We start from the raw sequence: 135102 nt of genomic DNA, 5'->3' as shown, positions 1-135102 counted from the left end.
CCTCTGCCTCCGGCGGACCCCACTGGAATGTGCCATGGTAACTCTTATAACAGGTAAACACCCTAACCCAACAACATTGTACAACCCCCACAGTAGCAACACCCTAGCCCAACAGTAACATAATAACAACCCCCAGTGGTGAACCAACGATGGTTCACCACATTCACCCTTCCTTTAAGAACAAAAGGTGGCGGGGTGCAAGAAAAAAACAGGTCATATAAACAGAATTCACAAGTCCAGACGGTCTGGAGGACCGCACCGACGCTGTGATCTCCTCAACACCGGTTGCGAAACCGGAGCAGGTGCTTGCGGTGGCGTTCTCTCCAAAACAGCGTCCGGCTGTCCCCTCAAGGACTCCCGGGCCGGCTGGCCCTGGTGAGGCGATGGTGCAGGGGATCCTGGAACCTTTGGTGGTGGTGGTGGTGGTGATGATGGTGGCGCCGATCTCCGAGTCTCAGGCAAGCTGTACATGGGAGTAAAAGTGTTATGCACTGGTCCCGGTGCTGACCGCGCCACGTCTGGGGAAGCAATGAGGAGTAGTGGATTCGTGACTGGGGGAATAGGAGCGACAGGAGTTGCTACGTCCCCTGCGGGCGCCAGGTCTCTCATGGAGACAGTGTCCTCTCGCCCGTCAGGATATGCCACATAGGCATACTGAGGGTTGGCGTGGAGGAGTTGGACCGGTTCGACCAAGGGGTCGGACCTGCGAGCCCTCACATGTCGCCGCAGAAGGACGGGTCCTGGGTACGTCAACCAGGCTGGCAATGAGGTTCCCGAGGACGACTTCCGAGGGAATGAGAACATCCTCTCGTGGGGAGTAGCATTGGTTGCCGTACACAGGAGGGAGCAGATAGAATGGAGCGCATTTGGAAGGACCTCCTGCCAACGGGAGACTGGAAGGCCCCTGGATTTCAGTGCCAGTAGGACAGCCTTCCAGACTGTAGCATTCTCCCTTTCCACCTGTCCGTTACCCCTAGGGTTGTAGCTCGTGGTTCTACTAGAGGCAATCCCGAATGAGAGCAGGAATTGCCTCAAGTCGTTGCTCATGAACGACGAGCCCCTGTCGCTATGAATGTAGCAGGGGTACCCGAACAGGGTAAAAAGCTCACTGAATGCCTTGATGACGGTGGCAGTCGACGTGTCCGCACAGGGGACAACAAACGGAAACCGGGAATACTCGTCTATTATGTTGAGGAAATAGACATTCCGGTCCGTTGAGGGAAGGGGGCCCTTAAAATCCACACTCAGCCTCTCAAAAGGGCGAGTGGCCTTGACCAATTGTGCCCGGTCCGGTCGATAAAAGTGTGGTTTGCATTCTGCGCAAATCCGACAGCTTCTCGTTACTGACCTGACATCCTCCACCGAGTAGGGCAGGTTGCGGGCTTTGACGAAGTGGTAGAGTCTGGTGACTCCAGGATGACACAGATCATTGTGGAGAGCCTTCAAGCGGTCCTCCTGCATGATGGCGCATGTTCCGCGAGAGGGCATCCGAGGGCTCATTGAGCTTCCCTGGACGATACATAATATCGTAATTATAGGTGGAGAGCTCAATTCTCCACCGCAAGATCTTATCGTTCTTGATCTTGCCCCTCTGCGTGTTGCTGAACATAAACGCCACGGATCGTTGATCCGTGATCAGGGTGAACCGCTTCCCTGCCAGGTAATGGCGCCAGTGTCTGACTGCCTCCACAATGGCCTGAGCCTCCTTCTCCACCGCTGAGTGCCGAATTTCGGGGCCTTGGAGGGTGCGGGAAAAGAACGCGACGGGCCTGCCTGCCTGGTTTAGTGTGGTGGCTAGGGCGAAATCAGATGCATCACTCTCCACCTGGAAAGGGATGGATTCATCCACCGCGTGCATCGTGGCTTTCGAGATGTCGCTTTTCAAAGCCTTGAAGGCCAATTGGGCCTCCGGCGTAAGTGGGAAGGTCGTGGACTTAATGAGCGGACGAGCTTTGTCCGCGTAGTTGGGGACCCACTGTGCATAATACGAAAAGAACCCGAGGCATCTCCTCAGTGCTTTCGTGCTAGCGGGCAAGGGAAGTTCAGTAAGTGGGCGCATACGGTCTGGATCAGGGCCAATGACCCCGTTTTCCACCACGTATCCGAGGATGGCTAACCTGCGCGTACGGAATACGCACTTCTCCCTGTTATAGGTCAGATTCAGGCGAGATGCAGTGCGCAGAAAGTGTTGGAGATTCGTGTCGTGGTCCTGCTGGTCATGGCCGCAGATGGTGACGTTATCCAGGTACGGGAAGGTAGCCCGCAACCCGTTCTGGTCCACCATTCGGTCCATAGCACGCTGGAAGACCGAGACCCCATTGGTGACACCAAATGGAACCCTGAGGAATTGGTATAGACGACCATCCGCCTCAAAAGCCGTATATTGTCGGTCCTCTGGGCGGATGGGGAGTTGATGGTAGGCGGACTTAAGGTCTATGGTAGAAAACACTCGGTACTGCGCAATCTGATTGACCATATCAGAAATGCGCGGGAGAGGATACGCATCCAGCTGCGTATAACGATTAATGGTCTGACTATAGTCGATGACCATCCGAGGTTTGTTCCCGCTTTTGACTACCACGACCTGCGCTCTCCACGGACTAGCACTGGCCTGTATGATCCCTTCCTTGAGGAGCCGCTGAACCTCAGATCTAATAAAGATCCGGTCCTCAGCGCTGTAACGCCTACTTTTAGTAGCGATGGGCTCGCAGCCAGGTACCAGATTTTTAAAAAGGGATGGTGTAGTGATTTTCAGGGTGGATAGATTGCATGCGGGGCGCTTTGGGCAATTTGGAGGCTGCGGCTGATTCCCTACTGCCAGTGAAGGGAGTGGCCCACCGTACTGTAGGATCACACTCTTCATGTGTACCATAAAGTTTAGTCCGAGGAGAATTGGCGCACAAAGGTGAGGTAGCACAAGGAGCCTGTATTGCTCGTAAATTGTGCCCTGTACCTCAAGAGTTACCATACATCGTCCTTGGATCGGTACAGACCGGGACCGTGATGCCATGGAAATTGTCTGCTTGGCAGGGAGAACCCGGAGTCCACACCTTTTAGCAGTTTCAGGGTGTATGAAACTTTCGGTGCTCCCACTGTCAAACAGACAATTCACAGTTCGACCACTAACCTTTATATCCATCATGGAATTTTCAAGTCCGTAGTGCCTGGTCTGGTCCAGGGAGATCGACGCCACCGTTGGCCCCTGGGCGTCACTGCATGCTGCCGATGTTGATGCTGAGGACCCCTGCTGGTCGCTCCTAGTCGTCGTGGACCATGATGGCCGCCCCCATGAATCGCACGTGGGCGAGGGCGCCAAACGCAGCGACTCCTGGTGGTCTTCCTCCTCCTCCGTCAGCCACGATGGCGCCGTCCTGGGTTCGCACGTGGTCGGACCTCGTGGGTACTGCGACGCCGAAGGAGATTGTCTCCGTTCTGGAGGGTTACAAGCTGCACTGCCGTTTTTAGACTTAGACCAAGCTGCACTGCCGTTTTTAGGCTTGGACCTGCAGACTTTGCCGTAGTGGCCTTTTTTACCGCACTGGCTGCAGATTGCCGTTCTTGCCGGACACTGTTGCCGTGGATGCTTGGCCCCACCACAAAAATAGCATCGCTGGCCACCTGGAGCTGCCGCCGTCGTCGGATCGATCTGGGAGCGTGGGTTAGCGGGGCGAGGAGGGAGCTGAGCTTGCTCCAGCCACGTTGACTGCACGTGGTCCTCGGGGTACAGCGCCAAGCTCTTCGACGCCGCTTCCAGCATCACGGCCATCTCCATTGCTTGGGTCAAGTCGAGTTTCCCCTTTTCCAGCAATTTAAGCCGGATGTACGAGGACCCTACCCCTGCTACGAACGCGTCTCGGGCGAGGTCGTACATATATTGTTCGGCTGATACGTCTTTACAATCGCAACCCCTGGCAAGCTGCAGGAGCTCATTGGCGTAGTCCTCCATGGTTTCGCCCGACTGCCGACGCCGTGTAGCGAGGAGGTAACGAGCGTGTATCTCGTTGGGTGGCTTCGTGTATCGTTTTTTTAGGAGCTCGACGGCCCTCGGGTAAGTGGGAGCTGCACGAATGGCGAGATAAATCGTGTCGCTTACCCTTGCGTGGAGGACCTGGAGTTTGTCGCTGTCTGTAGTGATAGCTACCGAGGCTGCCAGGTAGTCCTCGAAACACTTCCACCAATGGTCGAATGTGTTAGCGGCACCGACCGCACGTGGGTCCAGTGTCAGACGCTCTGGTTTTAAGATCTGTTCCATACTCTTTTTTTTGTACAGCTGTGAGTTTTCTGTTACACAATAAAATTGATGCGCGACAATTAAGCACGTGGAACCAAGGCTTCGATATTGAAGGCTTTTATTGTGTAACAATGGAACGACTAACACGAATACACCAGTTCAGACTGAAGGGGTCCTGCCGGAGCAGAGGGTCTTATACCTCGCCACCGGAGGCGGGACCCCACTGGAATGTGCCATGATAACTCTTATAACAGGTAAACACCCTAACCCAACAACATAGTACAACCCCCACAGTAACAACACCCTAGCCCAACAGTAACATAATAACAACCCCCAGTGGTGAACCAACGATGGTTCACCACACTCGCTCACCCGTCTCTCTCTGTCTCTCTCTCTCCCTCTCGCTCCCCCGTCTCTCTCTCTCGCTCTCCGTCTCTCTCTCTCTCTCTCTCGCTCCCCCCGTCTCTCTCTCTTTTGCTCTCCCCGTCTCTCTCTCTCTCTCTCTCCCGTCTCTCTCTCTCTCTCTCCCCGTCTCTCTCTCTCTCCCCGTCTCTCTCTCTCTCTCTCCCCGTCTCTCTCTCTCTCTCTCCCCGTCTCTCTCTCTCTCTCCCCGTCTCTCTCTCTCTCTCTCTCTCCCCGTCTCTCTCTCTCTCCCTCTCCCCGTCTCTCTCTCTCTCTCTCCCCGTCTCTCTCTCCCCCCCTGTCTCTCTCTCTCGCTCTCCTCGTCTCTCTCTCTCTCCCTCCCCTTCTCTCTCTCTCTCCCCGTCTCTCTCTCTCTCCCCGTCTCTCTCTCTCTCTCTCCCCGTCTCTCTCTCTCTCTCTCCCCGTCTCTCTCTCTCTCCCCGTCTCTCTCTCTCTCTCTCCCCGTCTCTCTCTCTCTCTCTCTCCCCGTCTCTCTCTCTCACTCGCTCCCCCGTCTCCCTCTCGCCCCCCGCCTCTCTCTCTCTCTCCCCCCGTCTCTCTCTCTCTCTCCCCCCGTCTCTCTCTCTCTCGCTCCCCCGTCTCTCTCTCGCCCCCCCCGTCTCCCTCTCTCCCTCCCGTGTCTCTCTCTCTCTCTCCCCCCCCGTCTCTCTCTCTCTCCCCCGTCTCTCTCTCTCTCCCCCATCTCTCTCTCTCCCCCCCATCTCTCTCTCTCTCGCTCCCCTGTCTCTCACTCTCGCTCCACCTGCCTCTCTCTCTCTCCCCCCCGTCTCTCTCTCTCTCCCCCGTCTCTCTCTCTCACTCGCTACCCCGTCTCTCTCTCTCTCTCTCCCCCGCCTCTCTCTCTCTCTCCCACCTGATGCGCGACAATCAAGCACGAGGTACAAGGCTTCAGCGATTGAAGGCTTTTATTGACAAACAATGGAACTATTTAAACACGAGTACACCAATCCAGACTGGAGGGGTCCCGCCTGAGCAGAGGGTCTTATACCTCTCCCTAGGAGGCGGGGCCCGACCGGGATGTGCCATAACAACATCCACCACAGGTGTATTAATCCCACAGTGTCAACACCCTAACCCAACAGTAACATTATAACAACCCCACAGTGTCAACACCCTAACCCAACAGTAACATTGGAATAACCCCACAGTGGTAACCAACGATGGTTCACCACATTCACCCCTCCTTTAAAAACAAAGGCCGGCGGGGTGCGAAAACAGATCATATATGTACAAAATTCACAAGTCCAGACGGTCTGGAGGACCGCACCGTCGCTGTGATCTCCTCAACACCGGTTGCGACACCGGAGCAGGTGCTTGCGGTGGCGTTCTCTCCAAAACAGCGTCCGGCTGTCCCCTCGAGGACTCCCGGGCCGGTTGACCCTGGTGAAGCGGTGGTGCAGGGGATCCCGGTACCTTCTGTGGTGGCGCCGATCTCCGAGTCTCAGGCAAGCTGTACATGGGAGTATAACTGTTATGCACTGGTCCCGGTGCTGACCGCGCCACGTCTGGGGAAGAAAGAAGTGAAAGGGGGTTCGTGACAGGGGGTATAGGAGCGACAGGAGTTGCTACGTCCCCTGCGGGCGCCAGGTCTCGAATCGAGACAGTGTCCTCTCGCCCGTCAGGATATGCCACATAGGCATACTGAGGGTTGGCGTGGAGGAGTTGGACCGGTTCGACCAAGGGGTCGGCCTTGCGGGCCCTCACATGTCGCCGCAGAAGGACGGGTCCTGGGTACGTCAACCAGGCTGGTAAGGAGATCCCCGAGGACGACTTCCGAGGGAATGAGAACATCCTCTCGTGGGGAGTAGCATTGGTTGCCGTACACAGGAGGGAGCGAATGGAATGAAGCGCATTTGGAAGGACCTCCTGCCAACGGGAGACTGGAAGGCCCCTGGACTTCAGCGCCAATAGGACAGCCTTCCAGACTGTAGCATTCTCCCTCTCCACCTGTCCGTTACCCCTAGGGTTGTAGCTCGTGGTTCTACTAGAGGCAATCCCGTATGAGAGCAGGAATTGCCTCAAGTCGTTACTCATGAACGACGAGCCCCTGTCACTATGGATATAGCTGGGGTACCCGAACAGGGTAAAAAGATCACGGAATGCCTTAATCACTGTGGCAGTCGACGTGTCCGCACAGGGGACAACAAACGGGAACCGGGAGTATTCATCTATGATATTGAGAAAATAGACATTCCGGTCCGTTGAGGGAAGGGGGCCCTTAAAATCCACACTCAGCCTCTCGAAGGGGCGAGTGGCCTTGACCAATTGTGCCCGGTCCGGTCGATAAAAGTGCGGTTTGCATTCCGCGCAAATCCGACAGCTTCTCGTTACTGACCTGACATCCTCCACCAAGTAGGGCAGGTTGCGGGCTTTTATGAAGTGGTAGAGTCGAGTGACTCCAGGATGGCACAGGTCATTGTGGAGGGCCTTCAAGCGGTCCTCCTGCATGATAGCGCATGTTCCGCGCGAGAGGGCATCCGAGGGCTCATTGAGCTTCCCTGGACGATACATAATATCGTAATTATAGGTGGAGAGCTCAATTCTCCACCGCAAGATCTTATCATTCTTGATCTTGCCCCTCTGCGTATTACTGAACATAAACGCCACGGATCGTTGATCCGTGATCAGGGTGAACCGCTTCCCCGCCAGGTAATGGTGCCAGTGTCTGACTGCCTCCACAATAGCCTGAGCCTCCTTCTCCACCGCTGAATGCCGAATTTCGGGACCTTGAAGGGTGCGGGAAAAGAACGCGACGGGCCTGCCTGCCTGGTTTAGTGTGGCGGCCAGGGCGAAATCCGATGCATCACTTTCCACCTGAAAAGGGATGGATTCATCCACCGCGTGCATCGTGGCTTTCGCAATGTCGCTTTTCAAAGCCTTGAAGGCCAATTGGGCCTCCGGCGTGAGTGGGAAGGTCGTGGACTTGATGAGCGGACGGGCTTTGTCCGCGTAGTTGGGGACCCACTGCGCATAATAAGAAAAGAAGCCGAGGCATCTCCTCAGTGCTTTTGTGCTAGCGGGCAAGGGAAGTTCAGTAAGGGGGCGCATACGGTCTGGATCAGGGCTGATGACCCCGTTTTCCACCACGTATCCAAGGATAGTTAACCTGCGCGTACGGAATACGCACTTCTCCCTGTTATAGGTCAGATTCAGGCGAGATGCAGTGCGCAGAAAGTTTTGGAGATTCGTGTCATGGTCCTGCTGGTCATGGCCGCAGATGGTGACGTTATCCAGGTACGGGAAGGTAGCCCGCAACCCGTTCTGGTCCACCATTCGGTCCATAGCACGCTGGAAGACCGAGACCCCATTGGTGACACCAAATGGAACCCGAAGAAACTGATATAGACGACCATCCGCCTCAAAAGCCGTGTATTGTCGGTCCTCTGGGCGGATGGGGAGTTGGTGGTAGGCGGACTTAAGGTCTATGGTGGAGAACACCCGGTACTGCGCAATCTGATTGACCATATCAGATATGCGCGGGAGAGGATACGCATCCAGCTGCGTATAACGGTTAATGGTCTGACTGTAGTCGATGACCATCTGGGGTTTGTTCCCGCTTTTAACCACCACGACCTGCGCTCTCCACGGACTAGCACTTGGCTGTATGATCCCTTCTTTGAGGAGCCGCTGAACCTCAGATCTGATAAAGATCCGGTCTTCAGCGCTGTAACGCCTACTTTTAGTAGCGATGGGCTTGCAGCCTGGTACCAGATTCTTAAATGAAGAAGGTGTGGTGATCTTCAGTGTGGAAAGATTGCATACGGGGCGCTTTGGGCAATTTGGAGGCTGCGGCTGATTCCCTACTGCCAGTGAAGGGAGTGGCCCACCGTACTGTAGGATCACACTCTTCATGTGGACCATAAAGTTTAGTCCGAGGAGAATTGGCGCGCAAAGGTGCGGTAACACAAGGAGCCTGTATCGCTCGTAAATTGTGCCCTGTACCTCAAGAGTTACCATACATCGTCCTTGGATCGGTACAGACCGGGACCGTGATGCCATAGAAATTGTCTGTTTGGCAGGTAGAACCCGGAGTCCACACCTTTTTGCAGTGTCAGGGTGAATAAAACTCTCGGTGCTCCCGCTGTCAAACAGACAATACACAGTACGACCATTTACCTTGATGTTCATCATCGAACTGTCAAGCCTGTGATGCTTTGTCTGGTCCAGGGAGATCGACGCCACCGTTGGCCCCTGGGCGTCACTGCATGCAGCCGAGGTTGATACTGAGGACCCCTGCTGGTCGCTCCTGGTCGTCGTCGACCATGATGGCCGCCCCCATGAATCGCACGTGGGTGAGGGCGCCAAGCGTAGCGACTCCTGGTGGTCATCCTCCTCCTCCGTCAGCCACGATGGCGCCGTCCTGGATTCGCACGTGGTCGGGCCTCGCGGGTACTGCGACGCCGAAGGAGATTGTCTCCTCTCTGGAGGGTCACAGGCTGCACTGCCGTTTTTGGGCTTCGACCTGCAAACTTTAGCATCGTGCCCCTTTTTACCGCACTGGCTGCAGATCGCCGTTTTTGCAGGGCACTGTTGCCGTGAATGCTTGGCTCCGCCGCAAAAATAGCATCGCTGGCCGCCTGGAGCTGCCGCCGTCGTCGGATCGATATGGGAGCGCGAGCCCGTGGGGCGAGGAGGGATTTGTGCTTGCTCCTGCCACGTTGTCTCCGCGTGGTCTTCGGGGTACAGCGCCAAGCTTTTCGACGCTGCCTCCAGCATCTCAGCCATCTCCATCGCTTGGGTCAGGTTGAGGTTCCCTTTCTCTAATAACTTAAGCCGGATGTACGAGGACCCTACCCCTGCTACGAACGCGTCTCGGGCGAGGTCGTACATATATTGTTCGGCTGACACGTCTTTACAATCGCAACCCCTGGCAAGCTGCAGGAGCTCATTGGCGTAGTCCTCCATGGTTTCGCCCGACTGCCGACGTCGTGTAGCGAGGAGGTAACGAGCGTGAATCTCGTTGGGTGGTCTGGTGTATCGTTTCTTCAAGAGCTCGATGGCCCTTGGGTAAGTGGTGGCCGCACGAATCGCGAGGTAGACCGTGTCGCTTACCCTCGCGTGGAGGACCTGGAGTTTGTCGCTGTCTGTAGTAACAGCTGCAGAGGCTGCCAGGTAGTCTTCGAAACACTTCCACCAGTGGTCGAAGGTGTTAGCGGCACCGACCGCACGTGGGTCCAGCGCCAGACGCTCTGGTTTTAATATTTGTTCCATACTCCCTTTTTACTGTTGAGAGTTTTACGTTTGCTAATAAAATTGATGCGCGACAATCAAGCACGTGGAACAAGGCTTCAGCTATTGAAGGCTTTTATTAGCAAACAATGGAACTAACGAACACGAGTACACCAGTTCAGACTGGAGGGGTCCCGCCGGAGCAGAGGGTCTTATACCTCTCCCCAGGAGGCGGGGCCCGACCGGGATGTGCCATAACAACATCTACCACAGGTAAACACCCTAACCCAACAACATTGTACAACCCCCACAGTGACAACACCCGAACCCAACAGTAACATAGGAATAACCCCCAGTGGTAACCAACGGTGGTTCACCACACCGTCTCTCTCTCTCTCTCTCTCTCCCCGTCTCTCTCTCTCTCTCCCCGTCTCTCTCTCTCTCTCCCCGTCTCTCTCTCTCTCTCGCTCCCCCCGTCTCTCTCTCTGTCACTCCCCCCGTCTCTCTCTCTGTCACTCCCCCCGTCTCTCTCTCTCTCGCTCCCCCCGTCTCTCTCTCTGTCACTCCCCCCGTCTCTCTCTCTGTCACTCCCCCCGTCTCTCTCTCTCTCGCTCCCCCCGTCTCTCTCTCTGTCACTCCCCCCGTCTCTCTCTCTCTCGCTCCCCCCGTCTCTCTCTCTGTCACTCCCCCGTCTCTCTCTCTCTCTCGCTCCCCCGTCTCTCTCTCTGTCGCTCCCCCGTCTCTCTCTCTCCCCGTCTCTTTCTCCTCCCCGTCTCTCTCGCTCTCTCTCTCCCCGTCTCTTTTTCTCTCTCTCTCTCTTTATCAGGCCTGGAGGGTGAGGGGGGGGGTAAGGCAGCTGGTGGGGTGTGGGGGCGGGCGGCGGGGGGGGGTGCGGGGGGGTGGAGGTAAGGCAGCTGGTGGGGTGTGGGGGATTTAATTGGCAAGAGCCATAAGAGATCGGAGCAGAATGAGGCCACGGGGCCCAACATGCGCAGTCCCGGACAGGGGGAACCGTCTCTCTTTGCCTCGGAGTGTACACTGTACCACCGTGGGTTAGCGCTGCTGCCTCACAGCGCCAGGGACCCGGGTTCGATTCCCGGCTCGGGTCACTGTCTGTGCGGAGTCTGCACCTTCTCCCCGTGTCTGCGTGGGTTTCCTCCGGGTGCTCCGGTTTCCTCCCACAGTCTGAAAGACGTGCTGGTTAGGGTGCTAAATTCTCCCTCAGTGTAACCCGAACAGGCGCCGGAGTGTGGCGACTCGGGGATTTTCACAGTAACTTCATTGCGGTGTTAATGTAAGCCAACTTGTGACACTAATAAATAAACTTTAAACTTAAACTGTATGTGTGGAGAGCTGACACAGGCACTCACACACAGAGAGTCCCAGAGAGGATGAATCATTCCCTCACCCTCCCTGTGTACACTGTACTGTGGAGGAGGCAATAGATTTTCGTCCTGATTTTCAACTGAGAAGAATTAACCTAAGAGGCGGCAAGAGTTTTGATCACATCCTCCAGCCCCTACACCCCCTCCCTATCTCTGTAACATCCTCCAGCCCCTACACCCCCACCCTATCTCTGTAACATCCTCCAGCCCCTACACCCCCTCCCTATCTCTGTAACCCCCTCCAGCCCCTACACCCCCTCCCTATCTCTGTAACCCCCCTCCAGCCCCTACACCCCCTCCCTATCTCTGTAACCCCCTCCAGCCCCTACACCCCCTCCCTATCTCTGTAACCCCCCTCCAGCCCCTACACCCCCTCCCTATCTCTGTAACCCCCCTCCAGCCCCTACACCCCCTCCCTATCTCTGTAACCCCCCTCCAGCCCCTACACCCCCTCCCTATCTCTGTAACCCCCCTCCAGCCCCTACACCCCCTCCCTATCTCTGTAACCCCCCTCCAGCCCCTACACCCCCTCCCTATCTCTGTAACCCCCCTCCAGCCCCTACACCCCCTCCCAATCTCTGTAATCTCCTCCAGCCCCTACACCCCCTCCCTATCTCTGTAACCTCCTCCAGCCCCCTACACCCCCTTCCTATCTCTGTAACCCCCTCCAAACCTGCACCCCCTCCCTATCTCTGTAACCCCCCTCCAGCCCCTACACCCCCTCCCTATCTCTGTAACCCCCCTCCAGCCCCTACACCCCCTCCCTATCTCTGTAACCCCCCTCCAGCCCCTACACCCCCTCCCTATCTCTGTAACCCCCTCCAGCCCCTACACCCCCTCCCTATCTCTGTAACCCCCTCCAGCCCCTACACCCCCTCCCTATCTCTGTAACCCCCTCCAGCCCCCTACACCCCCTCCCTATCTCTGTAACCCCCTCCAGCCCCTACACCCCCTCCCTATCTCTGTAACCTCCTCCAGCCCCCTACAACCCCTCCCTATCTCTGTAACCCCCTCCAGCCCCTACACCCCCTCCCTATCTCTGTAACCCCCTCCAGCCCCCACACCCCCTCCCTATCTCTGTATCCTCCTCCAGCCCCTACACCCCCTCCCTATCTCTGTAACCCCCTCCAGCCCCTACACCCACTCCCTATCTCTGTAACCTCCTCCAGCCCCTACACCCCCTCCCTATCTCTGTAACCCCCTCCAGCCCCCTACACCCCCTCCCAATCTCTGTAACCTCCTCCAGCCCCTACACCCCCACCCTATCTCTGTAACCTCCTCCAGCCCCTACATCCCCTCCCTATCTCTGTAACCCCCTCCAGCCCCTACACCCCCTCCCTATCTCTGTAACCCCCTCCAGCCCCTACACCCCCTCCCTATCTCTGTAACCCCCTCCAGCCCCTACACCCCCTCCCTATCTCTGTAACCTCCTCCAGCCCCTACACCCCCTCCCTATCTCTGTAACCTCCTCCAGCCCCTACACCCCCTCCCTATCTCTGTAACCCCCTCCAGCCCCTACACCCCCTCCCTATCTCTGTAAACCCCCTCCAGCCCCTACACCCCCTCCCTATCTCTGTAACCCCCCTCCAGCCCCTACACCCCCTCCCTATCTCTGTAACCCCCCTCCAGCCCCTACACCCCCTCCCTATCTCTGTAACCCCCCTCCAGCCCCTACACCCCCCTCCCTATCTCTGTAACCCCCTCCAGCCCCCTACACCCTCTCCCTATCTCTGTAACCCCCTCCAGCCCCTACACCCCCTCCCTATCTCTGTAACCCCCCTCCAGCCCCTACACCCCCTCCCAATCTCTGTAATCTCCTCCAGCCCCTACACCCCCTCCCTATCTCTGTAACCTCCTCCAGCCCCCTACACCCCCTTCCTATCTCTGTAACCCCCTCCAAACCTGCACCCCCTCCCTATCTCTGTAACCCCCCTCCAGCCCCTACACCCCCTCCCTATCTCTGTAACCCCCCTCCAGCCCCTACACCCCCTCCCTATCTCTGTAACCCCCCTCCAGCCCCTACACCCCCTCCCTATCTCTGTAACCCCCTCCAGCCCCTACACCCCCTCCCTATCTCTGTAACCCCCTCCAGCCCCTACACCCCCTCCCTATCTCTGTAACCCCCTCCAGCCCCCTACACCCCCTCCCTATCTCTGTAACCCCCTCCAGCCCCTACACCCCCTCCCTATCTCTGTAACCTCCTCCAGCCCCCTACAACCCCTCCCTATCTCTGTAACCCCCTCCAGCCCCTACACCCCCTCCCTATCTCTGTATCCTCCTCCAGCCCCTACACCCCCTCCCTATCTCTGTAACCCCCTCCAGCCCCTACACCCCCTCCCTATCTCTGTAACCTCCTCCAGCCCCTACACCCCCTCCCTATCTCTGTAACCCCCCTCCAGCCCCCTACACCCCCTCCCTATCTCTGTACCCCCTCCAGCCCCTACACCCTCTCCCTATCTCTGTAACCCCCTCCAGCCCCTACACCCCCTCCCTATCTCTGTAACCTCCTCCAGCCCCTACACCCCCTCCCTAACTCTGTAACCTCCTCCAGCCCCTACACCCCCTCCCTATCTCTGTAACCCCCTCCAGCCCCCTACACCCCCTCCCTATCTCTGTACCCCCTCCAGCCCCTACACCCTCTCCCTATCTCTGTAACCTCCTCCAGCCCCCTACAACCCCTCCCTATCTCTGTAACCCCCTCCAGCCCCTACACCCCCTCCCTATCTCTGTAGCCTCCTCCAGCCCCTACACCCCCTCCCTATCTCTGTAACCCCCTCCAGCCCCTACACCCCCTCCCTATCTCTGTAACCTCCTCCAGCCCCCTACAACCCCTCCCTATCTCTGTAACCCCCTCCAGCCCCTACACCCCCTCCCTATCTCTGTATCCTCCTCCAGCCCCTACACCCCCTCCCTATCTCTGTAACCCCCTCCAGCCCCTACACCCCCTCCCTATCTCTGTAACCTCCTCCAGTCCCTACACCCCCTCCCTATCTCTGTAACCTTCTCCAGCCCCTACACTCCCTCCCTATCTCTGTACCCTCCTCCAGCCCCTACACCCCCTCCCTATCTCTGTAACCCCCTCCAGCCCCTACACCCCCTCCCTATCTCTGTAACCTCCTCCAGTCCCTACACCCCCTCCCTATCTCTGTAACCTCCTCCAGCCCCTCCACTCCCTCCCTATCTCTGTAACCTCCTCCAGCCCCCTACACACCCTCCTTATCTCTGTAACCCCTCCAGCCCCTACACACCCTCCCTATCTCTGTAACCCCCTCCAGCCCCCTACACCCCCTCCCTATCTCTATAACCCCCCTCCAGCCCCTACACCCCCTCCCTATCTCTGTAACCCTCCTCCAGCCCCTACACCCCCTCCCTATCTCTGTAAACCCCCTCCAGCCCCTACACCCCCTCCCTATCTCTGTAACCCCCCTCCAGCCCCTACACCCCCTCCCTATCTCTGTAACCCCCCTCCAGCCCCTACACGTCCTCCCTATCTCTGTAACCCCCCTCCAGCCCCTACACCCCCCTCCCTATCTCTGTAACCCCCTCCAGCCCCCTACACCCTCTCCCTATCTCTGTAACCCCCTCCAGCCCCTACACCCCCTCCCTATCTCTGTAACCCCCCTCCAGCCCCTACACCCCCTCCCAATCTCTGTAATCTCCTCCAGCCCCTACACCCCCTCCCTATCTCTGTAACCTCCTCCAGCCCCCTACACCCCCTTCCTATCTCTGTAACCCCCTCCAAACCTGCACCCCCTCCCTATCTCTGTAACCCCCCTCCAGCCCCTACACCCCCTCCCTATCTCTGTAACCCCCCTCCAGCCCCTACACCCCCTCCCTATCTCTGTAACCCCCCTCCAGCCCCTACACCCCCTCCCTATCTCTGTAACCCCCTCCAGCCCCTACACCCCCTCCCTATCTCTGTAACCCCCTCCAGCCCCTACACCCCCTCCCTATCTCTGTATCCTCCTCCAGCCCCTACACCCCCTCCCTATCTCTGTAACCCCCTCCAGCCCCTACACCCCCTCCCTATCTCTGTAACCTCCTCCAGCCCCTACACCCCCTCCCTATCTCTGTAACCCCCTCCAGCCCCCTACACCCCCTCCCAATCTCTGTAACCTCCTCCAGCCCCTACACCCCCACCCTATCTCTGTAACCTCCTCCAGCCCCTACACCCCCTCCCTAACTCTGTAACCTCCTCCAGCCCCTACACCCCCTCCCTATCTCTGTAACCCCCTCCAGCCCCCTACACCCCCTCCCTATCTCTGTACCCCCTCCAGCCCCTACACCCTCTCCCTATCTCTGTAACCTCCTCCAGCCCCCTACAACCCCTCCCTATCTCTGTAACCCCCTCCAGCCCCTACACCCCCTCCCTATCTCTGTAGCCTCCTCCAGCCCCTACACCCCCTCCCTATCTCTGTAACCCCCTCCAGCCCCTACACCCCCTCCCTATCTCTGTAACCTCCTCCAGCCCCCTACAACCCCTCCCTATCTCTGTAACCCCCTCCAGCCCCTACACCCCCTCCCTATCTCTGTATCCTCCTCCAGCCCCTACACCCCCTCCCTATCTCTGTAACCCCCTCCAGCCCCTACACCCCCTCCCTATCTCTGTAACCTCCTCCAGTCCCTACACCCCCTCCCTATCTCTGTAACCTTCTCCAGCCCCTACACTCCCTCCCTATCTCTGTACCCTCCTCCAGCCCCTACACCCCCTCCCTATCTCTGTAACCCCCTCCAGCCCGTACACCCCCTCCCTATCTCTGTAACCTCCTCCAGTCCCTACACCCCCTCCCTATCTCTGTAACCTCCTCCAGCCCCTACACTCCCTCCCTATCTCTGTAACCTCCTCCAGCCCCCTACACACCCTCCTTATCTCTGTAACCCCTCCAGCCCCTACACACCCTCCCTATCTCTGTAACCCCCTCCAGCCCCCTACACCCCCTCCCTATCTCTATAACCCCCCTCCAGCCCCTACACCCCCTCCCTATCTCTGTAACCCTCCTCCAGCCCCTACACCCCCTCCCTATCTCTGTAAACCCCCTCCAGCCCCTACACCCCCTCCCTATCTCTGTAACCCCCCTCCAGCCCCTACACCCCCTCCCTATCTCTGTAACCCCCCTCCAGCCCCTACACGTCCTCCCTATCTCTGTAACCCCCCTCCAGCCCCTACACCCCCCTCCCTATCTCTGTAACCCCCTCCAGCCCCCTACACCCTCTCCCTATCTCTGTAACCCCCTCCAGCCCCTACACCCCCTCCCTATCTCTGTAACCCCCCTCCAGCCCCTACACCCCCTCCCAATCTCTGTAATCTCCTCCAGCCCCTACACCCCCTCCCTATCTCTGTAACCTCCTCCAGCCCCCTACGCCCCCTTCCTATCTCTGTAACCCCCTCCAAACCTGCACCCCCTCCCTATCTCTGTAACCCCCCTCCAGCCCCTACACCCCCTCCCTATCTCTGTAACCCCCCTCCAGCCCCTACACCCCCTCCCTATCTCTGTAACCCCCCTCCAGCCCCTACACCCCCTCCCTATCTCTGTAACCCCCTCCAGCCCCTACACCCCCTCCCTATCTCTGTAACCCCCTCCAGCCCCTACACCCCCTCCCTATCTCTGTATCCTCCTCCAGCCCCTACACCCCCTCCCTATCTCTGTAACCCCCTCCAGCCCCTACACCCCCTCCCTATCTCTGTAACCTCCTCCAGCCCCTACACCCCCTCCCTATCTCTGTAACCCCCTCCAGCCCCCTACACCCCCTCCCAATCTCTGTAACCTCCTCCAGCCCCTACACCCCCACCCTATCTCTGTAACCTCCTATAGCCCCTACACCCCCTCCCTATCTCTGTAACCCCCTCCAGCCCCTACACCCCCTCCCTATCTCTGTAACCTCCTCCAGCCCCTACACCCCCTCCCTATCTCTGTAACCCCCCTCCAGCCCCCTACACCCCCTCCCTATCTCTGTACCCCCTCCAGCCCCTACACCCTCTCCCTATCTCTGTAACCCCCTCCAGCCCCTACACCCCCTCCCTATCTCTGTAACCTCCTCCAGCCCCTACACCCCCTCCCTAACTCTGTAACCTCCTCCAGCCCCTACACCCCCTCCCTATCTCTGTAACCCCCTCCAGCCCCCTACACCCCCTCCCTATCTCTGTACCCCCTCCAGCCCCTACACCCTCTCCCTATCTCTGTAACCTCCTCCAGCCCCCTACAACCCCTCCCTATCTCTGTAACCCCCTCCAGCCCCTACACCCCCTCCCTATCTCTGTAGCCTCCTCCAGCCCCTACACCCCCTCCCTATCTCTGTAACCCCCTCCAGCCCCTACACCCCCTCCCTATCTCTGTAACCTCCTCCAGCCCCCTACAACCCCTCCCTATCTCTGTAACCCCCTCCAGCCCCTACACCCCCTCCCTATCTCTGTATCCTCCTCCAGCCCCTACACCCCCTCCCTATCTCTGTAACCCCCTCCAGCCCCTACACCCCCTCCCTATCTCTGTACCCTCCTCCAGTCCCTACACCCCCTCCCTATCTCTGTAACCTTCTCCAGCCCCTACACTCCCTCCCTATCTCTGTACCCTCCTCCAGCCCCTACACCCCCTCCCTATCTCTGTAACCCCCTCCAGCCCCTACACCCCCTCCCTATCTCTGTAACCTCCTCCAGTCCCTACACCCCCTCCCTATCTCTGTAACCTCCTCCAGCCCCTACACTCCCTCCCTATCTCTGTAACCTCCTCCAGCCCCCTACACACCCTCCTTATCTCTGTAACCCCTCCAGCCCCTACACACCCTCCCTATCTCTGTAACCCCCTCCAGCCCCCTACACCCCCTCCCTATCTCTATAACCTCCTCCAGCCCCTACACCCCTTCCCTATCTCTGTAACCTCCTTCATCCCCCTACAACCCCTCCCTATCTCTGTAACCCCCTCCATCCCCCTACAACCCCTCCCTATCTCTGTAACCCCCTCCAGCCCCCTACACCCCCTCCCTATCTCTGTAACCCCCTCCAGCCGCTACACCCCCTCCCTATCTCTGTAACCCCCTCCAGCCCCTACACCCCCTCCCTATCTCTGTATCCTCCTCCAGCCCCCTACACCCCCTCCCTATCTCTGTAACCTCCTCCAGCCCCTCCGAGATCTCTGCGCTCCTCCAATTCCGGCCTCTCGAGCATCCCCCGATTCCCATCGCTCCGCCATTGGCGGCCGTGCATAGATTCTTTCCCTTCCTTTAAGACGCTCCTTAAAGGAGCTCTTTGACCGCTCCCTAAGGTGTCCTGGTGTAGCCAGGTTCGGCTGTATTTGGTCGTACCCCCTGGCATCTCCTTGGGGTCTTTTTTCTGCAACATGGCAGACGGTGCCTGAATAAGACATGGTAGCAGATGATCAAGAAAGCAAACGTCATCTCCCTGGCCCTGCACTCAACCCTGGGACACCTCGATAACACGGACACCAATGTCAGACTCCTCGGTGCGGCCAAATTCCCCTCCAACTCGATATTCAGGTTTGCTGACGACACCACCGTAGTGGGTCGGATCCCAAACAATGACGAGACAGAGTACAGGAATGAGATAGAGAATCTGGTGAACTGGTGCAGCAACAATAATCTCTCCCTCAATGTCAACAAAACGAAGGAGATTGTCATCGACTTCAGGAAGCGTAAAGGAGAACATGCCCCTGTCTACATCAACGGGGACGAAGTAGAAAGGGTCGAGAGCTTCAGGTTTTTAGATGCCCAGATCACCAACAACCTGTCCTGGTCCCTCCACGCCGACACTATAGTTAAGAAAGCCCACCAACACCTCTACTTTCTCAGGAGGCTAAGGAATGTCAGCTACGATTCTCACCAACCTTTACAGATGCACCATAGAAAGCATCCTTTCTGGTTGTATCACAGCTTGGTATGGGGCTCCTGCTCTTCCCAAGACCGCAAGGAACTACAAAGGGTGATGAATGTAGCCCAATCCATCACGCAAACCATCCATTGACTCTGTCTACACTTCCCGCTGCCTCGGGAAAAGCAGGCAGCATAATCAAGGACCCCACGCACCCCGGACATTCTCTCTTCCACCTTCTTCCGTCGGGGAAAATGATACGAAAGTCTGAGGTCACGCACCGACCGACTCAAGAACAGCTTCTTCCCTGCTGCCGTCAGACTTTTGAATGGACTTACCTCGCATTAAGTTGATCTTTCTCTGCACCCTAGCTATGACTATAACACTACATTCTGCACCCTCTCCTTTCCTTCTCTATGAACGGTATGTTTTGTCTGTATAGCGCGCAAGAAACAATACATCTCACTGTATGTTAATACATGTAACAATAATAAATCAAATCATAAATCAAGTAATATTTACTGACTATAGCTCAGACTTCAACACTATTATTCCCACAAAACTCATCTCCAAACTCCGTGGCCTGGGCCTCGGCTCCTCCCTCTGCGACTGGATCCTGAACTTCCACAGACCACAATCCGTAAGGATTGGCAACAACACCTCCTCCACGATCATCCTCAACACCGGTGCCCCACAAGGCTGTGTCCTCAGCCCCCTACTATACTCCTTATACACCTCTGACTGTGCGGCCAAATTCCCCTCCAATTCGAGTTTCAAGTTTGCTGACGACACCATCGTAGTGGGTCGGATCTCAAACAATAAGTCAAATCAAATGGAAAGTTGGCATTTATAGCTAAAGGAATAGAATATAAAGGTGGTGAAGTATTGTCGCAACTCTACAAGGCATTGGCGAGACTGCACCTGGAGTATTGTGCACAGTTTTGGTCCCCTTATTTGAGGAGAGGTGTAGTGACATTGAAGGCAGTTCACTAGATTGATTCCAGAGATACAAACATAGAAACACAGAAGATAGGAACAGGAGGAGGCCATTCAGCCCTTCGAGCCTGCTCCCCCATTCATCACCATCGTGGTTGGTCATCAACTCAGTAGCCTAATCCTGCTTTCTCCCCATAACCTTTGACCCCGTTCGCCCCAAGTGCTATATCCAGCCGCCTCTTGAATACATTCAATGTTTTGGCATCGACTACTTCCTGTGGGAATGAATTCCACAGGCTTACCGGGTGAAGAAATGTCTCCTCACCTCCGTCCCAAACGGTCCACCTCGAATCCTCAGACTGCGACCCCCTGGTTCTGGGCTCCCCCCACCATCGGGAACATCCTCCCTGCGTCTACCCTGTCCAGTCCTGTTAGAATTTTATAAGTTATTACCATTATCTTGTAATTGAGTTTGTGTCTATATATGCCCTGTTTGTGAACCCAATCCTGCACTCACCTGATGAAGGAGCGGTGCTCCGAAAGCTCGTGCTACCAAATAAACCTGTTGGACTTTAACCTGGTGATTGTGAGACTTCTTACTGAATTTTATAACATGGGGGGTTTGTCGTGTGAAGAGAGATTGAACAGTTTGGGCCGACACTCTCTGGAATTTAGAAGAATGAGGGAGATCAAATCGAGATATACTAGAGATGATAAAATTTGATTTGATTTATGTCACATGTATTAGTATACAGTGAAAAGTATTGTACCCCAGAGGTGCACTCAGATCCTGCGCGGATCAGCTGGCGGGGGTATTCACAGACATCTTCTACCTCTCTTTACAACAATCTGAGGTCCCTATCTGCTTCAAGAAGATGATCATCATCCCGGTACCTAAGAAAAGCCAAGCAGCGTGCCTTAATGACTATCAGCCAGTGGCTCAGAGATCCATCATTATGAAGTGCTTCGAAAGGTTAGTCACGGCACGAATCAATTCCAACCTCCCGGACTACCTGGATCCACGACAATTCGCCTACCGCCGCAACAGGTCCACAGCAGACGCCATCTCCCTGGCCCCGCATTCAACCCTGGAACACCTGGATAACAAGGGCACCTGTGTCAGGCTCCTATTTATTGACTACAGCTCAGCCTTCAACACTATTATTCCCACGAAACTCACCTCCAAACTCTGTGGCCTGGGCCTCGGCTCCTCCCTCTGCGACTGGATCCTGAACTTCCTAACCCACAGACCACAATCAGTAAGGATAGGCAACAACACCTCCTCCACGATCATCCTCAACACCGGTGCCCCACAAGGCTGTGTCCTCAGCCCCCTGCTATAGTCCTTATACACCTCTGACTGCGCGGTCAAGCTCCCCTCCAATTCGATTTTCAAGTTTGCTGATAACACCACCGTAGTGGGTCGGATCTCAAACAATGACGAGACAGAGTACAGGAATGAGATAGAGAATCTGGTGAACTGGTGCGGCAACAATAACCTCTCCCTCAATGTCAACAAAACGAAGGAGATTGTCATTGACTTCAGGAAGCGTAAAGGAGAACATGCCCCTGTCTGCATCAACAGGGATGAAGTAGAAAGGGTCGAGAGCTTCAAGTTTTTAGGTGTCCAGATCACCAACAACCCGTCCTGGTCCCCCCCGTGCCGACACTATAGTTAAGAAAGTCCCACCAACGCCTCTACTTTCTCAGAAGACTAAGGAAATTCGGCATGTCAGCTACGACTCTCACCAACTTTTACAGATGCCCCATAGAAAGCATTCTTTCCAGATGTATCACAGCTTGGTATGGCTCCTGCTCTGCCCAAGAACGCAAGAAACTACAAAAGGTCGTGAATGTAGCCCAGTCCATCACGCAAACCAGCCTCCCATCCATTGACTCTGTCTACACTTCCTGCTGCCAGCATAATTAAGGACCCCCATGCACCCCGGACATTCTCCATTGGGAAAAAGATACAAAAGTCTGAGGTCACGTACCAACCGTCTCAAGAACAGCTTCTTCCCTGCTGCTGTCAGACTTTTGAATGGACCTCCCTCGCATTAAGTTGATCTTTCTCTACACCCTAGCCAAGACTGTAACACTACATTCTGCACTCTCTCCTTTCCTTCTCTATGAACGGTATGCTTTGTCTGTATAGCGCGCAAGAAACAATACCTTTCACTGTATGTTAATATACGTGACAATAATAAATAAATCAAATCAAATCCTGCGCGCTATCCAGACAAAGCATACCATTCATAGAGAAGGAAAAGAGAGAGTGCAGAATGTAGTGTTACAGTCACGGCTAGGGTGTAGAGAAAGATCAACTTAATGCGAGGTAGGTCCATTCAAAAGTCTGACAGCAGCAGGGAAGAAGCTGTTCTTGAGTCGGTCGGTACGTGACCTCAGACTTTTGTATCTTTTTCCCAAACGGAAGAAGGTGAAAGAGAGAATGTCCGGGGTGTGTGGGGGTCCTTAATTATGCTGGCTGCTTTTCCCCGAGGCAGTGAAAGGTATGGATAAAGTAGACGGGGAGCGGATGCTGCCTCTGGTGGGACATTCGAGACGAGAGGTCTCAGGATAAGGAGCAGCAAATTTAAAACAGAGTTGGAGGAGAAACTACTTCCCCCAAAGGGTTGTGAATCTGTGGAATTCGCTGCCCCCAAAGTGCGGTGGATGCTGGGACAGCGAGTACATTTAAGGAGGAGTTGGTCAGATTTTTAATTGGGAATGGGGTGAAGGGTTATGGGGAGAAGGCAGGAAAATGGGGATGAGGAACATATCAGCCATGATCGAATGGCGAAGCGGACTTGATGGGCCGAATGGCCTGATTCTGCTCCTGTATCTGATGAACTCATTATGAAGTTGCTGCTTTGTTGATCTCACAGAACAGGACGGAGCCCAGGCCAGAAGTACCATAGGCCGCATTCAGGTGGGCAGCAATGAGTCTGGGGACATCCTGGCCTATCTGGGGACATCCTGGCCTATCCAGGGACATCCTGGCCTCTCCGGGGACATCCTGGCCTATCTGGGGACATCCTGGCCTATCTGGGGACATTCTGGCCTATCTGGGGACATCCTGGCCTATCTGGGGACATCCTGGCCTATCTGGGGACATCCTGGACTATCCGGGGACATCCTGGCCTATCTGGGGACATCCTGGCCTATCCGGGGACATCCTGGCCTCTCCGGGGACATCCTGGCCTATCTGGGGACATCCTGGCCTATCTGGGGACATCCTGGCCTCTCCGGGGACATCCTGGCCTATCTGGGGACATCCTGGCCTATCTGGGGACATCCTGGCCTCTCCGGGGACATCCTGGCCTATCTGGGGACATCCTGGCCTATCTGGGGACATCCTGGCCTATCTGGGGACATCCTGGCCTCTCCGGGGACATCCTGGCCTATCTGGGGACATCCTGGCCTATCTGGGGACATCCTGGCCTATCTGGGGACATCCTGGCCTATCTGGGGACATCCTGGCCTATCTGGGGACATCCTGGCCTATCTGGAGACATTCTGGCCTATCTGGGGACATCCTGGCCTATCTGGGGACATTCTGGCCTCTCCGGGGACATCCTGGCCTATCCGGGGACATCCTGGCCTATCTGGGGACATCCTGGCCTATCTGGGGACACCCTGGCCTATCTGGGGACATCCTGGCCTATCTGGGGACATCCTGGCCTCTCCGGGGACATCCTGGCCTATCTGGGGACATCCTGGCCTATCCGGGGACATCCTGGCCTCTCCGGGGACATCCTGGCCTATCTGGGGACACCCTGGCCTATCTGGGGACATCCTGGCCTATCTGGGGACATCCTGGCCTATCTGGGGACATCCTGGCCTATCTGGGGACATCCTGGCCTATCTGGGGACATCCTGGCCTATCTGGGGACATCCTGGCCTATCTGGGGACATCCTGGCCTATCCGGGGACATCCTGGCCTATCTGGGGACATCCTGGCCTCTCCGGGGACATCCTGGCCTATCTGGGGACATCCTGGCCTCTCCGGGGTAGTGGAACAAGGGAGGATCTATTAGACCCATACCACGGTGTGCCAATGAGACAGAGGTAGCTGTCAGCACTGCCATGACAAGATTATAATCAGAAAGGGGAAGGAATTACCACAACCACGTGTCAGTTTCACATCCTACTGTGTGGCCAATCTTACCACCTTTTTTTTCCACTATTCAACTGTCAGGTTCTTACCCCCCCCCCCCCGTATCCCTTCCCACCTTATCCGAGAATCCCCACAGTGCAGATCAGGTCTGCACAGAGTCTCCGACAGAGCATCTCACCCAGACCCTGTCTCCACTAATCTCCCGAACCCGCACATCTTTGGACACTAAGGGACAATTTAGCATGGCCAATCCCCCTAACCTGCACATCTTTGGACACTAAGGGACAATTTAGCATGGCCAATCCACCTAACCTACACATCTTTGGACACTAAGGGGCAATTTAGCATGGCCAATACACCTAATCTACACATCTTTGGACACTAAGGGACAATTTAGCATGGCCAATCCACCTAACCTACACATCTTTGGACACTAAGGGACAATTTAGCATGGCCAATCCACCTAACCTACACATCTTTGGACACTAAGGGACAATTTAGCATGGCCAATCCACCTAACCTACACATCTTTGGACACTAAGGGGCAATTTAGCATGGCCAATCCACCTAATCTACACATCTTTGGACACTAAGGGACAACTTAGCATGGCCAATCCACCTAACCTACACATCTTTGGACACTAAGGGACAATTTAGCATGGCCAATCCACCTAATCTGCACATCTTTGGACACTAAGGGACAATTTAGCATGGCCAATCCACCTAACCTGCACATCTTTGGACACTAAGGGACAATTTAGCATGGCCAATCCACCTAATCTGCACATCTTTGGACACTAAGGGACAATTTAGCATGGCCAATCCACCTAACCTGCACATCTTTGGGACTGTGGGAGGAAACCCACACAGACATGGGGAGAACGCGCAGACTCCGCACAGTCACCCAAGGCGAGGATTCACCTTGAGTGACGGATATGCAGAACGAAGCCATTCAGCCCATTGAGTCTGCGCCGTCCAACATTCCCACCCAGGCTCAATCCCCATAACCCCTCATATTTACTCTACTAATCCCCCTGACACTAAAGGGCAATTTAGCACAGCCAATCCACCCAATTCGCACATCTTTGGACACTAAGGGGCAATTTAGCATGGCCAATCCACCTAAACCGCACATCTTTGGGACTGTGGGAGGAAACCCACAGAGACATGGGGAGAACGCGCAGACTCCGCACAGTCACCCAAGGCTAGGATTCACCTTGAGTGACGGATATGCAGAACGAGGCCATTCGGCCCATTGAGTCTGCACCATCCAACAATCCCACCCAGGCCCAATCCCCATAACCCCTCATATTTACCCTGCTAATCCCCCTGACACTAAGGGGCAATTTAGCACAGCCAATCCACCTAACCCAGCACATCTTTGGACACTAAGGGGCAATTTAGCACAGCCAATCCACACAACCCGCACATCTTTGGACACTAAGAGGCAATTTAGCATGGCCAATCCATCTAACCTAGACATCTTTGGACACTAAGGGGCAATTTAGCATGGCCAATCCACCCAATCTGCACATCTTTGGACACAAAGGGACAATTTAGCATGGCCAATCCACCTAACCCGCACATCTTTGGACACTAAGGGGCAATTTAGCATGGCCAATCCATCTAACCTAGACATCTTTGGACACTAAGGGGCAATTTAGCATGGCCAATCCACCTAACCTAGGCATCTTTGGACACTAAGATGCAATTTAGCATGGCCAATCCACCTAACCTAGACATCTTTGGACACTAAGGGACAATTTAGCATGGCCAATCCACCTAACCCGCACAGCTTTGGACACTAAGGGGCAATTTAGCACGGCCAATCCACCTAACCTAGACATTTTTGGACACTAAGGGACAATTTAGCATGGCCAATCCACCTAACCCGCACATCTTTGGACACTAAGGGACAATTTAGCATGGCCAATCCACCTAACCCGCACATCTTTGGACACTAAGGGGCAATTTAGCATGGCCAATCCACCTAACCTAGACATCTTTGGACATTAAGGGGCAATTTAGCATGGCCAATCCACCTAACCTAGGCATCTTTGGACACTAAGATGCAATTTAGCATGGCGAATCCACCTAACCTAGACATCTTTGGACACCAGGGGACAATTTAGCATGGCCAATCCACCTAACCCGCACATCTTCGGACACTAAGGGACAATTTAGCATGGCCAATCCACCTAACCCGCACATCTTTGGACACTAAGGGGCAATTTAGCATGGCCAATCCACCTAACCCGCACATCTTTGGACACTAAGGGGCAATTTAGCACGGCCAATCCACCTAACCTAGACATTTTTGGACACTAAGGGACAATTTAGCATGGCCAATCCACCTAACCCGCACATCTTTGGACACTAAGGGACAATTTAGCATGGCCAATCCACCTAACCCGCACATCTTTGGACACTAAGGGACAATTTAGCATGGCCAATCCACCTAACCCGCACATCTTTGGACACTAAGGGACAATTTAGCATGGCCAATCCACCTAACCCGCACATCTTTGGACACTAAGGGACAATTTAGCATGGCCAATCCACCTAACCCGCACATCTTTGGACACTAAGGGGCAATTTAGCATGGCCAATCCACCTAACCCGCACATCTTTGGACACTAAGGGGCAATTTAGCATGGCCAATCCACCTAACCTAGACATCTTTGGACATTAAGGGGCAATTTAGCATGGCCAATCCACCTAACCTAGACATCTTTGGACACTAAGGGACAATTTAGCATGGCCAATCCACCTAACCCGCACATCTTCGGACACTAAGGGACAATTTAGCATGGCCAATCCACCTAACCCGCACATCTTTGGACACTAAGGGGCAATTTAGCATGGCCAATCCACCTAACCTACACATCTATGGACTGTGAGCGTATTCAGAAGTTATTGTGGTAAATGTGTAGCTATTCTCCCTGCTGGCCAGCAGGGCTGTTCCTGCCGCTGTTTTTTTCCCCTCCCCTCTCTCTCTCTCTCTCCCGTCGCAAACTTGTGAAACCAGTTAACAAGGAAATCGTGGAGGGAGAGAGAGAGAGAGAGAGGAAAGGAGAGATAACAACGCTCTCACCGAGACTCGACACTGCGTCCTGCCCTATCAGACCGCGGATTTGGACGAGGGTGGGCGCTAGGACCCTTGAGGCGGTGAGAGAGAGCGAGGCGGGTTGAGGGGGGGGGCGGTGTGGAAGCAGAGACAAGCAGAGGAAAACTTTGGCGGAAAACTTTACAGCCGCGGGATCGAGGAGAGAGGAAAATCGACTTCAGAAACATTCGCGTCCTCCGCTCCCCCCCCCACCCCCCCCGCCAGGAGAATGAGGGCGTGGGATCGCTGAACCCAGTCCGAGGTAACTCCTTCAAATAAAAAAGTTCCAGGGAAAGTTTGTGGAACTAACATTTTCGTCAACTGGGCAGAGCGGACTTGCTGGGGGCGGGGTGGGGTTTCGGGAGGGGGGGTGGGGGGGGTCGGGGGTGGGGGGGGCGGTTGGGGGTGGGGGGGGGTTGGGGGGAGGTCTCAGCACCGATTCTTTTGACTGAAAGTCTGCAGGGATCGAATGATCAGCTGATTTCAAACAAAGGGAGAGGTGAAGCTACAACTACTTGTTGCTGGTTCAACTGTTTATTTAATCGTCTCGGGCTCTCCCCCCCGCCCCCCCCTCCCCCCTCCCCCCCCCACACACACGCCCCCCTGGTTCCAGCGACGTCTCACTGTCTCCCCCAAATACTTCCCTCTGCCCCCTGGCGTTCCCTATCCAGCCTCCCTCCCTCGCTCAGGCCCTTCAAGCTGCCTGCAGCCTGAACCCGCGCCTGCTCGGGACACCCCGGGCTTGCTGTGGCCCAGGACAGGCAGAGGGAGGGCCAAAGGGCAGGGGGAATGTTCCCACCCACCCCCCTCCCTCCCCCACCCCCCCACCCCGCTGACTCAGTCATTATCTTTGCCTTGGGCTGTCCTTTACATAATCCACATTCCTGCCTCTCCACCCCCACACACACACACACACCCGCACACCCACACACACACCCACACGCACACCCACACACACACCCACACACACACCCACATCCGCACACACACCCACACCCGCACACCCACACCCGCACACACACACACCCCCACCCGCACACACACCCACCCGCACACCCACACACACACCCCCACCCGCACACACACCCACCCGCTCACCCACACACACACCCACCCGCACACCCACACACACATACCCACCCGCACACCCACACACACACCCACACACACACCCAAACCCGCACACACACCCACCCGCACACCCACACCCGCACACACACACACCCGCACACCCACACACCCCCCCACCCGCACACACACCCACCCGCTCACCCACACACACACCCACCCGCACACCCACACCCACACCCTCGCAACCCGCACACCCACACCCGCACACACACACACCCGCACACCCACACACCCCCCCACCCGCACACACACCCACCCGCTCACCCACACACACACCCACCCGCACACCCACACACACACACACATACCCACCCGCACACCCACACACACACCCACCAGCTCACACACACACACGCGCTCACACACACCCACCCGCACACCCACCCGCACACCCACCCGCTCACACACACCCACCCGCACACCCACCCGCTCACACACACCCACCCGCACACCCACCCGCTCACACACACCCACCCGCACACCCACCCGCTCACACACACCCACACAAACCCCCCCCACCGCCACACCCACCCCCCACCCCCACACCCACCCGCACACACCCACCCGCACACACCCACCCACCCACACACACACGCCCGCACACCCACACACACCCACCCACACACACACCCATCCGCACACACACACACCCACACACACACACCGGCACACCCACACACACAGGGAGCAGCTAGTTAATTACAAGCATACATTGCAATTATTCGACACCCCCTCCCTATCTCCGCAACCTCCCCCAGCCCCCCGCACCCCCTCCCTATCTCTGTAACCCCCTCCAGCCCCAACACCCCCTCCCTATCTCTGTAACCCCCTCCAGCCCCAACACCCCCTCCCTATCTCTGTAACCCCCTCCAGCCCCTCCACCCCTCTCCCTATCTCTGTAACCTTCTCCAGCCCCTACACTCCCTCCCTATCTCTGTAACCTCCTCCAGCCCCAACACCCCCTCCCTATCTCTGCAACCTGCTCCAGCCCCTACACCCCCTCCCTATCTCTGTAACCCCCTACAGCCCCTCCACCCCTCTCCCTATCTCTGTAACCTTCTCCAGCCCCTACACTCCCTCCCTATCTCTGTAACCTCCTCCAGCCCCGACACCCCCTCCCGATCTCTGTAACCTCCACCAGCCCCTACACCCCCTCCCTATCTCTGTAACCCCCTCCAGCCCCCACACCCCCTCCCTATCTCTGTAACCTCCTCCAGCCCCTCCACCCCTCTCCCTATCTCTGTAACCTTCTCCAGCCCCTACACTCCCTCCCTATCTCTGTAACCTCCTCCAGCCCCGACACCCCCTCCCGATCTCTGTAACCTCCACCAGCCCCTACACCCCCTCCCTATCTCTGTAACCCCCTCCAGCCCATACACCCCCTCCAGCCCCTACACCCCCTCCCTATCTCTGTAACCCCCTCCAGCCCCTACACCCCCTCCCTATCTCTGTATCCTCCTCCAGCCCCTACACCCCCTCCCTATCTCTGTAACCTCCTCCAGCCCCTACACCCCCTCCCTATCTCTGTAACCTCCTCCAGCCCCTACACCCCCTCCCCATCTCTGTAACCGCCTCCAGCCCCTACACCCCCTCCCCATCTCTGTAACCCCCTCCAGCCCCTACACCCCCTTCTATCTCTGTAACCCCCTCCAGCCCCTACACCCCCTCCCTATCTCTGTAACCTCCTCCAGACCCTACACCCCCTCCCCATCTCTGTAACCCCCACCAGCCCCTACACCCCCTCCCTATCTCTGTAACCCCCTCCGGCTCCTACAACCCCTCCCTATCTCTGTAACCCCCTACAACCCCTCCCTATCTCTGTTACCTCCTCCAGCCCCTACACCCCCTCCCTCTCTCTGTAACCCCCTCCAGCCCCGACACCCCCTCCCTATCTCTGTAACCTCCTCCAGCCCCTACACCCCCTCCCTATCTCTGTAACCCCCTCCAGCCCCTACAACCCCTCCCTATCTCTGTTACCTCCTCCAGCCCCTACACCCCCTCCCTCTCTCTGTAACCCCCTCCAGCCCCGACACCCCCTCCCTATCTCTGTAACCTCCTCCAGCCCCTACAACCCCTCCCTATCTCTGTTACCTCCTCCAGCCCCTACACCCCCTCCCTCTCTCTGTAACCCCCTCCAGCCCCGACACCCCCTCCCTATCTCTGTAACCTCCTCCAGCCCCGACACCCCCTCCCTATCTCTGTAACCCCCTCCAGTCACGACACCCCCTCCCTATCACTGCAACCTCCTCCAGCCCGTACACCCCCTCCCTACCTCTGTAACCCCCTCCAGCCCCTACACCCCCTCCCTATCTCTGTAACCTCCTCCAGCCCCTACACCCCCTCCCTATCTCTGTAACCTCCTCCAGCCCCTACACCCCCTCCCTATCTATGTAACCCTCTCCAGCCCGTACACCCCCTCCCTATCTCTGTAACCCTCTCCAGCCCGTACACCCCCTCCCTATCTCTGTAACCCCCTCCAGCCCCGACACCCACTCCCTATCTCTAACCTCCTCCAGCCCCCTACACCCCCTCCCTATCTCTGTAACCTCCTCCAGCTCCAACACCCCCTCCCTATCTCTGTAACCTCCTCCAGCCCCTACACCCCCTCCCTATCTCTGTAACCTCCTCCAGCCCCTACACCCCCTCCCTATCTATGTAACCCTCTCCAGCCCGTACACCCCCTCCCTATCTCTGTAACCCTCTCCAGCCCGTACACCCCCTCCCTATCTCTGTAACCCCCTCCAGCCCCGACACCCACTCCCTATCTCTAACCTCCTCCAGCCCCCTACACCCCCTCCCTATCTCTGTAACCTCCTCCAGCTCCAACACCCCCTCCCTATCTCTGTAACCTCCTCCAGCCCCGACACCCACTCCCTATCTCTAACCTCCTCCAGCCCCCTACACCCCCTCCCTATCTCTGTAACCTCCTCCAGCTCCAACACCCCCTCCCTATCTCTGTAACCTCCTCCAGCCCCTACACCCCCTCCCTATCTCTGTAACCTCCTCCAGCCCCTACACCCCCTCCCTATCTCTGTAACCTCCTCCAGCCCCCTACACCCCCTCCCTATCTCTGTAACCCCCTCCAGCCCCTACACCCCCTCCCTATCTCTGTAACCCCCTCCAGCCCCTACACCCCCTCCCTATCTCTGTAACCTCCTCCAGCCCCTACACCCCCTCCCTATCTCTGTAACCCCCTCCAGCCCCTACACCCCCTCCCTATCTCTGTAACCTCCTCCAGCCCCCGACACCCCCTCCCTATCTCTGTAACCTCCCCCAGCCCCTACACCCCCTCCCTATCTCTGTAACCTCCTCCAGCCCCCGACACCCCCTCCCTATCTCTGTAACCCCCTCCAGCCTCTACACCCTCTCCCTATCTCTGTAACCCCCTCCAGCCCCTACACCCCCCTCCCTATCTCTGTAACCTCCTCCAGCTCCTACAACCCTCCGAGATCTCTGCGCTCCTCCAATTCCGGCCTCTCGAGCATCCCCCGATTCCCATCGCTCCGCCATTGGCGGCCGTGCCTTCAGCTGCCTGGGGGGGGGGGGCTCTAAGCTTGGAATTCCCTCCCTAAATCGTTTTCTGTCTTTCTTAAAACCTACCGCTTTGACCAAGCTCTGGGTCACGTATCCTAATGGCTCAGGTGGCCTGATGATAAATTATTTGCTTTGATCTCTGAAGCATTTGCGATACCCACCAGTTAAGATGGAGCACTGATTTGAATAGACCACCCGAAATTTTATGTTTTTCATTCATGGGACACGGGCGTCTCTGGCTGGACCGGCATTTATTGCCCATCCCTAGTTGCCCTTGGAGGGGGCAGTTGAGAGTCATAGAAACCCTACAGTGCAGAAGGAGGCCATTCGGCCCATCGAGCCTGCACCGACCACAATCCCACCCAGGCCCTACCCCCACATATTTTACCCGCTAATCCCTCTAACCTACACATCCCAGGACTCTAAGGGGCAATTTCTTCTTTTTTTTTTAACCTGGCCAATCAACCTAACCCGCACATCTTTGGACTGTGGGAGGAAACCGGAGCACCCGGAGGAAACCCACGCAGACACGAGGAGAATGTGCAAACTCCACACAGACAGTGACCCGAGCTGGGAATCGAACCCGGGACCCTGGAGCTGTGAAGCAGCAGTGCTAACCCACTGTGCTACCGTGCCGCCCAAACCACATTGCTGTGGCTCTGGAGTCACATGTAGGCCAGACCGGGGTAAGGACGGCAGATTTCCTTCCCTAAAGGGAACCAGATGGGTTTTTCCAACAATCGACAATGGGTCATCAGGAGATTCTTAAGAGAAGTGTGAGGGAATCATAGAACCCTACAGTGCAGAAGGAGGCCATTCGGCCCATCGAGTCTGCACCAACCACTATCCCACCCAGGCCCTATCGCCATAACCCCACATATTTACCATAATCTACGCATCCCGGGACACTAAGGAACAATTTGGCATGGCCAATCCACCTAACCTGCACATCTTTGGACACTAAGGGGCAATTTGGCATGGCCAATCCATCTAACCTGCACATCTTTGGACACTAAGGGGCAATTTAGCATGGCCAATCCATCTAACCTGCACATCTTTGGACACTAAGGGGCAATTTAGCATGGCCAATCCACCCTAACCAGCACATCTTTGGACACTAAGAAACAATTTAGCATGGCCAATCCATCTAACCTGCACATCTTTGGACACTAAGGGGCAATTTAGCATGGCCAATCCATCTAACCTGCACATCTTTGGACACTAAGGGGCAATTTAGCATGGCCAATCCATCTAACCTGCACATCTTTGGACACTAAGGGGCAATTTAGCATGGCCAATCCACCCTAACCAGCACATCTTTGGACACTAAGGGGCAATTTAGCATGGCCAATCCATCTAACCTTGCACATCTTTGGACACTAAGGGGCAATTTAGCATGGCCAATCCATCTAACCTGCACATCTTTGGACACTAAGGGGCAATTTAGCACGGCCAATCCACCCTAACCTGCACATCTTTGGACACTTAGGGGCAATTTAGCATGGCCAATCCACCCTAACATGCACATCTTTGGACACTTAGGGGCAATTTAGCATGGCCAATCCACCCTAACCAGCACATCTTTGGACACTAAGGGTCAGTTCAGCACGGCCAATCCACCCTAACCTGCACATCTTTGGACTGTGGGAGGAAACCGGAGCACCCGGAGGAAACCCACGCAGACACGGGGAGAACGTGCAAACTCCACACAGACGGTGACCCAAGTCGGGAATCGAACCCGGGTCCCTGACGCTGTGAGGCAGCAGCGCTAACCCACTGTGTCACCCAAATTAATTATTAATAATAATTAATTGCAGATAATTTTTATTGAATTCAAATTCCACCATCTGCCGTGACGGGATTTGAACCCCGGGTCCCCAGAACATTAGCTGAGTTTCTGGATTAATAATCGAGCGATAATACCACTAGACCATCGTCTCCCCTGGAGGTATTAAGTCATAGAGGTTTACAGCATGGAAACAGGCCCTTCGGCCCAACTTGTCCATGCTGCCCTTTTTTTTAAACCCCGAAGCTAATCCCAATTGCCCGCGTTTGGTCCATATCCCTCTATACCCATCGTACCCATGTAACTGTCTAAACGCTTTTTAAAAGACAGAATTGTACCCGCCTCTACTACTGCCTCTGGCAGCTCGTTCCAGACACTCACCATCCTCTGTGTGAAAGAATTGCCCCTCTGGACACTTCTGTATCTCTCCCACTTGTAACACTGGGGTCCGTTTCTCCGCAGTTCGGGAACAGGAGTGGAGTTGGACTCGAGCATGGACTCTGCGGCAGCCTCGGGCAGACCCTGCGGCAGTGTGGCAGGCGGGATTCGAGAGTACAAGATCGTGATGCTGGGGGCAGGGGGAGTCGGGAAGAGCGGTGAGTGCTCGCGCGTGCGGTCGGACTGCGTTTCGGGGTTCAATTCCCCCCCCCCCCAGTATCCACCATCGCGGTATCCCAGGGGCAGGCGCTACTTGTACACATGGCCATGCGTTACACTGGCACTCCAGACTGGGGGGGGGCGAGGTGGGGTGGGTTACTCTCCGAGAGGGAGCTTTGCCCAGTGTTCCCGCAACAGGACAGAGACCTACCACCCCCACCCGGAGTCCGCTTCCAGCCCTTCCCTAACAGCACTCTGTGTGTACCTACACCGCACAGGACTGCAGTGGGTTCAAGGCGGCGGCTCCATCAGACACAGGAGCAGAATGAGGCCACTCGGCCCATCGAGTCTGCTCCCCCATTCAATCATGGCTGATATTTTTCTCATCCCCATTCTCCTGCCTTTTCCCCATAACCCCTGATCCCCTTATTAATCAACAACCTATCTATCTCTGTCTTAAAGACACTCAATGACCTGGCCTCCACAGCCTTCTGCGGCAAAGAGTTCCACAGATTCACCACTCTCTGGCTGAAGAAATTCCTCCTCATCTCTGTTTTAAAGGATCGTCCCTTTAGCCTGAGGTTGTGCCCTCTGGTTCTAGTTTTTCCTACTGGTGGAAACATCCTGAGACAGATAGGGAGAGAGAGAGAGAGAACGAGTGACAGAGAGAGAGAGAGAGAGAGCGAGCGACAGAGAGAGAGAGAGAGAGAGCGAGCGACAGAGAGAGAGAGAGAGAGAGAGCGAGCGACAGAGACAGAGAGAGAGAGAGAGCGACAGAGAGAGAGAGAGACAGAGAGAGAGAGAGAGCGACAGAGAGAGAGAGAGAGCGACAGAGAGAGAGAGCGAGCAACAGAGAGAGAGAGAGAGAGAGCGTGAGCAACAGAGAGAGAGAGAGCGAGTGACAGAGAGAGAGAGAGGGTGAGCAACAGAGAGAGAGAGAGCGAGCGACAGAGAGAGAGAGAGAGAGAGAGCGACAGAGAGAGAGAGCGAGCAACAGAGAGAGAGAGAGAGAGAGCGTGAGCAACAGAGAGAGAGAGAGCGAGTGACAGAGAGAGAGAGAGGGCGAGCAACAGAGAGAGAGAGAGCGAGTGACAGAGAGAGAGAGAGAGCGAGTGACAGAGAGAGAGAGAGCGAGCAACAGAGAGAGAGAGAGAGAGACAGAGAGAGAGCGAGCAACAGAGAGAGAGAGAGAGAGTGAGCGACAGAGAGAGAGAGAGCGAGTGACAGAGAGAGAGAGAGAGTGAGTGAGCGACAGAGAGAGAGAGGGCGCGAGAGACAGAGAGAGAGAGAGAGGGCACGAGAGACAGAGAGAGAGAGAGCGAGTGACAGAGAGAGAGAGAGAGAGTGAGCGACAGAGAGAGAGAGGGCGCGAGAGACAGAGAGAGAGAGAGCGAGTGACAGAGAGAGAGAGAGAGAGTGAGCGACAGAGAGAGACAGAGAGAGAGAGAGAGGGCGCGAGAGACAGAGAGAGAGAGAGGGCGCGAGCGACAGAGAGAGAGAGAGCGAGTGACAGAGAGAGAGAGAGCGAGAGACAGAGAGAGAGAGAGGAGCGACAGAGAGAGAGAGAGGGCGCAAGCGACAGAGAGAGAGAGAGAGGGCGCGAGCGACAGAGAGAGAGAGGGCGCGAGAGACAGAGAGAGAGAGAGAGTGAGCGACAGAGAGAGAGAGAGGGCGCGAGCGACAGAGAGAGAGAGAGAGGGCGCGAGAGACAGAGAGAGAGAGAGGGCGCGAGAGACAGAGAGAGAGAGAGAGCGCGAGAGACAGAGAGAGAGAGAGAGCGAGAGACAGAGAGAGAGAGAGGGCGCGAGCGACAGAGAGAGAGAGAGAGCGAGAGACAGAGAGAGAGAGAGAGACAGAGAGAGAGCGAGAGACAGAGAGAGACAGAGAGAGAGAGCGAGAGACAGAGAGAGAGAGAGAGAGAGCGAGAGACAGAGAGAGAGAGAGGGCGCGAGAGACAGAGAGAGAGAGGGCGAGTGACAGAGAGAGAGAGCGAGAGACAGAGAGAGAGAGAGGGCGCGAGAGACAGAGAGAGACAGAGAGAGAGAGAGCGAGTGACAGAGAGAGAGAGAGAGAGGGCAAGCGACAGAGAGAGAGAGAGTGAGCGACAGAGAGAGAGAGAGAGAGGGCGAGCGACAGAGAGAGAGAGAGAGCGCGAGAGACAGAGAGAGAGAGAGAAAGACAGAGAGAGAGACACAGAGAGAGACACAGAGAGAGAGAGGGCGCAAGCGACAGAGAGAGAGAGAGAGTGAGCAACAGAGAGAGAGAGAGCGAGAGACAGAGAGAGAGAGAGAGAGAAAGACAGAGAGAGAGACACAGAGAGAGACACAGAGAGAGAGACACGGAGAGAGAGAGAGAGAGAGACAGAGTTTCCTCAAGATAACAGGAAACAGGAGGAGGCCATTCAGCCCCTTGAGCTCCATTACAGAATCTCTGCAGTGCAGAAGGAGGCCATTCGGCCCATCTGTACTGCACTGGCTCTCTGAAAGAGTGTTCTACCCAATCCCCTTGCCTTATCCCCCGTAACCTTGCACATTCTCTCTTTCCAGATACCACTCCAATTCCCCATTTCAGATACCCCAATCGAACCTGCCCTCACCCCTCCCTCAGGAAGCTCGTCACAGACTCCACAATTACCCTCTGAGTAAAAAAACCTTCCCCCCCCTCCTCTCCATCATCCCTACCCCTTTCGCCCAGTATAGTTTAAAATGTCACAAGTCGGCTTACATTAACACTGCAATGAAGCTACTGTGAAATCCCCCTTGTCGCCACACTCAGGCGCCTGTTCGGGTCACACTGAGGGGGAATTTAGCACGGCCAATGCACCCTAACCCGCACGTCTTTCGGACTGTGGGAGGAAACCGGAGCACCCGGAGGAAACCCACGCAGACACGGGGAGAACGTGCAGACTCCACACAGACAGTGACCCAAGCCGGGAATCGAACCCGGGTCCCTGGCGCTGTGAGGCAGCAGCGCTAACCCACTATGTCACCCCACGTTCATGATGCTGTCTTGAGGGGGAAACAGTGCCTCACTATTTCCCTTGTCCATACCCCTCACTACCTTGAATGCCTCCTTCAAGTCTCCTCTCGGCCTTCTTTTCTCCAAGGAAAACAGTCCCAAACTCTCCAATCAATCCTACAGTTCCTTATCCCTGGAACCTCCTCTGTATTCTCTCCAACACCTTCACATCCTTCCTCAAATATGGAGCCCCGAACTGGGCACAGTGCCCCGAGCGAGGCCTTGGGGAGGCGATGGCCTAGTGGTTTATCGCTAGACTATTAATCCAGAAACTCAGCTAATGTTCTGGGGACCTGGGTTCGAATCCCGCCACAGCAGATGGTGGAATTTGAATTCAATAAAAAATATCTGGAATTAAGAATCTACTGATGACCCATTGTCGGAAAAAGCCATCTGGTTCCCTTTAGGGAAGGAAATCTGCCGTCCTTACCCCGGTCTGGCCTACATGTGACTCCAGAGCCACAGCAATGTGGTTAACACTCAACCGTCTAGGGGCAATTTAGCATGGCCAATCCACCTAGCCCGTACATCTTTGGACACTAAGAGGCATTCGATTTGATTTATTATTGTCACATGTATTGGGATACAGTAAAAGTATTGTTTCTTGCGCGCTGTACAGACAAAGCATACCGTTCATAGAGTACATAGGGGAGAAAGAAAGGAGGGGGTACAGAATGTAGTGTTATAGTCATAGCTAGGGTGTAGAGAAAGATCAGTTTAATATATGGCACATGCATTTAAAAGTCTGACAGCAGCAGGGAAGAAGCTGTTCTTGAGTCGGTCGATGCGTGACCTCAGACTTTTGTATCTTTTTCCCGATGGAAGAAGGTGGAAGAGAGAATGTCCGGGGTGCGTGGGGTCCTTAATTATGCTGCCTGCTTTGCCGAGGCAGCGGGAAGTGTAGACAGAGTCAATGGATGGGAGGCTGGTTTGCGTAGAGTCATAGAGGTTTACAGCATGGAAACAGGCCCTTCGGCCCAACTTGTCCATGCCGCCCTTTTTTTTCAACCCCGAAGCTAGTCCCAATTGCCCGCGTTTGGCCCATATCCCTCTATACCCATCGTACCCATGTAACTGTCTAAACGCTTTTTAAAAGACAAAATTGTACCCGCCTCTACTACTACCTCTGGCAGCCCGTTCCAGACACTCACCACCCTCTGTGGAAAAAATTGCCCCTCTGGACACTTTTGTATCCCTCCCCTCTCACCTTAAACCTATGGCCTCTAGTTTTAGACTCCCCTACCTCTGGGAAAAGATGTTGACTATCTAGCTGATCTATGCCCCTCATTATTTTATAGACCTCTATAAGATCACCCCTCAGCCTCCTACGCTCCAGAGAAAAAAGTCCCAGTCTATCCAGCCTCTCCTTATAACTCAAACCATCAAGTCCCCATAGCATCTTTTCTGCACTCTTTCGAGTTTAATAGTATCCTTTCTGTAATAGAGTGACCAGTGCGTGGCACGGTAGCACAGTGGTTAGGGCTGCTGCTTCACAGCTCCCAGTGGGTTCAATTCCTGGCTTGGGTCACTGTCTGTGTGGAGTTTGCACATTCTCCTCGTGTCTGCGTGGGTTTCCTCCGGGTGCTCCGGTTTCCCCCCACAGTCCAAAGATGTGCAGGTTAGGTTGATTGGCCATGCTAAAATTGCCCTTAGTGTCTTGAGTTGCGTAGGTTAGAGGGATGAGTGGGTAAAATATGTAAGGGTATGGGGGTAGGGCCTGGGTGGGATTGTGGTCGGTGCAGACTCGATGGGCCGAATGGCCTCTTTCTGTGCTGTAGGGTTTTTATGATCTGCACACACATTTTTGGGGAATGGGCGTTGGAGATCAAATAGGGACTGGCGAAGGGGGCAATTCTTCCAGAGAGCCGGCACGGGGGATGGAAGAGCCACGTTCTGTTGGCACCTCGCCCATCTCAACGACCGCGAGGCAGATTTGGCCTCTCAAGGCTTCGAGTGGGAGAACTACGCTGAACCACCCGAGGTTTTAATCACTCAATCTTGCGTGGGCCTTCATTTACCTGGCTGCCTTGCTTTCAGCGGTTGCTAGGTTGCCTTCTGTCTCCTAGTGACAACAAGGGGGTGCCGTAGTTACCCAACCGACTGTCAGGTCAGCTGACAGGCAATTGATTGAGGCTTTAAACAATTGGTTCTTTGTGAAAGACATTACCCCGGGTAACAGGCTATCTGCGTCTCAATGCAAAGTCTGGCACTCTCAATCTGCAGACAGAGAGAGAGAGAGAGGTGGATTACCGATGAGGAAATAACCTTTTTAATTCCTTTGTACAGTATTTCCGATTCTCATGTCAGATTCCTTTGCTTCACTTAGTCCATTCGGCCCCTCTGCTCGGTGCTGGACTTTCTGTTCCACATGCACCCCCTCTCACTCCCCCCCAACTCCTCATATTTACCTGAATATCTCTCCAAGTCTCAACACCCAGTTCACAATCCACCATGGATTAATCATCTTGGTACACCAGGACAACCGACTGTACAAGTTATCAAGGGAAGATCCCTCAGGAGTGGGCCATCTGGCCCCTCGAGCCTGCTCCGCCATTCAATAAGATCATGGCAGCTCCCCCTCCCATCACCACATTCCTTCCTCCCTCGTCTTTATCCAGCCTCACTCACCCCTCCCTCCCCCACCAACCCCTGCCTTGTATACATCTTATTTTTTTATTATTTATTAGTGTTACGAGTGAGCTTACATTAACACTGCAATGAAGTTACTGTGAGAATCCCCTAGTCGCCACACTCCGGGTACATTGAGGGAAAATTTAGCATGGCCAACCCACCTAACCTGCACATCTTTGGACACTAAGGGGCAATTTAGCATGGCCAATCCACCTAACCTACACATCTTTGGACACTAAGGGGCAATTTAGCATGGCCAATCCACGTAACCTACACATCTTTGGACACTAAGGGGCAATTTAGCACGGCCAATCCACCTAACCTGCACATCTTTGGACACTAAGGGGCAATTTAGCATGGCCAATCCACCTAACCTGCACATCTTTGGACACTAAGGGGCAATTTAGCACGGCCAATCCACCTAACCTGCACATCTTTGGACACTAAGGGGCAATTTAGCATGACCAATCCACGTAACCTACACATCTTTGGATACTAAGGGGCAATTTAGCATGGCCAACGCACCCTAACCCACACGTCTTTCGGAGTGTGGGAGGAAACCGGAGCGCCCGGGGGAAACCCACGCAGACACGGGGAGAATGTGCAGTCTCTGCACAGACAGTGACCCGAGCCGGGAATCGAACCTGGGTCCCTGGCGCTGTGAGGCAGCAGTGCTAACCACTGTGTTACCCAGCGTGCTGTCTTGAGAGGGAAACAGTGTCTCACTATTTCCCCATTCCATACCCTTCAGGATTTTGAATACCTCCTTCAAGTCTCTTCTGGGCCTTCTTTTCTCCAAGGAAAACAGTCCCCAAACTCGCCAATCAATCCTACAGTTCCTTATCCCTGGAATCATTCTTGTGAGTCTCCTCTGCACTCTCTCCAACACCTTCATATCCTTTAAGTATGGACTCCAGACACGGTGCCCTGGATGAGGCCTAACTTGGGTCTTATTCAAGCCAAAGCCATAACCTTCTCAGACTTGGTATCATCCTTGTAAATTGTCTGAACTTTGCTGGGCCCAGTTTTTCCCATCTCCCAGTCATAGTAAACAGGGTGGCACAGTGGGTTAGCACTGCTGCCTCACAGCGCCAGGGAGCCGGGCTCCATTCCGGCCTCAGGCCACTGACTGTCCCAGGTTCACAAGATATAGGAGCAGAATGAGGCCATTCGGCCCATCGAGTCCGCTCCGCCATGGCTGATATGCTCCTCATCCCCATTTTCCTGCCTTCTCCCCATAACCCTTCACCCCATTACCAATTAAAAATCTGTCTCACTCCTCCTTAAATGTACTCACTGTCCCAGCACCCACCGCACTTTGGGGCAGCGAATTCCACAGATTCACAACCCTTTGGGGGAAGTAGTTTCTCCTCAACTCTGTTTTAAATTTGCTGCCCCTTATCCTCATTATACTCTTTATCCTAAGACCTCTCGTCCTAGAATGTCCCACCAGAGGAAGCATCCGCTCCACGTCTACTTTATCCCAGACCTTTTACCATCTTGTAAACCTCAATTTGATCTCCCCTCATTCTTCTAAATCCCAGAGAGTATCGGCCTAAACTGTTCAATCTCCCTTCACACGACAAACCCCTCATCTCTGGAATCAATCTCGTGATCTGTGTGGAGTTTGCACGTTCTCCCAATGTCTGCGTGGGTTTCCAACCACACTCCAAAGATGTGCGGGTTAGGGTGGATTGGCTATGCTAAATTGCCCCTTAGTGTCCAATGATGTGCGGGTTAGATGGATTGGCCATGCTGAATGCATGGGGTTATTGGGATAGGGCGAGGAGATGGCCTGTGTCAGAGAGCCGGTGCAGATTCAATGGGCTGAATGGCCTCTGCTGTACTGTAGGGATTTTATGATTCTATTTTATGATACAAAGTGAGCTCCCTAAGTGTGGCTTGATCAGATTTATTGCTCACACTTTTTCTGTTGGCTTTCCAAATAGCCTGGGACAGGGGACCTGGATAGTACGATTAGTAAAGGGGGGTTAATGAGGACATGGTGGAGGCGGGCGTCACAGCAGGACTCAGCAAACAGTCTAGAGAGTCTATTTAAACAGCAAACAGTCCACAGAGTCTATTTAAACAGCAAACAGTCCACAGAGTCTATTTAAACAGCAAACAGTCTACAGAGTCTATTTAAACAGCAAACAGTCTACAGAGTCTACTTAAACAGCAAACAGTCTACAGAGTCTATTTAAACAGCAAACAGTCTACAGAGTCTATTTAAACAGCAAACAGTCTACAGAGTCTTTTTAAACAGCAAACAGTCTACAGAGTCTATTTAAACAGCAAACAGTCTACAGAGTCTATTTAAACAGCAAACAGCCGACAGTCTATTTAAACAGCAAACAGTCTACAGAGTCTATTTAAACTATGAAATTTTAGGAGTGATTGTCGAGAAACATTGAAAGTATTTTCATCCCAGGTACGATGTTGAGTTATACGCAGTTACATCTGAAGGATTAATTTGATTTTATCTTTGCAGCCATGACGATGCAGTTCATCAGCCATCGATTCCTGGATTATCATGATCCAACAATCGGTAAGCAACTGCTTCAGTCTGAATGATTCAGCTTGGGAGTCCAACTATTGCAGAAAAAGCAGACAGACGTGTTTGATGGGGACAGTGTAGAGGGAGCTTTACTCTGTATCTAACCCCGTGCTGTACCTGTCCTGGGAGTGTTTGTTGGGGGACAGTGTAGAGGGAGCTTTACTCTGTATCTAACCCCGTGCTGTACCTGTCCTGGGAGTGTTTGATGGGGGACAGTGGAGAGGGAGCTTTAGTCTGTATCTAACCCCGTGCTGTCCCTGTCCTGGGAGTGTTTGATGGGGGACAGTGGAGAGGGAGCTTTACTCTGTATCTAACCCTGTGCTGTCTCTGTCCTGGGTGTGTTTGATGGGGACAGTGTAGAGGGAGCTTTACTCTGTATCTAACCCCGTGCTGTACCTGTCCTGGGAGTGTTTGATGGGGACAGTGTAGAGGGAGCTTTACTCTGTATCTAACCCCGTGCTGTACCTGTCCTGGGAGTGTTTGATGGGGACAGTGTAGAGGGAGCTTTACTCTGTATCTAACTCCGTGCTGTACCTGTCCTGGGAGTGTTTGATGGGGGACAGTGTAGAGGGAGCTTTACTCTGTATCTAACTCCGTGCTGTACCTGTCCTGGGAGTGTTTGATGGGGGACAGTGTAGAGGGAGCTTTACTCTGTATCTAACCCCGTGCTGTACCTGTCCTGGGAGTGTTTGATGGGGGACAGTGTAGAGGGAGCTTTACTCTGTATCTAACCCCGTGCTGTACCTGTCCTGGGAGTGTTTGATGGGGACAGTGTAGAGGGAGCTTTACTCTGTATCTAACTCCGTGCTGTACCTGTCCTGGGAGTGTTTGATGGGGGACAGTGTAGAGGGAGCTTTACTCTGTATCTAACCCCGTGCTGTACCTGTCCTGGGAGTGTTTGATGGGGACAGTGTCGAGGGAGCTTTACTCTGTATCTTACCACGTGCTGTACCTGTCCTGGGAGTGTTTGATGGGGGCAGTGTAGAGGGAGCTTTACTCTGTATCTAACCCCGTGTTGTTCCTGTCCTGGGAGTGTTTGATGGGGGATAGTGTAGAAGGAGCTTTTCTCTGTATCTAATGCCGTGCTGTTCCTGTCCTGGGAGTGTTTGATGGGGGACAGTGTCGAAGGAGCTTTCCTCTGTATCTAACCCCGTGCTGTACCTGTCCTGGGAGTATTTGATGGGGGACAGTGCAGAGGGAGCTTTACTCTGTATCTCACACCGTGCTGTACCTGTCCTGAGAGTGTTTGATGGAGGACAGTGTAGAGGGAGCTTTACTCTATATCTAACCCTGTGAAGTCTCTGTCCTGGGAGTGTTTGATGGGGGGCAGTGTAGACGGAGCTTTACTCTGTATCTAACCCCGTGCTGTACCTGTCCTGAGAGTGTTTGATGGGGGACAGTGTAGAGGGAGCTTTCCTCTGAATCTAACCCCGTGCTGTTCCTGTCCTGGGAGTGTTTGATGGGGGACAGTGTAGAAGGAGCTTAACTTTGTATCTAATCCCGTGCTGTACCTGTCCTGGAAGTGCTTGATGGGGGACAGTGTACAGGGAGCTTTACTCTGTATCTAACCCCGTGCTGTACCTGTCCTGGGAGTGTTTGATGGGGGACAGTGTAGAAGGAGCTTTGCTTTGTATCTAACTCCGTGCTGTACCAGTCCTGGGAGTGTTTGATGGGGACAGTGTAGAGTGAGCTTTACTCGGTATTTAACCCTGTGCTGTATCTGTCCTGGGAGTGTTTGATGGGGGACAGTGTAGCGGGAGCTTAACTCTGTATCTAACCCCGTGCTGTACCTGTCCTGGGAGTGTTTGATGGGGGACAGTGTAGAGGCAGCTTTACTCTGCATCTAACCCCGTGCTGTACCTGTCATGTGAGTGGTTGATGGGGGACAGTGTAGAGGGAGCTTTACTCTGTATCTAACCCCGTGCCGTTCCTGTCCTGGGAGTGTTTGATGGGGGACAGTGTAGAGTGAGCTTTACTCTATATCTAACCCCGTGCTGTACCTGTCCTGGGAGCGTTTGATGGGGACAGTGTAGAGGCAGCTTTACTCTGTACCTAACCCCGTGCTGTACCTGCCCTGGGAGTGTTTGATGGGGGACAGTGTAGCGGGAGCTTTACTCTGTATCTAACTCCCTGCTGTACCTTCCCTGGGAGTGTTTGATGGGGACAGTATAGAGGGAGCTTTACTCTGTATCTAACCCCGTGCTGTACCTGTCCTGGGAGTGTTTGATGGGGACAGTGTGGAGGGAGCTTTACTCTGTACCTAACCCCGTGCTGTACCTGCCCTGGGAGTGTTTGATGGGGACACTGTAGAGGGAGCTTGACTCTGTATCTAACCCCGTGCTGTACCTGTCCTGGGAGTGTTTGATGGGGACAGTGTAGAGGCAGCTTTACTCTGTATCTAACCCCGTGCTGTACCTGTCCTGGATGGTGCCAGAGGACTGGAGAATGGCGAATGTTGTTCCTCTGTTTAAGAAAGGGAATAGAAATGACCCTGGTAATTATAGACCGGTTAGTCTTACTTCGGTGGTTGGTAAATTGATGGAAAGGGTCCTTAGGGATGGGATTTACGACCATTTCGAAAGATGCGGATTAATCCGAGATAGTCAGCACGGATTCGTGAAGGGCAAGTCGTGCCTCACAAATTTGGTAGAATTTTTTGAGGAGGTAACTAAGTGTGTTGATGAAGGTAGGGCAGTTGATGTCATATACATGGATTTTAGTAAGGCGTTTGATAAGGTCCCCCATGGTCGGCTTATGATGAAAGTGAGGAGGTGTGGGATAGAGGGAAAGTTGGCCGATTGGATAGGTAACTGGCTGTCTGACCGAAGACAGAGGGTGGTGGTCGATGGAAAATTTTCGGATTGGAGGCAGGTTGCTAGCGGAGTGCCGCAGGGATCAGTGCTTGGTCCTCTGCTCTTTGTGATTTTTATTAATGACTTAGAGGAGGGGGCTGAAGGGTGGATCAGTAAATTTGCTGATGACACCAAGATTGGTGGAGTAGTGGATGAGGTGGAGGGCTGTTGTAGGCTGCAAAGAGACATAGATAGGATGCAAAGCTGGGCTGAAAAATGGCAAATGGAGTTTAACCCTGATAAATGTGAGGTGATTCATTTTGGTAGGACAAATTTAAATGTGGATTACAGGGTCAAAGGTAGGGTTCTGAAGACTGTGGAGGAACAGAGAGATCTTGGGGTCCATATCCACAGATCTCTAAAGGTTGCCAGTCAAGTGGATAGAGCTGTGAAGAAGGCCTATAGTGTGTTAGCTTTTATTAACAGGGGGTTGGAGTTTAAGAGCCGTGGGGTTATGCTGCAACTGTACAGGACCTTGGTGAGACCACATTTGGAATATTGTGTGCAGTTCTGGTCACCTCACTATAAGAAGGATGTGGAAGCGCTGGAAAGAGTGCAGAGGAGATTTACCAGGATGCTGCCTGGTTTGGAGGGTAGGTCTTATGAGGAAAGGTTGAGGGAGCTAGGGCTGTTCTCTCTGGAGCGGAGGAGGCTGAGGGGAGACTTAATAGAGGTGTATAAAATGATGAAGGGGATAGATAGAGTGAACGTTCAAAGACTATTTCCTCGGGTGGATGGAGCTATTACAAGGGGGCATAACTATAGGGTTCGTGGTGGGAGATACAGGACGGATATCAGAGGTAGGTTCTTTACGCAGAGAGTGGTTGGGGTGTGGAATGGACTGCCTGCAGTGATAGTGGAGTCAGACACTTTAGAAACATTTAAGCGGTTATTGGATAGGCACATGGAGCACACCAGGATGATAGGGAGTAGGATAGCTTGATCTTGGTTTCAGATAAAGCTCGGCACAACATCGTGGGCCGAAGGGCCTGTTCTGTGCTGTACTGTTCTATGTTCTATGTTCTATGTTCTAACCCCGTGCTGTACCTGTCCTGGGAGTGTTTGATGGGGGACAGTGTAGAGGGAGCTTTACTCTGTATCTAACCCCGTGCTGTCCCTGTCCTGGGAGTGTTTGATGGGGACAGTGTAGAGGGAGCTTTGCTCTGTATCTAACCCTGTGCTGTACCTGTCCTGGGAGTGTTTGATGGGGACAGTGTAGAGTGAGCTTTACTCGGTATTTAACCCTGTGCTGTATCTGTCCTGGGAGTGTTTGATGGGGGACAGTGTAGAGGGGGCTTTCCTCTGAATCTAACCCCGTGCTGTTCCTGTCCTGGGAGTGTTTGATGGGGGACAGTGTAGAAGGAGCTTAACTTTGTATCTAATCCCGTGCTGTACCTGTCCTGGGAGTGCTTGATGGGGGACAGTGTACAGGGAGCTTTACTCTGTATCTAACCCCGTGCTGTACCTGTCCTGGGAGTGTTTGATGGGGGACAGTGTAGAAGGAGCTTTGCTCTGTATCTAACTCCGTGCTGTACCAGTCCTGGGAGTGTTTGATGGGGGACAGTGTAGAGGGAGCTTTACTCTGTATCTAGCCCCGTGCTGTTCCTGTCCTGGGAGTGTTTGATGGGGGACAGTGTAGAGGGAGCTTTACTCTGTATCTAACCCCGTGCTGTACCTGTCCTGGGAGTGTTTGATGGGGACAGTGTAGAGTGAGCTTTACTCGGTATTTAACCCTGTGCTGTATCTGTCCTGGGAGTGTTTGATGGGGGACAGTGTAGCGGGAGCTTAACTCTGTATCTAACCCCGTGCTGTACCTGTCCTGGGAGTGTTTGATGGGGGACAGTGTAGAGGCAGCTTTACTCTGCATCTAACCCCGTGCTGTACCTGTCATGTGAGTGGTTGATGGGTGACAGTGTAGAGGGAGCTTTACTCTGTATCTAGCCCCGTGCCGTTCCTGTCCTGGGAGTGTTTGATGGGGGACAGTGTAGAGTGAGCTTTACTCTATATCTAACCCCGTGCTGTACCTGTCCTGGGAGCGTTTGATGGGGACAGTGTAGAGGCAGCTTTACTCTGTACCTAACCCCGTGCTGTACCTGCCCTGGGAGTGTTTGATGGGGGACAGTGTAGCGGGAGCTTTACTCTGTATCTAACTCCCTGCTGTACCTTCCCTGGGAGTGTTTGATGGGGACAGTATAGAGGGAGCTTTACTCTGTATCTAACCCCGTGCTGTACCTGTCCTGGGAGTGTTTGATGGGGACAGTGTGGAGGGAGCTTTACTCTGTACCTAACCCCGTGCTGTACCTGCCCTGGGAGTGTTTGATGGGGACACTGTAGAGGGAGCTTGACTCTGTATCTAACCCCGTGCTGTACCTGTCCTGGGAGTGTTTGATGGGGACAGTGTAGAGGCAGCTTTACTCTGGATCTAACCCCGTGCTGTACCTGTCCTGGATGGTGCCAGAGGACTGGAGAATGGCGAATGTTGTTCCTCTGTTTAAGAAAGGGAATAGAAATGACCCTGGTAATTATAGACCGGTTAGTCTTACTTCGGTGGTTGGTAAATTGATGGAAAGGGTCCTTAGGGATGGGATTTACGACCATTTCGAAAGATGCGGATTAATCCGAGATAGTCAGCACGGATTCGTGAAGGGCAAGTCGTGCCTCACAAATTTGGTAGAATTTTTTGAGGAGGTAACTAAGTGTGTTGATGAAGGTAGGGCAGTTGATGTCATATACATGGATTTTAGTAAGGCGTTTGATAAGGTCCCCCATGGTCGGCTTATGATGAAAGTGAGGAGGTGTGGGATAGAGGGAAAGTTGGCCGATTGGATAGGTAACTGGCTGTCTGACCGAAGACAGAGGGTGGTGGTCGATGGAAAATTTTCGGATTGGAGGCAGGTTGCTAGCGGAGTGCCGCAGGGATCAGTGCTTGGTCCTCTGCTCTTTGTGATTTTTATTAATGACTTAGAGGAGGGGGCTGAAGGGTGGATCAGTAAATTTGCTGATGACACCAAGATTGGTGGAGTAGTGGATGAGGTGGAGGGCTGTTGTAGGCTGCAAAGAGACATAGATAGGATGCAAAGCTGGGCTGAAAAATGGCAAATGGAGTTTAACCCTGATAAATGTGAGGTGATTCATTTTGGTAGGACAAATTTAAATGTGGATTACAGGGTCAAAGGTAGGGTTCTGAAGACTGTGGAGGAACAGAGAGATCTTGGGGTCCATATCCACAGATCTCTAAAGGTTGCCAGTCAAGTGGATAGAGCTGTGAAGAAGGCCTATAGTGTGTTAGCTTTTATTAACAGGGGGTTGGAGTTTAAGAGCCGTGGGGTTATGCTGCATCTGTACAGGACCTTGGTGAGACCACATTTGGAATATTGTGTGCAGTTCTGGTCACCTCACTATAAGAAGGATGTGGAAGCGCTGGAAAGAGTGCAGAGGAGATTTACCAGGATGCTGCCTGGTTTGGAGGGTAGGTCTTATGAGGAAAGGTTGAGGGAGCTAGGGCTGTTCTCTCTGGAGCGGAGGAGGCTGAGGGGAGACTTAATAGAGGTGTATAAAATGATGAAGGGGATAGATAGAGTGAACGTTCAAAGACTATTTCCTCGGGTGGATGGAGCTATTACAAGGGGGCATAACTATAGGGTTCGTGGTGGGAGATACAGGACGGATATCAGAGGTAGGTTCTTTACGCAGAGAGTGGTTGGGGTGTGGAATGGACTGCCTGCAGTGATAGTGGAGTCAGACACTTTAGAAACATTTAAGCGGTTATTGGATAGGCACATGGAGCACACCAGGATGATAGGGAGTAGGATAGCTTGATCTTGGTTTCAGATAAAGCTCGGCACAACATCGTGGGCCGAAGGGCCTGTTCTGTGCTGTACTGTTCTATGTTCTATGTTCTATGTTCTAACCCCGTGCTGTACCTGTCCTGGGAGTGTTTGATGGGGGACAGTGTAGAGGGAGCTTTACTCTGTATCTAACCCCGTGCTGTCCCTGTCCTGGGAGTGTTTGATGGGGACAGTGTAGAGGGAGCTTTGCTCTGTATCTAACCCTGTGCTGTACCTGTCCTGGGAGTGTTTGATAGGGACAGTGTAGAGGGAGATTTGCTCTGTATCAAACCCCGTGCTGTTCCTGTCCTGGGAGTGTTTGATGGGGGACAGTGCAGATGGAGCTTTTCTCTGTATCTAATTCCGTGCTGTACCTGTCCTGGGAGCGTTTGATGGGGGACAGTGTAGCGGGAGCTTTACTCTGTATCTAACTCCCTGCTGTACCTTCCCTGGGAGTGTTTGATGGGGACAGTATAGAGGGAGCTTTACTCTGTATCTAACCCCGTGCTGTCCCTGTCCTGGGAGTGTTTGATGGGGACAGTGTAGAGGCAGCTTTACTCTGTATCTAACCCCGTGCTGTACCTGTCCTGGGAGTGTTTGATGGGGAACAGTGTAGAAGGAGCTTTCCTTGGTATCTAATCCCGTGCTCTACCTGTCCTGGGAGTATTTGATGGGCGACAGTGTAGAAGGAGCTTTACTCGGTATCTAACTCCGTGCTGTACCTGTCCTGGGCGTGTTTGATGGGGGACAGTGTAGAGGGAGCTTTACTCTGTATCTAACCCGGTGCTGTACCTGTCCTGGGAGTGTTTGATGGGGGACAGTGTAGAGGGAGCTTTACTCTGTATCTAACCCCGTGCTGTAGCTTTCCTGGGAGTGTTTGATGGGGGACAGTGTAGAGGGAGCTTTACTCTGTATCTAACCCCGTGCTGTACCAGTCCTGGGAGTGTTTGATGGGGACAGTGTAGATGGAGCTTTACTCTGTATCTAACTCCGTGCTGTACCTGTCCTGGGAGTGTTTGATGGGGGACAGTGTAGAGGGAGCTTTACTCTGTATCTAACCCCGTGCTGTACCTGTCCTGAGAGTGTTTGATGGGGACAGTGTAGAGGGAGCTTTACTCTGTATCTAACCCCGTGCTGTACCTGTCCTGGGAGTGTTTGATGGGGGGCAGTGTAGAGGGAGCTTTACTCTGTATCTAACCCCGTGCTGTCCCTGTCCTGGGAGTGTTTGATGGGGACAGTGTAGAGGGAGCTTTGCTCTGTATCTAACCCTCTGCTGTACCTATCCTGGGAGTGTTTGATGGGGACAGTGGAGAGGGAGATTTGCTCTGTATCTAGCCCCGTCCTGTAGCTCTCCTGGGAGTGTTTGATGGGGGACAGTGTAGAGGGAGCTTTACTCTGTACCTAACCCTGTGCTGTACCTGTCCTGGGAGTGTTTGATGGGGAACAGTGTAGAAGGAGCTTTCCTTGGTATCTAATCCCGTGCTCTACCTGTCCTGGGAGTATTTGATGGGCGACAGTGTAGAAGGAGCTTTACTCGGTATCTAACTCCGTGCTGTACCTGTCCTGGGCGTGTTTGATGGGGGACAGTGTAGAGGGAGCTTTACTCTGTATCTTACCCCGTGCTGTACCTGTCCTGGGAGTGTTTGATGGGGACAGTGTTGAGGGAGCTTTACTCTGTACCTAACCCTGTGCTGTACCTGTCCTGGGAGTGTTTGATGGGGGACAGTGGAGAGGGAGCTTTACTCTGTATCTAACCCCGTGCTGTACCTGTCCTGGGAGTGTTTGATGGGGGACAGTGGAGAGGGAGCTTTACTCTGTATCTAACCCCGTGCCGTTGCTGTCCTGGGAGTGTTTGATGGGCGACAGTGTACAGGGAGCTTTACTCTGTATCTAACCCCGTGCTGTACCTGTGCTGGGAGTGTTTGATGGGGAATGTGTAGAGGGAGCTTTACTCTGTATCTAACCCCGTGCTGTACCTGTCCTGGGAGTGTTTGATGGGGACAGTGTAGCGGGAGCTTTACTCTGTATCAAACCCCGTGCTGTACCTGTCCTGGGAGTGTTTGATGGGCGACAGTGTAGAAGGAGCTTTATTTGGTATCTAATTCTGTGCTGTACCTGTCCTGGGAGTGTTTGATGGGGGACAGTGTAGAGGGAGCTTTATTCTGTATCTTACCCTGTGCTGTACCTGTCCTGGGAGTGTTTGATGGGGACAGTGTAGAGGGAGCTTTACTCTGTATCTAACCCCCTGCTGTACCTGTCCTGGGAGTGTTTGATGGGGACAGTGCAGAGGGAGCTTTACTCTGTATCTAACCCTGTGCTGTTCCTGTCCTGAGAGTGTTTGATGGGGACAGTGTAGAAGGAGCTTTACACTGTATCTAACCCCGTGCTGTACCTGTCCTGGGAGTGTTTGATGGGGACAGTGTAGAGGGAGCTTTCCTCTGAATCTAACCCTGTGCTGTTCCTGTCCTGAGAGTGTTTGATGGGGACAGTGTAGAGGGAGCTTTACTCTGTATCTAACCCCGTGCTGTACCTGTCCTGGGAGTGTTTGATGGGGACAGTGTAGAGGGAGCTTTACTTTGTATCTAATCCCGTGCTGTACCTGTCCTGGGAGTGTTTGATGGGGGACAGTGTAGAGGGAGCTTTACACTGTATCTAACCCCGTGCTGTACCTGTCCTGGGAGTGTTTGATGGGGACAGTGTAGAGGGAGCTTTACTTTGTATCTAATCCCGTGCTGTACCTGTCCTGGGAGTGTTTGATGGGGGACAGTGTAGAGGGAGCTTTACACTGTATCTAACCCCGTGCTGTACCTGTCCTGGGAGTGTTTGATGGGGACAGTGTAGAGGGAGCTTTCCTCTGAATCTAACCCCGTGCTGTTCCTGTCCTGAGAGTGTTTGATGGGGACAGTGTAGAAGGAGCTTTACTTTGTATCTAATCCCGTGCTGTACCTGTCCTGGGAGTGTTTGATGGGGGACAGTGTAGAGGGAGCTTTACACTGTATCTAACCCCGTGCTGTACCTGTCCTGGGAGTGTTTGATGGGGACAGTGTAGAGTGAGCTTTACTCGGTATTTAACCCTGTGCTGTATCTGTCCTGGGAGTGTTTGATGGGGGACAGTGTAGCGGGAGCTTAACTCTGTATCTAACCCCGTGCTGTACCTGTCCTGGGAGTGTTTGATGGGGGACAGTGTAGAGGCAGCTTTACTCTGCATCTAACCCCGTGCTGTACCTGTCATGTGAGTGGTTGATGGGGGACAGTGCAGAGGGAGCTTTACTCTGTATCTAACCCCGTGCCGTTCCTGTCCTGGGAGTGTTTGATGGGGGACAGTGTAGAGTGAGCTTTACTCTATATCTAACCCCGTGCTGGACCTGTCCTGGGAGTGTTTGATGGGGGACAGTGTAGCGGGAGCTTTACTCTGTATCGAACTCCCTGCTGTACCTTCCCTGGGAGTGTTTGATTGGGACAGTATAGAGGGAGCTTTACTCTGTATCTAACCCCGTGCTGTACCTGTCCTGGGAGTGTTTGATGGGGACAGTGTGGAGGGAGCTTTACTCTGTACCTAACCCCGTGCTGTACCTGCCCTGGGAGTGTTTGATGGGGACACTGTAGAGGGAGCTTTACTCTGTATCTAACCCCGTGCTGTACCTGTCCTGGGAGTGTTTGATGGGGACAGTGTAGAGGCAGCTTTACTCTGTATCTAACCCCGTGCTGTACCTGTCCTGGGAGTGTTTGATGGGGGACAGTGTAGAGGGAGCTTTACTCTATATCTAACCCCGTGCTGTCCCTGTCCTCGGAGTGTTTGATGGGGGACAGTGTAGGGTGAGCTTTACTCTGTATCTAACCCCGTGCTGTTGCTCTCCTGGGAGTGTTTGATGGGGGACAGTGTAGAGGGAGCTTTTCTCTGTATCTAACCCTGTGCTGTACCTGTCCTGGGAGTGTTTGATGGGGGACAGTGTAGAGGGAGCTTTACTCTGTAGCTTACCCCGTGCTGTACCTGTCCTGGGAGTGTTTGATGCGGACAGTGTCGAGGGAGCTTGATTCTGTATCTAATCCCGCGCTGGACCTGTCGTGGGAGTGTTTGATGGTGGACAGTGTAGAGGGAGCTTTACTCTGTATCTAACCCCGTGCCGTTCCTGTCCTGGGAGTGTTTGATGGGGGACAGTGTAGAGTGAGCTTTACTCGACATCTAACCCCGTGCTGTACCTGTCCTGGGAGTGTTTGATGGGGACAGTGTAGAGGGAGCTTTACTCTACAGCAGTGTAGCGGGAGCTTTACACTTTATATAACCCTGTCGTTTGATTTCTGTGTCTGTGTACTGTTTGAGAACAGATATCCACTCCATCTGACGAAGGAGCTCTGCTCCGAAAGCTAATGGTATTTGCTACCAAATAAACCTGTTGGACTTTAACCTGGTGTTGTGAGACTTCTTACTGTGCTTATCCCAGTCCAACGCCGCATCTCCACATCGTGTTTGATGGGGACAGTGTCGAGGAAGCTTTACTCTGTATCTAACTCCGTGCTGTTCCTGTCCTGGGAGTGTTTGATGGGTGACAGTGTAGAAGGAGCTTTACTTTGTATCTAATCCCGTGCTGTACCTGTCCTGGGAGTGTTTGATGGTGGACAGTGTAGCGGGAGCTTAACTCTGTATCTAATCCTGTGCTGTACCTTTCCTGGGACTGTTTGATGGGGACAGTGTGGAGGGAGCTTTACTCTGTACCTAACCCCGTGCTGTACCTGCCCTGGGAGTGTTTGTTGGGGACACTGTCGAGGGAGCTTTACTCTGTATCAAACCCCGTGCTGTACCTGTCCTGGGAGTGTTTGATGGGGACAGTGTACAGGGAGCTTTACTCTGTATCTAACCCCGTGCTGTACCTGTCCTGGGAGTGTTTGATGGGGGACAGTGTAGAAGGAGCTTTCCTTTGTATCTAACCCCGTGCTGTACCTGTCCTGGGAGTATTTGATGGGCAACAGTGTAGAAGGAGCTTTACTCTGTATCTAACTCTGTGCTGTACCTGTCCTGGGAGTGTTTGATGGGGGACAGTGTAGAGGGAGCTTTACTCTATATCTAACCCCGTGCTGTCCCTGTCCTGGGAGTGTTTGATGGGGGACAGTGTAGAGGGAGCTTTACTCTGTATCTAACCCCGTGCTGTGCCTGTCCTGGGAGTGTTTGATGGGGGACAGTGTAGAGGGAGCTTTACTCTGTATCTAACCCCGTGCTGTTGCTCTCCTGGGAGTGTTTGATGGGGGACAGTGTAGAGGGAGCTTTACTCTGTATCTAACCCCGTGCTGTGCCTGTCCTGGGAGTGTTTGATGGGGGACAGTGTAGAGGGAGCTTTACTCTGTATCGAACCCCGTGCTGTACCTGTCCTGGGAGTGTTTGATGGGGGACAGTGTAGAGGGAGCTTTACTCTGTAGCTAACCCCGTGCTGTACCTGTCCTGGGAGTGTTTGATGGGGACAGTGTAGAGGGAGCTTTACTCTGTATCTAACCCCGTGCTGTACCTGTCCTGGGAGTGTTTGATGGGGACAGTGTAGAGGGAGCTTTACTCTGTATCTAACCCCGTGCCGTTGCTGTCCTGGGAGTGTTTGATGGGCGACAGTGTAGAGGGAGCTTTACTCTGTATCTAACCCCGTGCTGTACCTGTGCTGGGAGTGTTTGATGGGGAAAGTGTAGAGGGAGCTTTACTCTGTATCTAACCCCGTGCTGTACCTGTCCTGGGAGTGTTTGATGGGGGACAGTGTAGAGGGAGCTTTACTCTGTATCTTACCCTGTGCTGTACCTGTCCTGGGAGTGTTTGATGGGGACAGCGGAGAGGGAGCTTTACTCTAGATCTCACGCCGTGCTGTACCTGTCCTGGGAGTGTTTGATGGGCGACAGTGTAGAAGGAGCTTTATTTGGTATCTAATTCTGTGCTGTACCTGTCCTGGGAGTGTTTGGTGGGGACAGTGTAGAGGGAGCTTTATTCTGTATCTTACCCTGTGCTGTACCTGTCCTGGATCTGTCCTGGGAGTGTTTGATGGGGGACAGTGTCGAGGGAGCTTTACTCTGTATCTAACCCCGTGCTGTGCCTGTCCTGGGAGTGTTTGATGGGGGACAGTGTAGAGGGAGCTTTACTCTGTATCTAACCCCGTGCTGTACCTGTCCTGGGAGTGTTTGATGGGGGACAGTGTAGAGGGAGCTTTCCTCTGAATCTAACCCCGTGCTGTTCCTGTCCTCGGAGTGTTTGATGGGGGACAGTGTCGCTGGAGCTTAACTCTGTATCTAATCCCGTGCTGTACCTGTCCTCGGAGTGTTTGATGGTGGACAGTGTAGAGGGAGCTTTACTCTGTGTCTAACCCCGTCCCGTTCCTGTCCTGGGAGTGTTTGATGGGGGACAGTGTAGAGGCAGCTTTACTCTGTATCTAACCCCGTGCTGTACCTGTCCTGGGAGTGTTTGATGGGGGACAGTGTAGAAGGAGCTTTCCTTTGCATCTAATCCCGTGCTCTACCTGTCCTGGGAGTATTTGATGGGCGACAGTGTAGGGTGAGCTTTACTCTGTATCTAACCCCGTGCTGTTGCTCTCCTGGGAGTGTTTGATGGGGGACAGTGTAGAGGGAGCTTTACTCTGTATCTAACCCTGTGCTGTTTCTGTCCTGGGAGTGTTTGATGGGGGACAGTGTAGAGGGAGCTTTACTCTGTAGCTTACCCCGTGCTGTACCTGTCCTGGGAGTGTTTGATGGGGACAGTGTCGAGGGAGCTTGATTCTGTATCTGATCCCGCGCTGTACCTGTCGTGGGAGTGTTTGATGGTGGACAGTGTCGAGGGAGCTTTACTCTGTATCTAACCCCGTGCCGTTCCTGTCCTGGGAGTGTTTGATGGGGGACAGTGTAGGGTGAGCTTTACTCTGTATCTAACCCCGTGCTGTTGCTCTCCTGGGAGTGTTTGATGGGGGACAGTGTAGAGGGAGCTTTACTCTGTATCTAACCCCGTGCTGTACCTGCCCTGGGAGTGTTTGATGGGGACACTGTAGAGGGAGCTTTACTCTGTATCTAACCCCGTGCTGTACCTGTCCTGGGAGTGTTTGATGGGGACAGTGTAGAGGCAGCTTTACTCTGTATCTAACCCCGTGCTGTACCTGTCCTGGGAGTGTTTGATGGGCGACAGTGTAGAAGGAGCTTTCCTTTGTATCTAATCCCGTGCTCTACCTGTCCTGGGAGTATTTGATGGGCGACAGTGTAGAGGCAGCTTTACTCTGTATCTAACTCCGTGCTGTACCTGTCCTGGGCGTGTTTGATGGGGGACAGTGTAGGGTGAGCTTTACTCTGTATCTAACCCCGTGCTGTTGCTCTCCTGGGAGTGTTTGATGGGGGTCAGTGTAGAGGGAGCTTTACTCTGTATCGAACCCTGTGCTGTACCTGTCCTGGGAGTGTTTGATGGGGGACAGTGTAGAGGGAGCTTTACTCTGTAGCTTACCCCGTGCTGTACCTGTCCTGGGAGTGTTTGATGGGGACAGTGTCGAGGGAGCTTGATTCTGTATCTCATCCCGCGCTGTACCTGTCGTGGGAGTGTTTGATGGTGGACAGTGTAGAGGGAGCTTTACTCTGTATCTAACCCTGTGCTGTTCCTGTCCTGGGACTTTTTGATGGGGGACAGTGTTGAGGGAGCTTTACTCTGTATCTAACCCCGTGCCGTTCCTGTCCTGGGAGTGTTTGATGGGGGACAGTGTAGAGTGAGCTTTACTCGACATCTAACCCCGTGCTGTACCTGTCCTGGGAGTGTTTGATGGGGACAGTGTAGAGGGAGCTTTACTCTACAGCAGTGTAGCGGGAGCTTTACACTTTATATAACCCTGTCGTTTGATTTCTGTGTCTGTGTACTGTTTGAGAACAGATATCCACTCCATCTGACGAAGGAGCTCTGCTCCGAAAGCTAATGGTATTTGCTACCAAATAAACCGGTTGGACTTTAACCTGGTGTTGTGAGACTTCTTACTGTGCTTATCCCAGTCCAACGCCGCATCTCCACATCGTGTTTGATGGGGACAGTGTCGAGGAAGCTTTACTCTGTATCTAACTCCGTGCTGGACCTGTCCTGGGAGTGTTTGATGGTGGACAGTGTAGCGGGAGCTTAACTCTGTATCTAATCCTGTGCAGTACCTTTCCTGGGACTGTTTGATGGGGACAGTGTGGAGGGAGCTTTACTCTGTACCTAACCCCGTGCTGTACCTGCCCTGGGAGTGTTTGTTGGGGACACTGTCGAGGGAGCTTTACTCTGTATCAAACCCCGTGCTGTACCTGTCCTGGGAGTGTTTGATGGGGACAGTGTGCAGGGAGCTTTACTCTGTATCTAACCCCGTGCTGTACCTGTCCTGGGAGTATTTGATGGGCAACAGTGTAGAGGGAGCTTTACTCTGTATCTAACTCCGTGCTGTACCTGTCCTGGGAGTGTTTGATGGGGGACAGTGTAGAGGGAGCTTTACTCTATATCTAACCCCGTGCTGTCCCTGTCCTGGGAGTGTTTGATGGGGGACAGTGTAGAGGGAGCTTTACTCTGTATCTAACCCCGTGCTGTGCCTGTCCTGGGAGTGTTTGATGGGGGACAGTGTAGAGGGAGCTTGACTCTGTATCTAAACCCGTGCTGTTGCTCTCCTGGGAGTGTTTGATGGGGGACAGTGTAGAGGGAGCTTTACTCTGTATCTAACCCCGTGCTGTGCCTGTCCTGGGAGTGTTTGATGGGGGACAGTGTAGAGGGAGCTTTACTCTGTATCTAACCCCGTGCTGTACCTGTCCTGGGAGTGTTTGATGGGGGACAGTGTAGAGGGAGCTTTACTCTGTAGCTAACCCCGTGCTGGACCTGTCCTGGGAGTGTTTGATGGGGACAGTGTCGAGGGAGCTTGACTCTGTATCTACTCCCGCGCTGTACCTGTCCTCTTAGTGTTTGATGGTGGACTGTGTAGAGGGAGCTTTACTCTGTATCTAACCCTGTGCTGTTCCTGTCCTGGGATTGTTTGATGGGGGACAGTGTAGAGTGCGTTTTACGCTGCATCTAACCCCGTGCTGTACCTGTCCAGGGAGTGTTTGATGGGGGACAGTGTAGAGGGAGCTTTACTCTGTATCAAACCCTGTGCTGTACCTGTCCTGGGAGTGTTTGATGGGGACAGTGTAGAGGGAGCTTTACTCTGTATCTAACCCCGTGCTGTACCTGTCCTGGGAGTGTTTGATGGGGACAGTGTAGAGGGAGCTTTACTCTGTATCTAACCCCGTGCTGTTTCTGTCCTGGGAGTGTTTGATGGGGGACAGTGTGGATAGAGTGAGCTTTACTCTGTATCTAACCCTGTGCTGTACCTGTCCTGGGAGTGTTTGATGGGGGACAGTGCAGATGGAGCATTTCTCTGTATCTAACCCCGTGCTGTACCTGTCCAGGGAGTGTTTGATGGGGGACAGTGTAGAGGGAGCTTTACTCTGTATCAAACCCTGTGCTGTACCTGTCCTGGGAGTGTTTGATGGGGACAGTGTAGAGGGAGCTTTACTCTGTATCTAACCCCGTGCTGTACCTGTCCTGGGAGTGTTTGATGGGGACAGTGTAGAGGGAGCTTTACTCTGTATCTAACCCCGTGCTGTTTCTGTCCTGGGAGTGTTTGATGGGGGACAGTGTGGATAGAGTGAGCTTTACTCTGTATCTTACCCCGTGCTGTACCTGTCATGTGAGTGGTTGATGGGGGACAGTGTAGAGGGAGCTTTACTCTGTGTCTAACCCCGTCCCGTTCCTGTCCTGGGAGTGTTTGATGGGGGACAGTGTAGAGGGAGCTTTACTCTGTATCTAACCCCGTGCTGTACCTGTCCTGGGAGTGTTTGACGGGGGAGAATGCAGAACGAGCTTTTCTCTGCATCTAATCCCGCGCTGTACCTGTCCTCGGAGTGTTTGATGGTGGACAGTGTAGAGGGAGCTTGACTCAGTATCTAATCCCGCCCTGTACCTGTCCTGGTAGTGTTTGATGGGGAACAGTGTAGAGTGAGTTTTACTCTGTATCTAACCCCGTGATGTACCTGTCCTGGGAGTGTTTGATGGGGGACAGTGTAGAGGGAGCTTTACTCTGTATCTAACCCCGTGCTGTACCTGTCCTGGGAGTGTTTGATGGGGGACAGTGTAGATAGAGTGACCTTTACTCTGTATCTAACCCTGTGCTGTAACTGTCCTGGGAGTGTTTGATGGGGACAGTGTAGAGGGAGCTTTACTCTGTATCTAACCCCGTGCTGTACCTGTCCTGGGAGTGTTTGATGGGGACAGTGTAGAGGGAGCTTTACTCTGTATGTAACCCCGTGCTGTACCTGTCCAGGGAGTGTTTGATGGGGACAGTGTAGAGGGAGCTTTACTCTGTATCTAACCCCGTGCTGTACCTGTCCTGGGAGTGTTTGATGGGGGACAGTGTAGCGGGAGCTTTACTCTGTATCTTGCCCTGTGCTGTACCTGTCCTGGACCTGTCCTGGGTGTGTTTGATGGGGACAGTGCAGAGGGAGCTTTACTCTATATCTAACCCCGTGCTGTACCTGTCCTGGGAGTGTTTGATGGGGACAGTGTCGAGGAAGCTTTACTTTGTATCTAACCCTGTGCTGTTCCTGTCCTGGGTGTGTTTGATGGGGGACAGTGTAGAGATGCTTTACTCTGTATCTAACCCCGTGCTGTACCTGTCCTGGGAGTGTTTGATGGGGGAGAGTGCAGAAGGAGCTTTTCTCTGCATCTAATCCCGTGCTGTACCTGTCCTGGGAGTGTTTGATGGGGGACAGTGTAGAGGGAGCTTTACTCTGTATCTAACCCCGTGCTGTACCTGTCCTGGGAGTGTTTGTTGGGGACAGTGTAGAGGGAACTTTACTCTGTATCTAAGCCCGTCCTGTACCTGTCATGTGAGTGGTTGATGGGGGACAGTGGAGAGGGAGCTTTACTCTGTATCTAACCCCATGCTGTTCCTGTCCTGGGAGTGTTTGATAGGGGACAGTGTAGCGGGAGCTTCACTCTGTATCCAACCCCGTGCTGTACCTGTCCTGGGAGTGTTTGTTGGGGACAGTGTAGAGAGAGCTTTACTCTGTATCTAACCCCGTGCTGTACCTGTCCTGGGAGTGTTTGCTGGGGGACAGTGTAGAGGCAACTTTACTCTGTATCTAAGCCCGTGCTGTACCTGTCATGTGAGTGCTTGATGGGGGACAGTGTCGAGGGAGCTTTACTCTGTATCTAACCCCGTGCCGTTCCTGTCCTGGGAGTGTTTGATGGGGGACAGTGTAGAGTGAGCTTTACTCTATATCTAACCCCGTGCTGTACCTGTCCTGGGAGTGTTTGATGGGGACAGTGTAGCGGGAGCTTTACTCTACAGCAGTGTAGCGGGAGCTTTACTCTGTATCTAACCCTGTGCTGTACCTTTCCTGGGACTGTTTGATGGGGACAGTGTAGAGGGAGCTTGACTCGAAATCTAACCCCGTGCTGTACCTGTCCTGGGAGTGTTTGATGGGGACAGTGTGGAGGGAGCTTTACTCTGTACCTAACCCCATGCTGTACCTACCCTGGGAGTGTTTGATGTGGACACTGTAGAGGGAGCTTTACTCTGGATCTAACCCCGTGCTGTACCTGTCCTGGAAGTGTTTGATAGGGACAGTTTAGAGGGAGCTTTACTCTGTATCTAACCCCGTGCTGTACCTGTCCTGGGAGTGTTTGATGGGGGACAGTGCAGAAGGAGCTTTTCTCTGTATCTAATCCCGTGCTGTACATGTCCTGGGAGTGTTTGATCGGGGATAGTGCAGAGGGAGCTTTACTCTGTATCTAACCCCGTCCTGTTCCTGTCCTGGGAGTGTTTGATGGGGGACAGTGTAGAAGGAGATTTACTTTGTATCTAATCCCGTGCTGTACCTATCCTGGGAGTGTTTGATGGGGGACAGTGTAGAGGGAGCTTTACTCTGTAACTAACCCCGTGCTGTACCTGTCCTGGGAGTGTTTGATCGGGGACAGTGTAGAAGGAGCTTTGCTCTGTATCTAACTCCGTGCTGTCCCAGTCCTGGGAGTGTTTGATGGGGGACAGTGTAGAGGGAGCTTTACTCTGTATCTAGCCCCGTGCTGTTCCTGTCCTGGGAGTGTTTGATGGGGGACAGTGTAGAGTGAGCATTACTCTCTATCTAACCCCGTGCTGTACCTGTCCTGGGAGTGTTTGATGGGGACAGTGTCGTGGGAGCTTTACTCTACAGCAGTGTAGCGGGAGCTTTACTCTGTATCTAACCCTGTGCTGTACCTTTCCTGGGACTGTTTGATGGGGACAGTGTAGAGGGAGCTTTACTCTCAATATAATCCAGTGCTGTACCTGTCCTGGGAGTGTTTGATGGGGACAGTGTGGAGGGAGCTTTACTCTGTACCTAACCCCATGCTGTACCTGCCCTGGGAGTGTTTGATGGGGACACTGTAGAGGGAGCTTTACTCTGTATTTAACCCCGTGCTGTACCTGTCCCGACAGTGTTTGATGGGGGACAGCGTAGAGGGAGCTTTCCCCTGTATCTAACCCCGTGCTGTACCTGTCCTGGGAGTGTTTGATGGGGACAGTGCAGAGGGAGCTTTACTCTGTATCTAACCCCGTGCTGTACCTGTCCTGGGAGTGTTTGATGGGGGACAGTGTAGAGGGAGCTTTACTCTATATCTAACCCCGTGCTGTATCTGTCCTGGGAGTGTTTGATGGGCGACAGTGTAAAAGGAGGTTTACTTTGTATCTAACCCCGTGCTGTACCTGTCCTGGGAGTGTTTGATGGGGACAGTGTAGAGGGAGCTTTACTCTGTATCTAACCCCGTGCTGTACCTGTCCTGGGAGTGTTTGATGGGGACAGTGTCGAGGAAGCTTTCCTCTGTATCTAACACTGTGCTGTTCCTGTCCTGGGGGTGTTTGATGGGGGACAGTGTAGAGGGAGCTTTACTCTGTATCGAACCCCGTGCTGTACCTATCCTGGGAGTGTTTGATGGGGGAGAGTGCAGAAGGAGCTTTTCTCTGCATCTAATCCCGTGCTGTACCTGTCCTCGGAGTGTTTGATGGTGGACAGTGTAGAGGGAGCTTTCCTCTGAATCTAACCCCGTGCTGTTCCTGTCCTCGGAGTGTTTGATGGGGGACAGTGTGGAGGGAGCTTTACTCTGTATCTAACCCCGTGCTGTACCTCTCCTGGGAGTGTTTGATAGGGACAGTTTAGAGGGAGCTTTACTCTGTATCTAACCCCGTGCTGTACCTGTCCTGGGAGTGTTTGATGGGGAACAGTGTAGAGGGAGCTTTACTCTGTATCTAACCCCGTGCTGTACCTGTCCTGGGAGTGTTTGATGGGGACAGTGTGGAGGGAGCTTTACTCTGTATCTAACCCCGTGCTGTACCTCTCCTGGGAGTGTTTGATAGGGACAGTTTAGAGGGAGCTTTACTCTGTATCTAACCCCGTGCTGTACCTGTCCTGGGAGTGTTTGATGGGGAACAGTGTAGAGAGAGCTTTACTCTGTATGTAACCCCGTGCTGTACCTGTCCTGGGAGTGTTTGATGGGGACAGTGTCGAGGGAGATTTACTCTGTATCTAACCCCGTGTTGTCCCTGTCCTGGGAGTGTTTGATGGGGGACAGTGCAGAAGGAGCTTTTCTCTGTATCTCATCCCGTGCTGTAACTGTCCTGGGAGTGTTTGATGGGGGACAGTGTAGAGGGAGCTTTACTCTGTATCTAACCCGTGCTGTACCTGTCCTGGGAGTGTTTGATGGGGACAGTGTCGAGGGAGCTTTACTCTGTATCTAAGCCCGTGCTGTACCTGTCCTGGGAGTGTTTGATGGGGGACAGTGCAGAGGGAGCTTTACTCTGTATCTAACCCCGTGCTGTACCTGTCCTGGGAGTGTTAAATGGGAGACAGTGCAAAGGGAGCTTTACTCTGTATCGAACCCCGTGCTGTACCTGTCCTGGGAGTTTTTGATGGAGGACTGTGTAGAGGGAGCTTTACTCTGTATCTAACCCCGTGCTGTACCTGTCCTGGGAGTGTTTGATGGGGACAGTGTAGAGGGAGCTTTACTCTGTATCTAACCCCGTGCTGTACCTGTCCTGGGAGTGTTTGATGGGGACAGTGTAGAGGGAGCTTTACTCTGTATCTCAGCCCGTGCTGTACCTGTCCTGGGAGTGTTTGATGGGGGACAGGGCAGAGGGAGCTTTACTCTGTATCTAACCCCGTGCTATACCTGTCCTGGGAGTGTTTGATGGGGGACAGTGCAGAGGGAGCTTTACTCTGTGTCTAACCCCGTGCTGTACCTGTCCTGGGAGTGGTTGATGGGGGACAGTGTAGATGGAGCTTTACTCTGTATGTAACCCTGTGCTATACCTGTCCTGGGAGTGTTTGATGGGGGACTGTGTAGAGGGAGCTTTACTCTGTATCAAACCCCGTGCTGGACCTGTCCTGGGAGTGTTTGATGGGGACAGTGTTGAGGGAGCTTTAGTCTGTACCTAACCCCGTGCTGTACCTGTCCTGGGAGTGTTTGATGTGGGACAGTGCAGAGGGAGCTTTACTCTATATCTCACCCCGTGCTGTACCTGTCCTGGGAGTGTTTGATGGGGGACAGTGCAGAGGGAGCTTTACTCTGTATCTAACCCCGTGCTGTACCTGTCCTGGGAGTGTTTGATTGGGGACAGTGTAGAGAGAGCTTTACTCTGTATCTAACCCCGTGCTGTACCTGTCCTGGGAGTGTTTGATGGGGACAGTGTAGAGTGAGCTTTACTCTGTATCTAACCCGGTGCTGTACCTGTCCTGGGAGTGTTTGATTGGGGACAGTGTAGAGTGAGCTTTACTCTGTATCTAACCCGGTGCTGTACCTGTCCTGGGAGTGTTTGATTGGGGACAGTGTAGAGGGAGCTTTACTCTGTATCTAACCCCGTGCTGTACGTGTCCTGGGAGTGTTTGGTGGGGGCAGTGGAGAGGGAGCTTTTCTCTGTATCTAACCCTGTCCTTGTGTTGTTAAACGTCTTACAGTGTTTGATGGGGACAGTGTCGAGGGAGCTTTACTCTGTATCTTACCCCGTGCTGTGCGTGTCCTGGGAGTGTTTGATGGGGACAGTGTCGAGGGAGCTTTACTCTGTATCTTACCCCGTGCTGTACGTGTCCTGGGAGTGTTTGATGGGGGCAGTGTAGAGGGAGCTTTACTCTGTATCTAACCCCGTGTTGTTCCTGTCCTGGGAGTGTTTGATGGGGGACAGTGTAGAAGGAGCTTTTCTCTGTATCTAATGCCGTGCTGTTCCTGTCCCGGGAGTATTTGATGGGGGACAGTGCAGAGGGAGCTTTACTCTGTATCTCACACCGTGATGTACCTGTCCTGAGAGTTTTTGATGGAGGACAGTGTAGAGGGAGCTTTACTCGATATCTAACCCTGTGAAGTCTCTGTCCTGGGAGTGTTTGATGGGGGGCAGTGTAGAGGGAGCTTTACACTGTATCTAACCCGTGCTGTACCTGTCCTGGGAGTGTTTGATGGAGACAGTGTAGAGGGGGCTTTACTCTATATCTAACCCCCGTGCTGTACCTGTCCTGGGAGTGTTTGATGGGGACAGTGTAGAGGGGGCTTTACTCTATATCTAACCCCGTGCTGTACCTGTCCTGGGAGTGTTTGATGGGGACCGTGTAGAGGGAGCTTTACTCTGTATCTAACACCGTGCTGTACCTGTCCTGGGAGTGTTTGATGGGGACAGTGCAGAGGGAGCTTTACTCTGTATCTAACCCCGTGCTGTACCTGTCCTGGGAGTGTTTGATGGGGACAGTGTAGAGGGAGCTTTACTCTGTATCTTACCCCGTGCTGTACCTGTCCTGGGAGTGTTTGATGGGGGACAGTGTAGAAGGAGCTTTACTCTGTAGCTTACCCCGTGCTGTACCTGTCCTGGGAGTGTTTGATGGGGACAGTGTAGAGGGAGCTTTACTGTGTATCTAACCCCGTGCTGTACCTGTCCTGGGAGTGTTTGATGGGGGACAGTGTGGAGGGAGCTTTACTCTGTATCTAACCCCGTGCTGTGCCTGTCCTGGGAATGTTTGATGGGGACAGTGTAGAGGGAGCTTTACTCTGTATCTAACCCCGTGCTGTGCCTGTCCTGGGAATGTTTGATGGGGACAGTGTAGAGGGAGCTTTACTCTGTATCTAACCCCGTGCTGTACCTGTCCTGGGAGTGTTTGATGTGGGACAGTGTAGCGGGAGCTTTACTCTGTATCTAAGCCCGTGCTGTACCTGTCCTGTGAGTGTTTGATGGGGGACAGTGTAGAGGGAGCTTTACTCTGTATCTAAGCCCGTGCTGTACCTGTCCTGTGAGTGTTTGATGGGGGACAGTGTAGAGGGAGCTTTACTCTGTATCTCACCCCGTGCTGTGCCTGTCCTGGGAATGTTTGATGGGGGACAGTGTAGAGGGAACTTTACTCTGTATCTCACCCCGTGCTGTGCCTGTCCTGGGAATGTTTGATGGGGACAGTGTAGAGGGAGCTTTACTCTGTATCTAACCCCGTGCTGTACCTGTCCTGGGAGTGTTTGATGGGGACAGTGTAGAGGGAGCTTTACTCTGTATCTAACCCCATGCTGTACCTGTCCTGGGAGTGTTTGATGGGGGACAGTGTAGAGGGAGCTTTACTCTGTATCTAACCCCGTGCTGTCCCTGCCCTGGGAGTGTTTGATGGGGGACAGTGTAGAGGGAGCTTTACTCTGTATCTAACCCCGTGCTGCACCTGTCCTGGGAGTGTTTGATTGGGGACAGTGTAGAGGGAGCTTTACTCTGGATCTAACCCCGTGCTGTACCTGTCCTGGGAGTGTTTGATGGGGACAGTGTAGAGGGAGCTTTACTCTGTATCTAACCCCATGCTGTACCTGTCCTGGGAGTGTTTGATGGGGGACAGTGTAGAGGGAGCTTTACTCTGTATCTAACCCCGTGCTGTCCCTGCCCTGGGAGTGTTTGATGGGGGACAGTGTAGAGGGAGCTTTACTCTGTATCTAACCCCGTGCTGCACCTGTCCTGGGAGTGTTTGATTGGGGACAGTGTAGAGGGAGCTTTACTCTGTATCTAACCCCGTGCTGCACCTGTCCTGGGAGTGTTTGATGGGGACAGTGTAGAGGGGGCTTTACTCTATATCTAACCCCGTGCTGTACCTGTCCTGGGAGTGTTTGATGGGGACCGTGTAGAGGGAGCTTTACTCTGTATCTAACACCGTGCTGTACCTGTCCTGGGAGTGTTTGATGGGGACAGTGCAGAGGGAGCTTTACTCTGTATCTAACCCCGTGCTGTACCTGTCCTGGGAGTGTTTGATGGGGACAGTGTAGAGGGAGCTTTACTCTGTATCTTACCCCGTGCTGTACCTGTCCTGGGAGTGTTTGATGGGTGGACAGTGTAGAGGGAGCTTTACTCTGTATCTGACCCCGTGCTGTACCTATCCTGGGAGTTTTTAATGGGGACAGTGTAGAGGGAGCTTTACTCTGTAGCTTACCCCGTGCTGTACCTGTCCTGGGAGTGTTTGATGGGGACAGTGTAGCGGGAGCTTTACTCTGTATCTAACCCCGTGCTGTGCCTGTCCTGGGAATGTTTGATGGGGGACAGTGTAGAGGGAGCTTTACTCTGTATCTAAGCCCGTGCTGTACCTGTCCTGTGAGTGTTTGATGGGGGACAGTGTAGAGGGAGCTTTACTCTGTATCTCACCCCGTGCTGTGCCTGTCCTGGGAATGTTTGATGGGGGACAGTGTAGAGGGAACTTTACTCTGTATCTCACCCCGTGCTGTGCCTGTCCTGGGAATGTTTGATGGGGACAGTGTAGAGGGAGCTTTACTCTGTATCTAACCCCGTGCTGTACCTGTCCTGGGCGTGTTTGATGGGGACAGTGTAGAGGGAGCTTTACTCTGTATCTAATCCCATGCTGTACCTGTCCTGGGAGTGTTTGATGGGGGACAGTGTAGAGGGAGCTTTACTCTGTATCTAACCCCGTGCTGTCCCTGCCCTGGGAGTGTTTGATGGGGGACAGTGTAGAGGGAGCTTTACTCTGTATCTAACCCCGTGCTGCACCTGTTCTGGGAGTGTTTGATTGGGGACAGTGTAGAGGGAGCTTTACTCTGTATCTAACCCCGTGCTGTACCTGTCCTGGGAGTGTTTGATGGGGGGACAGTGTAGAGGGAGCTTTACTCTGTATCTAACCCCGTGCTGTACCTGTCCTGGGAGTGTTTGATGGGGGGACAGTGTAGAGGGAGCTTTACTCTGTATCTAACCCCGTGCTGTACCTGTCCTGGGAGTGTTTGATTGGGGACAGTGTAGAGGGAGCTTTACTCTGTATCTAACCCCGTGCTGTACCTGTCCTGGGAGTGTTTGATGGGGGACAGTGTAGAGGGAGCTTTACTCTGTATCTAACCCCGTGCTGTACCTGTCCTGGGAGTGTTTGATGGGGGGACAGTGTAGAGGGAGCTTTACTCTGTATCTAACCCCGTGCTGTACCTGTCCTGGGAGTGTTTGATTGGGGACAGTGTAGAGGGAGCTTTACTCTGTATCTAATCCCGTGCTGTACTTGTCCTGGGAGTGTTTGATGGGGACAGTGTCGAGGGAGCTTTACTCTGTATCTAACCCCGTGCTGTACCTGTCCTGGGAGTGTTTGATGGGGACAGTGTTGAGGGAGCTTTACTCTGTATCTAACCCCGTGCTGTACCTGTCCTGGGAGTGTTTGATGGGGACAGTGTAGAGGGAGCTTTACTCTGTATCTAACCCCGTGCTGTACCTGTCCTGGGAGTGTTTGATGGGGGACAGTGTAGAGGGAGCTTTACTCTGTATCTAACCCCGTGCTGTACCTGTCCTGGGAGTGTTTGATGGGGGACAGTGTAGAGGGAGCTTTACTCTGTATCTAACCCCGTGCTGTACCTATCCTGGGAGTGTTTGATTGGGGGACAGTGTAGAGGGAGCTTTACTCTGTATCTAACCCCGTGCTGTACCTGTCCTGGGAGTGTTTGATTGGGGACAGTGTAGAGGGAGCTTTACTCTGTATCTAATCCCGTGCTGTACTTGTCCTGGGAGTGTTTGATGGGGACAGTGTAGAGGGAGCTTTACTCTGTATCTAACCCCGTGCTGTACCTGTCCTGGGAGTGTTTGATGGGGACAGTGTAGAGGGAGCTTTACTCTGTATCTAACCCCGTGCTGTACCTGTCCTGGGAGTGTTTGATGGGGGACAGTGTAGAGGGAGCTTTACTCTGTATCTAACCCCGTGCTGTACCTGTCCTGGGAGTGTTTGATGGGGGACAGTGTAGAGGGAGCTTTACTCTGTGTCTAAACCCGTGCAGAGGGCTGAAGAAGTTTACAGAGATAGGGAGGGGTGTAGGGGGCTGCAGGAGGTTACAGAGATGAGGAGGGGGGTTGCAGGGGGCGGGAGGGGGGTGCATGGGGCGGGAGGGGGGGTGTAGGGGGCGGGAGGGGGTTGCAGGGTGCTCGGGGGGGTGTAGGAGGCGGGAATGGGGTGCAGGAGTCGGGAGGGGGGTGCACGGGGCGGGAGGGGGGGTGTAGGGGGCGGGAGGGGGGGTGTAGGGGGCGGGAGGGGGGTTGTTGGGGGCGGGAGGGGGGTGTAGGGGGCAGGAGGGGGTGTGTAGGGGGCGGGAGGGGGTTACAGAGATGAGGAGTGGGGTGTAGGGGGCGGGAGGGGGGGGGCGGGAGGGGGGGCGCGGGGGGGTGTAGGGGGCTGGAGGGCGGGCGGGAGGGGGAGCGCGGGGGGGTGCGGGGGGCGGGAGGGGGGCCAGGAGGACGGTGTAGGGGGCGGGAGGGGGGTGTAGGGGGCGGGAGGGGGGTGTAGGGGGCGGGAGGGGGGTGTAGGTGGCGGGAGGGGGGGTGTAGGGGGCGGGAGGGGGGGTGTAGGGGGCGGGAGGGGGGGTGTAGGGGGCGGGAGGGGGGGTGGAGGGGGCGGGAGGGGGGGTGGAGGGGGCGGGAGGGGGGGTGTAGGGGGCGGGAGGGGGGGTGTAGGGGGCGGGAGGGGGGCTGTAGGGGGCGGGAGGGGGGGTTGTAGGGGGCGGGAGTGGGGGGTGTAGGGGGCGGGAGGGGTGTAGGGGGCGGGGGGGGGGGTGTAGGGGGCGGGCGGGGGGGGGGGGGGGGTGTAGGGGGGCGGGCGGGGGGGGGGTGTAGGGGGCGGGCGGGGGGGGGGTAGGGGGCGGCGGGGGGGGGTGTAGGGGGCGGGAGGGGGGGCTGTAGGGGGCGGGGGGGGCTGTAGGGGGCGAGGGGGGGACCGTAGGGGGCGGGGAGGGGGGGGGGGCCGTAGGGGGCGGGAGGGGGGGGTGTAGGGGGCGGGAGGGGGGGGGCTGTAGGGGGCGGGAGGGGGGGCTGTAGGGGGCGCGAGGGGGGGCTGTAGGGGGCGCGACGGGGTGGTGTAGGGGGCGGGGAGGGGGGGGGCTGTAGGGGGCGGGAGGGGTTGGTGTAGGGGGGCGGGAGGGGGGGTGTAGGGGGCGGGAGGGGGGGTGTAGGGGGCGGGAGGGGGGGGTGTAGGGGGCGGGAGGGGTGTAGGGGGCCGGGGGGGTGTAGGGGGCGGGCGGGGGGGTGTAGGGGGCGGGCGGGGGGGTGTAGGGTGCGGGCGGGGGGGGGTAGGGGGCGGGAGGGGGGGGCTGTAGGGGGCGGGGGGGGGGCTGTAGGGGTCGGGGGGGGGCTGTAGGGGCGGGAGGGGGGGGGGCTGTAGGGGGCGAGGGGGGGGCCGTAGGGGGCGGGAGGGGGGGGGCCGTAGGGGGCGGGAGGGGGGGGGGCCGTAGGGGGCGGGAGGGGGGGGTGTAGGGGGCGGGAGGGGGGGGGGGGTGTAGGGGGCGGGAGGGGGGGGGCTGTAGGGGGCGGGAGGGGGGGCTGTAGGGGGCGGGAGGGGGGGCTGTAGGGGGCGCGAGGGGGGGCTGTAGGGGGCGCGACGGGGTGGTGTAGGGGGCGGGAGGGGGGGGGCTGTAGGGGGCGGGAGGGGGGGCTGTAGGGGGCGGGAGGGGGGCTGTAGGGGGCGCGAGGGGGTGGTGTAGGGGGCGGGAGGGGGGGTGTAGGGGGCGGGAGGGGGGGTGTAGGGGGCGGGAGGGGGGGTGTGGGGGGGAGGGGGGTAGGGGGCGGGGAGGGGGGGTGTAGGGGGCGGGAGGGGGGGGTGTAGGGGGCGGGAGGGGGGGTGTAGGGGGCGGGAGGGGGGGGGGGAGGGGGGCGGGAGGGGGGGTGTAGGGGGCGGGAGGGGGGGTGTAGGGGGCGGGAGGGAGGGTGTAGGGGGCGGGAGGGGGGGTGTAGGGGGCGCGAGGGGGTGGTGTAGGGGGCGGGAGGGGGGGTGGTAGGGGGCGGGAGGGGGGGTGTAGGGGGCGGGAGGGGGGGTGTAGGGGGCGGGAGGGGGGGTGGAGGGGGCGCGGGGGGGTGTGTAGGGGGCGGGAGGGGGGGTGTAGGGGGCGGGAGGGGGGGTGTAGGGGGCGGGAGGGGGGTGTAGGGGGCGGGAGGGGGGGTGTAGGGGGCTGGAGGGGGAGTGTAGGGGGCTGGAGGGGGGGGTAGGGGGCGCGAGGGGGGGTGTAGGGGGCGCGAGGGGGGGGTGTAGGGGGCGGGAGGGGGGGGTGGTAGGGGGCGGGAGGGGGGGGTGTAGGGTGCGGGAGGGGGGGGTGTAGGGTGCGGGAGGGGGGGTGTGTAGGGGGCGGGAGGGGGGTGTAGGGGGCGGGAGGGGGGTGTAGGGGGCGGGAGGGGGGGTGTAGGGGGCGGGAGGGGGTTGCAGGGGGCGGGAGGGGGTTGCAGGGGGCGGGAGGGGGTTGCAGGGGGCGGGAGGGGGGGTGCAGGGGGCGGGAGGGGGGTGCAGGGGGCGGGAGGGGGGGTGTAGGGGGCGGGAGGGGGGGTGTAGGGGGTGGGAGGGGGGGTGTAGGGGGCGGGAGGGGGGTGTAGGGGGCGGGAGGGAGGCTGGAGGGGCTGTGTAGGGGGCGGGAGGGGGGTGTAGGGGCGCGAGGGGGGTGTAGGGGGCGGGAGGGGGGCTGGAGGGGGTGTGTAGGGGGCGGGAGGGGGGCTGGAGGGGGTGTGTAGGGGGCGGGAGGGGGGTGTAGGGGGCGGGAGGGGGGTGTAGGGGGCGGGAGGGCGGGTGTAGGGGGCGGGAGGGGGGGGTGTAGGGGGCGGGAGGTGGGGTAGGGGGGCGGGAGGGGGGGTGTAGGGGGCGGGGAGTGGGTGTGTAGGGCGCGGGAGGTGGGTGTATGGGGCGGGAGGTGGGTGTAGGGGGCGGGAGGGGGGGTGTAGGGGGCGGGAGGTGGGTGTATGGGGCGGGGAGGGTGGGTGTAGGGGGCGGGAGGTGGGTGTAGGGGGCGGAAGGGTCGTGTAGGGGGCGGGAGGGGGGTGTAGGGGGCGGGGAGGGGGGGTGTAGGGGGCGGGAGGGGGGTGTAGGGGGGCGGGGAGGGGGTTGCAGGGGGCGGGAGGGGGGGTGCAGGGGGCGGGAGGGGGTGTAGGGGGCGGGAGGGGGGGGTGTAGGGGGCGGGAGGGGGGTGTAGGGGGCGGGAGGGAGGCTGGAGGGGCTGTGTAGTGGGCGGGAGGGGGGTGTAGGGGCGCGAGGGGTGTGTAGGGGGCAGGAGGGGGGCGTAGGGGGCGGGAGGGGGGTGTAGGGGGGCGGGAGGGGGGTGTAGGGGGCGGGAGGGGGGTGTAGGGGGCGGAGGGGGGTGTAGGGGGCGGGAGGTGGGTGTAGGGGGGCGGGAGGGGGGTGTAGGGGGCGGGGAGTGGGTGTGTAGGGCGCGGGAGGTGGGTGTATGGGGCGGGAGGTGGGTGTATGGGCGGGAGGTGGGGTGTAGGGGCGGGAGGGGGGGTGTAGGGGGCGGGAGGTGGGTGTATGGGGCGGGAGGTGGGTGTAGGGGGCGGGAGGTGGGTTAGGGGGCGGGAGGGGGTGTGTAGGGGGCGGGAGGGGGGTGTAGGGGGCGGGAGGGGGTGTGTAGGGGGCGGGAGGGGGTGTGTAGGGGGCGGGACGGGGGTGTAGGGGGCGGGGAGGGGGTTGTAGGGGGCGGGAGGGGGGGTGTAGGGGGCGGGAGGGGGTGTGTAGTGGGGCGGGAGGGGGTGTGTAGGGGGCGGGACGGGGGTGTAGGGGGCGGGAGGGGGGTGTAGGGGGCGGGACGGGGTGTAGGGGGCGGGAGGGGGTGTGTAGGGGGCGGGATGGGGGTGTAGGGGGCGGGAGGGGGTTGTAGGGGGCGGGAGGGGGGTGTAGGGGGCGGGGAGGGGGTCACAGAGAGGAGGGAGGGGGGTGTAGGGGGCGGGAGGGGGTCACAGAGATGAGGAGGGGTTGTAGGGGGCGGAGGGGGTCACAGAGATGAGGAGGGGGTGTAGGGGGCGGCAGGGGGTTACAGAGATGAGGGGGGGTGTAGAGGGCGGGAGGGGGTGTCGGGGGCGGGAGGGGGGTGTAGGGTGTGGGAGGGGGGTACAGAGATGAGGGGGGGGTGTAGGGGGCGAGAGGGGGTGGGAGGGGGTTACAGAGATGAGGAGGGGGGTGTAGGGGGCGGGAGTGGGGTGTAGGGGGTGGGAGGGGGTTACGGAGATGAGGAGGGGGGTGTGATGAGAACCCTCCTTCATTCTCATGCCCAATTGCGTTTAAAACTCTCTCCGTTTCTCAGAGGATGCTTACAAGACAAGAGTCCGTATCGATGATGAATCAGCACATCTGGACATCCTGGATACAGCTGGACAGGTAAGTTCACACAGGGTTCAACACCAGCCCGACCGGGTGGAACCCAACCCTAACCCTCACCCCTGCTCCTTCACAGAGTCACAGAGATTTACAGCAGGGAAACGGGCCGTCTGAGCTGGTCCCATTTGCCTGCGTGTGGCCCCGTCTCCCTCTAAACCTTTCCCTATCCATGTACCTGTCCAAATGTCTTTTCAATGTTGTCCTTCTACCCCCCTCCCGCCCCCCCCCCCCCCCCCTCTGGCAGCTCATTCCACACACGCACCACCCTCTGAGTGGAAAAAGTTGCCCCTTTCCCCTTTCCCCTCTCCCCTCTCCCCTCTCCCCTCTCCCCTCTCCCCTCTCCCCTCTCACCTTAACCCTCTGCCCTCAAGTTTGGGACTCCCCCCATCTCAACTGAACTAATCCCATTTGCCTGCTTTGGTCCATATCATAGAATCCTTGCTGTGCAAAAGGAGGCCATTCAGCCCATCGAACCAGCACCGACCGCAGGCCCCATCTCCATAACCCCATGCATTTACCTTGCTAATCCCCCTGACACTAAGGGGCGATTTAGCACGGCCAATCCACCTAACCTGTCCATCTTTGGACACTAAGAGGCAATTTAGCACAGCCAATCCACCTAACCTGCACATCTTTGGACACTAAGGGGCAATTAGCATGGCCAATCCACCTAACCAGCACATCTTTGGACTGTGGGAGGAAACTGGAGCACCCGGAGGAAACCCACGCAGACACGGGGAGAACGTGCAGACTCCACACAGACAGTGACCCGAGCCGGGAATCGAACCCGGGTCCCTGGCGCTGTGAGGCAGCAGTGCTAACCCACTGTGCTACCGTGCAGTCCACTTTCCTCACCGCCTGCTGTACCTACATGCCTATCTTCAGCGACTGTGCCACCATAAATCAGAGCCAATCTGCCAACAGCAAGATCCCACAGGCATCAACGTGTTAATGCCCACATGTCTGTTCCTGTGGTGGGTTTTTTGATGCTTCTGTGCGGTAGCAAGAACACTGTGGGCTGGGATTCAAGGAGGTTGAGGGTGGAGGTCGGACCTTTTTTGAGTTATAAGGAGAGGCTGGATAGACTGGGACTTTTTTCTCTGGAGCGTAGGAGGCTGAGGGGGTGATCTTATAGAAGTCTATGAAATAATGAGGGGCACGGATCAGCTAGATAGTCAATATCTTTTCCCAAAGGTAGGGGAGTCTAAACCTAGAGGGCATTGGTTTAAGGTGAGAGGGGAGAGATACAAAAGGGTCCAGAGGGGCAGTTTTTTCACACAGAGGGAGGTGAGTGTCTGGAACGAGCTGCCAGAGGCAGTAGTAGAGGCGGGTACAATTTTGTCTTTTAAAAAGCGTTTAGATAGTTACATGGGTACGATGGGTATAGAGGGATATGGGCCAAATGCGGGCAATTGGGACTAGATTAGGGGTTTAAAAAAAAAGGGCAGCATGGACAAGTTGGGCTGAAGGGCCTGTTTCCATGTTGTAAACCTCTGACTCCATAACCTTCATCGAAGGTGTCCCGTCTTTTACGGGGGGAGGGGGAGGGTGGCCATGCCTTTGTTTTAAGGCCACCTTTCTCAGTGTCGTGCCTCCGTGACTGTGCAGCACCCCCTCGGTACCGCCGCAGGTGCGTCGGCCTGGGATTGGGACTGGGAGAGATGGACCCAGGGATGGGAGGGGAAGGGGGAATAAGGAGTGTCACCCATTGGGCCTGGGGGCTGCTGCGTTGTGGATAGGTTGGGTGCAGGAGGTTGGGAGTGACGGTGGTTGAGGTTTAGTCGAGGTTTAGACCCGACTCCCCCCACGCAGCGACTCACCACCTCCCCACCAGGTTTAGTCAGAAGACGAAGGAAATTTGGCATGTCGGCTCCGATTCTCACCAACTTTTACAGATGCACCGTAGAAAGCATTCTTTCTGGTTGTATCACAGCTTGGTCTGGGCTCCTGCTCTGCCCAAGACCACAAGAAACTACAAAAGGGTCGTGAATGTAGCCCAATCCATCACTCAAACCAGCCTCCCATCCATCGACTCTGTCTACACTTCCCGCTGCCTCGGGAAAAAGCAGCCAGCATAATCAAGGACCCCCCACGCACCCCGGACATTCTCTCTTCCACCTTCTCCCATCCCTTTGGGAGAAGTAGTTTCTCGTCCAACTCTGTTTTAAATTTGCTGCTCCTTATCCTGAGACCTCTCGTCTCGAATGTCCCACAAGAGGAAGCATCCGCTCCCCGTCTACTTTATCCCATACCTTTCGCTGCCTCGGGGAAAAGCAGCCGGCATAATCAAGGACCCCACACACCCCGGACATTCTCTCTTCCACCTTCTTCCGTCGGGAAAAGGATACAAAAGTCTGAGGTCACGTGCCGACCGACTCGAGAACAGCTTCTTCCCTGCTGCCGTCAGACTTTTGAATGGACCTACCTCGCATTAAGTTGATCTTTCTCTACACCCTTGCTGTGACTGTAACACTACATTCTGCACCCTCTCCTTTCCTTCTCTATGAACGGTATGCTTTGTCTGTATGGCGCGCAAGGAACAATACTTTTCACTCTGTTAATACATGTGACAATAATAAACCAAACTGAATCCCCATGTCTCAGGCAGAGTTTACAGCTATGAGGGACCAGTACATGCGTGGGGGCGAAGGATTCATCATCTGTTACTCCATCACGGACCGCCGCAGCTTCCAGGAGGCCGTCGAGTTCAAGCAGCTTATCTACCGCGTGCGGCACACCTACGACATCCCGGTGGTCCTCGTGGGCAACAAGTCAGACCTGTGCAACCTTCGCCAGGTAAGGGAATGCCGGAGACGCGGGCCCCCTGGCCCCTCACTGTTGGGGGAGGACACTGACACCCACTCCCCGCCCTCCCCTCTGAAAGACCCAGGAGCTAGACCAGGTTTGGTTGCAGTCACACAGCACATTGTTCATGGGGCGGCACGGTAGCACAGTGGGTCAGCACTGCTGCCTCACAGTGTCAGGGACCCGGGTTCGATTCCCCGGCTCGGGTCACTGTCTGTGCGGAGTCTGCACGTTCTCCCCGTGTCTGCGTGGGTTTCCTCCGGGTGCTCCGGTTTCCTCCCACACTCCAAAGATGTGTAGGTTAGGGTGGATTGGCCATGCTAAATTGCCCCTTAGTGTCCAAAGATGTGCAGGTTAGGTGGATTGGCCATGCTAAATTGCCCTTTAGTGTCCAAAGATGTGTAGGTTAGGTGGATTGGCCATGCTAAATTGTCCCTTGGTGTCCAAAGATGTGTAGGTTAGGGGGATTGGCCATGCTAAATTGTCCCTTGGTGTCCAAAGATGTGCAGGTTAGGTGGATTGGCCATGCTAAATTGCCCCTTAGTGTCCAAAGATGTGTGGGTTAGGTGGATTGGCCATGCTAAATTGTCCCTTGGTGTCCAGAGATGTGCAGGTTAGGTGGATTGGCCATGCTAAATTGCCCTTTAGTGTCCAAAGATGTGTAGGTTAGGTGGATTGGCCATGCTAAATTGCCCTTTAGTGTCCAAAGATGTGTAGGTTAGGTGGATTGGCCATGCTAAATTGCCCTTTAGTGTCCAAAGATGTGTAGGTTAGGTGGATTGGCCATGCTGAATTGCCCCTTAGTGTCCAAAGATGTGTAGGTTAGGGGGATTGGCCATGCTAAATTGCCCCTTAGTGTCCAGAGATGTGCAGGTTAGGTGGATTGGCCATGCTAAATTGCCCTTTAGTGTCCAAAGATGTGTGGGTTAGGTGGATTGGCCATGCTAAATTGTCCCTTAGTGTCCAAAGATGTGCAGGTTAGGTGGATTGGCCATGCTAAATTGCCCCTTAGTGTCCAGAGGTGTGCAGGTTAGGTGGACCAGTGGGGTTACGGGAATAGAGCGGGGGAGAGGGCCTGACGATGTTCTGTTGGAGAGTTGGTGCAAACTCAATGGGCCAAATGGGATCCTCCTGCACTGTAGCAAATCTATTTTAAAAAGTTGCATTTCGAAGGGAATGGAGTATAACAGTTGGGAAGTCTTGTTAAAACCATACAAGACACTAGTTAGACCACACCTGGAATACTGTGAACAGTTTGGGTCTCCTTATCTAAGGAAAGATATACTGGCATTGGAGGCAGTCAGGAGATGTTTGACCAGGTTGATCCTGGGTAGGGACGGATGAGGAGAGGTTGAGTAGGTTGGTCCTGTACTCATTGGAGTTGAGAAGACTGAGAGGTGACCTTATTGAGACGTATCAGATTCTGAGGGGGGGGTTTGACAGGGTCGATGCTGAGAGGCTGTTTCCCCTTGTGGGAGAGTCGAGAACCAGAGAGCAGAATCTCGGAGTGAGGGGGGGGGTCTCCCATTGAAGAAACAAGGAGGAATTTCCTCTCAGAGGGGAGTGAATGTGTGGATTTCTTTCCCACAGAGAACTGTAGAGGCTGGATCCTTAACAATGGCCCAGGCTCAGATAGACAGATTATTAATCAGGAAGGGAATCGAGGGTTATGGGGATAAGGCGGGGAAGTGGAGTTAAGGAGTGTATCAGATCAGTCATAGTCATAGAGGTTTACAGCATGGAAACAGGCCCTTTGGCCCAACTTGTCCATGCTGAGCCTTTTTTTTTAACCACTAAGCTAGTCCCAATTGCCTGCGTTTGGCCCATATCCCTCCATACCCATCGTACCCATGTAACTGTCTAAACGCTTTTTAAAAGACAAAATTGTACCCGCCTCTGGCAGCTTGTTCCAGACGCTCACCACCCTCTGTGTGAAAAAATTGCCCCTCTGGACCCTTTTGTATCTCTCCCCTCTCACCTTAAACCTACGCCCTCTAGTTTTAGACTCCCCTACCTTTGGGAAATGTTGTTGACTGTCTAGCTCATGATCTTGTTGAAGGGCGGAGCAGACTCGATGGGCCGAATGGCCTACTCCGACTCTTGGGGTCTGACCTGCGTACAGCTCAATGCCACCACTGCAAGGTGGTTAAACATCCAGGTCGAATGTGCTTTTAGTGAGGTTGGTTTGAGGGATAAATATTGGCCCCCAGGGAAGCAGAGAGACTCACTCTCCATCTACCCCCCCCACCCATTCCGCAAAAGCGGTTCCTCTTCCACACGGCTTGCTTGGGTCTTTGACAGCACACCTACAGGAGGGTGTTATAGAAGACTGGGCTGCAGCTTAACCCCTCCGGGTCCGGCCCAGCACCCTCCAGTGTCCCGCCCAAGCGAATGTCCTGCTCACGTCAAATTTATGATGTGGAGATGTCGGCGTTGGGGTAAACACAGTAAGAAGTTTCACAACACCAGGTTAAAGTCCAACAGGTTTATTCAGACAGCAGGCAATTCCGCTGCGGGGAGCATCACCCACAGGGCAGCCAGCTCTGTCACGGAGCTCCGTGTACAGGCAAGTGTAGCTCAGAGCTCCACAGTGTGGCCCTGGCTCTGTCACGGAGCTCCGTGTACAGGCAAGTATCGCTCAGGGCTCCACTGTGTGGTTGGTTCTGTCATGGAGCTCCCATGTACAGGTCACAGGCAATTGTGATTGGCTCTGTCATGGAGCTCCGTGTACAGGCCAAGAGGCAAGTGTAGCTCAGATCTCCGCCGTGTGGCCCTGGCTCTGTCATGGAGCTCCGTGTACAGGACAAGAGGCAAGTGTGGTTCAGAGCTCCTCTGTGTGGTTGGTTCTGTCACGGAGCTCCATGACAGACCACCAGCAAGTGTAGCTCAGAGCTCCGCCGTGTGTGGCCCTGGTTCTGTCATGGAGCTCTGTGTACAGACCACCAGCAAGTGTAGCTCAGAGCTCCGCCGTGTGGCCCTGGCTCTGTCATGGAGCTCTGTGTACAGACCACCAGCAAGTGTAGCTCAGAGCTCCGCCGTGTGGCCCTGGCTCTGTCATGGAGCTCCGTGTACAGGACAAAAGGCAAGTGTGGTTCAGAGCTCCACTGTGCGGTTGGTTCTGTCACAGAGCTCCATTACAGACCACCAGCAAGTGTAGCTCAGAGCTCCGCCGTGTGGCCCGGGCTCTGTCATGGAGCTCTGTGCACAGACCACCAGCAATGTCTGTGTGGAGTTTGCACATTCTCCTCGTGTCTGCGTGGGTTTCCTCCGGGTGCTCCGGTTTCCTCCCACAGTCCAAAGATGTGCGGGTTAGGTTGATTGGCCAGGTTAAAAAAAAAAATTGCCCCTTAGATCCTGGGATGTGTAGGTTAGAGGGATTAGCGGGTAAAATATGTGGGGGTAGGGCCTGGGTGGGATTGTGGTCGGTGCAGACTCGATGGGCCGAATGGCCTCCTTCTGCACTGTAGGGTTTCTATGATTTCTATGAAGTGTAGCTCAGAGCTCCACTGTGTGGCCCGGGCTCTGTCATGGAGCTCCCATGTACAGGCCAGAGACAATTGTGATTGGCTCTGTCACGGAGCTCCATGTACAGGCCAGAGACAATTGTGATTGGCTCTGTCACGGAGCTCCATGTACAGGCCACAGGGAAGTGTAGCTCCGAGCTCCACAGTGCGGCCCTGGCTCTGCGGTGGAGCTCCGTGTACAGGCCACAGGCAACTGCGATTGGTTCTGACACGGAGCTCCATGTACAGGCCACAGGGAAGTGTAGCTCCGAGCTCCACAGTGCGGCCCTGGCTCTGCGGTGGAGCTCCGTGTACAGGCCACAGGCAACTGCGATTGGCTCTGACACGGAGCTCCATGTACAGGCCACAGGGAAGAGAAGCTCAGAGCTCCACCGTGTGGTTGGTTCAGTCACAGAGCTCCAAGGCCACCAGCAAGCTAACGGCACTGGTGGCAGCGACCTGGACCGCCGGCAGCGACCTGGACCGCCGGCTAACCTCTCGTTTTCCCCCCCCCCTTGTTTTCCGTCCGGCAGGTGTCGAAGGAGGAGGGTCTGGCGCTGGCCCGGGAGTTCAACTGCCCCTTCTTCGAGACGTCGGCCGCTCTGCGGTACTTCATAGATGACGTGTTCCACGCTATGGTGCGAGAGGTGCGCAGGAAGGAGAAGGAGGCTGTGCTGGCACAGGAGAGGCGTGGGAAGAGAAAGGATAGCGTCTGGAAAAGACTAAAGGGGCCCTTCAGGAAGAAAAGAGACTCCATAACGTGAGGGGGGAGGAGTGGGAGAGGGGTGGGAGACCCTCCACATCCCACCGACCACCCCTCTTTACATGAGGACTGCGTTTTTGGGCTGATCTCAATGATTTGCAATAGTTTCCCCCCTCACGTCCCTCGCCCCACAGTAACCAGCGGTACAATCTCCGTTCCTCCCTCTCTGTCTCCACTCCTAATAGCCAGGCCCCAACTACATTCAATAGAACGATGGACGTGTATCTACCATATTCAGACTGCTTTACTAAACGAGATAGGTTTGCACTGTGCATTGCAGAACTCCCTCTACACTGTCCCCATCAAACACTCCCAGGACAGGTACAGCACGGGGTTAGATACAGAGTAAAGCTCCCTCTACACTGTCTCCCATCAAACACTCCCGGGACAGGTACAGCACGGGGTTAGATACAGAGTAAAGCTCCCTCTACACTGTCCCCCATCAAACACTCCCGGGATAGGTACAGCACGGGGTTAGATACAGAGTAAAGCTCCCTCTACACTGTCCCCCATCAAACACTCCCAGGACAGGTACAGCACGGGGTTAGATACAGAGTAAAGCTCCCTCTACACTGTCTCCCATCAAACACTCCCGGGACAGGTACAGCACGGGGTTAGATACAGAGTAAAGCTCCCTCTACACTGTCCCCCCATCAAACACTCCCAGGACAGGTACAGCACGGGGTTAGATACAGAGTAAAGCTCCCTCTACACTGTCCCCATCAAACACTCCCAGGACAGGTACAGCACGGGGTTAGATACAGAGTAAAGCTCCCTCTACACTGTCCCCATCAAACACTCCCAGGACAGGTACAGCACGGGGTTAGATACAGAGTAAAGCTCCCTCTACACTGTCCCCATCAAACACTCCCAGGACAGGTACAGCACGGGGTTAGATACAGAGTAAAGCTCCCTCTACACTGTCCCCCATCAAACACTCCCAGGACAGGTACAGCACGGGGTTAGATACAGAGTAAAGCTCCCTCTACACTGTCCCCATCAAACACTCCCAGGACAGGTACAGCACGGGGTTAGATACAGAGTAAAGCTCCCTCTACACTGTCCCCCATCAAACACTCCCAGGACAGGTACAGCACGGGGTTAGATACAGAGTAAAGCTCCCTCTACACTGTCTCCCATCAAACACTCCCAGGACAGGTACAGCACGGGGTTAGATACAGAGTAAAGCTCCCTCTACACTGTCTCCCATCAAACACTCCCAGGACAGGTACAGCACGGGGTTAGATACAGAGTAAAGCTCCCTCTACACTGTCCCCATCAAACACTCCCAGGACAGGTACAGCACGGGGTTAGATACAGAGTAAAGCTCCCTCTACACTGTCCCCATCAAACACTCCCAGGACAGGTACAGCACGGGGTTAGATACAGAGTAAAGCTCCCTCTACACTGTCCCCATCAAACACTCCCAGGACAGGTACAGCATGGGGTTAGATACAGAGTAAAGCTCCCTCTACACTGTCCCCATCAAACACTCCCAGGACAGGTACAGCACGGGGTTAGATACAGAGTAAAGCTCCCTCTACACTGTCCCCATCAAACACTCCCAGGACAGGTACAGCACGGGGTTAGATACACAGAAAAGCTCCCTCTACACAGTCTCCCATCAAACACTCCCAGGACAGGTACAGCACGGGGTTAGATACAGAGTAAAGCTCCCTTGACACTGTCCCCATCAAACACTCCCAGGACAGGTACAGCACGGGGTTAGATACAGAGTAAAGCTCCCTCGACACTGTCCCCATCAAACACTCCCAGGACAGGTACAGCACGGGGTTAGATACAGAGTAAAGCTCCCTCGACACTCTCCCCATCAAACACTCCCAGGACAGGTACAGCACGGGGTTAGATACAGAGTAAAGCTCCCTCGACACTCCCCATCGAACACTCCCAGGACGGGAACAGCACGGGGTTAGATACAGAGTAAAGCTCCCTCTACACTGTCCCCATCAAACACTCCCAGGACAGTACAGCACGGGGTTAGATACACAGTAAAGCTCCCTCGACACACTCCCCATCAAACACTCCCAGGACAGGTACAGCACGGGGTTAGATACAGAGTAAAGCTCTCTCTACACTGTCCCCCATCAAACACTCCCAGGACAGGTACAGCACGGGGTTAGATACAGAGTAAAGCTCCCTCTACACTGTCCCCCATCAAACACTCCCAGGACAGGTACAGCACGGGGTTAGATACAGAGTAAAGCTCCCTCTACACTGTCCCCCATCAAACACACCCAGGACAGGTACAGCACGGGATTAGATACAGAGTAAAGCTCTCTCTACACTGTCCCCCATCAAACACTCCCAGGACGGGAACAGCACGGGGTTAGATACAGAGTAAAGCTCCCTCTACACTGTCCCCATCAAACACTCCCAGGACAGGTACAGCACGGGATTAGATACAGAGTAAAGCTCCCTCTACACTGTCCCCATCAAACACTCCCAGGACAGGTACAGCACGGGATTAGATACAGAGTAAAGCTCTTGACCACCACATCTGTCACTTGCCGGTAGTTATAGAACTGAATCTGACCTTTGGCTGACTGTTGTAGAGGGAAAGCTTCACCATTCCTCTCCCTCCGACCCCCACACCATTCCTCTCCCTCCGACCCCCACACCATTCCTCTCCCTCCGACCCCCACACCATTCCTCTCCCTCCGACCCCCACACCATCCTGCCCCTCCGACCCCCACACCATCCTGCCCCTCCGACCCCCACACCATTCCTCTCCCTCCGACCCCCGCACCATTCCTCTCCCTCCGACCCCCACACCATTCCTCTCCCCACCTGAACCTCTTCTGGGACCTGCCCTTCGCTTTCTTGAACGGGCCTCCTTGAGTGTCTCCACCTCCCCCCCCCCCTCCCCCCCGAGATCCTCAGCCCCAGAGGCCGGTCTGCGTCAACACATCTGGACGACCAAGTGGCAGGGCGGGCTGCTCGACCGCTGAAGGCATCGCACTCCCCGAAGGGCAGAAAAGCTTGCAGGAACCGCTCACCGGCCCGCGACAGAGTGGCTTGCGTCCGCAGGGCGAACTGGATCCCCTGGAACTGTTAACCGAGGGTGGGATTGGGAATGGGGGGAGGGGGGAAGAACTGGGGGGGGGGGGGGGGGGAGATAGAGAATGGGCCTTAAAGTCAAATCCCACTCTCTCTCGCTTCTGCACGCAGGAACTGACATGTATTATGTACTGTAACGCCGTGGATGTTCGATTATTAACTGTAGATATTAAAATCAAACATCTCTCTCAGTCGCAGCAGTTGGACTAAATTGAATAGCTTTTTCCACGAGCCAGCACAGGTGATGGTGGGCTGAATGGCCTCCGGTGCTGTTATATCATTCAATGAATGACTACACTGAGTGTGGTTGAGGTGGAGTGGGGTGAGAGGGAGAGAGGAGGATTGAGATTACGCCGCTGGGCGCTTGGGGAAGTAATTCAGCCAACACAACCTGATTGTTCTCTCTCCTCATATCATCTAAAACCCCACTTCCCAAATCTGGGGCAGAAGATATAGGAGCAGAATGAGGCCATTCGCCCCATCCGCCCGCCATTCACAGAGTCACAGAGGTTCACAGCACGGAAACAGGCCCTCCGGCCCAACTTGACCCCACAGCACCAGCTCTGCTGCCTCACAGCGCCAGGGAGCCCGGGTTCGATTCCCGGCTCGGGTCACTGTCTGTGCGGAGTCTGTATGTTCTCCCCCCCGTGTCTGCGTGGGTTTCCTCCGGGTGCTCCGGTTTCCTCCCACAGTCCGAAAGACGTGCAGATTAGGGTGCATTGGCCGTGCTAAATTCTCCCTCAGTGTTACCCGAACAGGCGCCGGAGTGTGGCGACTAGGGGATTTTCACAGTAGCTTCATTGCAGTGTTAATGTAAGCTGACCTGTGACTAATAAATAAACTTTACTTTTTACTTTTAACTTGTCCATGCCATCCTTTTTTTAAACCCCTAAACTAATCCCAATTGCCCGCGTTTGGCCCATATCCCTCTGTACCCATCTTACCCATGTAACTGCCTAACAAAGAACAGTACAGCACAGGAAGAGGCCCTTCGGCCCCCCAAGCCCGCGCCGCTCCCTGGTCCAAACTAGACCATTCTTTTGTATCCCTCCATTCCCACTCCGTTCATATGGCTGTCTAGATAAGTCTTAAACATTCCCAGTGTGTCCGCCTCCACCACCTTGCCTGGCAGCGCATTCCAGGCCCCCACCACCCTCTGTGTAAAACACATCCTTCTGATATCCGTGTTAAACCTCCCCCCCCCTCACCTTGAACCTATGACCCCTCGTGAACGTCACCACCAACCTGGGGAAAAGCTTCCCACCGTTCACCCGATCGATGCCTTTCATAATTTTATACACCTCTATTAGGTCACCCCTCATCCTCCGTCTTTCCAGTGAGAACAACCCCAGTTTACCCAATCTCTCCTCATAACTAAGCCCTTCCATACCAGGCAACATCCTGGTAAACCTCCTCTGCACTCTCTCTAAAGCCTCCACGTCCTTCTGGTAGTGTGGCGACCAGAACAGGGCGCAGTATTCCAAATGCGGCCGAACCAACGTTCTATACAACTGCAACATCAGACCCCAACTTTTATACTCTATGCCCCGTCCTATAAAGGCAAGCATGCCATATGCCTTATTCACTACCTTCTCCACCTGTGACGTCACCTTCAAGGATCTGTGGACTTGCACACCCAGGTCCCTCTGTGTATCTACACCCTTTATGGTTCTGCCATTTATCGTATAGCTCCCCCCTACGTTAGTTCTACCAAAATGCATCACTTGGCATTTATCTGGATTGAACTCCATCTGCCATTTCTTTGCCCAAATTTCCAGCCTATCTATATCCTTCTGTAGCTTCTGACAATGCTCCTCACTATCTGCAAGTCCAGCCATTTTTGTGTCGTCCGCAAACTTACTGATCACCCCAGTTACACCTTCTTCCAGATCATTTATATAAATCACTAACAGCAGAGGTCCCAATACAGAGCCCTGCGGAACACCACTAGTCACAGGCATCCAGCCGGAAAAAGACCCTTCCACTACCACCCTCTGTCTTCTGTGACCAAGCCAGTTCTCCACCCATCTAGCCACCTCCCCCTTTATCCCATGAGATCCAACCTTTTTCACCAGCCTACCATGAGGGACTTTGTCAAACGCTTTACTAAAGTCCATATAGACGACATCCACGGCCCTTCCCTCGTCAACCATTCTAGTCACTTCTTCAAAAAACTCCACCAGGTCAGTGAGGCATGACCTCCCTCTCACAAAACCATGCTGACTATCGTTAATGAGTTTATTCCTTTCTAAATGCGCATACATCCTATCTCTAAGAATCCTCTCCAACAACTTCCCGACCACGGACGTCAAGCTCACCGGCCTATAATTTCCCGGGTTATCCTTCCTACCCTTCTTAAATAACGGGACCACATTAGCTATCCTCCAATCCTCTGGGACCTCACCTGTGAGAAGTCTCACAACACTAGGTTAAAGTCCAACAGGTTTATTTGGTAGCAAATACCATAAGCTTTCGGAGCGCTGCTCCTTCGTCAGATGGAGTAGAAATGTGCTCTCAAACAGTGCACTGTGCACTGTTTGAGAGCACATTTCCACTCCATCTGAAGAAGGAGCAGCGCTCCGAAAGCTTATGATATTGCTACCAAATAAACCTGTTGGACTTTAACCTGGTGTTGTGAGACTTCTTACTGTGTTCACCCTAGTCCAACGCCGGCATCTCCACATCTTGGCTACCTCACCTGTGTCCAGTGACGAGACAAAGATGCTTTTTAAAAGACAAAATGCTTTTTAAAAGACAAAATTGTACCCGCCTCTACTACTGCCTCTGGCAGCTCGTTCCAGACACTCACCACCCTCTGTATGAAAAAATTTCCCCTCTGGACCCTTTTGTATCTCTCCCCTCTCACCTTAAACCTATGCCCTCTAGTTTGAGACTCCCCTACCTTTGGGAAAAGATATTGACTATCTAGCTGATCTATGCCCCTCATTATTTTATAGACCTCTATAAGATCACCCCTCAGCCTCCTACGCTCCAGGGGAAAAAGTCCCAGTCTATCCAGCCTCTCCTTATAACTCAAACCATCAAGTCTCGGTAGCATCCTAGTAAATCTCTCCTGCACTCTTTCTAGTTTAATAATATCCTTTCTATAATAGGGTGACCAGAATTGTACACATTGCTGATATTTTTCTCATCCCCATTCTCCTGTCTTTTCCCCATAACTCCTGATCCCCTTATTAATCAAGAACCGATCTATCACTGTCTAAAAGACACTCGATGCCCTGACCTCCACAGCCTCCTCTGTGGCGATGAATTCCACAGATTCACCACCCTCTGGCTGAAGAAATTCCTCCTCATCTCGGTTCCAAAGGATCGTCCCTTTCGCCTGAGGTTGTGCCCTCTGGTTCTAGTAGTTTTTCCTACTAGTGGAAACATCCTCTCCACGTCCACTCTATCCAGGCCTCGCAGTATCCTGTAAGTTTCAATAAGATTCCCCCCCCTCATCCTTCTAAACTCCAACGAGTACAGACCCAGAATCCTCAACCGTTCCTCATACGACAAGCTCTTCATTCCAGGGACCAGCCCCAAGTTGTGGTCCACATAGGCACCAATGACATAGGTAGGAAAAGGGATGGGGATGTAAGGCAGAAATTCAGGGAGTTAGGGTGGATGCTTAGAGCTAGAACAAATAGAGTTGTTATCTCTGGTTTGTTACCCGTGCCACGTGCTGGAGAGGAGAGGAATAGGGAGAGAGAACAGTTGAACACGTGGCTACAGGGATGGTGCAGGAGGGAGGGATTCAGAATCCTGGATAATTGGAGCTCATTCTGGGGTAGGTGGGACCTCTACAAACGGGATGGTCTTCACTTGAACCAGAGGGGTACCAATATCCTGGGGGGGAAATTTGCTAATGCTCTTCGGGAGGGTTTAAACTAATTCGGCAGGGGGATGGGAACCTGAATTGTTGCTCCGGTGTACAGGAGGATGCGAGTGGTGTGGTCATGAATAAGGTTTCAAGGTCGCAGGAGTGGACCGGCAGGCAGGAAGGTGGTTTGAAGTGTGTCTACTTCAACGCCAGGAGCATCCAGAATAAGGTGGGTGAGCTTGCAGCATGGGTTGGTACCTGGGACTTCGATGTTGTGGCCATCTCGGAGACATGGATAGAGCAGGGACAGGAATGGTTGTTGCAGGTTCCGGGGTTTAGATGTTTCAGTAAGTGCAGGGAAGGTGGTAAAAGAGGCGGAGGTGTGGCATTGTTAGTCAAGGACAGTATTACGGTGGCAGAAAGGACATTTGATGAGGACTCGTCTACTGAGGTAGCTTGGGCTGAGGTTAGAAACAGGAAAGGAGAGGTCACCCTGTTGGGAGTTTTCTATAGGCCTCCGAAAAGTTCCAGAGATGTAGAGGAAAAGATTGCAAAGATGATTCAGGATAGGAGCGAAAGTAACAGGGTAGTTGTTATGGGGGACTTTAACTTTACAAATATTGACTGGAAACGCTATAGTTCGAGTACTTTAGAGGGGTCGGTTTTTGTCCAATGTGTGCAGGAAGGCTTCCTGACGCAGTATGTAGATAGACCAACAAGAGGCGAGGCCACATTGGATTTGGTACTGGGTAATGAACCAGGCCAGGTGTTAGATTTGGAGGTAGGTGAGCACTTTGGTGATAGTCACCACAATTCGGTTACATTTACTTGAGCGATGGAAAGGGATAGGTATATACTGAAGGGCAAGTGTTATAGCTGGGGGAAAGGAAATTATGATGCGATTAGGCGAGATTTAGGATGCATAGAATGGGGAAGGAAACTGCAGGGGATGGGCACAATTGAAATGTGGAGCTTGTTCAAGGAACAGCTACTGGGTGTCCTTGATAAGTATGTATCTGTCAGGCAGGGAGGAAGTGGTCGAGCGAGGGAACTGTGGTTTACTAAAGAAGTTGAATCTCTTGTGAAGAGGAAGAAGGAGACTTATGTAAAGATGAGACGTGAAGGCCCAGTTAGGGCGCTTGAGAGTTACAAGTTAGCCAGGAAGGACCTAAAGAGAGAGCTAAGAAGAGCCAGGAGGGGACATGAGAAGTCTTTGGCAGGTAGGATCAAGGAAAACCCTAAAGCTTTCTCTCGGTATGTCAGGAATAAAAGAATGACGAGGGTAAGATTAGGGCCAGTCAAGGACAGGAGTGGGAAGCTGTGCGTGGAGTCCGAAGAGATAGGAGAGGCACTAAATGAATATTTTTCGTCAGTATTCACACAGCAAAAAGACAATGTTGTCGAAGCGAATACTGAGATACAGGCGATTGGACTAGATGGGATTGAGGTTAATAAGGAGGAGGTGTTAGCAATTCTGGAAAGTGTGAAAATAGGTAAGTCCCCTGGGCCGGATGGGATTTATCCTAGGATTCTCTGGGAGGCGAGGGAGGAGATTGCAGAGCCTTTGGCTTTGATCTTTATGTCGTCATTCTCTACAGGAACAGTGCCAGAAGACTGGAGGATAGCAAATGTTGTCCCCTTGTTCAAGAAGGGGAGTAGAGACAACCCTGGTAATTATAGACCGGTGAGCCTTACTTCTGTTGTGGGCAAAGTATTGGAAAGGATTATAAGAGATAGGATTTATAATCATCTAGAAAGGAACAATTTGATTAGGGAAAGTCAACACGGTTTTGTGAAGGGTAGGTCATGCCTCACAAACCTTATTGAGTTCTTTGAGAAGGTGACCAAAGAGGTGGATGAGGGTAAAGCGGTTGATGTGGTGTATATGGATTTCAGTAAAGCGTTTGATAAGGTTCCCCACGGTAAGCTATTGCAGAAAATACGGAGGCATGGGATTGAGGGTGATTTAGTGGTTTGGATCAGGAATTGGCTAGCTGTAAGAAAACAGAGGGTGGTGGTTGATGGGAAATGTTCATCCTGGAGTTCAGTTACTAGTGGTGTACCACAAGGATCTGTTTTGGGGCCACTGCTGTTTGTCATTTTTATAAATGACCTGGATGAGGGCGTAGAAGGCTGGGTTAGTAAATTTGCGGATGACACTAAAGTCGGTGGAGTTGTGGACAGTGCGGAAGGATGTTGCAGGTTACAGAGGGACATAGATAAGCTGCAGAGCTGGGCTGAGAGGTGGCAAATGGAGTTTAATGCGGAAAAGTGTGAGGTGATTCACTTTGGAAGGAGTAACAAGAATACAGAGTACTGGGCTAATGGTAAGATACTTGGTAGTGTGGATGAACAGGGGGATCTCGGTGTCCATGTGCATAGATCCCTGAAAGTTGGCACCCAGGTTGATAGGGTTGTTAAGAAGGCATACAGTGTGTTAGCTTTTATTGGTAGAGGGATTGAGTTTCGGAGCCAGGAGGTCGTGCTGCAAATCTACAAAACTCTGGTGCTGCCGCACTTGGAGTATTGCGTACAGTTCTGGTCGCCGTATTATAGGAAGGATGTGGAAGCATTGGAAAAGGTGCAGAGGAGATTTATCAGGATGTTGCCTGGTATGGTGGGAAGGTCTTATGAGGAAAGGCTGAGGGGCTTGAGGTTGTTTTCGTTAGAGAGAAGGTTAAGAGGTGACTTAATAGAGGCATACAAGATGATCAGAGGATTAGATAGGGTGGACAGTGAGAGCCTTTTTCCTCGGATGGTGATGGCTAGCACGAGGGGACATAGCTTTAAATTGAGGGGTGAGAGATATAGGACAGATGTTAGAGGTAGGTTCTTTACTCAGAGAGTGGTAAGGGCGTGGAATGCCCTGCCTGCAGCAGTAGTGGACTCGTCAACATGAAGGGCAGTTAAAGGATCATTGGATAAACATATGGATGATATTGGAATAGTGTAGGTTAGATGGGCTTTAGATTGGTTTCACTGGTCAGCGCAACATCGAGGGCCGAAGGGCCTGTACTGTGCTGTAATGTTCTATGTTCTATCATTCTTGTGAACCTCCTCTGGACCCTTTCCAAGGCCGGCACATCCTTCCTTAGATACGGGGCCCAAAACTGCTCACAATGCTCCAAATGGGGTCTGACCAGAGCCTTATACAGCCTCAGAAGTACATCCCTGCTCTTGTATTCTAGCCCTCTCGACATGAATGCTAACATTGCATTTGCCTTCCTAACTGCCGACTGAACCTGCACGTTAACCTTCAGAGAATCTTGAACAATGACTCCCAAGTCCCTTTGTGTTTCTGATTTCTGAAGCATTTCCCCATTTAGAAAATAGTCTCTGCCTCCGTTCCTCCTTCCAAAGTGCATAACCTCTCACTTTTCCACATTGTATTCCATCTGCCGCTTCTTTGCCCACTCTCCGAACCTGTCCAAGTCCTTCTGCAGCCCCCCTGCTTCCTCAATACTACCTGTCCCTCTACACATCTTTCTCTACACCCCAGCTGTGACTGTAACACTACATTCTGCACCCTCTCCTTTCCTTCTCTATGAACGGTATGCTTTGTCTGTATAGCGCGCAAGAAACAATACTTTTCACTGGATCCCAATACATGTGACAATAATAAATCAAATCAAAAAACCCTCCGATACATGGGCCGCACCCGAATCATTTCCACAAAGCCATGTTGACTTTGTGTGGCTGTCACAACGGCCCAGGGAATCCTGTGACCAGGTCACTTTGTAGTAGCTTTTAACAGGCGCAGATGGAGATGGCGCTATTGGAACAGCCCCACCTGAATAGACAAAGACGGCGGGTTGTCAACAATGAACACAAAGCCAAGCAAATCCATAACAGGCTCACCGGGGCCCGCAGGAGATAACACGGGCCAATCGACTGCGTATGGAATTCGATTAAGCTTCTAGGTTACCAGTACTGTACCCCAGTGTTATACAGTGACAGACCCGTCCCCACCAGTACTGTACCCCAGTGTTATACAGTGACAGACCCGTCCCCACCAGTACTGTACCCCAGTGTTATACAGTGACAGACCCGTCCCCACCAGTACTGTACCCCAGTGTTATACAGTGACAGACCCGTCCCCACCAGTACTGTACCCCAGTGTTATACAGTGACAGACCCGTCCCCACCAGTACTGTACCCCAGTGTTATACAGTGACAGACCCGTCCCCACCTGTACTGTACCCCAGTGTCATACAGCGACAGACCCGTCCCCACCAGTACTGTACCCCAGTGTTATACAGTGACAGACCCGTCCCCACCAGTACTGTACCCCAGTGTTATACAGTGACACACCCATCCACACCAGTACTGTACCCCAGTGTTATACAGTGACAGACCCGTCCCCACCTGTACTGTACCCCAGTGTTATACAGTGACAGATCCGTCCCCACCAGTACTGTACCCCAGTGTTATACAGTGACAGACCCCGTCCCCACCAGTACTGTACCCCAGTGTTATACAGTGACAGACCCGTCCCCACCAGTACTGTACCCCAGTGTTATACAGTGACAGACCCGTCCCCACCAGTACTGTACCCCAGTGTTATACAGTGACAGACTCGTCCCCACCAGTACTGTACCCCAGTGTTATACAGTGACAGACCCGTCCCCACCAGTACTGTACCCCAGTGTTATACAGTGACAGACCCGTCCCCACCTGTACTGTACCCCAGTGTCATACAGCGACAGACCCGTCCCCACCAGTACTGTACCCCAGTGTTATACAGTGACAGACCCGTCCCCACCAGTACTGTACCCCAGTGTTATACAGTGACACACCCGTCCACACCAGTACTGTACCCCAGTGTTATACAGCGACAGACCCGTCCACACCAGTACTGTACCCCAGTGTTATACAGCGACAGACCCGTCCACACCAGTACTGTACCCCAGTGTTATACAGCGACAGACCCGTCCACACCAGTACTGTACCCCAGTGTTATACAGTGACAGACCCGTCCCCACCAGTACTGTACCCCAGTGTTATACAGTGACAGACCTGTCCCCACCAGTACTGTACCCCAGTGTTATACAGTGAGATCCGTCCCCACCAGTACTGTACCCCAGCGTTATACAGTGAGACCCGTCCCCACCAGTACTGTACCCCAGTGTTATACAGTGACAGACCTGTCCCCACCAGTACTGTACCCCAGTGTTATACAGTGACAGACCCGTCCCCACCAGTACTGTACCCCGGTGTTATACAGTGAGACCCGTCCCCACCAGTACTGAACCCCAGTGTTATACAGCGACAGACCCGTCCACACCAGTACTGTACCCCAGTGTTATACAGTGACAGACCCGTCCCCACCAGTACTGTACCCCAGTGTTATACAGTGACAGACCCGTCCCCACCAGTACTGTACCCCAGTGTTATACAGTGACAGACCCATCCCCACCAGTACTGTACCCCAGTGTTATACAGCGACAGACCCGTCCACACCAGTACTGTACCCCAGTGGTATACAGTGACAGACCCATCCCCACCTGTACTGTACCCCAGTGTTATACAGCGACAGACCCGTCCACACCAGTACTGTACCCCAGTGTTATACAGTGACAGACCCGTCCCCACCAGTACTGTACCGTGTTATACAGCGACAGACCCGTCCCCACCAGTACTGTACCCCACTGTTATACACTGACAGACCCGTCCCCACCAGTACTGTACCCCAGTGTTATACAGCGACAGACCCGTCCCCACCAGTACTGTACCCCAGTGTTATACAGCGACAGACCCGTCCCCACCAGTACTGTACCCCAGTGTTATACAGCGACAGACCCGTCCACACCAGTACTGTATCCCAGTGTTATACAGCGACAGACCCGTCCACACCAGTACTGTACCCCAGTGTTATACAGCGACAGACCCGTCCCCACCAGTACTGTACCCCAGTGTTATACAGCGACAGACCCGTCCCCACCAGTACTGTACCCCAGTGTTATACAGTGACAGACCCGTCCCCACCAGTACTGTACCCCAGTGTTATACAGTGACAGACCCGTCCCCACCAGTACTGTACCCCAGTGTTATACAGTGACAGACCCGTCCCCACCAGTACTGTACCCCAGTGTTATACAGTGACAGACCTGTCCCCACCAGTACTGTACCCCGGTGTTATACAGTGACAGACCCGTCCCCACCAGTACTGTACCCCAGTGTTATACAGTGACAGACCCGTCCCCACCAGTACTGTACCCCGGTGTTATACAGTGACAGACCCGTCCCCACCAGTACTGTACCCCAGTGTTATACAGTGACAGACCCGTCCCCACCAGTACTGTACCCCGGTGTTATACAGTGACAGACCCGTCCCCACCAGTACTGTACCACAGTGTTATACAGCGACAGACCCGTCCCCACCAGTACTGTACCCCAGTGTTATACAGTGACTGACCCGTCCCCACCAGTACTGTACCACAGTGTTATACAGCGACAGACCCATCCCCACCAGTACTGTACCCCAGTGTTATACAGCGACAGACCCGTCCCCACCAGTACTGTACCCCAGTGTTATACAGTGACAGACCTGTCCCCACCAGTACTGTACCCCAGTGTTATACAGTGAGACCCGTCCCCACCAGTACTGTACCCCAGTGTTATACAGCGACAGACCCGTCCCCACCAGTACTGTACCCCAGTGTTATACAGAGACAGACCCGTCCCCACCAGTACTGTACCCCAGTGTTATACAGCGACAGACCCGTCCCCACCAGGACTGTACCCCAGTGTTATACAGCGACAGACCCGTCCCCACCAGTACTGTACCCCAGTGTTATACAGAGACAGACCCGTCCCCACCAGTACTGTACCCCAGTGTTATACAGCGACAGACCCGTCCCCACCAGTACTGTACCCCAGTGTTATACAGTGACAGACCCGTCCCTACCAGTACTGTACCCCAGTGATACACAGTGACAGACCCGTCCCCACCAGTACTGTACCCCAGTGTTATACAGTGACAGACCCGTCCCCACCAGTACTGTACCGTGTTATACAGCGACAGACCCGTCCCCACCAGTACTGTACCCCAGTGTTATACAGCGACAGACCCGTCCCCACCAATACTGTACCCCAGTGTTATACAGTGACAGACCCGTCCCCACCAGTACTGTACCCCAGTGTTATACAGTGACAGACCCGTCCCCACCAGTACTGTACCCGTGTTATACAGCGATAGACCCGTCCCCACCAGTACTGTACCCCAGCGTTATACAGTGACAGACCCGCCCCACCAGTACTGTACCCCAGTGTTATAGTGACAGACCCATCCCCACCAGTACTGTACCCCAGTGTTATACAGTGACAGACCCGTCCCCACCAGTACTGTACCCCAGTGTTATACAGTGACAGACCCATCCCCACCAGTACTGTAACCCCAGTGTTATACAGTGACAGACCCGTCCCCACCAGTACTGTACCCCAGTGTTATACAGCGATAGACCCGTCCCCACCAGTACTGTACCCCAGTGTTATACAGTGACAGACCCGTCCCCACCAGTACTGTACCCCAGTGTTATACAGTGACAGACCTGTCCCCACCAGTACTGTACCCCAGTGTTATACAGTGACAGACCCGTCCCCACCAGTACTGTACCCCAGTGTTATACAGCGACAGACCCGTCCACACCAGTACTGTACCCCAGTGTTATACAGTGACAGACCCGTCCCCACCAGTACTGTACCCCAGTGTTATACAGTGACAGACCCGTCCCTACCAGTACTGTACCCCAGTGTTATACAGTGACAGACCCGTCCCCACCAGTACTGTACCCCAGAGTTATACAGCGACAGACCCGTCCCCACCAGTACTGTACCCCAGTGTTATACAGTGACAGACCCGTCCCTACCAGTACTGTACCCCAGTGATACACAGTGACAGACCCGTCCCTACCAGTACTGTACCCCAGTGATACACAGTGACAGACCCGTCCCCACCAGTACTGTACCCCAGTGTTATACAGTGACAGACCCGTCCCCACCAGTACTGTACCCCAGTGTTATACAGTGACAGACCCGTCCCCACCAGTACTGTACCCCAGTGTTATACAGTGACAGACCCGTCCCCACCAGTACTGTACCCCAGTGTTATACAGTGACAGACCCGTCCCCACCAGTACTGTACCCCAGTGTTATACAGCGATAGACCCGTCCCCACCAATACGGTACCCCAGTGTTATACAGTGACAGACCCGTCACCACCAGTACTGTACCGTGTTATACAGCGACAGACCCGTCCCCACCAGTACTGTACCCCAGTGTTATACAGTGACAGACCCGTCCCCACCAGTACTGTACCCCAGTGTTATACAGCGACAGACCCGTCCCCACCAATACTGTACCCCAGTGTTATACAGTGACAGACCCGTCCCCACCAGTACTGTACCCCAGTGTTATACAGTGACAGACCCGTCCCCACCAGTACTGTACCCCAGTGTTATACAGCGATAGACCCGTCCCCACCAGTACTGTACCCCAGCGTTATACAGTGACAGACCCGTCCCCACCAGCACTGTACCCCAGTGTTATAGTGACAGACCCATCCCCACCAGTACTGTACCCCAGTGTTATACAGTGACAGACCCGTCCCCACCAGTACTGTACCCCAGTGTTATACAGTGACAGACCCATCCCCACCAGTACTGTAACCCCAGTGTTATACAGTGACAGACCCGTCCCCACCAGTACTGTACCCCAGTGTTATACAGCGATAGACCCGTCCCCACCAGTACTGTACCCCAGTGTTATACAGTGACAGACCCGTCCCCACCAGTACTGTACCCCAGTGTTATAGTGACAGACCCGTCCCCACCAGTACTGTACCCCAGTGTTATACAGTGACAGACCCGTCCCCACCAGTACTGTACCCCAGTGTTATACAGTGACAGACCCATCCCCACCAGTACTGTAACCCCAGTGTTATACAGTGACAGACCCGTCCCCACCAGTACTGTACCCCAGTGTTATACAGCGATAGACCCGTCCCCACCAGTACTGTACCCCAGTGTTATACAGTGACAGACCCGTCCCCACCAGTACTGTACCCCAGTGTTATAGTGACAGACCCGTCCCCACCAGTACTGTACCCCAGTGTTATAGTGACAGACCCGTCCCCACCAGTACTGTACCCCAGTGTTATACAGTGACAGACCTGTCCCCACCAGTACTGTACCCCAGCGTTATACAGTGACAGACCTGTCCCCACCAGTACTGTACCCCAGTGTTATACAGTGACAGACCTGTCCCCACCAGTACTGTACCTCAGTGTTATACAGTGACAGACCCGTCCCCACCAGTACTGTACCCCAGTGTTATACAGTGACAGACCCATCCCCACCAGTACTGTACCCCAGTGTTATACAGCGACAGACCCGTCCCCACCAGTACTGTACCCCAGTGTTATACAGCGAAAGACCCGTCCCCACCAGTACTGTACCCCAGTGTTATACAGTGACAGACCTGTCCCCACCAGTACTGTGCCCCAGTGTTATACAGTGACAGACCCGTCCCCACCAGTACTGTACCCCAGTGTTGTACAGTGACAGACCCGTCCCCACCAGTACTGCACCCCAGTGTTATACAGTGACAGACCCATCCCCACCAGTACTGTGCCCGTGTTATACAGTGACAGACCCGTCCCCACCAGCACTGTACCCGTGTTATACAGTGACAGACCCGTCCCTACCAGTACTGTATCCCAGTGTTATACAGTGACAGACCTGTCCCCACCAGTACTGTACCCCAGTGTTATACAGTGACAGACCCGTCCCCACCAGCACTGTACCCGTGTTATACAGTGACAGACCCGTCCCTACCAGTACTGTATCCCAGTGTTATACAGTGACAGACCCGTCCCCACCAGTACTGTACCCCAGTGTTATACAGTGACAGACCCGTCCCCACCAGTAATGTACCCCAGTGTTTTCCAGCGACAGACCCATCCCCACCAGTACTGTACCCCAGTGTTATACAGTGACAGACCCATCCCCACCAGTACTGTACCCCAGTGTTACACAGTGACAGACCCGTCCCCACCAGTACTGTACCCGTGTTATACAGTGACAGACCCGTCCCTACCAGTACTGTATCCCAGTGTTATACAGCGACAGACCCGTCCCCACCAGTACTGTACCCCAGTGTTATAGTGACAGACCCGTCCCCACCAGTACTGTACCCCAGTGTTATACAGCGATAATCCCGTCCCCACCAGTACTGTACCCCAGTGTTATACAGCGATAGTCCCGTCCCCACCAGTACTGTACCCCAGTGTTATACAGTGACAGACCCATCCCCACCAGTACTGTACCCCAGTGTTATACAGTGACAGACCCGTCCCCACCAGTACTGTACCCCAGTGTTATACAGTGACAGACCCATCCCCACCAGTACTGTATCCCAGTGTTATACAGCGATAGACCCGTCCCCACCAGACTATTGCGAGACTGTCGGAATCGTGGAACAAGTCTGTCTCCCTCAACCCAACCTAGGGACACAAAGCACATCTTTAACGGGCCCCTCTGGGGTTTGGAAGGATGAGGAATGAGAAATGCAATTCAGATTAATATTCTCAGCAGAACTATCGCTCGAAGTCACAAAGAAATCCGGCGCGCAGAGAGGGAGGGAATTAATTTGTTTTCCATCTGGTTTGATAGGGTTCGGGGAGAGGCGGGTTGGGGGAGACAGACAGAAACATATGAGCAGGAGGAGACCACTCGGCCCTTTGAACCTGGTCTGCCATTCATTGTAGTCATAGCTGATGAAATTCAATATCCTGATTCCCCCTCCCCCTCTTTGCAGTTAGCGCTGCTGCCTCACAGCACCTGAGACCCGGGTTCGATTCCCGGCTTGGGTCACTGTGTGGAGTTTGTACGTTCTCCCCGTGTCTGCGTGGGTTTCCTCCGGGTGCTCCGGTTTCCTCCCACAGTCTGAAAGATGTGCAGGTTAGGGGGATTGGCCGTGCTAAATTGCCCCTTAGTGTCAGGGGGACTAGCAGGGCTAATATGTGGGGTTACGGGGATACGGCCTGGGTGGGATTGCGGTTCATAGAAATCCTACAGTACAGAAAGAGGCCATTCGGCCCATCGAGTCTGCACCGACCACAATCCCACCCAGGCCCTACCCCCATATCCCTACATATTTACCCACTAATCCCTCTAATCCACGCATCTCAGGACACTAAGGGCAATTTTTAGCATGGCCAATCAACCTAACCCGCACGTCTTTCGGACTGTGGGAGGGAACCGGAGCACCCGGAGGAAACCCACGCAGACACGAGGAGAATGCGCAAACTCCACACAGACAGTGACCCAAGCCAGGAATCGAACCCAGGTCCCTGGAGCTGTGAAGCAGCAGTGCTAACCACTGTGCTACCGTGCCGCCCTGGTGCAGACTCGATGGGCTGAATGGCCTCCTTCTGTGCTGTAGGGATTCACTGAGTCTCGGTCTGAGCATAGAGCCAATATTTCGAGTCTGGACGACCCTTCATCATAGAATCGTAGAATCCCTGCAGTGCAGAAGGAGGCCATTCGGCCCATCGAGTCTGCCCCGACCACAATCCCACCTAGACCCTATCCCCATCACCCCATGCATTTACCTTAGCTACTGCCCCTGACACTAAGGGGCAATTTAGCACGGCCCATCCACCTAACCTACATATCTTTGCTGGTTAGGGTGCATTGACCCAAACAGGCACCGGAGTGTGGCGACGAGGGGATTTTCACAGTAACTTCATTGCAGTGTTAATGTAAGCCTTACTTGTAACACTGATAAGTAAACTTTACTTTACTTTAACTTGTCCTTTACCATATCCCTCGATCCCTTTAGCCCCAAGAGCGAAATCTAATTCCTTCTCCAAATCACACAACGTTTTGGCCTCAACTACTTTCTGCGGGAGTGAATTCCACACATTCACCACCCTCTGGGTGAAGAAATTTCTCCTCACCTCAGTTCTAAAAGGTTTACCCCTTATCCTCAAACTATGACCCCTAGTTTTGGACTCCCCCCACCATCGGGAACATTCTTTCTGAATCTACCCTGTCTCACCCTGTTAGAATTTTATAAGTTTCTATGAGATCCCCTCTCACTCTTCTAAACTCCAGTGAATATAATCCTCACCCACTGAGTCTCTCCTCATATGACAGACCTGCCACCCCAGGAATCAGCCTGGTAAACCTTCGCTGCGCTCCCTCTGTAGCAAGGACATCCTTCCTCAGATAAGGAGGCCAGAACTGCACACAATACTCCAGGTGTGGCCTCACCAACGCCCTGTACAATTGCAGCAAAACATCCCTATCCCGATACTCGAATCCTATCGCTATCGATAGGGGATAGGGCTTCACACAGCTCGCATCTGTTGATTCCAACAAAAGTATCCGCAGCCTGCCTGCTGAGTGGAGGAGGGGGTAGGGGGGAAGGGGAAACACCAGCTCTCCCCGCCTCCCACCGCCCCATCTCCATCAGCAAGGGCTCATTGCCCTTTCACCCCACAGTTCCTGGGTCAGATCCCCCCCCCCCAGGCCCGATAATCTGGGCTGGCCGACAGTCGGCAGGGTGGCACAGTGGGTTAGCGCTGCTGCCTCACAGCGCCAGGGACCCGGGTTCGATTCCTGGCTTGGGTCCCTGTCTGTGCGGAGTCTGCACGTTCTCCCCGTGTCTGCGTGGGTTTCCTCCGGGTGCTCCGGTTTCCACCCACACTCCAAAGATGTGCGGGTTAGGTGGATTGGCCGTGCTAAATTGCTCCTTAGTGTCAGGGGGAACTAGCTGGGGTAAATGCATGGGGTTGCGGGGATAGGGCCTGGGTGGGATTGTGGTGGGTGCAGACTTGATGGGCCGAATGGCCTCCTTCTGCACTGTTGGCTTCTATGATACAAGCCCAGGGAGTGCTACACTGTTGGGAGGGGCGACGTTTGGGTCAGGTCTTAAAGCAGGTCACTCTGGGATGGATTTAAAAACTCCCATTGCTACTGTTTGGAATAAGAGCGGCGGGGAGAGTGGGGGGGAGTTCACCCACTCCCCCACCCATCACATCAGCAAACTGAGACACATTGCCCTCACAGGGATATTATCACATTGCTGGTTTTGGGATCCTGCTGTGCGCAAAATGGCTGCCCCGTTACCAAGGCGAGTCCACAATTCCCCACTGGGGGGAAACCCCCTTTTTTAACATCCCGTGTCCACGAAAGGCGCTCCAGAAAGTCAGCCATCTCCCTGTCCGTGCTACCCCGCAGCCGAAGGTCGCTAAGAGTCTCTTACCTTCATCGACCGCACCCCTCTCGATTCCATCCTCTTCCCTGCCGTTTCTGGCCTCCCCCCCACAAAGGGGGTCACTCGTTCCCCCTCGTCAAGGAGCCGAGATGGGAAATATCAGCACAATCCTGGAGAGTGAGAGCGCGTCACAGCAAAACCAGAGGTTGCCTCCTCACTCCATCAGTGTGAGGTATACCGGACAGTGATCAGGAGCCGTACCTTGACTGAGGTTGATCCAGCTCCCTCACACGGTCACTCAGTAACCCCTCTCCCCCCAGCACCCTGTGTTCCTGACTGTATCTGTACTGATGTTAATCCAGCTCCCTCACACTGTCACTCAGTAACCCCTCTCCCCCCAGCACCCTGTGTTCCTGACTGTATCTGTACTGATGTTAATCCAGCTCCCTCACACTGTCACTCAGTAACCCCTCTCCCCCCAGCACCCTGTGTTCCTGACTGTATCTGTACTGATATTAATCCAGCTCCCTCACACTGTCACTCAGTAACCCCTCTCCCCCCAGCACCCTGTGTTACTGACTGTATCTCTACTGATATTAATCCAGTTCCCTCACACTGTCACTCAGTAACCCCTCTCTCCCCCAGCACCCTGTGTTACTGACTGTATCTGTACTGATGTTAATCCAGCTCCCTCACACTGTCACTCAGTAACCCCTCTCCCCCAGCACCCTGTGTTACTGACTGTATCTCTACTGATATTAATCCAGCTCCCTCACACTGTCACTCAGTAACCCCTCTCCCCCAGCACCCTGTGTTCCTGACTGTATCCGTACTGATGTTAATCCAGCTCCCTCACACTGTCACTCAGTAACCCCTCTCCCCCAGCACCCTGTGTTACTGACTGTATCTGTACTGATGTTAATCCAGCTCCCTCACACTGTCACTCAGTCACCCCTCTCTCCCCAGCACCCTGTGTTCCTGACTGTATCGGTACTGATGTTAATCCAGCTCCCTCACACTGTCACTCAGTAACCTCTCTCCCCCAGCACCCTGTGTTACTGACTGTATCTGTACTGATGTTAATCCAGCTCCCTCACACTGTCACTCAGTAACCCCTCTCTCCCCAGCACCCTGTGTTCCTGACTGTATCGGTACTGATGTTAATCCAGCTCCCTCACACTGTCACTCAGTAACCTCTCTCCCCCAGCACCCTGTGTTACTGACTGTATCTGTACTGATGTTAATCCAGCTCCCTCACACTGTCACTCAGTAACCCCTCTCCCCCAGCACCGTGTTACTATCTCTACTGATATTAATCCAGCTCCCTCACACTGTCACTCAGTAACCTCTCTCCCCCAGCACCCTGTGTTACTGACTGTATCCGTACTGATGTTAATCCAGCTCCCACACACTGTCACTCAGTAACCCCTCTCTCCCCCAGCACCCTGTGTTCCTGACTGTATCCGTACTGATGTTAATCCAGCTCCCACACACTGTCACTCAGTAACCCCTCTCCCCCAGCACCGTGTTACTGACTATCTCTACTGATATTAATCCAGCTCCCTCACACTGTCACTCAGTAACCCCTCTCCCCCAGCACCGTGTTACTATCTCTACTGATATTAATCCAGTTCCCTCACACTGTCACTCAGTAACCTCTCTCCCCCAGCACCCTGTGTTACTGACTGTATCTGTACTGATGTTAATCCAGCTCCCTCACACTGTCACTCAGTAACCCCTCTCCCCCAGCACCCTGTGTTACTGACTGTATCGGTACTGATGTTAATCCAGCTCCCTCACACTGTCACTCAGTAACCCCTCTCCCCCAGCACCGTGTTACTGACTGTATCACTACTGATGTTAATCCAGCTCCCTCACACTGTCACTCAGTAACCCCTCTCCCCCAGCACCGTGTTACTGACTGTATCTCTACTGATGTTAATCCAGCTCCCTCACACTGTCACTCAGTAACCCCTCTCCCCCAGCACCCTGTGTTACTGACTGTATCTCTACTGATGTTAATCCAGCTCCCTCACACTGTCACTCAGGAACCCCTCTCCCCCAGCACCCTGTGTTACTGACTAAAAGTGTGTGAAAAAATTGCCCCTCTGGACCCTTTTGTATCTCTCCCCTCTCACCTTAAACCTATGCCCTCTAGTTTTAGACTCCCCTACCTTTGGGAAAAGATATTGACTATCTAGCTGATCTAAGCCCCTCACTATTTTATAGACCTCTATAAGATCACCCTTAAGTCTCCTACGCTCCAGGGAAAAACATCCCAGTCTATCCAGCCTCTCCTTATAACTCAATCCATCAAGTCCCGGTAGTATCCGAGTAAATCTCTTCTGCACTCTTTCTAGTTTAATAATATCCTTTCTATAATAGGGTGACTAGAACTGTACACGGTATTCCAAGTGTGGCCTTACCAATGTCTTGTACAACTTCAACAAGACGTCCCAACTCCTGTATTCAATGAAACCAAGCATGCCGAATGCCTTCTTCACCACTCTGTCCACCTGTGACTCCACTTTCAAAGAGCTATGAACCTGTACCCCTAGATCTCTTTGTTCTGTAACTCTCCCCAACGCCCTACCATTAACTGAGTAAGTCCTGCCCTGGTTCGATCGACCAAAATGCATCACCTCGCGTTTATCCAAATTAAACTCCATCTGCCATTGGTCAGCCCACTGGCCCAATTGATCAAGATCCCGTTGCAATCCTAGTGTTAAGACTGGGCAGAGATCCGGGACGTATCACCGGCTTTTCACACAAGCAATTGTCTGGACAAGAGACAGGGTGTGAGAGCAGGAACGGTACCGACTCCATTCACCCTGCCTGGGGGGGGAATTGTTCCCCAGGCCCCAATCCTTACCCACAAGGGCCGAAGCAACGGCCTACTGGTATTATCGCTAGGCCTATTAACCCAGAAACTCGGCTAATGCTCTGGGGGACCCGGGTTCGAATCCCGGCACGGCAGAATTTGAATTCAATATATAAAAATAATCTAGCATTAAGAATCTACTGATGACCATGGAACTACTGTCAGAAAAACCCATCTGCACTTTTTCTAGTTTAATAATATCCTTTCCATAATAGGGTGACCAGAACTGTACACAGTATTCCAAGTGTGGCCTTACCAATGTCTTGTACAACTTCAACAAGATGTCCCAACTCCTGTATTCAATGTTCTGACCAATGAAACCAAGCATGCCGATGCCGGGAACCCACCCGTCCAAAGATGTGCGGGTTAGGTTGATTGGCCAGGTTAAAAATTGCCCCTTAGAGTCCTGAGATGCGTAGGTTAGAGGGATTAGCAGGTAAATATGTGGGGGTAGGGCCTGGGTGGGATTGTGGTCGGTGCAGACTCGATGGGCCGAATGGCCTCCTTCTGCACTGTAGGGTTTCTATGATTCTATGATTTCTATGGTTCCCTTTAGGGAAGGAAATCTGCCGTCCTTACCCCGGTCTGGCCTACATGTGACTCCAGAGCCACAGCAATGTGGTTGACTCTCAACTGCCCTCCAAGGGGCAACTAGGGATGGGCAATAAATGCCGGCCCAGCCAGCGACACCCATGTCCCAGGAATGAATAAAAATGATCCCCACCCTCAAAGATCCAAAGCATTCTTTCTGGTTGTATCACAGCTTGGTATGGGGCTCCTGCTCTGCCCAAGACCGCAAGGAACTACAAAAGGTCGAGAATGTAGCCCAATCCCATCACGCAAACCAACCTCCCATCCATTGACTCTGTCTACACTTCCCGCTGCCTCGGGGAAAAGCAGCCGGCATAATCAAGGACCCCACGCACCCCGGACATTCTCTCTTCCACCTTCTTCCGTCGGGAAAAAGATACAAAAGTCTGAGGTCACGTACCAACCGACTCGAGAACAGCTTCTTCCCTGCTGCCGTCAGACTTTTGAATGGACCTACCTCAAATTAAGTTGATCTTTCTCTACACCCTAGCTATGACTGTAACACTACATTCTGCACACTCTCCTTTCCTTCTCTATGAACGGTATGCTTTGTCTGTATAGCGTGCAAGGAACAATACTTTTCACTATGTTAATACATGTGACAATAGTAAATCAAATCAAATATTAAGTTGATCTTTCTCTACACCCTAGCTGTGACTGTAACACTGCATTCTGCACTCTCTCCTTTCCTTCTCTATGAACAGTATGCTTTGTCTGTATAGCGCACAAGAAACAATATCCCAATACATGTGTCAATAATAAATCAAATCAAGATTGTCCGTGGGAACGAACCAGGTGAAAATAACGTACCCCTTCCGAAGCAAAATTATAAGATGTAGTTTATTTATTTACAACTTTTTTTTTTAAGAAAATAGGATGCTTCGAATATAAACCCTTTTTAAAAACTCTGCGTGACGTTTTAAGAATCCACAGTCTCTTGCAACATTGAGAAAGGCTTTTTTTTTTGCAAGTTCGCATTTCCTGATTAAGTGTCATTTTATTTTCCTCGCTCCCTCTGTCTCACACACGCGCACGCACACACACACACACACACTCAGTGAAATTCCCAGATCAGGTCAACCTTTGCGGACTGCCTCACAGTCTGAGCGTCAGTTCGCTCGCTCCCTCGTTCCTTCGCTCCCAGTCTCCAGGACACCCGTGCGGCACTTGGAACAGTCGCTTTCTCCCGGTTGAGAGAGCGTGTGTGTGTGTGCGTGTGTGTGTGTGTGCGCGCGAGTGTGTCATGTGTGTTTGTTGTGTGGTTTTTTTCTTTCCTCTAAATTCCGAGGGTAGAATCGTGCAGACAGCGCCACGTACTGCGGACGCCATGCGCTCTCTCTCTCTCCCCCGCGTCTCTCTCTCTCTCTCTCCAACGGTCGGGGCACTCAGTCGCTGTCGGAACCAACCGCAGATGAACCTTTCCTTTTCCTTTTGGGCTTGGGTTTGGCATCCTCCTCTTCCTGCAGGGAGACGAGAGCGAGGGAGAGTGTCAAGCACATCGCAAACAAACCGCTTCTCCCGCTGCCAGCAGGTCAGAGAGGTTTACAGCATGGAAACAGGCCCTTCGGCCCAACTGGTCCATGCCGCCCTTTTTTTAAAAACCCCTAAGCTAATCCCAATTGCCCGCATTTGGCCCATATCCCTCTATACCCATCTTACTCATGTAACTAAACGCTTTTTAAAAGACAAAATTGTACCCACCTCTACTACTGCCTCTGGCAGCTCGTTCCAGACACTCACCACCACCCTCTGTGTGAAAAAATTGCCCCTCTGGACCCCTTTGTATCTCTCCCCTCTCACCTTAAACCCGTGCCCTCTAGTTTTAGACTCCCCTCCCTTTGGGAAAAGATATTGACTATCTAGCTGATCTGTGCCCCTCATTATTTTATGGACCTCGATAAGATCACCCCTCAGCCTCCTACGCTCCAGAGAAAAAAGTCCCAGTCTATCCAGCCTCTCTTCCACCTTCTTCCGACGGGAAAAAGATTCAAAAGTCTGAGGTCACGTACCGACCGACTCAAGAACAGCTTCTTCCCTGCTGCCGTCAGACCTCTGAACGGACCTACCTCGCATTAAGTTGATCTTTCTCTACACCCCTAGCTGTGACTGTAACACTACATTCTGCACCCTCTCCTTTCCTTCTCTATGAACGGTATGCTTTGTCTATATAGCGCGCAAGAAACAATACTTTTCACCGTATGTTAATACATGTAACAATAATAAATCAAATCAAAAGATGAAGGTTAATGCGGAGAAGAGCTACATCTAGATAAGGTTCAGGTGGAGCTGAAGCGCTAGCAGGGAGCAGACGGGCCGAATGTTCCTGTGCTGTGAACTCAGTGTATTGGGAAAGAAGCTTGTGTATTCCACAGGCAACTCACCTGTTAACTGGCTTCTGAGGAGAGGCTGAGTAGACTGGGGCTTACTTGAGAAAGGATATACTGGCACTGGAGGGGGTGCAGAGGAGATTCACTAGGTTGATTCCGGAGTTGAGAGGGTTGGGTTATGAGGAGAGACCGAGTAGACTGGGGCTATACTCATTGGAATTCAGAAGAATGAGGGGAGATCTTATAGAAACATATAAGATTCTGAAGAGAATAGATAAGATAGAAGCAGGGAAGTTGTTTCCACTGGCAGGTGAAACTAGAACTCGGGGGCATGGCCTCAAAATAAGGGGGAGCAGATTTAGGACTGAGTTGAGGAGGAACTTCTTCACACAAAGGGTTGTGAATCTGTGGAATTCCCTGCCCAGTTGAGGCTCCCTCATTGAATGTTTTTAAGGCAAGAATAGATAGATATTTGAACAGTAAAGGAATTAAGGGGAGCGGGCGGGTAAGTGGAGTTGAGTCCACGAAAAGATCAGCCATGATCTTATTGAATGGCGGAGCAGGCTCGAGGGGCCAGATGGCCCCCTCCTGCTCCTAGTTCTTATGTACATCCCTGTCCACGTGGAGTGGGGTGGGTGCAGTCAGAGGGGGGGGGGGGGAGAAACATAGAAGATAGGAGCAGGAAGAGGCCATTCGGCCCTTCGAGCCTGCTCCGCCATCCATCACCATCATGGCTGATCATCCAACTCAATAGCCTAATCCTTGCTTTCTCCCCATAACCTTTGACCCCGTTCGCCCCAAGTGCCGTATCCAGCCGACTCTCGAATACATTCAATGTTTTGGCATCAACCACTTCCTGTGGGAATGAATTCCACAGGCTCACCGAGTGAAAAATGTCTCCTCACCTCCGTCCTAAATGGTCCACCCCGAATCCTCAGACTGTGACCCCATGTTCTGGACTCCCCCCACCATCGGGAACATCCTCCCTGCATCTACCCTGTCTAGTCCTGTTAGAATTTTATAAGTCTCTATGAGATCCCCCCCTCATTCGTCTGAACTCCAGTGAAAACAATCCTAACCTGGTCAATCTCTCCTCATACATCAGTCCCGCCATCCCCGGAATCAGCCTGGTAAACCTTCGCTGCACTCCCTCGAGAGCAAGAACATCCTTCCTCGGAAAAGGAGACCAAAACTGCACACAATACTCTAGGTGTGGCCTCACCAAGGCCCTGTATAATCGCAACAACACATCCCTGCTCCTGTACCCGAAACCTCTCGCGGGAGGGAAGGGGCGGAGGGAAGGGGCGGAGGGAAGGGGCGGAGGGAAGGGGAGGAGGAGGGGGCCAAGGGGAGGGCGGGGGTGTGTGTCACGTACCGATCCGCTGCTGGAGGAGGTGTCCTCGTCGTTCCCGATGGGCTGGGAGGCGTTTTTCCGACTCCGTGGGCTGGAGGCTGCCGTTTTGCGTCGGGTCCGAGACGGCTTCGAGGAATCTTCGTAGTCTTCGGCCAGAGCGAAGAGATCACTGAACCTGCGGGCGGAGAGGGAGAGGCTCACACAGCAATCCTCACCCCGGGGCAGGGACAGGGACAGGGGGGGCAGGGACAGGGGGGGCAGGGACAGGGACAGGGGGGCAGGGACAGGGGGGCAGGGACAGGGGGGCAGGGACAGGGACAGGGGGGCAGGGACAGGGACAGGGGGGGCAGGGACAGGGACAGGGGGGGCAGGGACAGGGACAGGGGGACAGGGACAGGGGGGCAGGGACAGGGACAGGGGGGCAGGGACAGGGGGGCAGGGACAGGGACAGGGGGGCAGGGACAGGGGGGCAGGGACAGGGACAGGGGGGGCAGGGACAGGGACAGGGGGACAGGGACAGGGGGGGCAGGGACAGGGACAGGGGGGCAGGGACAGGGACAGGGGGGGCAGGGACAGGGACAGGGGGACAGGGACAGGGGGGGCAGGGACAGGGACAGGGGGGCAGGGACAGGGACAGGGGGGCAGGGACAGGGACAGGGGGGCAGGGACAGGGACAGGGGGACAGGGACAGGGGGGCAGGGACAGGGACAGGGGGGCAGGGACAGGGACAGGGGGGCAGGGACAGGGACAGGGGGGCAGGGACAGGGGGGGCAGGGACAGGGGGGCAGGGACAGGGACAGGGGGGCAGGGACAGGGGGGGCAGGGACAGGGGGGGCAGGGACAGGGGGGGCAGGGACAGGGGGGGCAGGGACAGGGGGGGCAGGGACAGGGGGGCAGGGACAGGGGGGGCAGGGACAGGGGGGGCAGGGACAGGGGGGGCAGGGACAGGGGGGGCAGGGACAGGGGGGGCAGGGACAGGGGGGGCAGGGACAGGGGGGGCAGGGACAGGGGGGGCAGGGACAGGGGGGGCAGGGACAGGGGGGGCAGGGACAGGGGGGGCAGGGACAGGGGGGGCAGGGACAGGGGGGGCAGGGACAGGGGGGGCAGGGACAGGGGGGGCAGGGACAGGGGGGGCAGGGACAGGGGGGGCAGGGACAGGGGGGGCAGGGACACAGAGACGCATGGACACGAGACAGACACAGACAGGCACACAGACACCTTCCCACCGCAAACACACACACAGAGGGACACACACACACACACAGACAGTCAGAGGGCCTCACACGCCCCCTCACGCACAGGGACACACACACACACACACACAGGGACACCCTCACACACACACACACACACCCTCACACACACACACACACAGGGACAGGGACACCCACACACACACAGGGACACCCTCACACACACACACACACACCCTCACACACACACACACACACCCTCACACACACACACACACACCCTCACACACACACACACACAGGGACAGGGACACCCACACACACACAGGGACACCCTCACACACACACACACACACCCTCACACACACACACACACAGAGACACCCTCACACACACACACACACACACACAGAGACACCATAAGACACACACACACAGGGACACACTCTCACACACAGGGACACCCACACACACACACAGGGACACCCACACACACACACAGGGACACACACACACACACACAGGGACACACACACACAGGGACACACTCTCACACACAGGGACACACTCTCACACACAGGGACACACACACACACACACAGGGACACACTCTCACACACACGGACACACTCTCACACACAGGGACACACACACACACACACACAGGGACACACTCTCACACACACGGACACACTCTCACACACAGGGACACACACTCACACACACGGACACACACTCACACACAGGGACACACACTCACACACACGGACACACACTCACACACACGGACACACACTCACACACAGGGACACACACACACACACACAGGGACACACTCTCACACACAGGGACACACACTCACACACAGGGACACACTCTCACACACAGGGACACACTCTCACACACACGGACACACTCTCACACACAGGGACACACACACACACACACAGGGACACACTCTCACACACACGGACACACTCTCACACACAGGGACACACACTCACACACACGGACACACACTCACACACAGGGACACACACTCACACACACGGACACACACTCACACACACGGACACACACTCACACACAGGGACACACACACACACACACAGGGACACACTCTCACACACAGGGACACACACTCACACACAGGGACACACTCTCACACACAGGGACACACACTCACACACACGGACACACACTCACACACACGGACACACACTCACACACAGGGACACACACTCACACACAGGGACACACACACACACAGGGACACACTCTCACACACAGGGACACACACTCACACACAGGGACACACTCTCACACACAGGGACACACACTCACACACACGGACACACTCTCACACACAGGGACACACACTCACACACACAGGGACACACTCACACACACGGACACACTCTCACACACAGGGACACACACTCACACACACAGGGACACACTCACACACACGGACACACTCTCACACACAGGGACACACACTCACACACACGGACACACTCTCACACACAGGGACACACACTCACACACACAGGGACACACTCACACACACGGACACACTCTCACACACAGGGACACACACTCTCACACACAGGGACACACTCACACACACGGACACACTCTCACACACAGGGACACACACTCACACACACGGACACACTCTCACACACAGGGACACACACTCACACACAGGGACACACACACACACACACAGGGACACACTCTCACACACAGGGACACACTCTCACACACAGGGACACACTCTCACACACAGGGACACACTCTCACACACAGGGACACACACTCACACACAGGGACACACACACACACAGGACACACACTCACACACAGGGACACCCACACACACACACAGGGACACACTCTCACACACAGGGACACCCACACACACACACAGGGACACACTCTCACACACAGGGACACACACTCACACACAGGGACACACACACACACACAGGGACACACTCACACACACAGGGACACACTCACACACACAGGGACACACTCACACACACAGGGACACACTCTCACACACAGGGACACACTCTCACACACAGGGACACACTCTCACACACAGGGACACACTCTCACACACAGGGACACACTCTCACACACAGGGACACACTCTCACACACAGGGACACACTCTCACACACAGGGACACACACACACACACAGGGACACACTCACACACACAGGGACACACTCACACAAACAGGGACACACTCTCACACACAGGGACACACTCTCACACACAGGACACACTCTCACACACAGGGACACACTCTCACACACAGGGACACACACTCACACACAGGGACACACACACACACACAGGGACACACACTCACACACAGGGACACACACACACAGGGACACACTCTCACACACAGGGACACACTCTCACACACAGGGACACACTCTCACACACAGGGACACACTCTCACACACAGGGACACACTCTCACACACAGGGACACACTCTCACACACAGGGACACACTCTCACACACAGGGACACACTCTCACACACAGGGACACACACACACACAGGGACACACTCACACACACAGGGACACACTCACACAAACAGGGACACCCTCTCACACACAGGGACACACTCTCACACACAGGGACACACTCTCACACACAGGGACACACTCTCACACACAGGGACACACTCTCACACACAGGGACACACACTCACACACAGGGACACACACACACACACACAGGGACACACACTCACACACAGGGACACACACACACACACACAGGGACACACTCACACACAGGGACACACTCTCACACACAGGGACACACACACACACACACAGGGACACACTCTCACACACAGGGACACACTCTCACACACAGGGACACACTCTCACACACAGGGACACACTCTCACACACAGGGACACACACTCACACACAGGGACACACTCTCACACACAGGGACACACTCTCACACACAGGGACACACACACACACACAGGGACACACTCACACACACAGGGACACACTCACACACACAGGCACACCCACACACACACAGGGACACACTCTCACACACAGGGACACACTCTCACACACAGGGACACACTCTCACACACAGGGACACACTCTCACACACAGGGACACACACACACACAGGGACACACACACACACACACAGGGACACCACACTCACACACAGGGACACACACTCACACACAGGGACACACACACACACACACAGGGACACACTCTCACACACAGGGACACACTCTCACACACAGGGACACCTCACACACAGGGACACACTCTCACACACAGGGACACACTCTCACACACAGGGACACACTCTCACACACAGGGACACACTCTCACACACAGGGACACACTCACACACAGGGACACACTCTCACACACAGGGACACACTCTCACACACAGGGACACACTCTCACACACAGGGACACACACTCACACACAGGGACACACCACACACACAGGGACACACTCTCACACACAGGGACACACTCTCACACACAGGGACACACTCTCACACACAGGGACACACTCTCACACACAGGGACACACACACAACACACAGGGACACACTCTCACACACAGGGACACACTCTCACACACAGGGACACACTCTCACACACAGGGACACACTCTCACACACAGGGACACACTCTCACACACAGGGACACACTCTCACACACAGGGACACACTCTCACACACAGGGACACACTCTCACACACAGGGACACACTCTCACACACAGGGACACACTCTCACACACAGGGACACACACACACACACACAGGGACACACACACACACACACACAGGGACACACTCTCACACACAGGGACACACTCTCACACACAGGGACACACTCTCACACACAGGGACACACACTCACACACAGGGACACACTCTCACACACACAGGGACACACTCTCACACACAGGGACACACTCTCACACACAGGGACACACTCTCACACACAGGGACACACACTCACACACAGGGACACACTCTCACACACAGGGACACACTCTCACACACAGGGACACACACACACACACACAGGGACACACTCACACACACAGGGACACACTCTCACACACAGGGACACACTCTCACACACAGGGACACACTCTCACACACAGGGACACACTCTCACACACAGGGACACACACTCAACACACAGGGACACACAACTCTCACACACAGGGACACACTCCACACACAGGGACACACTCTCACACACAGGGACACACTCTCACACACAGGGACACACTCTCACACACAGGGACACACTCTCACACACAGGGACACACTCTCACACACAGGGACACACACACACACACAGGGACACACTCACACACACAGGGACACACTCTCACACACAGGGACACACTCTCACACACAGGGACACACTCTCACACACAGGGACACACTCTCACACACAGGCACACACACTCACACACAGGACACACACTCACACACAGCTCTCACACACAGGGACACACACTCACACACAGGGACACACTCTCACACACAGGGACACACTCTCACACACAGGGACACACTCTCACACACAGGACACACACACACACACACAGGGACACACTCTCACACACAGGGACACACTCTCACACACAGGGACACACTCTCACACACAGGGACACACTCTCACACACAGGGACACACACTCACACACAGGGACACACTCTCACACACAGGGACACACTCTCACACACAGGGACACACTCTCACACACAGGACACACTCTCACACACAGGGACACACTCTCACACACAGGGACACACACACACACACACAGGGACACACACTCACACACAGGGACACACACACACACACAGGGACACACTCTCACACACAGGGACACACTCTCACACACAGGGACACACTCTCACACACAGGGACACACTCTCACACACAGGGACACACTCTCACACACAGGGACACACTCTCACACACAGGGACACACTCTCACACACAGGGACACACTCTCACACACAGGGACACACTCTCACACACAGGGACACACTCTCACACCACAGGGACACACACACACACACAGGGACACACTCACACACACAGGGACCACACTCACACACACAGGGACAACTCACACACACAGGGACACACTCTCACACACAGGGACACACTCTCACACACAGGGACACACTCTCACACACAGGGACACACTCTCACACACAGGGACACACTCTCACACACAGGGACACACTCTCACACACAGGGACACACTCTCACACACAGGGACACACACTCACACACAGGGACACACACACACACACACAGGGACACACACTCACACACAGGGACACACACACACACACACAGGGACACACTCACACACAGGGACACACTCTCACACACAGGGACACACACACTCACACACAGGGACACACTCTCACACACAGGGACACACTCTCACACACAGGGACACACTCTCACACACAGGGACACACTCTCACACACAGGGACACACTCTCACACACAGGGACACACTCTCACACACAGGGACACACTCTCACACACAGGGACACACTCTCACACACAGGGACACACTCACACACACAGGGACACACTCACACAAACAGGGACACCCACACACACACAGGGACACACTCTCACACACAGGGACACACTCTCACACACAGGGACACACTCTCACACACAGGGACACACTCTCACACACAGGGACACACCACACACACAGGGACACACACACACACACACAGGGACACACACTCACACACAGGGACACACACTCACACACAGGGACACACACACACACACACAGGGACACACTCTCACACACAGGGACACACTCTCACACACAGGGACACACACTCACACACAGGGACACACACACACACACAGGGACACACTCTCACACACAGGGACACACTCTCACACACAGGGACACACTCTCACACACAGGGACACACTCTCACACACAGGGACACACTCTCACACACAGGGACACACTCTCACACACAGGGACACACTCTCACACACAGGGACACACTCTCACACACAGGGACACACTCACACACAGGGACACACTCTCACACACAGGGACACACTCTCACACACAGGGACACACTCTCACACACAGGGACACACACACACACACACAGGGACACACTCTCACACACAGGGACACACTCTCACACACAGGGACACACACACACACACAGGGACACACACACACACAGGGACACACTCTCACACACAGGGACACACTCTCACACACAGGGACACACACTCACACACAGGGACACACTCTCACACACAGGGACACACTCTCACACACAGGGACACACACACACACACACAGGGACACACACACACACACAGGGACACACTCTCACACACAGGGACACACTCTCACACACAGGGACACACACTCACACACAGGGACACACACACACACACACAGGGACACACTCTCACACACAGGGACACACTCTCACACACAGGGACACACTCTCACACACAGGGACACACTCTCACACACAGGGACACATACACACACACACAGGGACACACTCCCACACACAGGGACACACTCTCACACACAGGGACACACTCTCACACACAGGGACACACTCTCACACACAGGGACACACTCTCACACACAGGGACACACTCTCACACACAGGCACACACACACACACACAGGCACACACACACACACAGGGACACACACACACACAGGGACACACACACACACAGGGACACACTCTCACACACAGGGACACACTCTCACACACAGGGACACACTCTCACACACAGGGACACACTCTCACACACAGGGACACACTCTCACACACAGGGACACACTCTCACACACAGGGACACACTCTCACACACAGGGACACACTCTCACACACAGGGACACACTCTCACACACAGGGACACACTCTCACACACAGGGACACACTCTCACACACAGGGACACACTCTCACACACAGGGACACACTCTCACACACAGGGACACACTCTCACACACAGGGACACACTCTCACACACAGGGACACACTCTCACACACAGGGACACACTCTCACACACAGGGACACACTCTCACACACAGGGACACACTCACACACACAGGGACACACTCACACACACAGGGACACACTCACACACACAGGGACACACTCACACACACAGGGACACACTCTCACACACAGGGACACCCACACACACAGGGACACACTCACACACACAGGGACACCCTCACACACACACACAGGGACACCCTCACACACACACAGGGACACCCTCACACACACACAGGGACACACACTCACACACACACAGGGACACCCTCACACACACACAGGGACACCCTCACACACACACAGGGACACCCTCACACACACACACACACAGGGACACCCTCACACACACACAGGGACACCCTCACACACACACAGGGACACCCTCACACACACACACAGGGACACCCTCACACACAGGGACACCCTCACACACACACACAGGGACACCCTCACACACACAGGGACACCCTCACACACACACACAGGGACACCCTCACACACACACACAGGGACACCCTCACACACACACACACAGGGACACCCTCACACACACACACACAGGGACACCCTCACACACACACAGGGACACCCACACACACCCTCACACACACACACACACAGAGACACCCTCACACACGCAGAGACACCCTCACACCCATCTCACGCGCCGGAGTGTGGCGACTTGGGGTTTTTTACAGTAACTTCATTGCAGTGTTAATGTAAGCCTTACTTGTGACTAATAAATAAACTTTAAAACTTTTACCCTCCAGAGAGCGGAATTGTACAACCGACTCGAGGGGGTGCATTGACCCTTCCCCTTCATCCCCAGCGCTATATCCTCCCCCCCCCCCCCCCCCCCCCCCCCCCCGCACCACATCCTCTCAGCGTGTGCCCGGACAGTGACCCCCGCCCTGCTGTGGGGTACACATTACTCGGAAAGACCGTCACAGTCAGAGACTGTCCCCCGAGCCTCGGCAATACCAAACATGGTCAAACACCCCCACCTGGTGGGCAGCCTCAGGAGGTGCGGCCCAACACTGCTGCTCACAGAGAGGGCACCAGCTCCACCACTCTGGTTCCCGTCTCCCCTCCCCACACACACACACACACACACACCGCTAACTCAGCGACTCACTTCATCTTGTGTGCCTCGTCACAGCTGGCCTGTACGTGCTGAAGCGCCTGGAGAATTGGCGTCTGGGTGAAAACTGTCGGGAGTTGGGGGGGGGGGCAGAGACAGAGAGAGAGAGAGAGAGAGAGGGGGTGGGAGTGAGAGAAAGAAATGGTTAAAAAGTCAATATATCTGCACAGGTTACATGGCTGCTGCCCAGAAAAACACACGGCAACAACCCCTCTACCTGCCCCCCTCCCCATCTCCACTCTCCACTACAAGCCTGAAGATTAGGACAAATAAATTCCAATCCTGCCGCGAACCCATCAGGCTAAATTGCCCCTCAGTGTCCAAAGATGTGCGGGTTAGGTGGATTAGAACATAGAACAGTACAGCACAGAACAGGCCCTTCGGCCCACGATGTTGTGCCGAGCTTTATCTGAAACCAAGATCAAGCTATCCCACTCCCTATCATCCTGGTGTGCTCCATGTGCCTATCCAATAACCGCTTAAATGTTCCTAAAGTGTCTGACTCCACTATCACTGCAGGCAGTCCATTCCACACCCCAACCACTCTCTGCGTAAAGAACCTACCTCTGATATCCGTCCTGTATCTCCCACCACGAACCCTATAGTTATGCCCCCTTGTAATAGCTCCATCCACCCGAGGAAATAGTCTTTGAACGTTCACTCTATCTATCCCCCTCATCATTTTATAAACCTCTATTAAGTCTCCCCTCAGCCTCCTCCGCTCCAGAGAGAACAGCCCTCGCTCCCTCAACCTTTCCTCATAAGACCTACCCTCCAAACCAGGCAGCATCCTGGTAAATCTCCTCTGCACTCTTTCCAGCGCTTCCACATCCTTCTTATAGTGAGGTGACCAGAACTGCACGCAATATTCCAAATGTGGTCTCACCAAGGTCCTGTACAGTTGCAGCATAACCCCACGGCTCTTAAACTCCAACCCCCTGTTAATAAAAGCTAACACACTATAGGCCTTCTTCACAGCTCTATCCACTTGACTGGCAACCTTTAGAGATCTGTGGATATGGACCCCAAGATCTCTCTGTTCCTCCACAGTCTTCAGAACCCTACCTTTGACCCTGTAATCCACATTTAAATTAGTTCTACCAAAATGAATCACCTCACATTTATCAGGGTTAAACTCCATTTGCCATTTTTCAGCCCAGCTTTGCATCCTATCTATGTCTCTTTGCAGCCTACAACAGCCCTCCACCTCATCCACTACTCCACCAATCTTGGTGTCATCAGCAAATTTACTGATCCACCCTTCAGCCCCCTCCTCTAAGTCATTAATAAAAATCACAAAGAGCAGAGGACCAAGCACTGATCCCTGTGGCACTCCGCTAGCAACCTGCCTCCAATCCGAAAATTTTCCATCCATCACCACCCTCTGTCTTCGATCAGATAAAATCAGAGGCATGGTACAGTGGGGAAACCATGCAGACGCTACAACAACGGATGAATGAACACCGCTCGACAATCACCAGGCAAGACTGTTCTCTTCCTGTGGGGGAGCACTTCAGCAGTCACGGGCATTCAGCCTTGGATCTTCAGGTAAGCGTTCTCCAAGGCGGCCTTCACGACACACGACAGCGCAGAGTCGCTGAGCAGAAACTGATAGCCAAGTTCCGCACACATGAGGACGGCCTAAACCGGGATGTTGGATTTATGTCACACTATCAGTAACCCCCACAGCTTTCCCCCTGATCTTGCAGAATCTCACTAGCTGTTCTGTCTGGAGACAATACACATCTCTTTAACCTGTGTTGAATGCTCCCTCCACCCACATTGTCTGTACCTTTAAGACCTGGCTGGCTTTAGGGATTCGCATTCTAATCAGTATTCTGTAACTTGATTTCTGTGTCTGTGCACTGTTTGAGCAGATTTCCACTCCATCTGACGAAGGAGCTGTGCTCCGAAAGCTTATGGTATTTGCTACCAAATAAACCTGTTGGACTTTAACCTGGTGTTGTGAGACTTCTTACTTCGATCAGATAGCCAGTTAGCTATCCAATCGGCCAGCTTTCCCTCTATCCCACACCTCCTCACTTTCATCATAAGCCGACCATGGGGGACCTTATCAAACGCCTTACTAAAATCCATGTATATGACATCAACTGCCCTACCCTCATCAACACAATTAGTTACCCCCTCAAAAAATTCTATCAAATTTGTGAGGCAAGACTCGCCCTTCACGAATCCGTGCTGACTATCCCGGATTAATCCGCATCTTTCTAAATGGTCGTAAATCCCATCCCTAAGGACCTTTTCCATCAATTTACCAACCACCGAAGTAAGACTAACCGGTCTATAATTACCAGGGTCATTTCGATTCCCTTTCTTAAACAGAGGAACAACATTCGCCACTCTCCAGTCCTCTGGCACCATCCCCGTGGACAGCGAGGACCCAAAGATCAAAGCCAAAGGCTCTGCAATCTCATCCCTTGCCTCCCAAAGAATCCTAGGATATATTTCATCAGGCCCAGGGGACTTATCGACCTTCAGTTTATTCAAAACTGCCAGGACATCCTCCCTCCGAACATCTACTTCCTCCAGCCTATTAGCCTGTAACACCTTCTCTTCCTCAAACTGGCCATGATAAACTGCCCCATAGTGTCCAAAGATGTGCGGGTTAGGTGGATTGGCCGTGCTAAATTCTCCCTCAGTGTCCCCGAACAGGTACCGGAGTGTGGCGACTAAGGGGTTTTCACAGTAACTTCGTTGCAGTGTTAATGTAAGCCTACATGTGATGCTAATAAATGAACTTTACTTTAAATAACATCCCCCCGCCACTCCAGACACCCCCCTGCCGACCCGACCACCCGCCAATCGCCCATCCTGCGTTCTTCCCCCTTCCCACTGCAGCCGCGCCTCGCTGTTGGGGCTGAGTCGCTCTGTCGGTGTGGGCACTCACAGTTCTGTTTGGTGGGGAGCAGGCAGAGTCGCAGGTTAGCCAGATGTTCCAGGATTTGCTCCAAGGTGAGCTGGGCCAACTTACTGCTGGAACTCCGCAAACTGGAGGAAGAGAACGGAAGGAAGTGTAAACAACGTGGAAGCGGCAACAACTTACACTTCATACAGCACCGCGTGAGAGTCCCAGTAATAGCACACAGGGGGCGCCGCACTGTGGGAGGGTCGGTGCTGAGGGAGCGCCGCACTGTGGGAGGGTCGGTGCTGAGGGAGCGCCGCACTGTGGGAGGGTCGGTGCTGAGGGAGCGCCGCACTGTGGGAGGGTCGGTGCTGAGGGAGCGCCGCACTGTGGGAGGGTCAGTGCTGAGGGAGCGCCGCACTGTGGGAGGGTCGGTGCTGAGGGAGCGCCGCACTGTGGGAGGGTCGGTGCCGAGGGAGCGCCGCACTGTGGGAGGGTCAGTGCTGAGGGAGCGCCGCACTGTGGGAGGGTCAGTGCTGAGGGAGCGCCGCACTGTGGGAGGGTCAGTGCTGAGGGAGCGCCGCACTGTGGGAGGGTCGGTGCTGAGGGAGCGCCGCACTGTGGGAGGGTCGGTGCGGAGGGAGCGCCGCACTGTGGGAGGGTCGGTGCTGAGGGAGCGCCGCACTGTGGGAGGGTCGGTGCTGAGGGAGCGCCGCACTGTGGGAGGGTCAGTGCTGAGGGAGCGCCGCACTGTGGGAGGGTCAGTGCTGAGGGAGCGCCGCACTGTGGGAGGGTCGGTGCTGAGGGAGTGCCGCACTGTGGGAGGGTCAGTGCCGAGGGAGCGCCGCACTGTGGGAGGGTCAGTGCCGAGGGAGCGCCGCACTGTGGGAGGGTCGGTGCCGAGGGAGAGCCGCACTGTGGGAGGGTCAGTGCCGAGGGAGCGCCGCACTGTGGGAGGGTCAGTGCCGAGGGAGCGCCGCACTGTGGGAGGGTCGGTGCCGAGGGAGAGCCGCACTGTGGGAGGGTCGGTGCCAAGGGAGAGCCGCACTGTGGGAGGGTCAGTGCCGAGGGAGTGTTGGGGATCCTGTGGCCACTATTGGAAGGAACGTAGCGGCGGGATATTTATCCCTCACCCAACATCGCACGAAAATAGTTTAACTGTGGGATCTTGCTGTGCACAGATTGGTTGCTAGGCGCCCCACAGTGACGACACTTCCAAAAAGAGTATTTGATTGGCTAGATTGTCACTGAGTGCGCGGCTCACGGGGCTAAGGCCCAGCTGGCTAAAAGCAGCCCAGCTGGCGTTCCCGCACGAGTGACGCACGTACCGTGTCCGACCTGCGTTGAACAGCCCTGCCGCCTGCGCTGACCTTGTCCGCATGCACTGCAGAAGGGAGCGCGCTGCCCTGCCTGCTGGTGTGGCTGTACCCAGCAGAGGGCAGTGTCGCACTGCCTCCCTCTCAGCAGCCAAGCTGAGCAGCAGCCCAGTCAGGGAGAACAAGGCTCCCTCCGCTCGCCCGCCTCCCGCCTGAACACTAACCGTACTCACAACTCAAAATAAAGACCATTCGCCACACTGGCGGCTTTCTCTCTCCCCCCGCCCCTCCCCACAATGGCCTCTTAAAGCCTTCCTGTTCCTCCCCGCGGTTCATAATCATGGAATCCCTGCAGTGTAGAAGGAGGCCATTCGGCCCATCGAGTCTGCACCGACCACATCCCACATAGGCCCTATTCCCATGCATTTACCCTAGCTAGTCCCCCTGACACTGAGGGGCAATTTAGCACGGCCAATCCACCCTTTGGGGCGGCACGGTAGCACAGTGGTTAGCGCTGCTGCTTCACAGCTCCAGGGTCCCGGGTTCGATTCCCGGCTCGGGTCACTGTCTGTGCGGAGTTTGCACATTCTCCTCGTGTCTGCGTGGGTTTCCTCCGGGTGCTCCGGTTTCCTCCCACAGTCCAAAGATGTGCGGGTTAGGTTGATTGGCCAGGTTAAAAATTGCCCCTTAGTGTCCTGAGATGCGTAGGTTAGTGGGATTAGCGGGTAAATATGTGGGGGTCGGGCCTGGGTGGGATTGTGGTCGGTGCAGACTCGATGGGCCGAATGGCCACCTTCTGCACTGTAGGGTTTCTATGATTCTATGATTCTAACCTACACATCTTTCAGACTGTGGGAGGAAATCGGATCACCCGGAGGAAACCCACGCAGACACGGGGAGAATGTGCAGACTCCACACAGACAGTGACCCGAGCCCGGGAATCGAACCCGGGTCCCTGGCGCTGTGAGGCAGCAGCGCTAACCCACTGTGCCACCCCTGACTGACACTAATACTAATCATGGTCTATCATCATAACCTGGGGGTTCCCACCCAGCCAAAACTGAACTGCACCATCGAGGAGGCCATTCAGCCCCTTGCACCTGCTCCCCCCCCCCATTCAATGGCTGCTCTGATTGTAACCTTGACCCCCACATCCCTGCCGACCCCCCCCCCCGATAACCTTTCACCCTCTCGTTAAGCACGACCTGCCTTCAAAGTATTCAAATATTCAGTAAAAAAAAAACATTCAAAGGCTCTCTGCTCCCTCCGCCTTGCGAGGGGGAGAATGTTCCAGAGACTCCGCACCCTCAGGGAAAACATTTCACCCCGTCTCCGTCTGAAATGGGGACCCCCCTTATTTCTAAATAGTGACCCCTCCCCCCCCCCCCCCCCCCCCCCCCCACTTAGTTCTAGACTCTCTCACAAGAGCAAACATCCTCTCCACATCCCACCCTGTCAATCGCACCTCCCTCAGGATGTGAAAGCTTTCGATCGAGTTGTCTCTCAATCTTCTAAACTCCAGCGGATATAAATATTGTGGCTCCCAGAGCAGGTCAGGATCCTGCGGAGAGTAACTCACCTCCCGACTCCCCCCCAAAGCCTGTCCGTCATCGACAAGGACACAAGTCAGGAGTGCGATGGAACACTTTCCACTTGCCTGGATGAGTGCGTCTCCAACAACAATCCCCACTTGCCTGGATGAGTGCGGCTCCAACAACAATCCCCACTTGCCTGGATGAGTGCGGCTCCAACAACAATCTCCACTTGCCTGGATGAGTGCGGCTCCAACAACAATCTCCACTTGCCTGGATGAGTGCGTCTCCAACAACAATCCCCACTTGCCTGGATGAGTGCGGCTCCAACAACAATCCCCACTTGCCTGGATGAGTGCGGCTCCAACAACAATCCCCACTTGCCTGGATGAGTGCGGCTCCAACAACAATCTCCACTTGCCTGGATGAGTGCGGCTCCAACAACAATCTCCACTTGCCTGGATGAGTGCGGCTCCAACAACACTCGAGAAGCTCGACACCATCCAGGACAAAGCAGCCCCGCTCGATCGACACGCTGACCACAAACACTCACTCCCTCCACCCCCGACGCAGCCGTGTGAACCATCTACAAGATTCACCGCAGCGACTCGCCAAGGCTCCTTCGACAGCACCTTCCAAACCCGCCACCTCTACCATCTAGAAGGACAAGGGGGGGTGCAGCAGACACATGGGGAACACCCACCACCTGCAAGTTCCCCCTCCGAGCCACTCACCATCCCGACTGGGAAATATATCGGCCGTTCCTTCACTGTGGCTGGGGTCAAAATCCCGGAACTCCCTCCCTAACAGCGCAGTGGGTGTACCTACCCCACACACGGGGACTGACTGATGTCCAATAACAATCCTGGAACTCCCTCCCTAACAGCACTGTGGGTGTACCTACCCCACACACGGGGACTGACTGATGTCCAATAACAATCCTGGAACTCCCTCCCTAACAGCACTGTGGGTGTACCTACCCCACACACGGGGACTGACTGATGTCCAATAACAATCCTGGAACTCCCTGCCTAACAGCACTGTGGGTGTACCTACCCCACACACGGGGACTGTCTGATGTCCAATAACAATCCCGGAACTCCCTCCCTAACAGCACTGTGGGTGTACCTACCCCACACAGGGACTGACTGATGTCCAATAACAATCCCGGAACTCCCTCCCTAACAGCACTGTGGGTGTACCTACCCCACACACGGGGACTGTCTGATGTCCAATAACAATCCTGGAACCCCCTCCCTAACAGCACTGTGGGTGTACCTACCCCACACAGGGACTGACTGATGTCCAATAACAATCCCAGAACTCCCTCCCTAACAGCACTGTGGGTGTACCTACCCCACACAGGGACTGACTGAAGTCCAATAACAATCCCAGAACTCCCTCCCTAACAGCACTGTGGGTGTACCTACCCCACACAGGGACTGACTGATGTCCAATAACAATCCCAGAACTCCCTCCCTAACAGCACTGTGGGTGTACCTATCCCACACGGGGACTGACTGATGTCCAATAACAATCCCGAACTCCCTCCCTAACAGCACTGTGGGTGTACCTACCCCACACAGGGACTGACTGATGTCCAATAACAATCCCAGAACTCCCTCCCTAACAGCACTGTGGGTGTACCTACCCCACACACGGGGACTGTCTGATGTCCAATAACAATCCCGGAACTCCCTCCCTAACAGCACTGTGGGTGTACCTACCCCACACACGGGGACTGTCTGATGTCCAATTACAATCCCGGAACTCCCTCCCTAACAGTACTGTGGGTGTACCTACCCCACACACGGGGACTGACTGATGTCCAATAACAATCCTGGAACTCCCTCCCTAACAGCACTGTGGGTGTACCTACCCCACACACGGGGACTGTCTGATGTCCAATAACAATCCTGGAACCCCCTCCCTAACAGCACTGTGGGTGTACCTACCCCACACAGGGACTGACTGATGTCCAATAACAATCCCAGAGCTCCCTCCCTAACAGCACTGTGGGTGTACCTACACCACACGGGGACTGACTGATGTCCAATAACAATCCCGGAACTCCCTTCCTAACAGCGCTGTGGGTGTACCTACCCCACACACGGGGACTGACTGATGTCCAATAACAATCCCAGAACTCCCTCCCTAACAGCACTGTGGGTGTACCTACACCACACGGGGACTGACTGATGTCCAATAACAATCCCGGAACTCCCTCCCTAACAGCACTGTGGGTGTACCTACCCCACACACGGGGACTGACTGATGTCCAATAACAATCCCAGAACCCCCTCCCTAACAGCACTGTGGGTGTACCTACACCACACAGGGACTGACTGATGTCCAATAACAATCCTGGAACTCCCTCCCTAACAGCACTGTGGGTGTACCTACCCCACACACGGGGACTGACTGATGTCCAATAACAATCCTGGAACTCCCTCCCTAACAGCACTGTGGGTGTACCTACCCCACACACGGGGACTGACTGATGTCCAATAACAATCCCGGAACTCCCTCCCTAACAGCACTGTGGGTGTACCTACCCCACACACGGGGACTGACTGATGTCCAATAACAATCCCGGAACTCCCTCCCTAACAGCACTGTGGGTGTACCTACCCCACACACGGGGACTGACTGATGTCCAATAACAAACCTGGAACTCCATCCCTAACAGCACTGTGGGTGTACCTACCCCACACACGGGGACTGACTGATGTCCAATAACAATCCTGGAACTCACTCTCTAACAGCACTGTGGGTGTACCTACACCACACGTGACCGCAGCGGGTTCAAGAAGGTTCCACCATTCATTATCGCTACAGTGCAGGAGGTCATTCGGCCCATCAAATCTGCACCGACAACAATCCCCAGACCTATCCCTGGAACCCCGTGTATTTACCCTGCTAATCCCCCTGACACTAAGGGGCAATTTAGCACGGCCAATCCACCTGACCTGCACATCTTTGGAGTGTGGGAGGAAACCGGAGCACCCGGAGGAAACCCACGCAGACACGGGGAGAATGTGCAGACTCCACACAGACAGTGACCCAAGCCGGGAATCGAACCCGGGTCCCTGGCGCTGTGAGGCAGCAGCGCTAACCACTGTGCCACTGTGCTGTCTGCTGCCCCTGGTCCTTCTAGATGGTAGAGGTGGCGGGTTTGGGAGCTGCTGTTGAAGGAGCCTTGGTGAGTCGCTGCGGTGCATCTTGTAGATGGTTCACACGGCTGTGTCGGGGGTGGAGGGAGTGAGTGTTTGTGGTCAGCGTGTCGATCGAGCGGGGCTGCTTTGTCCTGGATGGTTTCGAGCTTCTCGAGTGTTGTTGGAGCGGCACTCATCCAGGCAAGTGGAGATTGTTGTTGGAGCCGCACTCATCCAGGCAAGTGGAGATTGTTGTTGGAGCCGCACTCATCCAGGCAAGTGGAGATTGTTGTTGGAGCCGCACTCATCCAGATGAGTATTCCATCACACTCCTGACTTGTGCCCTTGTAGATGGTGGACAGGCTCTGGGGAGTCAGGAGGTGAGTTACTCTCCGCAGCTGAAGGGTCGAACAGCCTATTCCTGCTTCTCTGTTTCGGTCGGGGGTGGGACAGGTCAGGGGGAGGACACAGCGTGGCCCAGGCAGGTGACAGCCTCCCACACAGCATTCCCGCTGCCGGGATTCCAGGTCAGGGAGGGGGATCCTCACCTCTGTCGCTTCCTGGGCAGGCTGTTGTTTTTGATGAGGAGAGCTTTGATCTGTTCCGCCAGGGAGTCATCGTGCTTCATGGACCACTGCCGCAGGATGCTGGTGGTGAAGTGGTCGTCAGCGTGGCAAGGACGACTCATCACCATCTTAACCATCTCCTCGGTGGGCCTGGGGGACACAGCGGGCGGAGAGAGTGAGGCAGAGAGAGAGAGAGGCAGAGAGAGAGGCAGAGAGAGAGGCAGAGAGGGAGAGAGGCAGAGAGAGAGTGAGAGAGGGAGAGAGGCAGAGAGGCAGAGGGGCAGAGAGAGGGGCAGAGAGAGGGGCAGAGAGAGGGGCAGAGAGAGGGGCAGAGAGAGGGGCAGAGAGAGGGGCAGAGAGAGGGGCAGAGAGAGGGGCAGAGAGAGGGGCAGAGAGAGGGGCAGAGAGAGGGGCAGAGAGAGGGAGAGAGGGGCAGAGAGAGGGGCAGAGAGAGGGGCAGAGAGAGGGGCAGAGAGAGGGGCAGAGAGAGGGGCAGAGAGAGGGGCAGAGAGAGGGGCAGAGAGAGGGGCAGAGAGAGGGGCAGAGAGAGGGGCAGAGAGAGAGGCAGAGAGAGAGGCAGAGAGAGAGGCAGAGAGAGAGGCAGAGAGAGAGGCAGAGAGAGAGGCAGAGAGAGAGGCAGAGAGAGAGGCAGAGAGAGAGGCAGAGAGAGAGGCAGAGAGAGAGGCAGAGAGAGAGGCAGAGAGAGAGAGGCAGAGAGAGAGTGAGAGAGAGAGAGTGAGAGAGAGAGTGAGAGAGAGAGTGAGAGAGGGAGAGAGGCAGAGAGAGAGCCAGAGAGAGAGAGAGAGAGGCAGAGAGAGAGTGAGAGAGGGAGAGAGGCAGAGAGAGAGCCAGAGAGAGAGGCAGAGAGAGAGGCAGAGAGAGAGGCAGAGAGAGAGGCAGAGAGAGAGGCAGAGAGAGAGGCAGAGAGAGAGGCAGAGAGAGAGTGAGAGAGAGTGAGAGAGAGTGAGAGAGAGTGAGAGAGAGTGAGAGAGGGAGAGAGGCAGAGAGAGAGAGAGAGAGGCAGAGAGAGAGGCAGAGAGGGAGAGGCAGAGAGGCAGAGAGAGAGAGAGGCAGAGAGAGAGAGAGGCAGAGAGAGATGCAGAGAGAGAGAGAGGCAGAGAGAGAGAGAGGCAGAGAGAGAGAGAGGCAGAGAGAGAGAGAGGCAGAGAGAGAGAGAGGCAGAGAGAGAGAGAGGCAGAGAGAGAGAGAGGCAGAGAGAGAGAGAGGCAGAGGCAGAGAGAGAGAGAGAGGCAGAGAGAGAGAGAGAGGCAGAGAGAGAGAGGCAGAGGTAGAGAGAGAGGCAGAGAGAGAGAGAGAAAGAGAGAGTGAGGCAGAGAGAGAGTGAGGCAGAGAGAGAGAGAGAGAGGGAGAGGCAGAGAGAGAGAGAGGCAGAGAGAGAGTGAGGCAGAGAGAGAGTGAGGCAGAGAGAGAGTGAGGCAGAGAGAGAGTGAGGCGCAGAGAGAGTGAGGCGCAGAGAGAGTGAGGCGCAGAGAGAGTGAGGCGCAGAGAGAGTGAGGCGCAGAGAGAGTGAGGCGCAGAGAGAGTGAGGCGCAGAGAGAGTGAGGCGCAGAGAGAGTGAGGCGCAGAGAGAGTGAGGCGCAGAGAGAGTGAGGCGCAGAGAGAGTGAGGCGCAGAGAGAGTGAGGCGCAGAGAGAGTGAGGCGCAGAGAGAGTGAGGCGCAGAGAGAGTGAGGCGCAGAGAGAGTGAGGCGCAGAGAGAGTGAGGCGCAGAGAGAGTGAGGCGCAGAGAGAGTGAGGCGCAGAGAGAGTGAGGCGCAGAGAGAGTGAGGCGCAGAGAGAGTGAGGCGCAGAGAGAGTGAGGCGCAGAGAGAGTGAGGCGCAGAGAGAGTGAGGCGCAGAGAGAGTGAGGCGCAGAGAGAGTGAGGCGCAGAGAGAGTGAGGCGCAGAGAGAGTGAGGCGCAGAGAGAGTGAGGCGCAGAGAGAGTGAGGCGCAGAGAGAGTGAGGCGCAGAGAGAGTGAGGCGCAGAGAGAGTGAGGCGCAGAGAGAGTGAGGCGCAGAGAGAGTGAGGCGCAGAGAGAGTGAGGCGCAGAGAGAGTGAGGCGCAGAGAGTGAGGCGCAGAGAGTGAGGCGCAGAGAGAGTGAGGCGCAGAGAGAGTGAGGCGCAGAGAGAGTGAGGCGCAGAGAGAGTGAGGCGCAGAGAGAGTGAGGCGCAGAGAGAGTGAGGCGCAGAGAGAGTGAGGCGCAGAGAGAGTGAGGCGCAGAGAGAGTGAGGCGCAGAGAGAGTGAGGCGCAGAGAGAGTGAGGCGCAGAGAGAGTGAGGCGCAGAGAGAGTGAGGCGCAGAGAGAGTGAGGCGCAGAGAGAGTGAGGCGCAGAGAGAGTGAGGCGCAGAGAGAGTGAGGCGCAGAGAGAGTGAGGCGCAGAGAGAGTGAGGCGCAGAGAGAGTGAGGCGCAGAGAGAGTGAGGCGCAGAGAGAGTGAGGCGCAGAGAGAGTGAGGCGCAGAGAGAGTGAGGCGCAGAGAGAGTGAGGCGCAGAGAGAGTGAGGCGCAGAGAGAGTGAGGCGCAGAGAGAGTGAGGCGCAGAGAGAGTGAGGCGCAGAGAGAGTGAGGCACAGAGAGAGTGAGGCACAGAGAGAGTGAGGCACAGAGAGAGTGAGGCACAGAGAGAGTGAGGCACAGAGAGAGTGAGGCACAGAGAGAGTGAGGCACAGAGAGTGAGGCACAGAGAGTGAGGCACAGAGAGTGAGGCACAGAGAGAGTGAGGCAGAGAGAGAGTGAGGCAGAGAGAGAGTGAGGCAGAGAGAGAGTGAGGCAGAGAGAGAGTGAGGCAGAGAGAGAGTGAGGCAGAGAGAGAGTGAGGCAGAGAGAGAGTGAGGCAGAGAGAGAGTGAGGTAGAGAGAGTGAGGCACGGAGAGAGTGAGGCAGGGAGAGAGTGAGGCAGGGAGAGAGTGAGGCACGGAGAGAGTGAGGCACGGAGAGAGTGAGGCACGGAGAGAGTGAGGCACGGAGAGAGTGAGGCACGGAGAGAGTGAGGCACGGAGAGAGTGAGGCACGGAGAGAGTGAGGCACGGAGAGAGTGAGGCACGGAGAGAGTGAGGCACGGAGAGAGTGAGGCACGGAGAGAGTGAGGCACGGAGAGAGTGAGGCACGGAGAGAGTGAGGCACGGAGAGAGTGAGGCACGGAGAGAGTGAGGCACGGAGAGAGTGAGGCACGGAGAGAGTGAGGCACGGAGAGAGTGAGGCACGGAGAGAGTGAGGCACGGAGAGAGTGAGGCACGGAGAGAGTGAGGCACGGAGAGAGTGAGGCACGGAGAGAGTGAGGCACGGAGAGAGTGAGGCACGGAGAGAGTGAGGCACGGAGAGAGTGAGGCACGGAGAGAGTGAGGCACGGAGAGAGTGAGGCACAGAGAGAGTGAGGCACAGAGAGAGTGAGGCACAGAGAGAGTGAGGCACAGAGAGAGTGAGGCACAGAGAGAGTGAGGCACAGAGAGAGTGAGGCACAGAGAGAGTGAGGCACAGAGAGAGTGAGGCACAGAGAGAGTGAGGCAGAGAGGGAGTGAGGCAGAGAGAGAGTGAGGCACAGAGAGAGTGAGGCACAGAGAGAGTGAGGCACAGAGAGAGTGAGGCAGAGAGAGAGTGAGGCAGAGAGAGAGAGAGGCAGAGAGAGAGAGAGGCAGAGAGAGAGAGAGAGGCAGAGAGAGAGAGGCAGAGAGAGAGAGAGGCAGAGAGAGAGAGAGGCAGAGAGAGAGAGAGGCAGAGAGAGAGAGAGGCAGAGAGAGAGAGAGGCAGAGAGAGAGAGAGAGAGAGGCAGAGAGAGAGAGAGGCAGAGAGAGAGAGAGAGGCAGAGAGAGAGAGAGGCAGAGAGAGAGAGGGGCAGAGAGAGAGAGGCAGAGAGAGAGTGAGGCAGAGAGAGAGTGAGGCACAGAGAGAGTGAGGCACAGAGAGAGTGAGGCACAGAGAGAGTGAGGCACAGAGAGAGTGAGGCACAGAGAGAGTGAGGCACAGAGAGAGTGAGGCACAGAGAGAGTGAGGCACAGAGAGAGAGGCACAGAGAGAGTGAGGCACAGAGAGAGTGAGGCACAGAGAGAGTGAGGCACAGAGAGAGTGAGGCACAGAGAGAGTGAGGCACAGAGAGAGTGAGGCACAGAGAGAGTGAGGCACAGAGAGAGTGAGGCACAGAGAGAGTGAGGCACAGAGAGAGTGAGGCACAGAGAGAGTGAGGCAGAGAGAGAGTGAGGCAGAGAGGGAGTGAGGCAGAGAGGGAGTGAGGCAGAGAGGGAGTGAGGCAGAGAGGGAGAGGCAGAGTGAGAGTGAGGCAGAGAGAGAGAGAGGCAGAGAGAGAGAGAGGCAGAGAGAGAGAGAGGCAGAGAGAGAGAGAGAGGCAGAGAGAGAGAGGCAGAGAGAGAGAGAGGCAGAGAGAGAGAGAGGCAGAGAGAGAGAGAGGCAGAGAGAGAGAGAGAGGCAGAGAGAGAGAGGGGCAGAGAGAGAGAGGCACAGAGAGAGTGAGGCACAGAGAGAGTGAGGCACAGAGAGAGTGAGGCACAGAGAGAGTGAGGCACAGAGAGAGTGAGGCACAGAGAGAGTGAGGCACAGAGAGAGTGAGGCACAGAGAGAGTGAGGCACAGAGAGAGTGAGGCACAGAGAGAGTGAGGCACAGAGAGAGTGAGGCACAGAGAGAGTGAGGCACAGAGAGAGTGAGGCACAGAGAGAGTGAGGCACAGAGAGAGTGAGGCACAGAGAGAGTGAGGCAGAGAGGGAGAGGCAGAGTGAGAGTGAGGCAGAGAGAGAGAGAGGCAGAGAGAGAGAGAGGCAGAGAGAGAGAGAGGCAGAGAGAGAGAGAGGCAGAGAGAGAGAGAGAGGCAGAGAGAGAGGCAGAGAGAGAGAGAGGCAGAGAGAGAGAGAGGCAGAGAGAGAGAGAGAGGGGCAGAGAGAGAGAGAGGCAGAGAGAGAGAGAGGCAGAGAGAGGCAGAGAGGGAGAGAGGCAGAGAGGCAGGGAGAGAGAGGCAGAGAGAGAGAGAGAGAGAGGCAGAGAGAGAGAGAGGCAGAGAGAGAGAGAGGCAGAGAGAGAGAGAGGCAGAGAGAGAGGCAGAGAGAGAGAGAGGCAGAGAGAGAGAGAGGCAGAGAGAGAGAGGCAAAGAGAGAGAGAGAGAGGCAGAGAGAGAGAGAAGCAGAGAGAGAGAGAGGCAGAGAGAGAGAGAGAGGCAGAGAGAGAGAGGCAGAGAGAGAGGCAGAGAGAGAGGCAGAGAGAGAGGCAGAGAGAGAGGCAGAGAGAGAGGCAGAGAGAGAGGCAGAGAGAGAGGCAGAGAGAGAGGCAGAGAGAGAGGCAGAGAGAGAGGCAAGAGAGAGGCAGAGAGAGAGGCAGAGAGAGAGAGGCAGAGAGAGAGAGGCAGAGGGAGAGAGAGAGAGGCAGAGAGAGAGAGAGGCAGAGAGAGAGAGAGGCAGAGAGGGAGAGAGAGAGGCAGAGAGAGAGAGAGAGAGGCAGAGAGGGAGAGGGAGGCAGAGAGAGACAGTGCGGCGCTCCCTCAGCACTGACCCAGCAGTTGGATAAGCGAAAGGTCACACTTACTTTTCCCTCCTGAGCTGTAGCAGCAAACACGAAAGGGCCTCAGGGTGCTCTGGAAAAGGAAAGATTTGCTTGAGAGGTTGAGTACAGGAGACGGATCCACCGGGAAGGCGGGCAGAGGGCCGGTGGGGGTGAGGGGCAGAGGGCCGGTGGGGGTGAAGGGCAGAGGGCCGGTGGGGGTGAGGGGCAGAGGGCCAGTGGAGTGGGGGGCAGAGGGCCGGTGGGGGTGAGGGGCAGAGGGCCGGTGGGGGTGAGGGGCAGAGGGCCAGTGGGGTGGGGGGCAGAGGGCCAGTGGGGTGGGGGGCAGAGGGCCAGTGGGGTGGGGGGCAGAGGGCCAGTGGGGTGGGGGGCAGAGGGCCAGTGGGGTGGGGGGCAGAGGGCCAGTGGGGTGGGGGGCAGAGGGCCAGTGGGGTGGGGGGCAGAGGGCCAGTGGGGTGGGGGGCAGAGGGCCAGTGGGGTGGGGGGCAGAGGGCCGGTGGGGTGGGGGGCAGAGGGCCAGTGGGGTGGGGGGCAGAGGGCCAGTGGGGTGGGGGGCAGAGGGCCAGTGGGGTGGGGGGCAGAGGGCCAGTGGGGTGGGGGGCAGAGGGCCAGTGGGGGCGGGGGGCAGAGGGCCGGTGGGGGTGGGGGTGGGGGGCAGAGGGGCAGTGGGGTGGGGGGCAGAGGGCCGGTGGGGGGCAGAGGGCCGGTGGGGTGGGGGGCAGAGGGCCGGTGGGGGGCAGAGGGCCGGTGGGGTGGGGGGCAGAGGGGCAGTGGGGGTGGGGGGCAGAGGGCCAGTGGAGTGGGGGGCAGAGGGCCAGTGGGGTGGGGGGCAGAGGGCCAGTGGGGTGGGGGGCAGAGGGCCAGTGGAGTGGGGGGCAGAGGGCCAGTGGAGTGGGGGGCAGAGGGCCAGTGGGGTGGGGGTGGGGGGCAGAGGGCCAGTGGAGTGGGGGGCAGAGGGCCAGTGGAGTGGGGGGCAGAGGGCCAGTGGAGTGGGGGGCAGAGGGCCAGTGGAGTGGGGGGCAGAGGGCCAGTGGAGTGGGGGGCAGAGGGCCAGTGGGGTGGGGGTGGGGGGCAGAGGGCCAGTGGGGTGGGGGGCAGAGGGCCGGTGGGGGTGGGAGGCAGAGGGCCGGTGGGGGTGGGAGGCAGAGGGCCGGTGGGGGTGGGAGGCAGAGGGCCGGTGGGGGTGGGAGGCAGAGGGCCGGTGGGGGTGGGGGTGGGAGGCAGAGGGCCAGTGGGGTGGGGGTGGGGGGCAGAGGGCCGGTGGGGGTGGGGGTGGGAGGCAGAGGGCCAGTGGGGTGGGGGGCAGAGGGCCAGTGGGGTGGGGGTGGGGGGCAGAGGGCCAGTGGGGTGGGGGGCAGAGGGCCGGTGGGGGTGGGAGGCAGAGGGCCGGTGGGGGTGGGGGGCAGAGGGCCGGTGGGGGTGGGAGGCAGAGGGCCGGTGGGGGTGGGGGTGGGAGGCAGAGGGCCGGTGGGGGTGGGGGTGGGAGGCAGAGGGCCAGTGGGGTGGGGGGCAGAGGGCCAGTGGGGTGGGGGGCAGAGGGCCAGTGGGGTGGGGGGCAGAGGGCCGGTGGGGGGCAGAGGGCCAGTGGGGGTGGGGGTGGGAGGCAGAGGGCCGGTGGGGGCGGAGGGCAGGAGGGAAGTGGGAGAGAGGGGAAGGGGATAATTCCGGCGCAGTTTCCCAGTGGCTGGGGTTTTCAACCCGCTCCGTACCTTTGTACTTGACGTGCTGGAGGATTGGGATGACGAGCTCCAGCGGGATATTGTGTGCCAGGAAGAGTTGCCACGTACAGTACTGTTCAAACGTCTCCCAATCCAGACTCTGAACTGGGACGGCAAGGAACATAAAACACAGCGTCAGCACCGATAGTACCCCAACCCCCTGTACCCACCGTCACACACACCCCAACCCCCTGTACCCTCCTATCACACACACCCCAACCCCCTGTACCCTCCTATCACACACACCCCAACCCCCTGTACCCTCCTATCACACACACCCCAACCCCCTGTACCCTCCTATCACACACACCCCAACCCCCTGTACCCTCCTATCACACACACCCCAACCCCCTGTACCCTCCTATCACACACACCCCAACCCCCTGTACCCCCCTATCACACACACCCCAACCCCCTGTACCCCCCCGTCACACACACCCCAAACCCCCTGTACCCCCCTATCACACACACCCCAACCCCCTGTACCCCCCTATCACACACACCCCAAACCCCCTGTACCCCCCTATCACACACACCCCAAACCCCCTGTACCCCCCGTCACACACACCCCAACACCCTGTACCCCCCTATCACACACACCCCAAACCCCCTGTACCCCCCTATCACACACACCCCAAACCCCCTGTACCCACCGTCACACACACCCCAACACCCTGTACCCCCCTATCACACACACCCCAAACCCCCTGTACCCCCCGTCACACACACCCCAAACCCCCTGTACCCCCCGTCACACACACCCCAAACCCCCCGTACCCCCCTATCACACACACCCCAAACCCCCTGTACCCCCCTATCACACACACCCCAAACCCCCTGTACCCCCCGTCACACACACACCCCAAACCCCCTGTACCCCCCGTCACACACACCCCAAACCCCCTGTACCCCCCCATCACACACACCCCAAACCCCCTGTACCCCCCCGTCACACACACACCCCAACCCCCTGTACCCCCCCGTCACACACACCCCAAACCCCCTGTACCCCCCCATCACACACACACCCCAACCCCCTGTAACCCCCGTCACACACACACCCCAAACCCCCTGTACCCCCCGTCACACACACACCCCAAACCCCCTGTACCCCCCCGTCACACACACCCCGAACCCCCTGTACCCCCCCGTCACACACACACCCCAACCCCCTGTACCCCCCTATCACACACACCCCAAACCCCCTGTACCCCCCTATCACACACACCCCAAACCCCCTGTACCCACCGTCACACACACCCCAAACCCCTGTACCCCCCTATCACACACACCCCAAACCCCCTGTACCCCCCCGTCACACACACCCCAAACCCCCTGTACCCTCCTATCACACACACCCCAACCCCCTGTACCCTCCTATCACACACACCCCAACCCCCTGTACCCCCCTATCACACACACCCCAAACCCCCTGTACCCACCGTCACACACACCCCAACACCCTGTACCCCCCTATCACACACACCCCAAACCCCCTGTACCCCCCCGTCACACACACCCCAAACCCCCTGTACCCCCCGTCACACACACCCCAAACCCCCCGTACCCCCCTATCACACACACGCCAAACCCCCTGTACCCCCCGTCACACACACCCCAACCCCCTGTACCCCCCTATCACACACACCCCAAACCCCCTGTACCCACCGTCACACACACCCCAACACCCTGTACCCCCCCGTCACACACACCCCAAACCCCCTGTACCCACCGTCACACACACCCCAACACCCTGTACCCCCCCGTCACACACACCCCAAACCCCCTGTACCCCCCATCACACACACCCCAAACCCCCTGTACCCCCCCGTCACACACACCCCAAACCCCCTGTACCCCCCGTCACACACACACCCC

At 55.0% G+C, this 135102-nt stretch overlaps 2 protein-coding genes across 2 annotated transcripts; one reads left to right on the top strand and one right to left on the bottom strand.

The window, feature by feature from the left end:
- Nucleotides 1-27242: 27242 nt before the first annotated feature.
- LOC144487777 (GTP-binding protein Rit1-like) lies at nucleotides 27243-80181 on the top strand. The gene is made up of 6 exons (XM_078205849.1): nucleotides 27243-27448; nucleotides 34100-34233; nucleotides 42375-42431; nucleotides 72668-72741; nucleotides 75346-75537; nucleotides 79583-80181. The coding sequence occupies exons 2-6, from the start codon at nucleotides 34131-34133 to the stop codon at nucleotides 79811-79813; spliced, it is 657 nt and encodes a 218-aa protein (XP_078061975.1). The 5' UTR covers nucleotides 27243-27448; nucleotides 34100-34130; the 3' UTR covers nucleotides 79814-80181.
- A 24047-nt stretch (nucleotides 80182-104228) lies between these two features.
- LOC144487776 (integrator complex subunit 3-like) lies at nucleotides 104229-133323 on the bottom strand. The gene is made up of 7 exons (XM_078205848.1): nucleotides 133216-133323; nucleotides 131531-131579; nucleotides 125988-126155; nucleotides 119482-119582; nucleotides 116568-116640; nucleotides 107109-107262; nucleotides 104229-104866 (listed from the first exon to the last, which is right to left on the bottom strand). Exons 3-7 carry the CDS (start codon nucleotides 126140-126142, stop codon nucleotides 104792-104794), a joined length of 558 nt encoding a protein of 185 aa, XP_078061974.1. The 5' UTR covers nucleotides 126143-126155; nucleotides 131531-131579; nucleotides 133216-133323; the 3' UTR covers nucleotides 104229-104791.
- Nucleotides 133324-135102: the final 1779 nt, after the last annotated feature.

Source organism: Mustelus asterias, unplaced genomic scaffold (genome assembly GCF_964213995.1).
Source record: "Mustelus asterias unplaced genomic scaffold, sMusAst1.hap1.1 HAP1_SCAFFOLD_1031, whole genome shotgun sequence".
In the NCBI taxonomy this organism is placed as follows: domain Eukaryota; kingdom Metazoa; phylum Chordata; class Chondrichthyes; order Carcharhiniformes; family Triakidae; genus Mustelus; species Mustelus asterias.
The sequence above is the reverse complement of the archived record's forward strand: the minus strand, read 5'-3'. Positions and strand labels throughout refer to the sequence as shown.

What these genes read in the sequence shown, in the direction of transcription:
- LOC144487776 (XM_078205848.1), bottom strand. Translation starts at nt 126,142, where the DNA reads ATGGTTAAGATGGTGATGAGTCGTCCTTGCCACGCTGACGACCACTTC. An exon ending in CTGCCCAGGAAGCGACAGAG is followed by an intron (nt 119,583 to 125,987) that starts GTGAGGATCCCC and finishes CTCTTCCTCCAG; the next exon opens with TTTGCGGAGTTCCAGCAGTA. An exon ending in GACGAGGCACACAAGATGAA is followed by an intron (nt 107,263 to 116,567) that starts GTGAGTCGCTGA and finishes CTCCGCCCGCAG; the next exon opens with GTTCAGTGATCTCTTCGCTC.
- LOC144487777 (XM_078205849.1), top strand. Translation starts at nt 34,131, where the DNA reads ATGGACTCTGCGGCAGCCTCGGGCAGACCCTGCGGCAGTGTGGCAGGC. An exon ending in AGGGGGAGTCGGGAAGAGCG is followed by an intron (nt 34,234 to 42,374) that starts GTGAGTGCTCGC and finishes TTATCTTTGCAG; the next exon opens with CCATGACGATGCAGTTCATC. An exon ending in TTATCATGATCCAACAATCG is followed by an intron (nt 42,432 to 72,667) that starts GTAAGCAACTGC and finishes TCCGTTTCTCAG; the next exon opens with AGGATGCTTACAAGACAAGA.